This window comes from Amphiprion ocellaris, chromosome 15 (genome assembly GCF_022539595.1).
Source record: "Amphiprion ocellaris isolate individual 3 ecotype Okinawa chromosome 15, ASM2253959v1, whole genome shotgun sequence".
NCBI lineage: Eukaryota > Metazoa > Chordata > Actinopteri > Pomacentridae > Amphiprion > Amphiprion ocellaris.
The window spans coordinates 8,934,462-9,060,528 of record NC_072780.1 but is presented as its reverse complement, the minus strand read 5'-3'; the positions used below and the strand labels follow the sequence as shown (position 1 = coordinate 9,060,528).

Sequence of the window (126,067 nt, the reverse complement as noted above, 5' to 3'; positions counted from 1 at the left end):
ACCACCGAACCGGGTTTGGCTCCGTTGCTTTTGTTTGTTCTTTAGGTGTTGGCTTGCAGTTTCCAGCAGTAAAATAGACTTTAATGTGTTTCTTGGTGTGTTTCAGGGCTTTGTACTGGATAGTTGTCTTGGTAAATGTGGTTCTTTAGCCACAGTGAGCACATGGTGCTAATGTGTGCAGTGATTAGTGGATTTGGTGCAGCTGAGTTGTGTCTTTATCTTGGCTGTAGTGAGTCTTTAGAGGTTTTTGGTCAGACACATTCTGTATTCTTGTTTGTGAACCAGCGTTGGTTGTCCAGAAGGTAAGAGTTCCTGTCCTGATTCTCTGTTCTCAGAGGTTCTCTGGTAGGCTGCAGGAGACTTTAGTGTTTGGGTTGTGCTAGTTTGGTTTTTGTACAGTTTCATTTGGACGACTATATTGAGGCCCCTCCATGTGGTTTAGTGAGGTTTTCTGGAACAGTTCTACAAAGCAACCTGCAGCAGAAGAGACTTTGAGAGCTTTTAGGAAGCTCTGGAGAGCAGACTTTAGAGCAGCAGAAACATTTGTCAGCAGTTTGAGCAGGAGAAGGTGAGCTTCAGAGTAGAAATGAGACGGAAACCTTCTTGACCCGTGTGGTGAGGTCCTGTACCAAGAGTTTGAGCAGGTTGTGAAGAGTCTGTAGTTCTTTGGTCTGAAAGCACAAGAAGAGTCGACTCATTAAAGGAGAAAACAGGAGATATTGTTGGTTCTTCTGTTGCTCTGCAGTTTACTTAGACTGAATATCAAGTTTATATTTTAAATGATTTCCCATGTAAGCCCAAGCAGACTTCAATAAACTCCCTCCATCTCCTGGACAAAACATATTTTATTACCGTGTTAATTTTTATTTTTTTTTATGTTTTTGAGTTTTAATCACAGTTTTAGCATAGTTTTGTCTCTTTGCTTGTTTAGTTTTGTCATCTGTGTGAAAGGTGCTAAACAAATAAAGTTGAATTGATAAACTGAATAATTGACTAACTCATGATTGTGACAACAGAAGTATTTTCATTGTGATTTAAGGGTTTGTTTCATTTTTAAGGTTGAGGTTAAAATCTTGACAGAAACAAAAGATTAAAGAAATAAAGTAATTTTTAAAAAAAGCAATTAAATCAAAGGGAAGAAACATTTAATACAATAAAATTTTTAAAAAGAAAATTCAACATTTGATACAATTAAATTATATTAAACAGAAAAAATATTTAATTAAATAATTAAACAGATACAAAACATGTAATTATGAAATTAAACAAAATTTTTTAAACAAAAATATGAAACATTAAAGATGAAATATTTAAGATAATTAAACATTTAAAAAATAAAATTAAACAAGAAGAATATTAAACATTTTTTAAAAACATACAAAACATTAAATTAGATTATTAAACCTTTAAAAAGACAAAACATTGAATTAAAAAATTAAATGTTTAATTAGAAAATTAAATCTTAAAGACAATAAAACTTTAAATAGGAATTAAAGAGAAAACACAAAGAAATATTTAAAAAGAAAATTAAACATTAAAAGGTGGTAAAATATTTAAAAAGAAAAACCTTAAAGATTTAATCGAAAAATCAAACACTGGGAAAGAAAAGGAAATTTTTCAAACAAGCCGATAAAACATTTGAAAAAACAACAAACATTAAAAAGACAAAACATTTGGAAATCAAATCAGACATTAGAAAAAAATAAAAGGTGAGAAAAGCGCAAAATTAAACATTTAAGAAGAATCAAACTAAAGACAAAACATTTGAAAAGACACCAGTTAAACTTTAGACGATCAAAATAAACAGCAGAGACAATAAAATGATCAAAAGAGCAAAAACAGATAAACATCTTAAAGCGTTTTCTAGTCTGAAATGAAAACATCAAGTTGTTTCTACAAACGTTTCCTCTTTCTATGTTCTTGGTTTGATTGTGGACAGATTTACTAAGAAATTTCAGAAAACTGCTTTCCAGATAAAGTCTACTAGTAGTTGAAGGCATTGATCAAACTAATGATACCTTCTGATCTCCACAAACTTTACTGTTCAGTGAAGAGAATCAAAGTTTGTTCAGGATTTCTAAAGAACCCATAGGTTAAGGTCTGAGAAGAACTCAGATGGATGGTCTAAATGTGAAATCAAGGCTCATGGTCACAAGTTTTAAGGCTTCTGTTAACCAGAAAGTTCAAACTAACAGAGAAGTACTGAGAAAGTTTTAAAACTTCAGTCCTCAGACTGTCTGATGGTTCAAACTAACAGAGAACTACTCAAGAACTTTTCGGATTTCAGTCCTCAGACTGTCTGAAGGTTCAAACTAACAGAAAACTACTGAGGAACTTGGAAGATATCAGTCCTTGGACTGTGTGAGAGTTCAATCCAACAGAGAACTACTGTGGGACTTAGAAAATTTCAGCCCTCAGACTGTGTGAAAGCTCAGGTCCTGAGGACTCGGGAGGTGTGGAGGCTTGGAAAGTCTTAGAACTGAGGGTTCAACCCTCCAGCACAAAGGCTGAAGTCCAGCCTCCTGAGAAAAACGGTCGAGTCGAGACTCAAGTTAAAAAAAAAACTCGAAAACGACAAAAAATAGATGATAAATGCGCAAAAAAAAGAAGAATTAGTATCTGAGCAAGTAGCTCAGGGGATAAGAAGACAGACTCCCAAGCGGAGGGTCGCAGGTTCAAGACCCGCCACCGGCACTTTTCTTTGTTTGTCTTTGTCAGGATTTTGATAAAACTTAAGAAGGGTCTGGTCTTGAACCAGCGACCTGCAGCTCCATAGGCAAATCCTTAACTCACTGAGCTACAGATCAGATAAAAAGAAATAATTTCGTCGTCCCTTTGACATCGTAGTTCCTCAAGTGACCACATGGGCAGGGCCAAGGCGGAGTCTGGGTGGAGTCAGGGCGGAGAGTAGGCAGGGAGGTGGGTGGCGGCCTCCCCCCTCTACTCCCCCACCTCCTCCCACCACCCACCACACCTTCCCCTGCCTGACGAGTTCTTCGAGTCTCCACGAGTTCTTCGAGTCTCCACGAGTTTTCCCGAGTTTCTGGAGTTTCCACCAGGTCAGAGGCAACTTGTCATGAAGAGGTGTTGAAGTCGGCCAGGATGGAGTGACTTTTTACAGCGACTAGAAGGAAGACCACTAGAAGAGCAGGTCTTTCACCACCATCCATAAAATCCATGGAGTCACTCCAGAGAAATGAAGGAAGGTCAACTTTTATCAACCTCCATCCAGATGTTCAACTTGATATCTTTACTTATACCTTTAGTATCACACTTTATTATCGTTTATTAGGACTTTAATGGAATCCACCAGCAGATTTACTTTTTGTTGACAAACTTTATTCTTGCCATCGTGGGACTGCAGTATTTAAAACTGTTCCTTCTATTTGACCTCATGTTTATTAGCTTTAGTGGAGAAAGTTATTTTAGTTGTCGATTAGTCTCTTAAGGACCAAATAATAAATTGGATTAGTCAAGAGGTTTAAATTTCTTACTTTGTCATATTTTAAATATGACAAAAAAATATAAAAATAAAGCATCTTGAGACAATTTGACCTGTAATTGGCGTTATATAAATAAAATTGAATTAAAATTGCATGTATCTTGTAATGTTGGAGTAATTCAGCCATATATGTTGGAAAACACATTTTCTTTGACCATTAATCTGTTGATTGTTTTCTCCAGTAATTCATTTCTTGTTTAGGTTTATAAAATGTCGAACCCAAATATATTCAGTTTACTGTCATAAAAACCAAAAAGATTTACATTAATGATGCAGGAATCATGCAGTCTTTCACTTTTTATCTTAGTTTAGTCAGAAAGATAGTTGATAATGTGGGAATTATTGCAGCTTGTGAGCCGTAAAAGGTTTTAATCTTTGGGGCCGAGTGTCAAAAAATATTTAGAAACCAACATCAACTAAACACTCAACAAAGATTTGAACATCATTAAAGGGAAATCCAACTTTTGCATGACGATGTCTAATTAAAGGACATTTATTTCCAACGTAAATGTGTGATATTCATCCTCTGGAGCTTTCTCTTCACATCGTCTTCCACCTGGTTCCACCAGTTACCCAAAATGTTTGTTGCATGAGCTCCAACAAAACCTGTCCAGGTAGAAGGCCACTTTGACAAACAGGAAGTGGAAGATTCCAAGCAGATTGATAGAAGGGGGAACCAGACTGTACTAAGTTTGGTTGAGTATAGAGGGGTGTTTTGTAGGTTTTTAAGGCTGATAATGATTATTAATGAGACATTTGGAGTAGATATTCATTTGCAGTAAATGAAAGTATTTAAAATCTTGGAGTTAAACTTACAAGAACACAAACTCTAACAGGAAACGTTGTTGATACGTTTTTGTTTTGTTTACAGATGTGAAGTTAAAGGAGTTTTATTCGTGATGTATAACCAATCAAATCACTCCAGTAGACAGAGCGACCACAGGTAGATAAAGGTTCAGAGCCAAAGTAGCACCATTTTTAAATGTATTTATTACCTTAAATCAGTAAAAAATAAAATACTGATAATCAGTAAATCAGTCAGCCCACAATTACTACAATTCTACAATGTATGTCTCTTTCCTTTGACTTGTTATTTGTACAATATACAATGTATATGATGGCGTTTTTTCATCCCAAAGGCTATACTATGATGTTGTCTAAGAGACATAATGTGCTACTCTGTTTGTTCTGGTCCTGCACTCCTCCTCTGTTGTTTTCTGGATTGTACTCAGCTTCATGCCTTCGTCCACCCGGCCTCCGTTGACTCGTCCCGCCTGCCGTCTCTGGAGCTGAAGCTGGATTGGAACAGACCAAAGTACAGTCCAATCACGATGCCAGCTGCCTCTCAAAAGGCTCCTTCATCTGGCAGGTGGCGGCACTTCTTCTGAGGGGAAGCTGAGCTGGCCCGGCAGAACTTTGGAGATGTGTTCCAGTGGTTGGTGGATGTGTGGGGAGATAGAGAGAGACCTTTGAATTGTTCACAAAGGAAAACAGGGAACCCATTGGTAGTTTTAGTTTAGGGTGCTACTGCGGTGTGTTTTTGGGCTTAAAGAGGTGAACAGGAAGAGTTTTTTTTTCGTATTGATTATCTTTTACTTTGTTCCTGGTTGGAATGCCCATCAATGTCAACATGAAGTTCACTTTTAGTTCTGTTGATTTATTTTTATTTTACTAACACCCATTTGCTTTTAACCCCCTCACATGTTGTGTTGTTGTAAACTTACTCTTTCAAATAAATACTCGTATAACCCTCTGGAAACCAGCGTTTGGACTGTTTTTGTGTTGCTCCTCACCTACTGACAGCTGTGGACTAAAGGCTATACTGTGACGTTTTTAGAGCGACATGCTATACTGTGATGTTTGTTGGGCGACACACTATACTATAGGCTTTTTTAATTGACATATTACTGACCTGTTTTTTGTTTTAGGTTTTTTTGTTGTTTTTTTTAGCAACATATTCTAAGAATTTGAACAGTTTTAAAACTTACTATACTTTTACTTGTGCAATGAAATATTATTCTATGGTATTTTTTAGATGACATATTCTCTGATGTTTTCTTGAATAACATACAATTTTGACAATATACTGCACTATGACATTTTTTGAACCACATATCAATCTATGTTTTGTTTTTTTTCTTGCCAACATGCTGTACTATGAACTACAGGCCATACTATGTTATTCTTGAGTAAAGTATACTATACTTTGACATTTTCTGAACTACATCCTATACTATGGCGTTATACACAGAGTGCTTTAGTTACATGTTGATTTATTTATTGACGGGATTACCACAGACCTGACCGTGAACACCGTTGACACCCACCTGAGGGAGACGCTGTCTAAGATCTCAAGGCTGTTTGGTCGTGGTCTTTCTGGCACGTACTCTTCCAAGATGAGCCGGGAAGTTAAACGCTGATGGAATGACACCAGGTCTAAGCCGACAAACTTCCACTTCCTCCTCAACCCATAGTCTCTGGGAAACCTACATGGAGTAAGAAAAGTAGACAGAGAAGTAATTAAGTCTGTACACAACATATTAAAAAAGAAATCATGCTAATAAATTAAGTACAAATAACCGAATTCGCCAATATACTGGAGACCAGAGCTATTTAATTTGATAAGTATAACCTTGTTTAGTAACATTTCAATTATTTGAGAGCAGTCCTAAAGAACTGCCTGTAATCCCAATCATAAAATGGGTTTGGAGGAAGAACATAGATGCTAATCTGGATATATATCAGTTAGGCTTAATAACTACTATTGGTAGTATTGGTGGTAGTAATAGCATTGTGACTACTACTAGTAGTACACTCACTACTGCTGCTGATACTGGCACTGCTACTACAAATTGTAATATTATTACAAATGCTGATACTACTTCTATGACTCTAACAGCTATCTTATACTACTACTGTTTGTACAACTATACTACAGCTACTATTAATCGTCTGGTATTTGCTTGTCAAGCTGCTAGCTCGCCTTAGCGTTTTGCTAGTGGCTAACTAGTTAGCTCTCATAGACTGGAAGCTCTCAACAAGATTTAATAATGAAAAAAGAGCCAAAAACTATTCTTACCTATGAAAAGTCATTCCAAGTTTCCTTGTCTCAATCGTACGACGTAGTGTGTAACTGTATGCAGCACAGTGAGACGGCATACTTGTTTCCGTTTTCACGCCGTTTACATCTACGGAATGCACTGAAACTTTGCTCCCACTAGCTTAGCCTCGCTGTAGCCGCAACTCAAAGGGGCGTGTCCTACCTACTCATTCATATCTATGACAACAACAGTAGCTGCACATAAGGACGCCTGACGTTGGTTAGCTGCGTAAATACCATTATATACAGTCTATGGTAAATACGTATGTGAATCGCATCATTGGCTGCAGCAGCCAGTCACCGGTCACTCACTGACTCACATTGAAAAATAGCACAGAATGAATTGTTACGTGTTTATTTTATTTACAGTTTAGGTTGGATTTTGTGTGTGTGTGTGTGTGTGTGTGTGTGTGTGTGTGTGTGTGTGTGTGTGTGTGTGTGTGTGTGTGTGTGCGCGCGCGCGCGCGCGCGCAACGCAGATTTTCTGTGCGCGGAGACCGTGTCAGCAGTGCGCAATTGCGCACGCGCGCAGCTTAGAGGGAACAGTGGCCGGATGCTCACTGGTTATTTAACAACTATGTTCATGCAGTTAGGCTAATTGGAAATTGCAATTTGGTTTCAGTGATCACATATTTTCCAATTTGTGTGTCAGTAATCACATGTGCTTTCATTTTGTTGCATCTACTTTGGGGCCTGAATTTTCAACATAGTCTTTCTCAAGTATTATTTTTAATTGCCGATAGGAGGAAATACTCCACTTGTCATCTGAGAAATAATGCAGTTGCTGAAAGGTGACATTATTTTGAATCATTTGAGTGTACTCACGTCTGTCTTGTTCTGTTTATTTGGGTTTCTCAAACCATTTTATATCTAAAGTGTGCAAGATTACTTCTGGTATTTTGTTTTACCAGTTAGTGTAAAAAAAAAAAAATTCTCATTTTAACTGTCATTAAACATGCACAATTTAAATAAATGTTTATTCTGAACCACAATATAAAACTTAGAAAATGCCAGACAAAACATTAAAATGTGAAGAAAAAAACAATTTATAGTGTTACTTATATATATCCTGAGATCATTCTTAGAACCACATAACGGTGTCAGCATGCTGTGGTTGATAAAATATGTATTGGTTTAAAGTCAAAATGTACCTTTAGCAAAACAGTTTGTATTCAAGTTTCTACACAATGTAAAGATGTTTCCATTGCTGTGAAAAACAAAATAAAAATATTGTGGAGAAAAAAAAAACCTAAATGTGCCTTTAAACAACCCACATTGATTTTTTTTCTGTATTAGAGTGATTATTGTTTAAGCAAACAAAATATAAAATAGCAGAAGCAAAAATAATTGCCTTGAAAATCAGTTTTTGGAACAGTGCAAAGTCAAGATTAACAACTGCACACGTTTGCCTCTGAATGATGTGAGTGCATTCAAGTAAGAGACATCTTTATTCAGCAGCACAAACACAATAATCAATAAAGCGAGATTTTAAGTCAGCAAGAAGAAGTAAAAGTGGAAAATCACCATCTTTTCCCTGAACCTCAACCTGCAGCTTTTAAGAAGTGTTTCTTGTCAGATCTTGAGCTTCACCCTTATGGGAGTCTTGAGTAATGACCTATAAGCATGAAGCTGTCACTTAGTAACTGGTAGTCGTGTATAGGATTTCACTGTGTGACAAAGTCCACCAAAGCTGCATGTGCTCCTATGTCACCATATCTCACTTGCTGACAGCTCACTTTCTTGCAGCTATGTCATTCAATCTGCCCACATGTGACTGCAGTTCCTTGTCATATGCCGCTAAACAAACACGACAATAATTCATCTCGGTGCCCCTCGAGCTGCAGGGAGCGGCAGCAGATGATCCCCTGTGAGATTAAAAAATGACAACTGGATGATCACTGTCAGTAACAAGGAGGATTAAAGGTCTGTGGACAAAGAAAAATATACATAATTTGCCTGGTGACTTCAAAAAATGCACAAATAGTCATGTCCAGAGTAATTGTTACCTCTCATCTACGTACGAAAGCATATATCTCATTCTCATTTATTTGCATCAGTGTTTTCCAACCACTTTTGCATGTGATCTTTTAAAATGAAGTGATGTCTGTTTGCAATTCCTCAAAGATTCGGGCTTTACCATAGCAAAAGCTGTGCACAGATATCCCTCAAACTATTTCATTTGAAGGATTTTTGAGAACATCACTTTAGTCTTAAGGCATTTATGTGTTTGATTCAACTTTTTCCTGCAGCTGCCAGTAAAAGCAACTTGTAAAATGTGGGGTTACCACCAGAAACTATGTGCAGCTGAATCAACCAGGTGAGAAGGAGATTTTTGCAGTGATGTCATGGCTCCTGATTTATCCTTGGAGTACTTTATGAGGTCCACACCTCCAGGTTTGGAACTATGTATTATTGATTTTAACATTGGACATTATAGTAAAAGGAAATGCGATTAAAATGCCTGGATTATTAGCCTTCAGATTTTTTTGGGACCAATACACCACAAAAGTCCACATATGTATAAATAACATAGATTATGCAGATGACATAGTGCTGATAGCTAACAGTGAAGAAAAATTGCAAATTATAGTATCCATAATTAATACAGAGAGCCAAAAACTTGGTCTGTCTCTAAACAAAAAGAAAACCAAAGTAATGGTAATTTCAAAGAAAACTGTCATTCCAACCTGTAACATAGAATTAGACCAACAAATACTGAAGCAGGTTCATCATTTCAAATATCTTGGTTCATGGATGACATTAGATGGGAGGTGTGAAACAGACCTCAGATGTAGCACAGCAATGGCAAGAACAGCATTTACGAAAATGAAAAATATACTGGCAAATATGAAAATAGCAATTAGCATCCGCATGAGGGCTCTCAGCTCTTACATCCTACCAGTTCTGATGTACGGACGTGAATCTTGGAACATAAATAATAAAATGTCAAACAAAATCACTGCAGCACAGATGTGGTTTTACAGACACATGCTATGTATGTCTTATACAGCCAGGATAACCCATGAAGATGTTTTAAAAAGATTAAACACAAATTATATGCTACTGAACAAAATTAGGAGATGGCAAGCAAAATTTTTTGGACACATAATAAGGACGGAGACCCTGGAATATATCATCATAACTGGAACAATTAATGGGAAGAGAGGACAAGACAGATAGAGAATGAAAATGCTACACATGGAAAGGACAACGGTCACAATTCAGAAAGCAAAAGATCAGATTAGATGGAGAGAAATGATCGCCTATGCTGAATGGCATGGCACTTGATTGATTGACGCCACTGTAGAGCCCACAGTCTATGCACAAGATATGCAGGACTTAGCACACTGGATGCTGCTTGTCTATTTGATACACAAGTTTAGTGTCCCACAGGTGAGCAGTAGTAAAAGCAGTCATCTCCAGTTGTGCACATTCATGGACCGGCATGTAAAAACAAAGCACAACCCCTTGGAGAAAACTGAGCCCGGTTCTTACAGCTGTTTCCCCTGATCAAAAGGGCCCATCAGCACTGTTCTATATTTACCTACATCCTGGGTTACACACACGAGGGAGGAGGTGGACATGGAGGAGGGGGAGGACTTTAGCCGCACAGGAAGATGGACAAGGGTTAGCAGCTCAGGGACACTTTGATTCAACACCAGCCTGGGTGGGCGCGATGGCTGAGTCAGGACCCTGTGATGATTCTCCCTCCCGAAGCCATCATAAACACTCCCTCAACTGGACCCTGGCAAAGCTGTTAAGCCGGCAACTGGGTACCAAACAGCTCTGTGTCACATGAGAGGCCTGGCTGGAGTCACAGTGGCCCAGGATACTATTCTTAGATGCAGGAATGTACACAGTGGCCTCATGGCAATCTCCACAGCGCCTAACTGGAAAGCCTTGTCGTTTCTCTGTGTCATGCTCCTTCCCTGACTACGCTACCCACTTTCTGTCTGGATAATGTTTTAACTCTCTTTCATTTGCAACTGAGCATTTCCTTCTGATCAGACTGACAACATACTTTGGATATTATTGATCCTCTGAGGGCATGAGGTAAGGATTCACCTTATCACAGAAGTTGCTGACAGCAGGTTTGTCTCAAGCTCCTCAGTTTGACTCCAATCTTATGATTTAACTTTTAATGTAAGGTTTCTGTTGTGTAGCAGCACTATTCTTTGATTTGATTTGGTCAGAGGGAGCCTAGTGTTGGTTTATTACTGGTTATCAGTGCTCTTTTTTAGGTTTAAGGAGTCGGACGCTAATGATGGTAGTGAGTTTTCTACCACATCATTGTTCTATCATCAGAAATGCTTGTTTGAGTTTGAGTTGGACACAAATTGTGAAAAATGAAAGAAATAATCTGACACTAAAACATTTATAAACTTGAATTTTCCTACATAATGAATGTACAGACACATCAGTAGAAAGTAGTTAGACTCTTTCAAATTCTGACACAATTTTGAGTGACAACTCTCCACCAGCAGTTCTTATTTAAGGTGTGAGGTAAAACTACCAGTTGTGAAATGTCACTCACAGCCATTGGCGTTTAATAATATACAATAACGATTAGCCGTCTAAATATATCAGGCAGGCTGGGCCCCGTAAGTGGGAGTAAATCAGTAGCTGACACGGGGATGATTAGAAGACTTAATGTTGCTAATGGCCCAGTGAAATTCGTTCTCTGTAGACAGCAGCATCATCAGAAACACTTCAACTAGGGAAATACAAACTGAGGCCATATAAAGCAAGGAGTACAACAGAAGAAAAACAGCACAAATAGGAAAATGCAGCAGAGATCATGAAGGAAAGTAGGGTCCAAAGAGAGGATTCTGCAGCAGTGGAGAGACAAACACAGATGGTCTGTTGCCACAGCTCTGTAAATGTTAGCTGCGATGGGCAGCTTGATAACAGAGATGAGGCCTAATGGTACATGGACGCATCAAGATAATTTAGAAGGGGTTTAAAATAGAAATCTGTGAGTCAGTAATTCACATTAAGGACAGCTGCACTGCAGGAGTTTAAAGAGATTGACAGAGAGGAAGCAAATGTGTTTTTATAACAATTTCTAACCAAGGAATGAAACTTTTTTATGGAAATATTTTCCCAGACACATTTTATTCAAAGTAGTGTATCTGTGTATGTTTTGAAGCATAATGATGTCATCAGTATCCTTGGTTTAGTCATCCATTTCTTCCTGTTGCAAAATAGAACTATTCCTAGGAGCTTCAGTAGAAGAAAACTGGCCTTCTTATTTTGGTTTTTGAGGACGTTTCACCTTCTTCAGTTCAGTTCAGGTCAGACATTTAACTCTCTCTTGACTGAGAGGTGAAACATCTTCAAGAACCAAAAGGAGAAGTCCATGACTGAGAATCTACACAGACGTTGAAAAACAACAATCATTAAACGATTCCTCCTTTCCCCTTCCTTTCTCCAGAATGGCTGTAAGACCACGCGAGGTTTTCTATTTCAAAGATTCAGAACTTCCCTCCCACCTTCTTGCTCAGCTCAACACCCTCCGGCAGGAGCGCATCCTGACAGACGTCCTGCTCTGCACCGAGCACCAGGAGATCCCCTGCCACAGGAGCGTCCTGGTGTCCAGCAGCCCATACTTCCGCGCCATGTTCTGCAGCAACTTCCTGGAGAGCAGCCAGGCCCGCGTCAACCTGAGAGGAATCTCTTCAAATGTCCTCATCGGCATCGTGGACTACGTGTACACGGGCTGCGTCACTATCACCATGGAGAATGTGCTGCCGCTCATGCAGGCAGCATCCATGCTTCACTATGTAGGTCTGTTTGAAGCCTGCTCCATGTTCCTCCAGGACCAGCTGAGTCCAGAGAACTGTCTGAGCATGATCCGCCTCTCTGAGATCCTTCACTGTGAGAGCTTGAGGGAGAGGGCGAAGGAGATGGCTGTGAGGTGTTTCTCTGATGTCGCCGCCACAGAGGATTTCTGTGAGTTGTCTCTTCCTGAGCTCATGTGTTACCTGGAAGACGACCGACTCTGTGCAGAGGAGGAGCAGGTGTTTGAGACCCTCCTGGCGTGGATCCACCATGACCCGTTCTCACGACGCGGCGCCATCCACGATCTCTTCAAGAAAGTCCGTCTCCGCTACATCCATCCAACTTACCTCTTCCAGTTTATTGCCAATGACCCGCTGGTGCAGTCTTCCACCCTCTGCACTGAGATAATCGAGTCAGTTCGTCGCCTCATGCTCACAGTCAGCACCAAGTGTAGTCGTGAACTGAAGCCACTTTGGACCACACCCAGGCGTTACACCTGCAGAGAGACGCTGGTGGTAGTTGGTGGGCGTAAAAATAATGAACAGACTTCACGAGAGGCGTTACTATATGACGAGAGGACTCATCGCTGGCAGTGGTTGGCCAAGCTCCCTCTTCGCCTCTACAAAGCTGCATATGTTTGCATTCACAGTATCCTCTATGTGCTTGGCGGGCTCAGCCTCTGCATGACGTCAGGCGACAGCTCGGTCAGCGCCACAGTTTACACGCTTTCCCTTAAAACGAACCAGTGGAGGACTGCTGAGCCCATGTTGGAGCCACGATACGCCCATCAAAGCGTCTCCTACCTGCACTTTATTTTTGTGTTAGGAGGCATTGGGGTAGACAAGAGAATCTCTCAGTCAGTCGAGAGGTATAACAGCATGTTTAATCAGTGGGAAACCATGGCACCAATGCCCACAGCAACACTTCATCCAGCTGTTGCAGCCAGTGATCAGAGGATCTATGTTTTCGGAGGGGAGGACGCCATGCAGAACCCAGTCAGGCTGATTCAGGTAGAGAAGGCGTCTCATATTAGCATCACTGGATCAACACTCACTTATTATTTACATGCCGTCTTGAAAAGAATGTCAGTATGTGTAGATAAAAAGTTGAAAATCAGAAGTTATACAGGCGTTTGGTGAATTATAATTGCTGAAGCTTCATTAAACAGACTGACTCTTAATGTTTGTGTTGGGAAATAGGTGTATCACATCTCTCGAAACTTGTGGTCCAGGCTAGAAACAAGGACGGTGAAGAATGTTTGCGCTCCTGCTGCTGTCATAGAAGACAAGATCTACATCATAGGAGGTTAGCAAAAATTGTTATCTGGAAATCTTTCGCTTAATCCTCATTAGGGTCGTGGGGTGCTGGAGACTGTCCCAGCTGACTTAGGGCAAAGGCAGAGGACACCAAATTAAAACAAAATAATTGTTTTTGTTTGCTTGAACTATTTTTAGCTGCAGATTAATACACAGTTGGTGTTCAAGTGGTTATTTCCAGCAACAGAATCTAATACATTGTATATAAAAGATGTCATCCATTGGTTTGTGGACTACTGTTTTGAAGCCTTGACTTTAGTTTAGTATTTAGCTGTTGCCATCTTGGTTTCTTGTAACGGATGCACCAAGCAAGAGGTACATCTGTTTGAGAACTGAAGAACACTGTGCATGCTAATATGGTAGCAAACTGTCATTCACAAAGTAGCCCCGCCCTAAAGTGTAGCCTACTTGATTGTCTATTTTACTCCAAATGTGACCATAAATCACTCAGTGAATACTGTACTGTAATTAAACAGACTTGAAACTTGCAATGAAAGCATTAGATCAAGTGAGAAGTTGTGTTGGTTACTCATAGACTTCAAAGCAATTAGACTTATTTTTGCAACCAGAGGAGTCGCCCCCTGCTGGCTGATAGAAAGAGTTCAAATTTAAGGTGATTTCAAGTTGGCTTCATGTTTCAGAACCAGGGGCGACGTCCATCCTTTATATACAGTCTACTGATAAGTTACATTTAGAAGGATAAACAGTTCTTGGCTGGTTGGCTGGTTTTGGTTTTTCTAGTAAGAAAATATAGGTATATGTCACATGATTTGTCTTTCAAAGTTGGCTTAATGTAAATCTTATTTCCAGGATACACCAGACGAATGATTGCCTACGACACCAAAGCCAACAAGTTCGTAAAGTGCGAGAATCTGAAGGAGCGGAGAATGCATCACAGCGCTACAGTGATCAACAACAAGCTCTATGTTACTGGTGGACGCATCCTCAATGGCCACGATGTCATCGAGGACTCGGACTGCTTTGAGTGTTACGACCCGAAAACAGATGTTTGGACGTCTAAAGGTTCTCTCCCATACAAGCTGTTTGACCACGGCTCTCTGCCGCTGGTCTGTGTCACTAACAGGCCCAACCCACCATGACCGACCATCCAGTCACTGCGGGTTCTTCTCCTCCCCTTTGCCGTGATTTATTGGCCTCTAACTACACCAGTGGGAAACCATTTCACACTAGCTACATTCCTTCACGCAGCTCAGCCTCTGCCACCACTTAGTGGCATGTTAGGCCAGGCTGACTTTCATCTGAATGACAGAAGAGCTGAACCGACGTGCAGAGGTGTCATTTCTGAGGCACCTGGAGTGGAACTGAACTGAGAACCTCAGAGATGACGAGAGGCAGTCATACTGACACAACAAGCAGCTGCTCACACATTCGTAATCCAAAAAGCTGTTTCCGCAAATGGCTGCACTCGCTGGAGGCTAACTAAAAGTGTTAATGCTTTGATTTACACACAGCATCATCACTCTGAGTGGCAGCTGCAGCAAACTTTTCTGTAACAATCCTATGATCTCTTGTAAAACTGAAAATGACATAGCTAGCAATTTGCACTTTATAGATAATAAATAATACATTCCTCCTGTGAACAATTGTGACATGAACAAGCTCCTACGGCAAAGTTAAAGTAGCTGTAGCTTCTGTCATGTTCGATGAAATCTTGCAAAGAAGAACTGAAATGAAATTATCTGGGCCAACATTATTCCAGTTTGGGGGCTCAATTCTTGACTGTGAATTATTCCTGCAAAACCCAACAAAGCATGTTCTGCGTGTCATTTTATGGATGTTTCACTTGCAACACGCTGGCAGTAGAATAAAAAGATGTTCTAGATCAGTCAAAGCTCCGAAAAAACGAAAATGTGAGAGGTTCAAAGGCAGTTCAGTTTCATCATGCGTGCAACTATTGCTCGGTAAAGAAAATATCTTCACAGCCAGCAGCCGTATGTTTATGCGAGGACGTGTGACAATGCTGCCTTTGAACACAAGCGCCTCGAGGTGACGCAGTGACCGACTAAGTGCAAGCACGAGGGGATGTAGTGGAGGGTTTGTGCAGCCTTACAACAGGCTAAAGATGTAACCTGCAGTTGGTTAGTCACAAACCATTATCTGACATCAATCTTTCATTCATCTGAGAAAATGATCAGAGGCAGAAAAGGAGGAGTATTGCAAAAAAGCTTTAAAGCAGTCACCACTACAAATGTGGAGGCTTCTACTGGTGTTACATCCATCTTTGTCCTTCAACCCTCTCATTGCTCGCAGAGCGTGCATTGATGCTCCAGTCCCTGGCCCTGGTAACGACTGCCATGGCAACCCTGTTATAGCCCTATCTATTCAAGACAGCATCACTGATCGACTGCATGATCTGGTGCTGCTGCTTGCACATTTCAGATGCTTTGTTTTTCATTAAAATGCATCATTTCTTGTACAGCGTGTTTATATTTTGGAGACTGATTTCTCTGTGGGACTTAAAGGAACATTGCTAATTATGTATATGTACAGTACAACAAAGAAAATTCCTATTTTGTTACTTTGAATCTCTTGACACATGAATACTAGAGATAAATATGTGCAAGAGAATGTTAGAAATTTAGTTTTTGCTCTGTTTGCTCGTCTTTAGTTGACCTTGGTGCAGATTCATCAGGTTCTCTATTTGTCTGCCAAATAGCTGAGTCATATTCCTTTCATAGCAAGGAAACATTGTCATTACGGACAAGTCCACATGCTCTGGCTATCAGATGACACATTCACGCTCCATACATCATTAAATACCAGAGGAACATTAACTGAAGTCCTGCATTATATTTAACTTTAATGTAATTTTTATGGGGATTTAATGAATAAATTGCTGTATGTTGGAATGTGACTGACATGTGCCAGCCTCTTGACCCTTCAGGTCACATTCTCTTCATACAGAGTGTCTGGCATTAAGTAGCTCCACATGTAGGCCTAATATCCAGTTACCAGCGGCCCCCATTGAGAGGCTCACTCTTTATGCAGCCTACTTGTAAGGAGGCCCCCGGTGAAGCTGACGACATCTGGGATCAGATTGCACTCTTTAATCCTTTGTCCATTAGTGTGGAAACACTAAAAGTTGTCCTGGAGCGGCAACCAAAAGGGAGAATTTCATCACAGTGCACATTAGCAAGCTCAGGCTGTCACTGGGCTAAAAGGCTCCTTGTTAGCCGCTCGCGCCAAATGCTCCACACTAACCCTCTGTCTACGTATGTGTGAGCGCATTCAAAAACTGATGCCCGACCAAAATGTTATGAAGACACACGTTCTGCGCAGAATGATGCACAACAACCAGCAGAATGTCTGAACTGAACGCAGAGACCATTCTAAATAATTTGCCATCAGATTCTCGACTCTTTTTTTATTTCTATTTTTTATTGAGCTGCTGCTAAACACACCGTCTCTTCAGATTGTTTACCGACTGTGTTTGCTTGCTACCTTTCCATAGAAACCCTTGTGTGAGGGTCACCCTTCAGGGAGGCTGTGGCCTGGCAGGTTATTTTCAGTGTCTGTTACTAGCCCATCAAGGGATAGCATTTCATTGCCTATTTTGCGTGTACACAGACAGTGATTGTGGTTAGAAGAGCCACATAAACATGCAGGAGTAGCATGCATGCTGCGACCCATATAAACCTCATACAGACATTATGTTTTTTAACAAGCCACCAGAAGTTAAATTAAATTTGAACACAGGAAGACCAGTTCCCTGTACCCTGAGGGTGAAGAGGAGTAATAGAAACTGTGTCTAAAATCATTCATTCTAATTTTACACACCCTGTAGTTCATGATTAACGACCGTAATGACAACAGCAGAGAGAAACACATTAGAGTTTATTTCCTGGTTTGAAAGAAACACCGCGATGAGCAGGCGCACCTGTTTGAAGCAGTTTTAAATACTGAGGGGTTTCCCTGCTCTGTCATTTGAGAAGGACTTTTGACATTCTGCAACTTTATCCCCTGTGTTAATGTGAGGGACAGGGGGATTATCAAGGTTTACACCAATGGGTGGAACACAAACGCTAAGAGATCCTGTCATCTGTTTAGTTTTTTGTTTTTCTACGCAAGTAATAGCTAGCTCAAAGACATAACAGCAGATAATGGCTTAGACTGACATTAGAGCAATGATTAGTTACTTAAATATGCTGAAAAAAATAGGAAACCTGCAGAAGTACAGAAAAACATTTTCAAATGAATGACGTTGATATTGCATAAAATATCTATGCCCATGTAAACTTTATTTCAGCACACATTAACTGTTTCTCATTTGTAGTGCAAACAAGTTACATTACTCAGACAGCAAAATTAAATGGGTCAATATATAATTGCAGGACTTTTTGTAACATAGTTGACAGGTATCACAGTTGACATTTTTGCTGTTTTCAGGCCTAAAATCAACATGGCCGCCTAGAACCAAACACCACATGGCATTTTTACAGAAAGATTCTTCTAAATATTATATGTACAGTTGAGCAAAACTGAAATTGAAAGTTGGTTATAAAGATATTGTAGTAAACCTGTTGACTACTTTATATTAAATAACTCAGAAAGCCTTGGAGTCTGGCCAGTCTGTCCTTCAGGAGGAAATAACATCATGTGGAGCAGGTCATGTGATCTGGAATTAACACACTTCCTTGAGAGATGTTTTTGTAACTTTGTCGGGCACAGATACAATTAGTTATTTTCCATATAAAATTTGCTATATTGCCAAAAAAGAAAGTATCTGTCATGATTATCTCAACTTAATAAAAGAATACAAAAGAATTTTTGAATAAACTCATTATTGTTTAGCTAATTAGAAGGTGGTCATTATTAAATTCGTACGGTTATTTAGTTGACATTTTAGTGATATCCTGTCATTTTTTTATTGATTGTTTCCTTTATAAATAATCATGGAATTTGTGAAGACATGACCATAATGAACATAAAAACAGTTTTTTTTTTAACTTGTAACAATAATGTATGCAAGATATATCCCATGGACTTCAAAAGTGCCTCAGTTACATATTGACCCAAATGCATCTATCCTGAGTGTTACAAACTGCCTGCAGTACAAATCTTCAGCCACCTGATGTCCCCAAGCCTTCAGGCTGATATGAAGCCAACAGATAAGCTTCATTGTTATTGTGCCTCTGTTGCCCTCTGCTGTCTAACACCACTTTGCACATTTGTCAAACTACATCTAACACACAGCTCTAAATTCAGTTAAAGTGTGGCAAACGTAAGAATCATGTTGATTTTATTGTATTTACCTTCATAAAAACAAACAGATCACAGTACAGCATGCACACATTCCTAACAGAGGTCTAAAATAAAACTTGCTGGATGGATTTTTTGGAACATGGCATCAGTATTTACCAGGCTGGTTAGGCTTCGTGTTCATTTGGTAACAACTGCCACAAAACACACTATGTGAACACGTGTGTGTCTGCGTGTGACTGTGAATAACAGAGTTTTTTAAAAGGAATAAAATGTTCATAAAGCCTATTCAATGACAGTTTTACACTTAAAATGTCTACATTCATCTCATTGGAGTGCTTTGTTTTTAATCATTCTTCATTTCTTGGAAACAACCAGCAACCACTCACACACATTTTCATTCATGAGGAATCCTGGGAAATGGCACTGAAAAATAAACATTTTAATACTTATTAAGACAAAAGCCAACATAAACAATATATTTTTAAAATAAAAGGTGCTATTTTTAATTAATTTTTTAAAAATCTTAACACTGAGAAGTTTATAAACTATACAAATATAACATAAATAAAATCTTATGACAGAAATATACCGGTAACTAATAACAAATGAACATTTTCAAATAAAGAAATCTTGAAACATGGTAAAATTAAACTTTGACTTAGTTCAGTATTTTATATTAAATTTTCATTTTGCAACCGTGATGATATACAGTCTGTACACATTCAAAACCCCACGTCTGTGCTTCTATTGCCCTGTTTGGAGAATGGAGGGGCAAGAGACCAAACCTTGAATTAACCTAAAATGCCCCCCATTTAGTTTATGACAAATATGTACAGCAGGTCCATGACTACAAAGGCATTCAGAAAAAAATTACATTTTGGCACCAGGCACAGAATTGAATTTACATTTTTATCCTAAAAACTAAAATCGACCCAGAAAAATAATCAGACTTTTGTCACATCTCCACATTTCATCGCAGCAACATGAGATTAGAGTAAATATGCATTTAAAGTGGCTAAAATAAAAATGAAAGATGTAACATTTGGCATAATTGTTGCTGGAAGAATAGTAGAGGAGCAGGGGACCAGCAGAGATCTACCCCAGCAGACCTGACACGAGGATCTACAGTGCATTTCTGTCAAAAGACAATCGGTTGTTCTTCCTGAGTGCTAGAAGTAAACAGGAACTAGAAAACGTACGGATAGCTAAGATTAAGGTTGGGCCTCGGAACTATTTACATTTTGTCACTTGGCTTCCTGTATCATGCGAGTCCACTTTTATGGCAGCATTACACCCTTACCTGCTTCATAATGGCGTCATCAGCAGCAGCTCATTTTACAAAACACGCCCTGAATTGTCGCTGCCACTTACAGAAACATGGCTGTCCTTTGTTATCTGGCAGCTGGTACAGAGTCCTGACCAGCTATGACCAACGATAGCAACTTTTCCTGAGAGGGGATAAGGTATAAGAACCTTTACTAGCTTACTAGAGGGATGGACTGGCTTCAAGGTCGCTTCAGATTACTTTCTTTTAAATCCCCATTCATATACACAATGCAGTACATCAGTCTGCGTCAGGGGGATTTTTTTTTTTTTTTAATTATTATTGAATGGCTAAGGTCTGGGTAGAGGTGTTCACAAAAGCGCACAGGATGGTCCTACACCTCATTGATGGTGCGCTCTGAGGGCCTGAAGTTGACCAAGTTGGACGATGACATATAGAACGATTGGGTTTTGCGGTTGAGACGTGCTCTCTTGGTGGCCACACACAGGCTGCGTTTACTGGAGGAGATGATCTCTGTGATGAACTTCTTGCAGTCTACACAGACCTCCATGGCCACCCAGTCCTCAGTCAGCTCCTTGGGTAGCTCCGGCTCATCCAGTGACTGTTTATCTTTGCTGCTACTACCGCTGCTGTGCTTGGACAACCTGAAAACAAAGAAATGGTGAATAGACATCCTGACACAGCGTGACACTGGCGCTAAACCTGCTCATTCTGCTTTCACGTACTTATAAACACTTCTGCGTAGGCTGTGTCGGCTGTGCATGGGCTCAAACGGCTGCTTTTCTGGCTCGGCAGGGGCAGAAGCTGCGCCGCCCGCTTCTTTAGCCATGCCACCGTGGCCCAGAGAGTAGATGGGCAACGTGGAATAGGGCTTAGATGGCAGCCGCATCTGAGGTAAAAGGATGAAGAAAAATAATGAAAACTGCTCATGGAGTTCTTCAATGGTGTTCATTTAGAGGTGTACATGAGCATGGTAAATAGAAATCACAGCCTCCTACCTTTTTAGAACACTGGGAACACACAGGTCTGGAGAAGATAAAAAAAATAACTGGTAAGTTAGACATTATTGAACAGATGCTCTACTTAATGGAGGACTGCACTGATAGCATTCCACTCCTGTAAAATTTAAGACGGTTTAAAACAAAAACATACATTCTTCATCAAAACCTGTCTGCAGGTTTGAAATGCATGTTGTCTACACTACCAGTCAATAGACTGGACACACCTTCTCATTCAATGTTTTTTTTTTTTTTTTATTATTATTTTGTGCATTGTAGAGTAATACTAAAGACATCAAAACTATAAAAGAACACATATAGAATTATGCTGTAAACAAAAAAGTGTTAGTCTTCAGTATTAATCTACAATGTAGTAAATAATACAAATAAATAAAAAACATTGAATGAGAAGGTGTGTCCAAACTTTTGACTGGTAGTGTATATTAAAAATGCCAAAATTACACTATTTATAAAATGTAAAAACAGAAAGAATCATTTTCAACATTCTGATGGTCCTATAATTACTTATCCATATGTGCTGTTCCATTGAAAAACTATAACAAATCTAAGCTGATATATTGTACATTTTTAAACATTTGTCAAAAATAAACCATTTCCAATAATCATATTCTATTAAAAATAAAAAATTATGCACTTCTTGGTGCAACCACGAAGCCATTAGTAACTCGGCTGCAAACAACAGGTTAATGACAAAAATTCAGGGACTTTTGGACTTAATTGGTCTTAACTGCAAGCTGTGCTGACACAGCAGAAAGGCCAAGTATGAAAACAAATTAAAAATGCAATTTGTAAAATATCTGTAGCATGTAGACAGACTTTTTTTTACAGTACTGGTAACACTTCTGGGCACTTGGAAAAATATTTTTGCAAAATAAATAATCAAATTTAACTTTGGCATCAGAACTGTGGGACAGATTTCACACATCCCCCTCTTGAAACGTCATACAGTTTTCTCACATATGCAGCAGCACTACATAAGTTGTGATGACACAGTATTAAGCCGACTAGTTCTAGCAGCAAGGACTCAATTTACCTTTTGCAGAACTGGCAGGTGTAGGACCAGGTGAAGAGGGAGAACCTTTTGGTCCGACATGAAAAGCAAAGCTAGAGAGGAGAGAAAACAGGATGACAAAAGTACATGGTATACGATGCATGTAAACAAATTATCAGTTCCAAGGCACAATCTCCTCGTGGTTTCTACCTTTCCTTTCTTGAGAGCGTTGTAGATGTCTTTGTATTGCTGAAACTTCTCGAGCTCGGCCTTGACGAGGACCTGTCTGATGTGCATCACTTCCTCCACTGTCAGAGCCAGACACTCCACTGGGTAACAGAACGCCTCCTGGAGGAAAACACAAACATTATATCAACAAACTGTGCTTATTTACTTATAGATCAGTCCACACATAACCCAGGAATGTGTAACAGCAATAAGTGATGGTATCTGCTGCCAATGGGACTGACACCAGGTGAATGTAGAGAAATGCAGAATACAAGCACCCATTGCACAGCGCTTCACCAAAAGACCAAATGTAGAGTGAGATGGTGAGGGTGGAAGCACCAGCCTTTTGAAAAAGAGGTGTTTCCACTGAAAACAAACACACAACTTCCAGGTGATATAGCAGCCATGATGGTGGTCCACAACTTCTGGTTTTCCATCAGCATTATTCTTTGATCAATAATCATACCATAACTGTTTTCTAATCAAACTTATGTTATTTTCAGGCAACCAGTAACTAAGTGGATCCCCATCATGCTCCAAGCTGAGGTCACGCATGGACATTAGTGACACAGCTTGGGGCTCCCAAAACACTCAATTCTACAGAAGTGAAAATTTCTCAGGGAGATCGTTTCCTGATCTTTTACCAAGTTGCTGCTGCTAATGTTTACAGATGTTTTTTTTCCCCTCCTTTGTATATTTTTCAACGTTCCCTGAGTCATTTTCAGCACACCACAGATCTCACATTCACAGTCATGACAAATTCACACCAGACTACAAGTCTATCGCATTCTACAGCATTCTGGATGGTTTCCCTGCACACAGTAGTTGTGATGATATGCAGAAACAGTGACATACCGCGCCCTGAGCACTGCTGCCAGCTTCCACCTGACCAGCAGACAGAAGGAACAGGACATTCAAACACATATAGGACTTCATATTCCAAGAAGCTAACCATAGCAAATGTGCTTAGGTAACTTCAAGATGAGACTCCATAAATTCATTAGTGGATATTTTCTGTCTGTTAGTTATGCAGTTAGTTATATCCAACATTGCTAAAGAGATTATAGCAACAAATCTAATTAAAACATTCAAAAAAGATGAAAAACTCAGCACAAAGTTCATACAGTGTTACACTGACTGTCCTCCTTGCATGAACTCATACCACTGATTGTCATTTTCTTTCATATGCCAAATGACATTTAATTTGACAACAAGCAAAGCTTTATAGAAGAGTCCCATGATTGAAAAGTCATATGATATCTTAAAAGGAGTTCACAGAGATGACAGAAGTTATCACAGTCACATTCTTTCTGCTTTATTAGACACCAAGAACCACAAACTGCCGTCAAATGATCATGTAAACTTTCCACAAACCTTCGATACTGTATCCTTTACTATTTCACTATTATATATTTTTTAAAATGCTATAGACACAAAACTGTGTATGAAAAGGATGGTGATGGATTAACAGGACATTGACCAGGTTACCTTGGCACTGGGATCCGCCATCAGCTGCAGCATTATGTAAAATAGGAAACAACTGCAAGTAAGTCTTTGGGAGAAGACGGCTAGCCAGAGTAAACATGTTAGTGAGATATAATAGGTGCAGCAGAAAGGGAGGTGAACTGGAGCAAAGGTCTCAGTCTTTTACATCACTAAAGAAGCTCAACTCCTAATATCGAAGTGAAAAGCAAAACCTGTTTGTGTTCATGTCAAAATAGAAAGAGAAAATAAAGGAACAAAAACTGATTTTTTTTTTTTTTTTTTTAAAACTGAATCATCAACAAAATAAACTCCACATCGTTACCTGTTTGCACTGTCTACTGGATCATTTTCAAGATGGCAACAATGATCATGGAGGGCAAAATGTAAAATATGAAGCCCCATGAAAGTTGTCTATTCCAGGCGTTTACATGTATTTCTACTGATATTATATCATCCTCTGATTGAAACTGAGGTCTGCTATTAAAAAAGCGAGTGGTGAGAGTAAACCAATTCCATTTAAATCCGCTTCATACAGCAGCTGTCCTGTGGTTTCAATTACATCCATCAACCTCACTAGAATCATAGGACCATCACGGAGGTACTCAGACAACCAGTGACCTCACAGCAGTCACAGGATGGAGGATATCCGGTGCTACTGGTAGATGTAGCCACAGTAATAGGCTCTATTTATTCAAATTATACAAAACACTTATTTCTATTGGAATTATGCAAGTTCATAAAACATTTATAGTCATAAATGCTTTTGAATAACCACTTTCTACTCTTTTGGCATATTTCTATCATTTATATTCCATGAAGGCTTTGACTGATTAGAGACCCACATAAAAGTGACATTTAAGCCGATAATCTCAGTAATATCAATGAAGACGATAATTTACCATGACAGTTTTATCATCCAATTTAAGCATCTGTTGCAGTAAAATCTGCAATTCAATATTTTCAAACCCAGCTGGAATGTTACGATCTTTTCATCAACCTCAGGGGCCTCGTTTATTCAGTCATTCAGACGTTCTAAGCAAGTCAGAAGAAAGAAATTCTGACATTGACGTACCAGAGACTTGGAGGCCTGTCTGGATGGTGGTGCAAAAGGACGGACGCTGGTGGGGGCCTCCTTCTCGATGGAATGTCGCCTCTGTGGAGACTGACGCTTGTCCGGCTGTGGGGTGGCGGAGACAGGCAAGAACTTCGGAGGAGCTGCAGAGGTGAGAAACAGAAAGAGAAATGCACTGAAGACTTCCAGAGGAGGAACACTAAAGAACAGGATACTTTCTGGTTTGTGTTAACACCTTAGAAGGGCTCAAAGGGAGCACCGTAATATGCAACACACTACAATACTAAACTATGTATGCTAAGATAAAGTTATACCTTTCTTCCCATCAAATGTCACTGCAGACTCAGGAGATGCGTCCTCCACCAACGACGTGGACATACTGGAGCTGCTGCGTGTGGGCTCCTCCTGCCAACCAGACAAGTCACACATATTAAGAAACTCTGACTTAATTTGAATATTACATGAATGAAATCCATTTTCCCCAGAGATATATCTACATTTTGGTTAAGATAATTTCAGTAATACTTTTAAAAAGCTTATAGAAATAATCCAGTTTACACACCCTTATTTTAATGTCTAGAACATTCTGAATTATGAAGTAAATGATTCATGTCCTTAGAGATCACGCAAACACACAAAAGATGTAAGCTAGTCACTGTCATTTAATACTACCCTGGATTATGACTAACTGTAATATGGGCAATGACCAGGCTTTGAGAATAGATACATCAGATTTAATGGCACTGTCAGTTCGAGAAGCTGTCACATTAAGGGTATCATGATCATACATGGAAAATGGAGTCTGACATCTTACATCAGATTCAGAGCTGTCCAGTTCAGCTAGCGTAGGCGCTCTGAGCAGCCTTTTCCTCTGTATAAGGGGCTGCACTCCACTCTGATTGGGTCCTGTGGTGCCGCTGGCCAGAGACTGGGTGCTGCCAGCCAACTTCCTCTGTCCATCCGGAGTGTCTGTAGGGCAAAGACCAGTTATTTAAACGGTGAAGATGAAGTTTCTGACATACTGCACTGAGGTTTGATTATGAACAGTGTTGTATTATGAGCTGGCCACAAATTATCCTGAACCGTCTCTTTATCTTTACTCTCTGAACACTAAAACCCGGTAGCAGGTTTAAAAGGCATGTTAATTCTTTTTTTTCTTCAAATTGCACAATTTATTAGAGCACCAAACTGTAAAAAACTGAAATAACTGTTGGATGTTCAATTTTCTGACTGTCCTCAAACTAATCATTTGTGACTTTCGATGTGGTTCAGAGAAACAACCAAATCTAAGCAAAACAAAAATAAAAAATCTGTATATTTCATCAGGATCACATAATGATACATGTCTCATTTAAATATTTACCAAAAATGAAAAGTTTGCAGGCAAGCAGATTAATTTTTTGTCTGTGCAAACCTCACAGCAACCAAGAAGTCATTAGCGAGTCAGCTACAACCAAAAGTCACATGTCAAAAATTTGTTTCTGGCTAAACTGCAGGCAGGAAATAGGAGACAATGGAAAAATGCAGCTACAAAAAAATGTATAGTATGTAGAGCCACCATTTGTTTTCTAGTGTTGGTAACACCTGTGGGCACTTGGAAAAATGCTGTACTGGTTGTATACAGTTTCTTTAAATTTTTTGTAAAATGAATAATCAAAGGAATTCAATTGTTATTTGATACTGGATACATCTTTATGTTCTCTCTGCCTCTGGTCATGGTTGTGCCGTTTCCATAGAGGTGCAAGATTTTATATTGCAGTGAAAAATGAGACCACAGTGACTATTACCAGAGCAAAATACGCCTAGGAAGAGCTTGGTGTTTAGAGGAAAGCTAACTATCAAGCCTGCTGTAAACTATGGTTCAGACTATAGGACACCAAGAGGCAGTATTGAGGAAGACTGATACTTTACCTGAACTACGGAACAAGTCCTGAGGGGTGCTGATGCTTTTCCCTGCACCTGCAGATGAATTGAGGGAGTATAAACATCAGTGAGAGCACACATGTCAATATTTTCATTTCTAAAATCAGACTAGTACCACAGGGAGGACTTGGCAGCAACAAACATCTGTCAGACCAGGTGTGAATTACAGGATGCTATGTGACAGTGGTCTACAGTCAGACATAAATCAGTCGCTAGAAAGCAGAGAGGGAGAGGAGCATGAGGGGAAGTGGCAGGAAAGCAGAGAAAGACAATGAGTGCAGCCACAGTGCAAAAGGTTACTGTCGTACATCCATCTGGATCATGGTCATCCTGGGAACTGCAATGCTACATTCAAACCTTCATCTGCCAGTTGACTGTTTATCTGAGGTACGCTGCTGACCCAGTGTTATGTAATTCTTCACATCCCAGAGTGGAAGCGGATTAGGGTGACCAGCAGGTCAGATTGGCTCCAGAGGCAGAGTGATGACTCGTAATCTCACATTACTGGCTCTGGTTCAGTGACTATCCCCTATCAGCTCAACCACACATTTAAATTTAACTTTGTAGCCTTTATATGTGGGGCGATCACCATTCGTAATTTCCCTAAATATATGCTCTTATGATTTTGGATGTTTAATTTACCTCACTGCCTCTAAAATTGCCCCAATCATGTAAAATTAAGTGACGACCAACATTAAAATTTCACACATTCTGAGATGAAGTTGCACTGTGGTGACCCATCCGTTCCTCAGGTGGAAAAAGTGCCTTTATCATAACAGCCAGTAAGCGACAGTAGTCTGTCATTGATGCACTTGTAAACACAAACATGAAATAAGCAACAAAAAAAAAAAGGTGTGTTTAAATCAGGGAGGAGCAGGAGCTAATCCTAAAAATAGCCTGGAATGAAGCACAAGGTACAACAATAGGAAGGCAATAGGTGACGTAAACTTTACCTGACGAATCAAAACTGTAAGACATGCTAAGAGGTCGCATGACTGATAGATATGGAAAAAAACAAAACAAAATGTAAGCAAATCTGAGAAAAAGAAAAAAGTTCAAATGGATGATAAAGTCAGTAAATCATCCGTGATCAGGGTTGTTCCTGATGGACAATTTAAAAGAAATAAATTGTTGCAATTAACTTTCTTGAATGTGGTTTCATTTAATCAAGCATAACAGGTATTTTAATTTACCAAATCATCAGAAATAACAGTGAAATGTATAGATTTCAGTGAAAAAAGGCAGCACAGACAGATTGCCTTTACTGCCCCCTAATCATGCTTACTGTCATGTGTAGTCACCTCCTAAAAGCCCATTCTGAGCCAGGAAAAACCCTGATGGTTATAAAACATATCATTCATTAAAACAGACCCATCTATCCAGGCTCTATAATCTCAGATTTTCAGAAATACTTTCAGTGAACTGTACAATCTCCTATGTATGATTATGCAACAGCTGCTCCATGTTAGCCTCCTAAAGCCGCTAACAAAAGAAGTCTTGTGTGAACTGCATAGAATGCTGTACGGTATAGACCGACAAAATGTTTGCTGTTGTTGACCTGATTAAAGTTTTTAGCGGTTTGAATACATACCGAACAGATTATCTACCTCCTATGCACTGACTGCTTGCTTCAAACGTAGCTTGTCGCATTGCAGTTTTATAAAATTAATGTAAATTAAGTTCAAAGAAAAGAACAGGACATTTATCATTAACTACAGCAACAGCTACTTTAGCAGCATCAGTCTAACAAACACCTGAAGGCTCCCAGCTGGAGTAAGAGTGATCCTTGTTTAAACACTACGACATGTCTGACTAAGTGAACAGATGAATGCATGAAGAGGGCTGTTAGAGTCATCATGATGGATGCGGTTAAGAATGATTAATTCATGGTTAATGGTTTTTGTTGTTAGTGGATGAGTTAGAGCAGGAATGCAGTAAGCCGAGAGCCGCGCTGTTGCTGATAGTCAGAAGAAAAGACCAGTAAATTGTGTGTGAGCTATGTCTAGGACAGTGTGTCACAGGAGTTTGTTTAAACCCTCTGAACCTCAAAACCTGCTGGCAGGTTTGAAAGGTTATCATTAAAAAAAAATGTAAATCATCAAAACAAAATTACATCACGTTTAACAATTGGAAACTGAAATTTTTTATGTATTATTTTTAAATCAACGGTCTTTGAAACACTAATTTCCTTCAGGAAAATGATCAGAATCAAATCTTACTATTGGGATATTTCACCAAAGTTACTTTATGTTACATGTCTCTTTTAAAGATTCCCAAAAAATAGTAACCAGATTCTGTAAAATAAAAAAAAAATTTAAAAAAAAATCTGCTCTTCTCAGTGCAAACAAGATGCAATTCATGACTCAGCTGCAGCCACCAGTCATGTAGCAAAACTTCCCACATTTTTTGGCTGAACTGCAGGCTGTGTTTAGACAGAGCAGAGAGGAGACAAGTCTGTTGACAAATTTAAAATGTAATAGCTATAGTATGTAGAGTCACCATTTTTTCCAGTATTGGTAACACCTAGGGCCACTTGGTAAACTGTACATGTTGACTTTCTCAATTTTTGTCAAAATAAATGTCAGAAGAAATTCAACTATTGTTATATTCCAGTGAAAAATGAGCCCATAGTGAGTAAAAATGTGACTGGAGCAAAAATGGGGGAGAAAAAAAAAAGCTTGTGATTCAGAGGCTTTTGCGTCAGGCTGTAAATATCACCACTTCTGTGTGTATTAGTGTGTGTTGGTGTCTCACCCAGGCGGCTTCTGCGGATCATGTCGGGTGAAACTGGCCTGAGCTTCCTTTCAGCTTTGATGTCCTCCAGCAGTCGCTCGTGGAGGCTCCGGGGACGTGGAGGGTGAGGTTTCAGTTTACGAGCCGAGACCTGTCATGACAACGACAAGAGTGAGCACTCCATTGCCATGGAGACAGGCCTGAGATTTTACCTCACACCTCTCCTATGAAAAGCTGTATGACTTACAGCTACATTAAGTCATCTAAGTCAAAGTTCATCACTTGGGTAACAATACCATTGAGGTGACGGACATGCATGTGCCAGTTTATCCTTCATCATTCACACCTCATCATCCGGCATCCACAGGACTGTGTATGCCAATGTACTGATATAACAAGTGGAAATCAAATATTGATGTCTCTGACTAAGTGTTTTCACAGCTGTGCTAAATATGGATAGTAATTATCGTATCATCCTCTAAATGTTGCCAAACTGAAATTTGACTCTGGTGGGAACACATGAGATATCAGTACTGTAATCTGACTACAACTGGAAGCTTACTTCAGTGAAAGTGGGAGGCAACAATGAGAAAAGCATCATGCAGATTACTGGCACTATGTTTTGCATTACTCACAGGGTTGAGAGGGGGTCGTGACCTGATGAATTCAAGAATGATCTCATGTGCGCTCTTCTTTAACCTTGGAGGGATGTCTCCATTCACCTGGGACGAGACAGAAGATCAATAACAGCAACTTGACATCTCAGTTTCAGAGACAATGAAGTACTGTGAATGTTAACATACAGAAAGAAGTAGTGGTGCTTTTTAGTTTACTCCAAAAGAGTGAAAACAGATAAATGTTTATATTGAGCCTCACCATGACTTTTCGCAGCTTGTAACGTTTGGAGCGGATGTCATCCATCAGCATTTCATATGGCGTGAGCTGGTATTCAATCGGTAATGGGTTGTACTGACGTTCCTGAACCTTCTTCAACTTGACACCATGTCGTAGATCTCGCATGACTTGCACCCAGAACCGTGCCTAGTTGGAATAAAAGCGATTTAATAATTATAGCAGCTATGTTCCGACCAGATGCAGCACAAAGTTAAACCTAGTGGTTCTCCATGTAAAAGGCAGATGCTCTTCTTACCCAATCTGCATTTTGCAGCTCGTTCAGGTCTTTCACGGGTTCCTCCTGAGTCTCGCCCTCCATCTTCCGAAGGTTCTGGCCAACAAAGGAAGAAAAGAAAAACATGAAATGGAGAAGGAAAGAATTGAGACAGAAAATTTGCAACATCATGACATTCAACTCGTGCATCACTGCACTCACAAGACTGGCTAAAATCAAATTGAGGGCACGGGCAAAATGCCCATATTGTCATAGCAGGCTGGTTAATTAATCAATAGATGCTGTTTCGCATGAGCATGTCGATATCCATCTCGTTTTGTGTTGACAGTAAGCCAGGGGGGGAAAAAAATAGGTCAATAGTCAACTAATGACTGCGATTAATGTGTGTCTGCTGGATCTTTTCAGCAAAAGGAAATTACTCAACATTCTGGTTGATTAGTTTAATTGTCATACTTGGTTAAAAAAACAGCCTTTCAAGTTGACGGATTTAGTATGTGCATCCTTTATCTTTACAATCTAAGGTACTTCGATTTGGAAATCCCAGAAATTTTTTGCGTTCTGCTGGGCATATTTTAAACATGTCTGCACGCTATCTTGTTATCTGATTTGCTCTTTTCTCAAGTTCAGTTCAGGTTCATCAGAAGTTGAACGAAGCCTTATCTATATCACTCACGCCAGAGTTTCAGATCAAAGAAAAACTGAAGCCTTAAGGGTTGTCTGCTGGCGTCTGCTTCTCTTTCAGCATTTCTAATCTACACATCTATTCATCCACACCCATGTTTACTGCTAAAACTTATTCCTTCTTCCAAAGCATCCTTTTTTAATCATATTCTTCTCATTATTTAGCTTCTGCCTTTGGGACCCAAGAGTCACCCCAATTTCAGTTTGTAGTTTTCTAAGTCCAGTTTGGTCGTTTTTAGATTGCAGAACAGAGGGGAATCCAACAGCACGAGCCTTTACATACTGACAGAAAACAGAAAAACACTGAAACAGTGAGAGAAATGCTCACTAACCCGCTAATCAGTAAGCATGTGTGATGTATGGTACCATGTGTGATTACTTATTAGTAATTACCCAGTAACATTGAGTGCTACAGGGAGTTCCATGTAGCTGAGTGGTCCAATCCCTTCCTATAAGCTCCTTAAATTTCTGTAATAAGGTTAAACTTGATTCTATAGCTGTCTATTACATAAGATTGTTTGCATGAATCATGCTTACTGCAGAAGCCACAGTTTGTGTGAACATACTGTACAGTAAAGCTATGCTGTCTAACAAGTCATAGACTAAGCGCTGCGACATCTTCCTTAAACCTCAGTTAAATCACAGCAAACAACAGAGAGCTAGTAAGAGTACAAGAGTTTCAATTAATGTATTTTAATTGCTTAAGGCTTAGGCGAGTGTTGCATTTTTCTCAGACATTCTTCATAAATGTTCTTTACAATGGATACCTAGTATTATCATCGTCATCAGGTGCAAATTTTAAGCAAAGAAGGTGTTCAAAAATGATAACTGTAGCATTAACAATGGAGTCTAAGAACAACAAAGTACACTCCAAAACTTAACTACACTCCACTCTGTCATATTTTGTTTGGCTTAAGGTGCTCATGACATAATCCAGTGTATATTTCTTTAATCCCCTGAATCCCGAGCAATGTCTGGGTGTTTTTTGCTCACGTTTTTAACCACTGTGGGGTTATTAGTCACTACAATATAAGGTCGTGCCCCTCTATGGGAACAGCACAACCATGGTTAGAAGTAGAGAGGACTTCTAAATATCTTTTACACAATTTATAATCCCATAAATCCCTTTCAACAGAAGTGGAATTTCTTTGATTATTCATTTTACAAAAAATAAAAAATAGAATTAACATGTACAACACTTTTCAAAGAGCCCATGGGTCTTTGTAGCACAGGGGAAAAATGGCAACTACATGCTATAGATGCTTTCCTACTTTTTTCAACTTAACTGTTTCCATATTTGTCTCCTATGCTCTGTGTAAACCCAGATTATTGTCACATGAGTGCTAGTCGCAGTTAAATTAATAGCTAATAGCTTATGCAGGGAGTACATTTATTTTTTGTTTTTTAAAAATTGTCAAATGTTTTATTTTTGGCAAACCTTTAAATAAGAAATAGAATCAAGAGATTTGGATACTACTTTAGGTTGAGGTTTGGTGAAGTTGTCCCAACATAGTTCAAGGGTTGTCAGAAAGTTGAGAATCCAATCCATTCTTACTGTTTTAACAGTTCCTGGCACTGATGAATAGTTTTATATTTTGACAATTTTAAAGATACCACGCTGTTAAAACCTGTTGAGTTTTGCTATTCAGATTGTTTATGAATTATTTTAATTAAAAAGAGCAATTCCAAGCTCATGTTGGTTGCCAGTTGTCTTAAACAGTAGTTGAAAACATTCTGTCACTAAGAAGCACAACAACATGGTGGAATTTCTCATTAATCTTTCTTAGTTACCAATGTGCCAGATACAAACAGAAATCTTACAGTTAGTTTGTATACAGACACAAGAAACAGGATGCCAGATCATGTTCATGCAAAATTAAGTTATGCCAAGTAGTTGCGCTCTCAACTGCTGTGACAAATGGGTCAGAAAGGGACACTGACAGTTTCAATCATTCTGCACTATTGTCTCTTTGTAGACTGTTTTGTTGTTACTGTGCTGCTTCTGGGCATCTCTTTGGTATTTTCTCTCCCAAGCAAAAGAAAGTCTGCTGGCCTTACAGATCTTAATTCAGCCAATTCAGTTCCACACAGTAAACCCATATACCAAAGCAGAGGGAGAAGACGTCTGGCACTTTCTCACAAGCTCTCATCTGCTCTGCGCCTCGAAGCACACTTTTCCCCTCACACTTTCGCTTTACTTTTATATTCAGATTTTGACAGGTCTGTGATGTGCAAACAAGTCAAACAGCCCACGTATGACTTATTAACAAAATTACCAGACTTTGGCAGTGCAGAGATGAGGAAAAAATATTAAAAGTGTCATTACATCACATTTGTCAGACTTGTCCAAACTGGATTTATTAATAACTCTTAGACGTCAGGTGTCAAAATTTCATACCTCCTTGGCACTCTTGATCTTTTCCAGAAAGGTGCGTAGTTCCCTGCTCTCAGCATAGAGAGCCCGACATACAGCCTGGTAGTGGTTGAGGGCATCTGATGGGCTGGGCAGGTGGGAAGAACATATCTGTGGAGGTGAAAAAGCAAGGAATGGGTTATACTATCACACCAATGAAATACTCATTAATAAAACATGGCCAACATTTTGCACATGTATTAGTAGCTTGCATAGCTGCTGCATACATAGATCTCTTATCTAGTTAAAGCACAATTGGTCTGTTTCCTGAGTAATTCTTTATCACTTTTCAAAGGCATGCATACTTTGAAGTTAGACAATTTTCACACACAAAACTAGTTCTGATAGAACAGAAAGTTGTAGTCAGGACAGAAGGATATGTTTCAAATATAGATGTTCCTGCAAAGAACCTAAAAATTCTAAAGTGTGGATGTTTCATACACACATCTTCAACATGCCAAAACACCAGATCTATACAACCACCACATTGTTGTTATGTCTATTATTTAGTTAATATATGGAAATGTATCTAATTTGGTGGCCATGCTAAACGTAACAACAAAGCTGCTGCAGGATCTAGTTTCCATCTCTATTGAAATCACTGAATTTAAATTTTCTGTCACCCCTTAAACTAGTAACTGTGCTTGTAAGACTATGGCCCATTTCAGAAATGCAGCCTTTTCTGTTAATGTGACAACAACTGAGCTCAGCAACTCAGCATCATGTCTATTTGAACACGCTGGTCACTTTTCTCTAACAGCTGCAACAACAATCGTACTAGGTCAGACTTAGTTACATTTCTGTGTTACTTGCAACACAGCACAAGTCCATCACAAGAACCGATAGGCACATGGATGACTTTTTTGGCATTTCAGCACCAATATTGATATAAAAACATCACAGAAAGTGCAAAATAAAATGTTCATGCTGAAGTCACTAAACACCTTTGTTATTCTCTTTGTGCAGCAATTTCAAATCTACTACAAATTGAAAAGTCAATTAAAATAGAACTTTACAGTGATGATGGCAGAGATTAACAGGTCAGATTATTAAGACTCATAAGAAGTAATGTAATCTGGGTATTTTTTTATCATATGTATACAAGCATTGAAGCTCAACTGTCACTTTCAGCTGTTTGTAGGAGTCTTTCCTATGAGTTGATTAAATACCTGCAGCTTCAGTCAGCAGCAGCGTCTCCAAAGCACGACTCAAGTTGTGTTCCGAGTTTCATCACACTTGGCAGGACGTCTTATTTTACCGTTTGTGAAGTAGTAATTAGATTATCATCACACATGGACAGAATTTTCAGCGATTAGGAAATTAAACAAAAACTATGCTATTAGTTATTTGAACATTTTTAGAAGCTGTTATTAATTTAGATTACGTCTTAAGTTTATGAGTGAATTATTATGTAATATACATCACTTGATGAACTGTCCAGTCTCACGTATATGACAAATATCACTGTGAAGAACATTAATGGACATGTGAACTATGTCTGAATGGTGGAATGCCATCACTTGAACAGACTGACGTAGCAGCAATGTTACCCATCCCATGTCTGAAAAGGGCTTAAGAATTTACAGCGTCAACATCAACATGCCAACATGCTTAATACAACATTAATAACACCATGACATTACAATACCATACCAATACCATGCTCAGGATTTTAGCTTCACTAATTAGCACTAAACATAAAGTAGCTCGTGCTGATGAGAATGTTCATAGGTTCGGAGAAATTTCACCATAAGTCAAACTGATGATCAAATTAATTTGTTGAGCTATTCATTGCACTAGAGGGAAAGTTACGTTATTACAAATGTGATATTTATCGAGTACTTCAATCTGGATCAGAGCAATGGTCTGACAGATGGACACTGCCCATGCTCACTGCGTGACTAAATAAAAGAAACCATGTGAAGCAGAACTATCAGCGATGTGAACCTGATTGTCCAGTTGGAGAAACAACACCTGACAAGCCCAGCACCACTTAAAGAACTGACCTGTGCGGTATTCAACTGTAGTGATAACAGAGAGCTATTTGACAGAGTAATGTATGTGTTGCTGTCAAACTATTTCGAGAGAAACAATGAAGGAAACCAGACGAATGACATATTTTTGTGTTCTACTAAAGGTGTGGCAAGTCACAAGAATTTGACTTGGCAAACAGAGTCTCTTCATCCTCACTGACTGAGGGGAAATTTACAGGAAAAATGACACCAGGCTAATGAAACTATGCACTTGCATGCCTAAAATACCGTTGCGTCTGCAGTTTCCATTGTTTATACCAAAGTAATTATGTGTAGCAAACCTGGAACCAATTTTTTTTTTACAAAAAAAAAGGATAATTGCATAATTTTTAAAAATTACAATTGTAGTCAATGTCAGTTTGGGGATTTGGATTGATCATACGCATATTTGATGAGCCATGATTAATATGAAGAAGGGTGGCTAAATTAAAAACATCAGATTGACAGTTTTGGTAAAAGGAGGAGAGCTCATGTATCCACTCCATTTCACTAAACCATTGAGAAAACCCATTCAGCACTTTCAACTTCTTGCTATTCCTGTCTCAGTGGGAACTACCAAGTCCTGTCATCTTTTGTCAGCCTCACGTCTCACTGCACCTTCACCAGTCTGAGTTGTCTCTGTCTGACAGAACAGAATGGCGTAAAGCAGGAAAGAGGTCAGCCGGGAATGTGCAGTTATCTAATCCAGCCATGTCATACCAGCATATTGCAGTTTACCCTCAAGAGCATGATTGTTTAGGGGAATTAGAGGCCAGGCTGGACACGTAGTGGCAACAAACACACCTAACATTTGCGTTCCATGAAGAGTTTATTACATGGAGGGAAGAAGCTGTGACAATTTCTGAGCCTATTCTCCAAACACCAGCGTGTTTAGACAGCTATATTTACCAGTGTCATATTCAGAAGCTACTTGGGGAGTTTACAGTGTGACAGCCTCCATCAGGGGAATTCATCTGGTGCTGTGGTGATGATGCCTGTGTGTGGCTGCACTGCTCTGTTGGCAAACCAGATGACTAATAATGCAATAATGTGGTAAAAAGGAATAATGTATGTACAATATGTATGTATTTAATATGTGCAGGACACTGAAGAAATTGTTCAGAGCAAAAGAGGCATCTGCACATCATACGCCTTTAATAATTTTGCTTTATAAATATTTGCCGCATCATTTTAATCCGTCACAGACCTCATGATCAGATTGAGGAAGAAGCATGACGGAAAACTGTATTAAAGTTATTATGAGACCATTAGAGAGTGTGAGTATGTTTGTTTTTAGGCTAATGTAGCCATGGAAACTGGAAGACAACCTAAGCTCTCATTTTCACAAGTACCTGATACTTTCAGAGAAAATACATCAGTGTGCATGCAAAGAATTCAGATTGCACTATGTTTACATGTCTATATACGCATCCTATATTGTGGTGCAGACTGTACCAGTTTGTTCATGGTAATTTTTGTCACTCATCCCTTGACATCAAACACTGTTGTGTAAAATCACCAACTGCTGTACCTTTAAACCCTCTGAACCCCAAAGCAGGTTTCAAAGTCGTGTTGTCTTGTAAAAAAAATATAATCACCAAAATGACAGCATTTATCAGTGCAAGAAACCGTGAAAACATAGAATCTGGCAGTCCTTGAACTACTCATCTGTGGTGTGCCCTTCAATTAGTGAACTAGCAAATCAATCTAAATCAAAAAGGGAGCAAATCTACACAAAAAATTGTTTTTTTAATCATAATCACTTTATTTAAACTCTCTTAGATAACTCTAACCATATTCTGCAAAAAATAAAAAAATTCTGTGTTCTTCAGCCCAACTGCGAAGCCATTCGTCCATCAGCAGTGATTAATAGCTACATTACAAAAATCAGGGACTGAACTGGTTTTAACAGCAGGCTGCATTTACGCGGAGCAAATAGAAGACAACTATGGAAGCAAAATGAAAACATAAGTAGTTAAACATCTAAAGGATGCAGACTAACTATTTCTTTCTAGTATTGGAAACAGCTATAGTCAGAATGAAAATGTTATACATGTTAATTTTAGTTTTTCCAGTTTTTTTTCCAGTGAATTAGCCAAAAATTCAACTTTGTTTTCTCCTTATTTATGATTTACTGCATGTTCGCTGCATCAAACTGAAAAGAAGAAATTTTTTAATTTCCCTCTGTTTCTAGCCATGTGCTGTTTCCATAGAGGTGCAGGACTTTTTATTACAGTGAATAAAAATGTGACAGGAACTAGTAAAACAGCTTGGCGTACAGAGGGTTCCAACCTACCATGATGATGTCCCGATAGCTCTGGATGCTGCTGACTGTGCCGGTGGATGTAGTAGAGACGAGCTCCTCTTCCTCCTCTCCTTCATCGCATTCATCCTCTTCCTCTGTGGCCTCGTAGCCCTCGTCAGGACAAGGGTCGCTCTCCGTTTCCTCGGTGTTGGTCATCATGTCGATGAGGCGCTCCAGCGGCGGGCTGAGTTCACGTTCTTCATTTTGTTTGAGGCCATAATCCAGAGCTTTGTAGATCATGACGCCCAGTGAGTCAATAACCTGAAGGAGACGTTGAAGGTTATTATGGTATGAAGGATATTAAAACAAGTTTACATGTTTTGCTCTTTGGCTAAAATAGTTCCTTCCATCTGATTTTATATTTGGATTGAGTTTAGTTGTTGTAGCTGTACTGAGAGCCTCAACATGGATAACATATACATACACACATATATACATATATATACACACACACACACAAAATGTTAAGACCAAAATTCAATGCCTCGAATTAAACAGAGAGACAAATATGAACGTCATTAGAGCAATTATTCTCTCTGTCATATCTGCTCAGTGCTAGTTTTACAAATGCAAACACACAACCTTCAATGTCTCTAAACTCCACAGTTCAGTAAACCTGTAGGACTTCACAAATTTAGCCCAGGTATTGAAAAAATGCCTCTCTTGTCTAATGAAATTAGCTTACTCGTTGTTAAGCTGGGTAACATCATGTTCTTTCCAGCTGACAGTGTACATTCAATTTTTTGTTTTCTCTGTCCTTACTACTCTATAATTAAGAGCACACCAGCACACTCTCATGGAATGACCCAATTTCCTTGAATTCTATGTCCTAAACAGACAAACAACCCAGTCTACACCTCAGTTCACCTCAAAAGACAAGAAGACATTTCATGTCCTCAAACTAAATCTGAAAGGAGGTCACAGTGTTCCTCCAGATATAGTGATTATCAGCAGAATATAGGGCCGATTTCATTCCATCACTGATTAGTCTTTTCTGTAATAACTATTGTTTTCGCCTTTAGCAGTGTATAATGGTTTTGTTTGCAAATGTACATGGCATAAAAGAATGGACAATTTGCAATGGCACAAGTCTGCACTCTGCAAGTGCACATATATTTAGTAATTAAGTGAATAAAAAATCTTTTTTAGTTTATGCAACTGGCACCAATTTATTTCAGCTCAGCACAACAACACTTTAACCTCTTCTAGAGCTTCAATCAATACTTTAAATTCTTTAAGCACTCCAACCATTTGAAAAGCTGTCAACAGTGAACAGTCATTTTTTATGTCTTAATATGTTTGTGTTCTTTCATGGTAATGTTTTTGTTTTGGGTTTTTTTTATTAGAATTAAGCCATTTACTAAAATAGCTCTGACTCATTATTGTACTGCATGTTCTACTCCAAAGCTACATTGTTGAGAAAGGGAGGTGCTCAAACAAAACATGTAGTTGATGTGGGTGAAACTAATGTTGATGGGCACGGCTGGTTATGCTTGGCTTAGGTGTTGGGACAGCACAGCACCTGTCTGTGGAGCCTGGGAGTGTCCCAAACAGAAGGGAAGGGTGTTTACTGAGCATGTTTGAGTTCATTAAATTCACCAGCTGAGCCAAGGGAGAAAAAAAATTACATAATTCACATGCCATAAAGAGAGGAAGCGAGGCCCTCACATTTGTAATGGCTTCACTAGGATGTTTTCTATATGTTGTTTTTGATCTGTCAGTGAGGAATGACTCTCTCTTTCTGACAATCCTGACCAAAATGTCAGCTATTCAAAAGCCAATGTACGAAGCTCAACTGCCGTACTTCTGCAAAAATGGCATTCAATGGATTGTAGCATTGCAAGTAAGTTTTTTCTCTGCTTTATGGCGCAGACCTGCTCTTGCACCGAGCAGTCCAACTCAAAGAACGTAGACCGTGAGTATAAGTCTGGCATTTCCGCCATGCATTCTCCTCCCTCTTCTGATATCTGTTACTGTTTTCAAAATCCCCTTTACGAGAAGAGGCAACAACAGCAACCTCTGAGCTAACAACCTACACACTGAAAAGAAAATGCCGGCCAACCAAAAGATCAACCTGCTTGGTTCCTTCAGTGAATAAGCCATTTTATTGACAGTGCTTGTCTTCCAGCATGCAAATGTTGCGTGAAAATAATTCTCCCCCAAAACTAATTTGCAGGTGCATCAACGCTGCACAAGACGATAGAGATTGGTTTAAACGAATACACACAGGCAACACCATTTTTCTACCTACACAAGAATGATAAGAGGTGCAGTTAGACCATTCTCCAGGGCTGACAGCACTGTCCAGACAGATCTGGCTGTACAAGACTATGCATTAACTGACTTACACTGGTCATTGACTGTGTCTAGCGTTTTCTGTACTAAAACAGTGAGAAACAATAACAATAATCATGTCTGCTCACATGTTCAGATCTTTAGAGTTTTGAAAAAATAGAAAGAAATAATAAAATATAAAACATTTATATCTAATCATTCACTTTGCCTTGTAAAAGAAGCAAATTACTCAATTTTTCAAGCTTCTTATTTCTATACAACTACTGTAATGGTCAATTTTATTTCGCTCACTATTGTACCTCTGTCTAAAAATAAAAATATTTAAAACTACCCAAAATAACAGTACCATGAAAGTATCAGCAGTCTCTTGGAATTTCCCAACACTAACCTATTTATCCTGCTCTTCCAGGGCAAAGATCAGCTTGATGGTGTTATACTGTTATCATTTATCAAACATCACTGTGTGCGGCTCATAATCCTGTTCCGGGGCTAAAAGAAATATCCTATTCCTTAGTGTCTTATTATGTAACCTTATAATCCATCTGTAGGACAACACGCGCTGTAGTGGGCCGAGAGAGTGGAGGACGGGGGAGTGACAGTCGGCACAGGGGGTCCCATTCATTGGCCGCAGTGATGCAGATGTTTATGCTGTAGTAAAACCGTACAGATGTGCACAAATCCTCTTGCATTCATGTGCAATCTAAGCAGACACATTAGACTAGATTTCCACTTGAGGAACATTTACTATGTTGACTAGTCATGAGTAGATTTAGTCAACAGTTATTGTATAAATTCACTTTCCCATCCAACATTGAAATATGAAGTAATAATTAACTCCCTGGTGGGTCTAGAACAGAAAAGCCCAGGGTTTAATATATCAATAATTAAAGCACTCAGTAAAACAATCTGCTGGCTGAAGCACTGCAAAGCATAACTGACAACAGCCTGGACTTATTCTGCCAAATATACTGTACAAATCCAGACGTAAATGGCTAAAAATATACAAGTGGAGGCTAGGTATTGCCACCAACATGGTAGTGTTGTAACAGCTTCAATTAACTTCCTTCTACTGAAGAATGACATACAGGAAGTCCCCCTGGGAGTTAATGACAGAAGGAATGGGGAAGACATCTTCAGCTGCCTGAAGGGCAAAAGAGAAAGGAGGGGAATACAGCTCAGTTTTTCAATTACACATCCAAATCTCATTTAAAAACTTGTGACTCAGAGGAATGAGGAAGGGAGGCAAAGCAGAGGAGCGGCATGAGGAAGGAGGGGGAACAAGTATGCGGATAAACGCCACGAAAAGACAGCCAGGAAATCCACTGCGGGGATTTAAGGCACGAGCTGAAACGTTTGGTAGCAAACCACTAATTGAAACCAGGCTTCATCCAGGGGAGGTGGCTGCAGGGGTGGAAAACACACATATTTTCCCCACCAGTCAGCCACAGGTAACACAGGGCATCGCCTACATTAAAAAATAGTTCTTAGGAAATGTAGCAGGATGAGTCATTGTGGGTGTCATGGAAAAAAATAGTATCACAGAGAAGGATATCGGCATCAGTGCTAAGAAAGGCTTACCAGTTAACTAAAAAAAGCACACAGGGTTCGGAAACAGAGAGTACAGTTTGAATGTGGATCACCAGTCCATTCAGAAAGTAGTGCAGTTTCCCTCAACTTTTCTCACGGGTCACAAACAAATTAAAAAACTGAGCTTTTTGCATGACATCATCGCCTCGGGAAACAAGTGCTTCGTGCTTGTTTTTCAACAATGAGTTTTTCATATTAGAGAATCGTTCTTTCCCACGTCAGAGACATCGTCTTGTGAATAAATGACAAATACGAAGAGAATTTTTTACTCATGAATGACCTTTGTCTCCTGAAAGAACGGATGTAGCCCTTAGAGCTACACTCTCAGTTTCATGTAAACTAGAGCTAGTTCACAATAGGTGGAACAAATGTACTTCATTGAGAAAGCAATGCAAATACCCTTGGAAAAGTGATTACATTACAATAATATTACCCGTGATTAGGTGAAGGTTGATTACATAAAGTAAAAACAGTGATATATACATCTTTCTGTGCAATGCAACTACTGTAATTTTCTCTCACAGAGTCCTTGATAAAGAACTAAAAGCTAAACTCTGTGGAAAAAAGAATCCTAAAAAACAAGGTTAAAAAACATACATTTTCTCAATTGTAAAGACTGACGAGCAATACAAGAGGAGTGACCATGACAGGGGAAGCATCAGTGAGTCAACTAGAACGCAGATGGGCAAAGAATGAGTTGTTTGTGTTATAGAACAGCCTAAAGACTCACACGAGCACGAGAGAGGAAAGTCAGACTTATGGGCTGCTGAGTCCTGTACCTTATGTCTACAAAATTACACAACTACTCATAAGTTTGACTGCTGTGACAGACGTGGTATCTTTGGTATATGGTGTCATTTCAAATCTAAGCTCATAATCACTGAATTGCATCAAAATCACTTTATTCTAAACATCTTACTCAAAAAATCTCCAAAAATAAACAGATTCTGCAAAAACAAAAAATTTAAAAGTGGAACCAAGAAGCCACTAGTGACTCAGCTACAGCTAACAGTCAGCTGACAAAATTGTGGGACTTTTTGGCTGAACTTACACAGGGGAGAGAGGGCACAAGTTCAGAAACAAATGAAAAATGTGAAGTAAAATAGTTATGGTGCGTAGAGTCACTATGTTTTTCCAGTATCTGTAACATATGTGGGCAAAAAAATATTGTGTGCGTTAATTCAACATTTTTTACATTTTTGTAAAATAATGATCAAAATAATTTAACTTTATTTTTTTTCTTTTTATGACATATAACATCATAATTCTATCATACTGCAAAAAATACATTTTGCCTTCTCTCTACTTCTAGACATGGTTACACTGCTATATTGCTATGATACTCAAGTGTCTCTTAACAAATAATTCAAATAAATTACAAGAGTAAAAATACTTATACTGCAAAATGCTGTCCTTGCAGGCTAAGGCAACTGGCCGGACATAATTTCTGGATCAGAGCTAACATTGCCTTTGCACTTGCAGCCCAAGGCACCACTGTTGCCAACTGGAGTTCACAAAGCAGTCAGACAAGCAGCCTTTAGCATTTGGTGCAGTAGTAGAGCAAAGCCATCAAAACATAGACGGTTACATAACCGGAGCTAAATCTAGAGGTCTTCCACTGCAGGAGTGGATGCTCTGCAGCATCACTATCACAGAGGGACAGGATATGGTGCTGTGCTTTCAAACCTCCTGGTCAGAAACTGTTGAGTTTGCATTCAACTGTGAAATTAAGTGGAAATTGCTGAGGGTCAACAACATGTCCGTCTGCATCAAACCATCACCTCTGACATCACGTCATCATTTTTACCCATCAGCGGGAAAACTGGCATAAAAGTCAATACTGCAGAAGCAGGTAAGACAGAAAAAATCTTTAGTAAGAAAAAACTCAAAACGCATGATATGAAGACTCAGTTTTTCAAGCTTAAAAAGCCTTCTGATCCCTACAGTCATTGTATGAACTAAAAACGTCCTCCCTAAAGGACAAACCCACAGAATCTAGTTTATTTCACTACAGCATTAGTCAGTTCCTTCTACTGAGTATGACCTAAATGTTGTTGGATTTTTAAAGTGTCTCTAAACACCACACAAATCAGTTTCTATGAAAGGGAAGGAAAAATTGACTCTGCACGCAAACCGTCTTAGCTTGTCTTATTTCAAAAGCCACGCAGGACTTTCTTGCAGCAAAACATCTGTGGCTGAACATCTGATAACTATATCGACTTGACAGACCAAGGAAGAAACTCAATTCATCACTGAGGCCTGACTGGATGGGAAAAAGGAGAATTAAATGTCTTCCTAGATATTAATAGAATATCCTGTCTTAAATAGGTCTAACTGTTCAATAAATTGCATTCCTGTGGCTTTGTGTTTGCTGTGAATATCCCAGCATAGGCAGAAATATAACCTTGGGGACTGGAATATGAGCTGTCAGACTCACAAAAATCAATTGATCCATCTGGATAAAAGCAGGATGTAAAATAATGAGGTCACTGGTACATGTCAGGCATACAGGGATCAAACTGAGTGTCAATCAGTCACTCCAGGGGACTCTTGCCTACAAACAAGCACGCAGCCAACTGACCCAAAAAACATAAAGCCATGAAAATATCCTGTTGCTCCTTCTCAAAATGTGCAGTCTGACGTCAGAGCTGACAAGCGTGACAGACAGTCTTTGTAGAGACGGAGCTCATAGGCTCTGGTGGCTGGTAGGAGGCTGACGAGGGAAACATGCATCCCCCTGTGCACACACACTAAACACAGAAGCCTCATTAGCAGACACATGGAGCCCCTGTTCAACCAGCTGCAGCCACTACTGTACACTGTTAACATGCAGAGATATGCAGTCCCTGCCCAATCCATGCTGAATATATATATATATATAAACATGGGTTTGAAAGAGGGTCCCATTTGAATATGGAATTTTACTTTAAGCAAGAAAAGCAGGTCTTTCAGTTAACAAACCTTCAAGCAACTAACGCAGAAATTCGGTCTAGTAGGATCTATTTCCAAAGTCAAGGCTTTACTTCAAGTATGATGCTGGAAAACTAGTCGTCTTGGCGCCAAACTGAATTGAGCAGATCTGGCAAACTAGAGAAGTAATAGGATACTACAACTAATCTCACCTTAATCTTCAGCTGAGAACAAACTAGGTTAATCGTCTTCTGTCGGCTACAACAGAAGGTGCACACTTTACATCTCAGACAATTTTTTCCTGCTAGAATTATTTACTACAAACGAAGATGACAACAGTGCGTCCGCAAGACAAAGTCTAACCCACAACTAGTTCTAATGTCAGTCAAAACTGATATCTTGTTCGACATTACTGATAATTACTATCACAAGTTCTGTACATGAGGGAGAGTGGGTCAAGTCCACAAAAGCCAGTGATTAGCTCTGAAGACTAGAGTCAGAGGTATGAGAGAGTGGTAGTGGCTGAGTGGCTTGTTAGATGGCTGACTCACTTTCACAAGGGATCGAGACAAACAAATAAGGTCAAACATGAGGGATTGTGGCCAAAAATGTGAGAGCATCACTGTGCATTATCAATTACAAAGTTATGTGGGGTAGTGTGTACCAAATAAACGTTCCCAAATGATCTGAATGCACTTGGATCGAGGTAAAGCACGAGGGTGAATCTATAGTTCCACCTAATGTGAACAGCCTTTTAGAACATTGAATTACATTAACCTCAAAACTACAAATCAAACAAGGCAACTGAAATAAGACTGTCTGCAGCTATGCTAAGCATCTCTGTGAGGCCGTACCTCGGTGATTTGACCTAGATACTAATTTGAGCGTGCCAACATGATCAACGCTAAAATGCTTACATTTAGCAGCTATAATGTTAACCAGTTGTGGCTTTGCATGCTAACATTTTCTAAAGAATGTTCACCTGAGATTAATGGAAAGGTCAATAAACTAATACTTGTTCATGAGCTACCAGTAAAAATTCAGTTCTGATGGTGGCACCAAATGCATTGTGATCCATCCAATATTGGTCATGGAAAACAAAAATGTACGGTCAAGAAAGTGTGTGACATAAAATGGAAATCAGTAGATCCAGTACATGTTGGAATTTGTATTGCTGAAAAAAATTATTCCTGTATAAAATCCAGAAAAATATGAACATATGTCTGCATAATATGGACAACGACAGCCATTTACATCTGACTGTTCCCTTTTGTAAATCACATTTTATCACAATTTAATAATAAAAGCCTGACTGACACTGGGGCCGATGCAAATTCTGATATTTATACAGTAAAATGGGGAAATGATGGGGTCATTATTATTACTTTTCCAGCTAAGTATTTCACAAACTACTTTGCAAATTACTGTGAAGACACCACCTAGCTCCACACCACTGTAACCTCAGCTGTGATACGTACTCTGCTACATGTGCTGCAGTGTCAAGCATATAGTAAACAATGAAGCTGGAGCCGCCCTACTGGACAAACTATGTGATGACAACATGTCTAAATTACACCAAGCACATCTTTCGGTTTTATGTTCTGTGAAAAAATAAATAAAACATTTTCATGACAATGCATACTGGACAACATATATGTCAATACCAATATGTCTATGACACACCAAAATTAGCTGATAATGTTGACCAACAATATACTGCTTTGGACATTGCTAACAATAATATTTGATAATGCTCCTATCAGTAACTCTCACTCTTATTCTAATTTTAGGCTGTTAGTGCTTTGTCCCTTCCTTTAATTAGAATAAAATATAGATTTTTTATTTGTACTACATCATTGTGGTGCTAAAAAAAAAGCCAGAGGATCATCAAAAAGCCATCCAGTAGTTCGGATATATAATTCTACAGCAACTTACAGCTAGATAGATCAGAATTGCCATTGTTTTTCTAGCACACATAGCAAAACAAGATTTGGAAAAACAAGTAGCTGGCTCTAACATAGAGCCCACACAAGCGACAGGCAATCACATCTGATTAAGCCATCGCTCACATGGTTGACTCTGTGGTACTGTCCTGCTATCTGATGCACTCAAATTACCACTGTGCAAGATGTTAGTTGCAAAAGACAACTAAGAATGCAAACACACCCTGTTCAGAGCTTATCTGTACTAACAGTATAAGCAAAGCTAGAAGATACTGTTACAGAGTTTAAACCAAACCAAGCAAAACAATGGTAAAGTTACTGTATGAGGATGAAAAACACCCATGCTTAGCAGTTTGTTTTCAGTGATTCAGTGGTGAGCACCATCAGACTGAGTAGCCACAGTTCAGCCATGAGATTTCATCATGTTGGCTGTCAGCTGAGGTAAAGGAATTCTATCTTCAACTTAGCCGTGCAAAAACACAAACATACTGTGCATGCCTGGGATCACATGAACTACAAGACAAACTCAAAGGACATGAAGGACAATCTGACTGCTTGGAGTGGATAGACGCCTTGATGTGTAATTAGTTTATGTACACAGACTTCTCCCAACATTATATAGCATATCTTGCCTGACCAAACAGCCACTGGCCATATGTTCTTATCACGTGGGTTTGGTGATGATTAGTGAGGGTATTACAGTTAAAAATAAAAGTAATGCATTCATGAACAAAGGGAAAGAAGAACAAAGACGCTCTCTTTAAAGTGCTCCTCTGTATTAGAGTGCAGCACACGCAACAACTGCATAACAAGTAAAGAGTGCCATTTGTACTGTGCTCACTCCCACTCCCACTGTCAATCTCTGGCATCAACACTTGAAATGATGCCGTGTGCTTTGTTCTATTTGCATGAGCAAAAATTATTTTTATGGATACAACTTTTCTGAGATTGCTGTAATCATGTAGGTTTATTTTATGTATGCAAGTTCCACACACATAGAAGGAAAAATCCAGGAAAGCAGATGCAATCTGAGCCTGCTGGGAAGTACCATATTTACATGTTGACAGGGCAGATGTGACAGACCAAACACATTTCTACCAGTTCTTAAAGACAGAACAGGCACTAAAGACCAGGGAAAATACCACTCTTCACCAACACTGATCATCAGTTAGTGTTTAATGCCTCTTTGCAATGGTTTGATAAAGAGGAAATGTTTTCCGCAGGGTCAAAGTCAACAACATTGTGACACAGGGGCCACACCAGCATATCTGTGGTGTAGATGCTCACAAAGCTCACAGCGTCAGTGGTGGGCAAGCTATGAAAACAGGTTCTATAATAACTTTGTGTTAAGATGATGATAGGTAGCACAAATTAACAGTTGCCAAGTGAAAAGATGCATTGAAAGTAAAACTCTCTGTCTGGAGGGTAATAAACCTGCTGAACTGTGGCTAATAGAAAACCTACCAACCGCTTCACTGGCGCTCACTGGAAAGGAAAACTCATCTGACAACTGAACTTGGAATGACTAAGGAGAATGTGATTTGAACTCACCTCTAATGACGTAGGGGCTGATTGGTATTTATCTGTAATGACAGAACAGAAAGAAGAGTTATTCACGCTCATAGACAATGAAGATTGATTGTGCAACAAGTTCCTTGTAACAATCAGTGAGACAACACACCCTCTGAATTATTTATGCGAATGTACTCTATGGCTATGCAAGAACAGACAGAGAAATCGCACACTTAACTCAGTGTTACAGAACATAAAATATTAAAATTAATGTGTTAAAAACAAGAACAGGGACTAAATGTTGCCACACAGGAACAGCTGAAAAGCACGATCACTTAACAGCGCTGCAGACGGCTGGAAAACCAGCAGGTTAATAAATTATTATGTTTTCTCTGCAGTCACTGCACATCGCCTGAGGCAAATTGAAGTGTCAAAATGTCCCACTGGGGGTTGCTTATAGCAATATAATTGTTCATTCACACTCTGAGGAAAGACATCTAACCATTGCCCTCTTGTTGTTTCCATGGAAACCTCTCCAAATGGAAAGTCGTAAAAAAAGAAAGCAATACCTCACCCTTGGCTGTGACCTTTCCCTAAAACATTGCATCTGAGGTTGAACATTAATTTTTATGGTAATCTTTTCAAAACAATACTCTAAAATCACAGCACCTGAACAGAAGAAAGAAACTACACTTTCTCTTTCTCTTATTGGAAAAAAAGATTAAACTAATTTGAGCTCTGACAACCTTATCTGCTCTGGCAATGACTTTCTTAATGCAGGTGTACTTCAAGACTTTTACAAATGAGCGCAAAAGTACACAGAAGTAATCTCTTTCCCACACTGATCAATCAAATATTACTTCATTCATTGTGAGTTTATTTCGGCCTGTGCTGCCACTAACAATTACTTCCAGTAGTGCTCAGTTTGAAGACTATTTTTGACTAATCATTGGGTGTACTATGGCTCCACCTGACAACTTCAAACTAATCAAATTCTCAAATTGGAGAGATTTAACTATAAGCTGATTAATAAAACAACTCATTTTCTGTCAGTCCAGTTAACTGATTAACAGGTGAATCACTGCAGATCTAACTTCAACATTTAACAGCAGTTCCTGGACACACTGATTTGAACACAGGATACAGAGTGAGGTCAAAGACTACAGTACATATAGAGTGATATAGCAGGAGACTTTAACATCAGTCCAGAGAGCAAAATTAGGTAATTGCACATATATGAGACACTTCAGCCAGATGTGCATTATTTCTGAATATGTGTGATAACTGCATTTAAAGGTTATCAACAGAAGATGAAATTATGTAATTTACAAAGAAAACTAGATTACTTAAGAGCACATTTATGGAAAATGCTCATTTCATAGCATCGCACAACTCACGTCACTCTACAGAAAGTTACAGCGAACAGATGGGAGAAAAACATTGGGCCATGAACACTCATCAGGGAAACACTGGGTCCTCTGTTTGTCCCAGGCAAGGAGAGGTGGCTTGGCAAGGCCTCCTCATCTTTCCTAGGGCAAGCAAAGCTCAGTTGACATATTTGGAGCAGCGTTTAGTGTCACCCTGACTATCCTATTCAAAGAAATATCAACCGCTGTGTTGCTAAAAGGGTTTCACAGAGAGAGATACAGATGGGCGGACTGCAAGACATTTTCTCTGCTTGATTATGGAAAGTTTTACCTTCCAATCTAATCAATAGATATAAAAAAAGATCCTTAAAAAATGGCTGTACTTTAGATATCAAACAATAAAAATAAGGGTGAACAGATCTAAATCTGTAGAGAAAGTGAATATATTCTCCCCCCTGCTAGATCTAAATTCATCTGACTGCAGCACGAGTCGTGTGCATCTCGTATCAGTTTACCCAAAAATAAGATTTGACTCAGACTTTGTGTTGCTTATTAATGTGATTCTGTTTGCTATGTGTCATTTCCTTGTTTACTGCTTGGTAGTTGGCCACAGCAGCAGTCACACATCTTTAAACAAGGTGGGTTCGCCAAAGGAAGCCGCAAAGCTCAGTGTTGGTGGTCTGGTAACTGGCCAATTTATGCCACCTTGTCACTGACTCATGAGTGGGCCATATGCAAGTTGCATAAGCATTGATTTTCTGCTGGGTTGTAACCCCTTATACCGGCTGCTGAGCCACTGGAAGCTTAACAGGCCTCACGTCTCTCTCATCATCAGGCCTAATAAGAATCAGGACAGGGCCAAGCTGTCCCAAAAATACCCCAGCTACTAGCCAGAGGAGCAGCAAAGGAAACTCCCTATAATCTCCAAACTCATCTGCACTCAGACTTCCAAAGTCTGTGCATCTAATCATCACATAGGTCTATTTTTGGTAGTGCAAAGATGCTCAGCAGCACTGTGTGAATCTGTTTATTCTGTGAGTGTCAGCTCCACAAAAAGCAAACATTAATGGTTGACTAGAGAAGCAGAAATGAAGCAGAGCTGCACTGAGGGGTTAAACTGAGAAAAGAAAAGAAAGAAACAGTGGAGGGTAAAATATGAAGAAAGGTGGCTAATAGGTTCCTAAAAGAGGCAGGACATAATGCAAGTGTCTGAGGTCGTGCTGATAGACACACCTCCTCCTCCAACACCCAACTTTATCTCTCACGTATTAATGGAATGCAGTTAAAAGGCCACAAGGCTCTCAGGCATTATGTACTGTACATCTGTCTACATACAAGTGGTTGCAAAGAAATGTGCATTAAAATACAATACATAGTCTCAAGTCTTAGTTCTCAGTGCAAAGAGCGCTGATCAGTATTGCTTTTACACCCAGGTGGCTTTAAAGGCACAGAATAATAATAGTTTTTTCAGTAGCTGACTGTTTTTGGCTTCCATCCCAAGTGTAAATCAATTCTTAGCTATATTAAAAGGCAACATGTTCCAACTCATTAGGATTGGAACTCTTTGATACAGTCCATTACCCACCTATTTCTGTCCATGTGGCAAGACGGGTTCAAATGTGAGACAGATTAGGGTTGCAAATGATCATTATTTTCATGAACAATTAATAGTTTAGCTCATATGGAGTCAGAAAAATAATGTAAAAACATGGTGGCATCTGTCAGTGCTTTACAATACAGTCCCAAACGATAGGATTTCAATTTACTATTACAGAAAATTTGTAAAACAGATATTCACAATTAAAAACTGAAAGTTTGGGTATTTTTGGTTCGCAGTATTTGTTTTAATAAATTAAAACTGTTGTGAAGTAACTCTGTCAATAGTCAAGGTTGGTGGTGTAATATAGTCAGTGTGTCTACACATATTGGATGTGATAGTCATAAAAAGACAGAAGGCAGCACTTTTCTTGTGTAACTTAAATGACTGTAATTGTGATTTTACTTTTTAAATGTTAGTTTTGCATAATAGTATCTCTGATTTATCATCTGCTATTGATCAGCAGTGTTACGATGCTGTGGAGTACCCCTAAAGGTATCATCAAATTAGGTGACTGGCTTCCTTTCAGAGGGCATGTTATTAAAATGTGAAAGTTCTCCTATATCATGTCACACTGCTCATGTTTGTAGATTTCACAGAGCAGTTTTGTATGATGAGTTCTACAGAAATCAAACAGATTTAGTGTCTGCAGCAGCCAATTTGTGCAAACATGACTACACTATGTTTATTTGACTACATTTCCACTCTCTAAGGTGAATGCAGCTGACAGCAAACACCTGTTCCACACTAACCTCCCCTCCAAAAGTCACAACACTGATAATGAGGCTGTTAGCACCTATGAGTCACCTAACCTTGGCCTTTGCAGTTTTTTGTTTTTTTTTACAGGATGCTAGTTATGTTGCCTTGATATGCCCTAGACCCCAAGGCATAAATGCATCACATGGTTCATTGTTTACTGACGCTAACTGACCGCTGCAGGGACACAATTTAAATCCAAGCACAGCAGCCATTCTTCAAGCCAACACAGCAGCAACAATATGAGTCGTGTTTTTAATATAAATACAGGATTCTGCTGAGAGACCAGAACCCTTGACGGTGTGAATAATTGATACAACAGCTTCCTTGGTCTTTGTGATCCCCAGCAGCTATGCGGTGATCTATGATGTATTATTAATAACCGCATCGGGCGTCTGTAAACAAATTCGCCACATGGCTGGAAGCAGGCAGCCACAACAATATGGCCTCTGTAGGGATGCTCCGTTCGTTTGGCCTGTGAGTGATGTGAAGGGTGGGGGAAAAAAGCTTCATTGTTGAGATGTTTACGGTTCGGCTACGCAGTTTTTCCACACCAGACGACTAATAAAATGCCCGTCCACCTGTCTAATGTGGTTACCTGTGCTGTCTTCAAAGTCCAGCATCACGGTGCCGTCTCTCCCGATCCTCACATCCCCGGGTCCCTCAATCCTCTTCGGGTAGCCGGCCGCGGGGACACCGGCGCTCCTGGAGCCTTTCCTCCTGTGTTTCTGTGCTAAAGTCCGACAACACTGGTAGCACACAGCCCAAGCCTGCTCCTCGTTTATCGGCTGGCTATACAGAGTCAGAATCTCCTCCAGGGAGACCTCCTCGGCTCCGTCGCCGCAGTCCATGCTCACGTCTCCGGCGTTCAAGTCGGCGGCGAAGTCCTGGAGAATGGTGGGCGAAGTCAACATCCCGTCGTCGGTCCCCGGTCGTTTAGCCATCCTCACATCATTGTAACCGCATGACATTGAGAAAAAAAGAGGCGAAATATGCTCGTCAGCGTGTGTTTTGGAGGCGCTCAGCTACATAGTCTGCTGTCTGTCTCTGAAGCTGCTGTTCGGTCTGAGCGGCTCCAACGGCTCAGCGGCGGCTCTGGTGACCGCGTGGTCCTTCCGCCCGCCCGGTTAAAGTCCAACAACCGCAGCTGCAGGAGGCGGAGACTTAATTTAAACACCTGAGCTGTCTGTAGGTGAAGGGTTAACCCACGGCACACATAAATGATCTCAAAAATTCAAAAAATATACACTGACAGAGGCTGTAGGTATAATGAGGCACTTCAACTCCGTCAATCAAGGTTTGAAATGCGGTACAGCCTTTGTGTATAGCTATTGAGAAATAACAACACATATCACTTTTTTTTCTGGGTTTCACAACTTAGAAAGCCAGCAACAACTTTAATGCAAAGAAGAAAAAAATATGGTAGATCCTTTGTGTTAAAATTTTCAAGTTTGTTTTCAATCACAAACGTGGTTGGGCCTGTATACATTTCACCATCCCAGTGAAAGATTCCAAACTCTCAACAAGCAACAGCTACCACAAGTATACAACGTTAAATGAGACATGACCAGTAGATTGTCCATCATTTATCGTCAAACAACTTTCGGTCCATGTTTTTCCTTCAGTGGTTGTTTCAGCTTCATTTAGTGAGACCTCAGATGGTCAACACCACCATCTGCTGGTCAGAAATATCAGAAACATCATCTCCCTAATGCCCCATCCTCAAGTTACCTCCTGAGTATTTCCATGTGTGCTGGAGAGGCAAATACTTTATTTCAAATGGCTTGCTTTTGTTCATATTTGGGCAGAGACTTTTGTTACCAAAACCAAATAATTATGAGTCTGAATTATACATGCAGATCAGTGTAAGCCACAAAAATCACAAGTTACAATACTTTGTGGTAAATAATATAAAGTGTATCATTATACAACATAACGGAAAATAAAAAGAGAACTGTAGAACACATAATACTGAACGAAGTTTCGAAAAACAAACTCTCAAAGTTAACACAAGTACAGTTCAAATCAAGATGAATCGTAGGCACATGCGGGTGTGTTTGTTTCTTTATCTTGCAAAGGCTGGAAAAGACAGTCTTTAGCCTTCAAGCTTCACACATCCAAGTCTCTGCTTCCAATACAGCACTTCAGGTTCTTTTTAAATGAACATCACTTACAGCATCGACTGAGGTTAAACAGCATCGTTATTGGTTCTCATACTATCATTCACAACAAAAGGAGTATACTTGCACAAAGAACTGAAGCAAAAATCTTTAGGAGGGCCCCACACAGGACACATTGGATGTGCAGATTGTGATTATCGTGTGCATATGGGGGCAATCTGTTCTTTTCGCTCTTTTTTTTCTGTTTTGTTTTCTTAAAATTGGCTTAACACAGTGACACATTCCCTGACTGGCACCATAAGCATGGGAGGAAAAGCATGGTGGAGAGTGTGGACATTGTTTGGAACCCACTCTCTTCTTCACACATGCAATGGCACGACAAAGATGCAGCATCCAGAGGTCTTTGGATGGAGATGTATGCGGGTGCTTATGTTGTAAATCACCGCGATCGACGGCCAGGATCTCGCCAAGTCACTCGCAAACATCGCCCACGCGCTTCTGCAAATCACCGTCACGTTTTTTGGTGAACTGCTCGCAGCTCCGGCCGTCCTCCTCTTCACGGGCTCGTGGCTTTTCTTCATCTTTCGTCACCCGCGTTTCCAGGTTCAGGATCTCCACCAGCATTGATATCGACGGGCTGCCCATCAGTAGACAGCGCAGCGGCCTCCTTTGATGCCCCCCTTTTGGAGTCACGAGTAGCTTGCTGCGAGAGAGAAAAGTAAGACTTTGAATGTCACGTCATTTAAATATCACCACACCAGACAGAAAGTGAGTGGGCAAAGATGGCCAAGCGAGACCCGAGTCACCGAAGCTGTGCCAAAAGAGGCAGGTGGATAAGAAACAACAGTCGGTGTTTCTGAGATGAGGAAAAATGTAATTCAACTGGTCGGATGGATGGATTTTGAGGCTTTTTAAATAGTTAAAGGAGTTTTGTAAATATAATTGCAACTCAGTCCCCAATGAGAAATCCTACTTTCAATCTAAAACATGTGCAGAACATGTATTTTTATCCTTATGTCTCTTTTCTATCTGCTCATTATCAGTGCTGACATGCACTTGCATTGACTGTAGACACTTTTCTTCTTTGCCAATGTTTGTGTAGTTTGCTTTCTAATCAAATATTTGGCTGACAGACTGGTTGACATAATCATAGATGGTGCTCCCAATTCCAAAAAATGTTAAACAATATATTATTCTCAATGTGTGTCCTTACTGCTACAGTTGTACAGCCAAAATTTACTAATGATTTTAAAAGTTAGACTACATACTGTATATTGTAGACTCTATCCACCAATAGTATTTGCTGACAAAACCTATAATGTTAACATTTTATCTTTAAATCAAGTGAAAATGCCTATTATATTCCCCAGTGCCCAAATAAAAGTAAAAGAAAATAAAAGTGACATCTTGACATTTCTTGTATTATCAGTCCAAGATTTTCAGTTTTCTATTATATACTATACACAAAAGCAGCAAATACTAACAAATAAATACTGTATCTCTTGATCAATTATCAGAATGGTTGCAAATTATTAAGTGGACTACTCAATAATTAGCTGATCATGAAGCTCTGTGGCACATATTTATTCCAACCTTGTCCAATGTAACCTATTGTAAAGGACTTAAATAAGAAACCAATTGGTCTAAAAGTGGTCTGCAGTTAACCAGACAGATTCTGTCTTGGCCTATTTAGCCCAGAATCTTTGCAGCTAACTTTACCCCACTTTAAACAAATCAACCAATTATTTAATGTTTTCATATTGTGCATCTCTGAACATTTACAGTTGTTGTGATGATGCAATAACATTTGGGCTAAAACTCAGCTATATGTAGCAGTGACGCAGCCGTACCAATGACAAATTGCAATTAAATAGTTTTAATACAATATATGGATGTATTTGTGAATGCATTTGTAGTTGTTTGTATGATTTCTAAATTACATAATAAAGATGTGAGTTTGAGGAAGAAGGATAGGCCAGAAATGATCTATATGTAGGCAGAGTTACTGAGAGCTATGACATAGCTGTCGTTCTACATGTTAAAATCGGGAGAAGTATTCAGTGCCACTTCATGTCTGCCGTGTTCGTACTGTTTGCAGTTATAATTGTATGAGGACGACCTCACGGCAGAGATTTCTAACCTGTTTCGGGCTTCCAATAAAAACAGATGAATAAAAAATGATTTAATTCTGTGCAAATATGCAGAACAAAGATGTACACGGAGCATGCAAGGGGTCTTTTTTTTTAATTTAGAGAAATAATTAATCTAATTTCTATCGTTGTGGTTAGAAAAGGGTTGACTTTAGCCAACTGGTGAGAAATTCTCAACCGCTGAATCAATAAAGGAGGATGTTCAGACATTATGAACAGAACACAGACACTGTTTGACTATTAAATGCACCTTAAAATGCAGCTTTATCCAAATGACACGATGCCACAGATGACAACAGAAAGAGCGGGCATGATGGAAGCTGTCATGTCAGTTAGGGCCACAACTACACTATTTCTCATCTAAGAAATCATAGCTACGACGGTGCTACAGACAATATGCTTCATGATTCATAGGATGAAAATGTCTGACAATTTTATCCTGTCACTAACAATGTCTGCCAACTGCACCAAGCCCCTCAGGAACAGTGGGACAACTTTCCACAAGCAGCATCGACAACCTCATTAAGTCTATACAGCGCTGATTTGTGACTCTTTACTGACTTATGATGTCTTGATGTCATGTGTTGTGACTACAAATTTCCCTATGTTATTAACCCTTATGTCGTCCTGCGGGTCAAAATTGACCCATTTTAAAGTTTGAAAATGTGGGGGGGGGGGGAAATTTCACAGTGAAACTTTTGATGTCCACATTTTCAACATTTTTGGGAAATCTTTGAACATTTTTTGGTGGGGAAAAAAGAAATGTTAAAAATGTTTCTTAAGAACATTCACAAAAAAATCAACCAAAATCCAGCGAATTTCGCTGGATTTTGGTTGATTTTATGTGAATGTTCTTAAAGAAAATATTAGAAGTTTTACTGATATATATGTAATCACTTTAGATATTTTTAGGATTTTTTTTGGAAGATTTTTACTAATTTTTTGAAAATATTTACAAGAATTTTCTTGCCAAATTTGGGGAATTTTTTAAATAAAACTTTTCAGGGAAATTTTTAAGGAATTATTGGAATTTTCTTCCTGAAGGTTTTGCAAATTGTCAGAAATTTGGGGAATTTTTTTTTGCAGATTTTTTGGATTTTTTTCAGACAACGAAACAATATTTTTTTTGGTGCCCGTAAATGAAGACAACAGGAGGGTTAAGAAAGAATTTTAAAAATGCTAACATGCTGCATTCATATTTTTGTTCATAACATATTATTAAAAGTCCTGCGTTCAAATTCCTCATGAAATTGATCCTAATTCTGCAGAGTATTGTGACTTTAATCGCTGCAAATGGGGAGTGATGTAAGAGGACAGGTACAGTATGTGATGCTGCACCACGTGAGCACAGACAGGCTGTTGGTGTTTGTATATTTAGGAGTTGGACATGCCAGTACCTGCTACCAGTGACACCTACATCACTCAAGGAGCGTCTGGGTCTCTTCTGGTGGTTGGAGCTGGTGGTGGTGAGGGCCTGCTTCCCACACTGGGTGCCGGTGTTCACCATCCTCTTCTCCCTCAGGGTGCTCTCCAGAGCTTTACCTTAGGATGACAGCTGATTATTGACCGAAAACACAAGATCCAGTGGATCAAAACATTGCAAATAAGATGGTATGAAGAGATGGCAGCTGATATGATCTGAATGGTTCACTAGCTTCTTGCTGGAGCCTGTTGGATCATATTTCAGACTACAGGATGTTGAATTTGGAATGCAATGTGGCCTGCAATGACTGATCTTTCATTTTTCAGCTGAAACAGGCAACAAGAAGGGTGGAGGTTCTTACTGGGTGCCACTGGTAGAGGGGTTTCTACGTCCGTGTTGGTCAGCCACGTCGATTCTGTTTCTCTCGTCCAGCTTTCATGGTATCTCGGCTCGATGATCGCGTCCGCCCGACTCCCTCCACAACCCATCGAGAAAAGCATCCACGGCAGGTGTCGCTGAAGCTGACTCGGGCTTAGAAACGGCGCAGCAGCTGCAGCATCTTCACCGGATCTCTACTGCCGCTGCAGCTCCATCCCCGTTTGCGTCTCCATCGTGAGCTGCTGGTTGATGCTCCTCTCCACAGACGGCAGCTGAGCAGCAGCGGCGTGAACACACGGGATCTGTCTGCGTCATCCAGGGAGGAGGGAGTTAAACCTGCACGCAGGCTGAGCGCTGATTGGCTGAGAGGGACAATCAGCTCCTATCAGCATCATCACTACGACCACCATCATCATCGTCACCATCATCCTGCAAATATGCACTATCAATCATTGTGGTCTTTGTGTTTTGCAAGAATAATGTAAAATATTTGCATACCTGATACCACAGTTTGCATTCATAAGTGGCAAAAAATGACTTTATTGATGATGTTATGTCAACTTTGCAGCAGACTCTGGATCTCTGAGTAGATTTACAGCTGCATATTTCAGATGACTAACAGAGTATTTCAGTTTTTATTTCATTTTACAATACAGTACAGGCATTAAAAAGCGAAAAATAGCATCCACTTGTTGTATATTTATAGAATTGTTTTTGATATGGATATTTTGTCCTTAAGGGTCTTTTTAAATTTACACTTCAAGGTTAAGAGTGATTTACTGATTCCTACTGAGATTATATGAAGTCACAAACTACTTTATGGACAGTTGATAAATAATTCATGTTATATAGATCAGTTAGAAGCCACTAATTGGAAGGGGAGTTGGGTTGCCTTGCAGGCTTTGCATCTTAGTCCGGATCTTACGATGTTTTCATAAGAGTGACAGTTCATGTTGAAATATAACAGATTCTGCAGCAAGAGAGAAAAAAAACCAAGAATCTTTCACATTTATTTCAAATATGTGGTTGAATTCTAATTTTTCTGATAATGCAGTATTTGCAACAAAAGAGAAAATTAGTATTTTTATGCCATTGTTTTTTGTCCCTAAAGACCTGCAGTGGTGGAAAAAGGTTTTTGGACACCCTTAAAATTTGTTTCTCTTGCCTAGCTCCACTGACCCAGCTGCCCGGTCCCACCTGCTCTGCCCCTCCATCTCCCGCACTCTGGATCCAGCCCTGACCAGACCTCCCTCCTCCCTCCCTCACCTTGGACCTGCTGCCTGCTCCTGGATCCCCTGCTCGTCGTGGAGGGTCTCTGCCTGCCGTGCGGCCCCCTCGGCTCTGGAAAACACCCCCCCCCCCCCCCCCCCCCCCCCCCACACACACACACACACACACACACACACACACACACACACACACACACACACACACACACACACACACACACACACACACACACACACACACACTCGGGTTCACCCCCACGCAGTGACAACTCTATAAACAGACTTGTAGCGTAATACACATTATGGCAATTAAAAAAGGGTGAAAGGCCAAGTATCTTCACATAGAGTATTTATTTTCACATTTATCTTAAATATGTGGTTCGATTTTCAATTATACTGACAATACAGTATTTGCACATATACCTATAATTAATTTGTCTCAAACTTGCTTCATATACAGAAATCTTAGGAGCATACAATCAACAAACATATTGCTTGTTTTACTGTAAAATGACCAGTTCCAGTGTTTCACAGGATTATAGCTTCAGGAGGGGAAACGATGGTCAACATCTACTTGTAAACAGGCATTCCTTACATAAAGCTAAAAACACATCACGTTCAAAAACTGAACAAACAGAAACATTCACAGAGTTTAGAGGCTTAAAATAAATACTATATATTTAACATACATTTATTTTTCTCCCCACTTCCCCCACATGTGTACCGTTTATGTTACTTTAAATAAAGTACGATGAGGGGGGGGGAATGCGACAATAAAAACACAGTATTTTACATGTCCCTTGATGACGTGGGAATGTAAACCATTTTGGTGGGCGTAACCTGGGAAGTTGTCCATTTACAGTGCGGTACAAACAGAAAAATTACAAAAAGAAGGGCCCATACTCAGGTATATTACAACAGACCATTTTAGACCATTTTAACTCTAAAATCTATCTGATCTTGCTGACAGTCGCCAATCAGCACTCCGATTCCAGCCAAGTGATTTAACATCGACCCAGGAATGTAGCAGGAACACGGCGGGGATATGAGAGGATGAAAACACAAAAGGTGAAAAAGAGGAAAGACAGGAAATGGAAATAAATTAAAGCTTGTGTCTGTGAACGTGTCACATCTGAACACTGCTGCACACGATGACGATGATAATGGCAACATATCTAGACTTTGAAGTCCAGCAGGTTGCAGTCGATCTTGTAGTAAACGTAGGGGTAGTACTCCTGCTGGCTCAGGTTCAGCCCTGGGATGTCCATAGAGGCCTGCAGGCAGACAAGACAATTACACACAAAGTGCTTGTTTTTACTTTTTGTTAACTTTCTTCATGCAAGTTACTGAGGAAGAATAGTGATGCAAGAATGTTCTTAACGAAATCAGTCAGTAAAGACATTCTAGGGTCTGTGTGAAGTAAATTTTGTCATCTGCAGCCCAAATTTTGTGAATTGTAAGTGCAACGATTGCACATGTGAAAAGGAACACAAAACAAATGCTTTTTTTTTTTTTTTTTTAGGAGAATTAGAATTACAATTCAACATTAAAATAGTAGTAATTCAAATAGTTGCTGCTGGACTTTGGAGGTGCTTTAACTTGCAGACGCTCTCCACTGATGGCACTTCAAACGCAGTGGGAAGTTCCTAAATTCTCCAGAAATCCTGTGCTATGTCCGCCCACTGTACTGGGGATAGGAAGGCAACAAACTCCAGGAGGAGGCTATACCATAGGGCTCAGCACACCTCATGAATAATCATTGATGCTGTGCTACAGTACAATCAGTAACCAACTACTACATCCTGTAAAAAGCACAAAGTCACAGCTTGTAGAAATGTCCACGTGTGTTTCTTTGTGTTGTGACACACCCACATAGCAGACCAACACGATCCCTCGTAGTAAAACACATCCGCTCAATGCTCAAAGTCCTCATCAGTCAGTACTCGTGGATGCAAAATCCATGAATGAACATTTACTCAGACTCACATCAATGATTGCAGCACTGCTGTCCAGGTGTTTGTACAGGTCATACAGCACCTCCCTCAGTTTCTTCATGTTCTTCTTGTTGGGCTGAAGCAGCATGGCCTGGAAGTTGACTGGCAGCCCATACCTATGAAACACATGAACGGAGGTCATCTTGGATCAGCAAGAACGTGAAACTAATCTGGCATTTAAAAAGGCTGCTTCAGGAAAGCTGCAAGGTCTTCAGTGGCTCTCACCTCAATACTGATTCCACAAACACACGCAGAGCTTTTATGTGAATCCATGCGATGAAGGCCTCGCTGAAATTCACCTTCAGCCATCGTACCAAAGGCCCCTAGATTGACAGAAACGGCAATTTATCAATGCAAGAGAAATACATACAAAATGGGTAAAAATCACGGATTTAGTTTTTCATTTTTTACTATCTTAAACATTTTTAGCAGTAAGCAGAACTGTAGATTGGCTTAAGATAAAGTATAGCATGTAATACACACAAAACAAAAATACTATGGAGTTCAAAACTATATTTGTTCTGTACATAGTGGGCTCTATTATTATTATTACTATGCATCTGTAAATGGTCAGTAATAGTGTTTAGGTTGAACATAGCAGTCGTACAAACTGTTTCTTCTTGTCAGTGGACAAACGTGTCATCTCCTCTTTGTCCGCTTTCATCTCCTCCTCATTGTACTGGAAATCACGCACTGTAAACCTGAGTCGGGGGGAAAAAACAGCAGAGAGCTGGCAATCAGCTGTCAGCAAACAAGCAGATGTGTACGAGTGAATTCAAGCACCTACTACTCACACGAAAACACAGTTCTTGAAAATATGTTAAATACAGCACACACAATAGGATCCCTCTGTCATGCTAATTGGAGAAGCTGTCAAGGGCTGACAAAATTGGGTCTATTATAGAACTGAAGCCCACTTCATCACTACTTAATATCTATGGTGGATTAATTCCCAAAATATACAAAATACAATTCACAGAAAACACAGAAAAAGAACTATAATATAGTTCTTTTTCTGTGCAATTCAAATTTAAATAATAAAAAATAAATTCTCACTCTAATAAGCTTTGCACGTTCCATTTTGTAATTCAACTGAAATGGAGTAATTTACTTGTTTTCTCTGGCCTTGTGCTTGAAGTCGTCTACAGCCTTCCTGAAGAGAGTGACACTGAACAGACCGCTATCGTTGTCCTCAAACAGCAGCCTGGAGAAGACGACAGGAGATGACAACATGAAAACTGGAGACATACAACATGCCTGACACATTTCAGCTGGTTTCAAGTCCAGCATTAGCTTCAGACTCAGCTTTGCCCACCGGCTGCAGCCTTCATCTCTGTTTGGTGTCAAATATGACTGGTTATATTCCCACATGTGCAAGTGGTGATTTCCACTTTACAGTTAATCACACAAAAACAGAGACCTGAAGGCTCTGGTTGCTTTACGTTTGTAGCCGAATTGTCACTTACTTTATTGCAATGAGATATGATCGCTAGAATTAGGAGGCTTTTACAGTAATTAAACATTGTGAAATCAGCAGCATTTAGATTGTTTTGTCCTCTTTTTTCAATTTTCCAATGTATTGTAATTCCTGTCACTACTTCTCTGTCGGTCACACAACAATGTGGCAGAGAGATATTCACATCCAATTTATTTCAACTGACTAAAAACCAAATCTCTGTTGTGGAGCAGGTTGCAGTCACAGCTAGAATGGCGGCCTAATCTATTTTAGGCTGTATGTGCATCAGATCATTGACACAAATTTGCATATCAGCAATCATTGAAGCAAAACTTTGAAGGACTCACATCCACTAGTGGTTGCACAGTTTCCATCTAAGTGAACTGATTTCCTCTGTGCCACCACATTGTTGTTATTTTTAAGTTTGAGTTATTACTAAAACAACAACACAAGTAAATCATCCCTCACTGGCTTTCCACTTACAAACACTTCCCTTTGACTCAACCTGCATTCTCTCTAACAGCCAGTAGAGGGCAATTTGCTAGTTGGAAAATAAAACTTTATGAGAAAATGTCCCTTTCTGGTTTGATCTTTTAGCTCTGTCAAAATTTACCTAAAGAGTTTGTGGAGTCAAACACAAGTTTCAAGTCTACTTCAATACAACTTGGGGTTATTTTTGCAAATCATAATCTGATTTAGAGTAAAATAGATGATCAACTTGTTTTTGGGTGTTGTCCATGTTTTCATCTTTTTGACATTGTTACTCCACCAAGGAACACAGCGGAGTTATGCGACAATTAGTGTACGTTTGTCCTTCTGTCTTTCTGTGCGCAACATTACTCAAAAATGGACTAACAGATTTGGATGATTTTTTTCAGGGAAGGTCAGAAAGGATAAAAGGACCAAGTGATTAGATTTTAGCAGTGATGCTGCTTGTTGTCTGGATTCACAGATTTGTTAAAGATTATAGTATCGTTGCAAGATAGCAGCACGGCGTCACTGTAACTATGACAACAAGTGAACGCTATGTCAGCTATCTGCTGACGATCACATGATTATGATCCTACTACAAATCAACCACTGTGAACTTTTTGGGACTTATCGTCGGAAATCGTACGACGACTGAGCAGCTTTGGCAGAGTACTGAGCGCTCTGAGTGTTTTTCTTGTGTTTTCAATTGCAACAGCTAGATAGCTGCTGTAAGTGTTAACTGATAACGTTCGTGTGTCATCGGGTTCTAAGTCAGGTACACTCTCACTCAAATGTGGTCACTTCTGGCTCCAAAAAACTAAGCTGGCAAAAACAAAAATAGCAAACTAAAGGCTTTGTAACAGTAGTTTACAAACTAATAGATGACAGCAAGGATATACTGGCCTTGTCTGTCCAAAAGCATGAACACAACTTCTCATAAGATCTGACCACATCGACAAAACATCATAAAGTCACCATTCCTTCGCTTATATCCTGGGAACCCAATGTATGGAAAAAAGAAAGGAAACTGTTGTGGTACTTGAGCGTTTTGCAGATTTGCACTTGGGCAAAACCTACATCATAAAAAATCTCTATACGTGACACACATATGGCTATTACATTAAAAAAAATAAAGTCATCTTCTTCATATGGATGATCACTTCTGAAGTTTTTCATCTAGTTGGAGCTTACTTAGTGGAGCGTGGCACGACCATTTCTGCCAGCGTTTCATACGTCTTCTGCCATTCAGCGTAGCTTGTCCTGTGGAGGGTGAAAAGGAAAAGATGGCAGATTATTTTACATCTGAGCATAAAAAAAATATGAAGATTGATACCTAAAGCAAAGTTGTCAGACTAGAATAAATTGTTAGATGTCTCAATTTGACCATTTCCATGACCACAATGAATTCAATTCTAATTTTAAATTATTTAAAAGTCTTCATATCTCCAATGCATACATGCACACAAATTAAGAATTTCCGCTTCAGCAAAATTTGGGCACATAAGTTGATGGTGTACTTACTTTGGGACAACCACCAACATGGTAACCAGGTACTCTGAGTCCAGAACAAAGTCCTCTTTCTTCACTATTTCAGCCAGACTCCTTGTTAACAAGCTCCCCCTATAAGAAAGACACATATTATAGAGTTCAGATGGTCAGGCAACATTAGAGCAGACAACAGACGCTGCAAAAAGCTACAAAGAAGCACTCTGGTAAGAAGAACTAGTGTTAAAATTGTTGAAGCTACTAAAAGCAGAACAGGTTCCGACAGATTGGCATCGCCAGTTTTGTATTATATTTCTGAAACACCCTAAAAGGTTGTTTTTACTCTCTCACTATGTCAGAAAAGAAGAAAACAGAAGAGCCAGAAAAAGACTTGAAAAAATACAGTTTTGTGTGAGATGCAGCATATGAGGATTGTGTGTATTATTTGTAAAAAATTAAAAACAATTTAAAAAATTTACATTTTTACATAGCTTAACCCCGTAAAACCCAATGTTGCAGAAATACATCAGTTATATTTTTTAAAAAATATTATTTTCTATCATATATATTAATTTTTTTTGCTCATTTTTTTCTATATTTGTTTTATTTTTTTTTCTTTTTGGATTTTTTTGCTCATTTTCTTCTATATTTGGGTTTATATATTATTATTATTATTATTATTATTACCATTTATATCTTGCAGTTGTATTTTTTGCAATTTTTTTCTATATTTGGATTTATATATATAATTTTTTTCGATTCATTTTATTTATTTTTTTGATCATTTTTTTAAATATATTTGGGTCTTACAGGGTTAAACCAACAAACTGTTGTACACTATCACTTTGGAAATGTATAGAAACACAATCAATGATGAAGTGTTAGACAATACTTCTGTTATCAAATTAAAGACTACATTTTGGACGTCTGTTCTTGTTTAAATGAGTGAGTGGAAGAAGAAAAGAGAGATTTTTTTTTCATAATTACTCACGCATTCTTCCTCTCCAGATTCTGCAGGTTTCCCTTCAGGTTGTTGTAAGCTGAAGCTCGGGCTTTCAAATCGTTGTCTATCTGAGTCGCTTGCTAGAAACCAAGCAAGTGGGGGTGAATAATATATAATACTTTACTTCAGTAAGCGCATCTTTATTTTTATTTCAGACATATAACATATAGTGACCACTGAATAAACACTGAATTTAGATTAATGTTGCACAATAAATAACAAACATAAGTGAGCTGATTTTCTGAGTTACCTTGGAGATGATCTCAGAGATGTTTTTCAGTGACTGTTTGATTGGATATTTGGCCATATCCCACTGAAATCTGGTGATGTAGGTGACCAGGTCAACTGTAGCAGGTAGAAACAATATAAAGCATTATTCATCGCCTTTTCCATAAGCTTTATATGCTGTATTAATCGTATAGCAATCAACCAAATTATACTAAGAGCAATTACCTCCATTGGCCAGTAAGTTCTCTTGGACTTTGTCTCGGCTGTCCTCAAGAACATCAGCCATGTACTGAGCAACCTTCTTCACCACACTGAAGCCCAACACGGGATGAGAAGTGATGCAAAGACATGAAACAGAGAGAAACGCAGCAGTTGATAACAGCAGTCCGGGTGATTCCATCTAAGTTTCATCCTTCATAAATTTCAACTGACAAGTTTCCTTCTGCCCAACAAATACAGAAAGCTCTTCAACACCAAAACTTACCTTTCCACAAAAGTGTCTAGTTTGGCCAGCTCATCTGACAGACCCACTAAGACGTCTAGTGTTCCAACCTGTTCCAGACAGAACACAAAATATCAACAAAAAGCTAAACAATGTCGTCCACCCTGCATTCTTTATAGTAGCTACGCTGTTTTTCACCTTGAGGTCGGGGATGTTGAACTTGTTGTTAGTGGAGAGGTTGTTGGTGCGTGTTGTTGCCACCATCAGCTTATCCCAGGTCTGCTGGCAGGTTTTCTCCCCCGGAGCAGAGATCAACCAGAATTCTGTCATTGTTGCTGGCAGGAAGTTAGTCCACTGGGCCAGTGATGTCAGGAAGTCACTGAAGGGAACAGAAGAGGGAGATTATTAATAAAGGTCTCTTCATGATAAGTAAGAGACTATATTATCGTGTTTGAGGCGACACATAACTGTGTCAGTGCTTCATTGCAGCTGCTCTTTTAGTATCTCTGGTTTTGCTGGCATATTATGACCAATGTTGCAAATTATTGGAAGTGTTTTATTGTCATTTTAGATTTCTATGTCTTGTTATTTTATCAATAAACCGTTTCCCCAATGATTTAAAAAAAATGATGACTGCATTACAACAATATGAAATGACTACATGATATAGACTGATGAAGGGTTGTACATACTCCTTCCTTTCAGTACCTAAACAACTTAAAATAGTGGGAAACTTTCTTCGGCAGAAAAACAAAGCAGAGGGATTTGGTTTCCACAGTCCATGGGCTGCACACCATCAGTCATTTACATTTAAGCAGTGATGGAGGAAGTACTTAGACCCTTTACTTAATTAAAAGTACTATTGCCACACCATAGAACATGAACAAACAAAAGGGATTTTTTTTTATTATCAGAAATCAGTTAAAAGTGATACTACTAATTAAAAATGGATAAATATAGGATCCAATATTGAACAATTATTACTTAGTATCATGTTTAACTGATTTCCGATTTTAAAAAAAATGTCTATTTTCATTGCATATATGTAGAACATAAACAAACAATAGAGCTGTTTTTATATTTTTTTAATCAGAAATCAGTTAAAAAATATGTTAATAACTAAAAATTGGTGAAAATCTGATCCAATATTAATAAATTATTATGTTTTAGTGTAATTTTTAACTGATTCGCAATTAAAAAAACAAAATGACTTCTCTTTCAAGCGCATATATGTAGAACACAAATAATAAAAATATATATATTTTCTAGTAAAAGAAATCTTTTACAAGAAACAGTCCTGCAGAAAAATTTAACCTAAGGAAAAGCATCATATTGACAATGTACTTAAATTATTAAAAGTAAAAAGGTCAATATGTAATTAAGGGAATTTTGAAGTCCATGGGATACATCTTGCATACATTTTTATTAAAAGTAAAAAAGATATGTTTTTATGTTCATTATGGTCAGAAGAAAGAAGAAGAAAAGATTGGCAAGACTCCAAGGCTTTCTTAGTTATTTAATATAAAGTAATAATATAAAGTGTGGATTTATGGCATGTCAACGGGTTTCCTACAATATCTTTAGAAATAACTTTCAATTTAAATTTTACTCAACTGTAAATATAATATTTAGAAGAATCTTTCTGTAAAAATGCCATGTAGTGTTTAGTTATAGGTGGCCATGTTGATTTTAGGCCTGAAAACAGCAAAAATGTCAACTATGATACCTGTCAACTATGTTACAAAAACTCCCGCAATTATATATTGAGCCAAAAGTAACCAGTGCAAAAAATGCCCCGTGTAATTGTAATAAATTTACATAATACATCAGTAAGTTACTATTAGAGCTATATTTTACTGCTGTAGTTGAGTGAGGTGAAACTTGTTTTGACCCATTTTGTATCTGCAACTAATGACTATTTTTAATATGAAAAAACTATTTTAATTATTTTCTTCATTAATCAATTGTTTGGTTTGTAAAAATTTTGAAAATAGTGTAAAATCAATCACAAGTGCTCTAGCTGATTATCAAAACAGTTATGACAAAGTGATTAATCGACTAAGCAATTCAGCTGTACTGCTTGGTTTCATACATTTAAAAAAATACACATATATTCAGCATGTTTTGAGTGCAAAAATTCTAATTTGCTTAACTAATGCCATCAGATAAACGTTGTTAAGTTTCCCTATGAGATGTAGTGAAGTAGTGGCAGAAAGAAAAGAGTCAAATTTGTACTTAAGTGCAGTATTTTATAAAGTGTGGCATTTAAGTACTGCACTTGAGTATTTCTGTTTTACATTACTGTACACTTTCATTTCACAGGATTTTGAGAAAAATATTACACTTTGTATCTTTATTCCACTATGTTTATCTATAATAATTGGTAACTATAGTTGCCAGCTACTTTGGAAATTAAGGTTTTTAAGCAACATCACACGATCAACTCATAATAATTATGGCATATTATAAATCTAACAAAATAACAGTAGTAGAAGAAAGAAAGAGGTCATTCAACATAATTATTACTAATAGTCTTGTTCTAATTTTGCACCTTCGCTTGGCTAAAATTATTGATGTAATACTTTGACTTGTGAGTGTTGTGTGTTTTTACTAGTTTTGATTAGTAAAAATCCCTGAGGCCTGCATGTAAGACAGACACACTACTGAGATGAATCAGAGTCACATTATTAAGCTCCTTCTTCCTCTTTCAACTTTAGTTTTCCCTCAGATTCGTAAACTTCCTCACATTTCCCAGTGCTTGTAATGTGGCAGCAGAGCTACACAGAAGTAGTTGATTGCATCAGAGTCATCACGGTAGAGACAGATAGTTCCCATGTCTGCTGATTGACTATCATATGATCAGTGTGTGGCTGTGGACGGCTGCTAAAGACCGAACCTCCTCCTAATTAAACACCAAGAACATCACATTACGAAGAAATGCTGCACTTTGGTTTGTCTATCAGCCTCGGAAAAACAGAATCAGGTTCAGACAGCAGAATGTATGTGATTATATTCAGTGTTAGCTTGCTGCTGCTGACACGAGCTTGTTTGTCACTGCAGCCTCGCGCCGTCACGACGCCAATATTCGGTGCTTTTCGGTACTTACCGGTGTGCTTAACGGCGTCGGGGTTCGGTCCGCACGGTGTAGTTTCAATTAGAGTCGCAGGTTCCCATACATAGCGCGGATAACAGCAGGTTTTCGACACAGAGGTCCTTCAACAGAGCATCTCACTCACAGTCAGCTGATCAGAGGAGCTGTTCTGCCCATGCGCAAAGACTGCTGCGCACTGCCGCCGTCACGTGATCCAGCAGTCCTCGCGAGGTTCAGGGTCCGAATGTGAATGAAACAATGGTTTATTTCGGTTACAAAATTACAGTACAATAATTTCATTTTGTGCGTTCAGTTAACAAAAAAATAGTTATACATTCTTATAGGAAACTTTTTTCTCTTTTCTCCACCCCTCCTCCTCTCACAAAAAGAAAAAAGATTTTAAAAAAGAAAAGAGAAAAACAAGACAAAAAACCCAAAACAAAACAAACAAGCAATATGTATAAATCTAAAATGTTAAATACTTCGCTAAAAGTAGTGGACAAACGGCAGATAGCTACAAGTAACGTGTAAGTGGTTAACGCTGATAAACGTAACTGGATTAGTGGTTGAAATGAGCTAACATTAGTACCTAAATATAGCTAACTAATTAATAAAAACTGTCGAAACGTCCAACGTCTGCCACGTTAGCAGTACAAAGCACTATAAATTTGAGCTTGTGTATAAAAATAGCTATTTTTCCTCAAACTGAAACATGGAGAAATACGCTTCTGAAACCTAATGTATAAAATTAATATTGATTAGCTACTTACTTACCGGCGCCTAAATTTAATATTTCCGAGGGCACATAAATGCAACATTCCTGTTTTCTTTTTAAAAGCTCAGCCCGTGCCTTTGTGTCAATGTCGACCTCTCCTGGTAAGATGCATGTACTACATCCCTTAACAGCGCCTTTAGATGGCAGTAAACGTCTTTCAACCACAGACTGTATATAAAGTCTATGCTTTCAACAGGTAACTGCACTACATTCGTCTGGTCAGGGTTGATCATCATTCTGCACAGACTATGTAGTCTTCTCTGCCAAATCTTCCTGGTTTTCCATGACCAAACACGACTGTTATGCAAGAGTAAACGAAGAAGCTGTTTATGGCTGTGGTTTTACGTGATTTTATTGACCCTTCTCTGCCACATCATGTTCTTGAGTTGACATTAGACTTTGGGTTAAAGCTATATACAGTATAATAAATTAAACTTTACTCAAACTTCTTCAATACTAAATTTTTAGACTGGATATTGACATCACGCTGATGTTCCTTGTCTCATATACTGAAAAAAATACGCAAACATTTTTAAGAAGAGGCCTTTATTGCAGAAGGACGAGTGCCAGTGTACAAAATGAAATAATGACAGTGATCATATGGTACTTGTAGAATGTTGGCTGTGGGAAAAAAAAGCTTATAAATCCACAACAACAATATATCTACTGTGAACTAACACTAAATATACAATTTGTCCCCATCAGTGCACCCCTAAGTCATCTTACTGAACATAGTTCTGATTTTCATTTTAAGGTTATTGGTTTGCTTGGAGTATAACTGTTGCTTATTCTGTTCTTGTCTCTGTTTTCTGTGACCTCTGCCTGAAAATTGAATTTCCTTCCTGCGGACAGGGAAGGCATTTTAGTGAGTTCAGCGGAACCAAAGCACACAATTTAATTTGCTCCCATCTTCATGGACCCTAGTGTGAACTTTGAAGCAAATACTTTATGAAATACTTTGCATACCTACATAGATACACAAGCAAGCTATAGGGAATATCTAACTTTATCAATTTTTTCAGAAACTAAGAAGAAGAAGAATGTCTTTATTGTCATTGTATTAAAACAACAAAATTGAAAGTGCAGTCCTTTAAGGGCATAATAAATAAAAATAAATAACATAAAAAAAATAGAAGCATATGGCCCAATGTGATTAGCTCTTTCTACAGTATGTGCCTCGAGGCTATTCACATGACTGTACAATATAAATGCAAACATTAGTTAGTCTCGTAATTTCATCTCTAATGTAAATATAGTAATAAAAATTTTTTTAATTAATTTAAAATTAAAAAAGCAAAACAGATAAGAAACTTTAAATATTTGCATTGCAGTGCTTCCAAACAGAACTTTCCTTGTTGTTTAGAAACTGACATTTCTAGGCCATGCTGTTTTGTGAACACAGAGTTCGTTACAGTGTCATAAAACTAAGATAAGAACCATAGGACTGCCAGACAGCAACAAACACACAGATGAACCCTTGCAGCATGGCTCCAGTGCTACAGAAATAAAAGTCACAGGACTCAGGTGGCTGCAGGCTGACGTTTTGTGTTCATCTTGTCGGCAATTTGATGTTTTACTGAACTCAGTGCTTGATTAAATAAATTGCAAAATTAATTTCTTCCCATCAAGATGGATCGCATACAGCATGAAATTATCACAACTAAAATACGGCTAGATGTGAGTCAGACAAAGGCTTAAGGATTTATCAACAAAAAAATTCAATAAGCCACTGAATCTTAATCCCCCACATTCCATGAGACACAAGCAGGAACACTTTCAATATCAAAACATCCACTGCCTAGACAGAGGCACATTCTTCTGTTCTGTCTTTTCTGTGTCATGAAAGTGTGTCAGTTGCACATCAGTATTTTAAAATTAAGGTGGAGAAAGGTGCACAGCTGATTTGCACAAGGTTTTGAAAACTGTGACAACCTGTAATTGACTTTTGCAATAAAAATGTTTTTTTGCCAACTGACTTTCTCATAACTTTCCTGTTTATGCACTTCTGTATGTCTTCAAGGGTCATGAATGCTGTCTGAAAAATAGAGGTGAACACCTCATTAAAAAATAGCTCATAAATTGAACTTTGTTACCGGCGTGGTAGGGCAATATTATCACAGAGGAAACTTTTGTTGCCATCATGTGACCTAAAACAAGGCCGTGTTTTTGCAGTCTCAGACAGATTTAGGTGAATGTCTTAACATGTTCCAAGTCAGGTTGAATAAATAATGCTTAATGACTTAATTACTCAAGATTACTATTATCCAGTGTTAGTGTCATGTCCCAAATTCTATTTTCTGAATACCCATGCATATGGATACATTGCCTTTAATAGAAATTCAGAAATATATCATTTAAATTTTATCTGCATTGTGCATTGCTTTACATTGCTAAATAGTTCAAACAACAACTTTCCAAAGACCAACAAATAACCCTAAGGAGCTATCAAACAGGGGTGCAAAGTTTCAGCCACGCCTTCATATCTGGAGCACATTACTGTTTTATGATCCAGTGGAAATTCAGTAATATGTCTGTAGCTGACGTATGTGGTTATGGCTCATTTTTTAAAAAATACATCATGCAATTTTTTTGCTTAAATCTATGGTGGAATATTTTGACAAATTCCTTATTAGTTGAATGTGTTGTCAAAGAAAAACAGCATCTCACAAACTTTCAAAGTATTGATGTTAAACCAATTCCTTTTTATGATTCTGGCTTACATATATGAGTTGAGGAATTAATAGAATGTTTTTGTTTCTGTTCTGTACATAAATTAGAGCCGCTGCAATTCTACAACAGCAACTGTGTCTGAATTGTCCCACAAAAACAGAGCAGCAGAGGTCTTGTACTGATTGACTGCCATCTATGGAAAGTTTATGGTTATGTAACCTGAATAAACATCACAGATCCACTGCGGCCGGTAAGATATTCGGAAATACATATTTGGTATGTCATCAAAAATGCAGAGCGCTGATTGGCGGAACTGAACGCAGTTCCCGCCTACGGGCCGTTGATTACCTTTTCCACTTCCCCTGCTCGGCTCCAGTAGTTCTCCACCCACCAGCCCATAGAGAAGACACTGGTCAGAGCCGCGCGTTCCTCGTCTAAACATATGGCAAAAACAGCCGCCTTTCTTTCTTATATCGTTGTGCCCACTACTCTTTAAAAATTCCGCCGAAAAAGAGAAGACGATTTTCCAAAACCTTCTGGCCGTTATCTCACGTAAGTAAAGTAGCTTGAGTTCCTTGGATTCGGCAGGCGGACGTAACATGGCGGGCTGCTCTTTCTGCCTTCTTGCTGCACATGACAGACCCGATTCATTGAATGCTGTGTTTTTGGGATGAAATGGCGTTATATTTATAGGTATTAATAAGTTATGACGGGATCGTATCGCCGCAGTCTAGTGTTTAATCGTGTAATGTGTCAGTGTTGTGGTTTGTTTTCGGGTTAGTAGCAGAACACAGTGCTAATATGAGCGTCTTCCATCGACGGACGGCTCAACGGTAGCGGCTCTCTCGTTCAGTCTCTCAGCAGCGCGTTTTCTCGCAGTGTCCTTTCATATGATCAATCCTGTTTCAATTTTACATGTAAAATGTAACAGTTGTGACATTTGTGTGGTACAGTTTGTGTGGTTTAATGCGCTGGTTACGTATTGCTGTAATTTCTCATTTGTCAAGTTGACACTGTTTTTACTCACAGCGCATGCGCGTTTCATTTAGACAGTTTTTATGTGTATCAATGACGAGAACAGAAGTAGTATTATTGTCACATCGAATACACTGTGTTTATTAAAGTATAAAAAAAAAAACAAGCCATGTAAAGGGACGCAAGAGTTGCTTAACATATTGATTGTGTCTGTGAGGTTTTGACTCGAGACAAAATGAGATGAGAGGTACACTTCGGCCATACATAAAAAAAATGACTGAAAAGCCTTTTCAAGAGCACTGCATTTCATGTGATTTCCCTTGTGATAAACATATGGTACGTGTTTGACTTTTACAGTGTCTTTCTCATGTGTGTACATTTAATGTGTCTTGTTTGTCCCTCAGGGCTCCCCTGTCTCTGTACAGGTGTATGAGCGCTACCCAGAGGGCCTAGGGGCGGCTCTTTACCGGGAGCACTTCGACTTCAATGCTGAGCCGCCTTGGGATCCTAGCTGATAGCGGGACAGGTCCATCTCCTGACTTGTCCATGTTAGTGCCCCTGGTTGTTATACAAGCAATTATGCAGCTTTGTTACACAGTTTGTTTGCTGCTGCTGTTCAAGTTCCTGTAAAGTCAACAGCTATAACTAGACACTTTTGAGGTGTCAGGAGTGTACACATTTAGTAAATAGCTCATAGGGTTTTTTGTAAAAGAGTTAATAAATACATCAATGAAGACAAAAAGAACATTTTTAGGGACTAGATGTTGAGTTGACCTGGGGTTTACATTTATATGCCTAAATAACTTAAAAAAATAGAATGTTGTGATGTTGTTGGTCCTGATTTCTCTCTCTCTCTCTCTCTCTCTTTTTCCCCAGTTTGTTGCATACCGGCAGGACCCATTGGCTCAGTCGTGACCCCTTGACTTGTTTATCTGTTCTTTATGATTGTCGGCTTAGCGGAATACGGTTGAGATGAAAGGACTCACTGACAAACCCAGCTACATCATTGAACTTCTGGAGGGAGGAGTGACCCTGGAAGATGTCATTGACGGACACATCTGTGAACAGGCTCTGGTCAGTTCAGCTTGTAGGCCTTATATTTGCTTTGCCAGATATGTTTCAGATAGCCTCCATGGCACTCTGTCATTAGTATTTGTAATTGATTGACATCTTGTTGATATTTGATGCATAAGTTCTTGTTGAATTCTGAAATTCACTTCCTTTTGCATTTCCAGGTGGAGAAGAGTGCGTTTGTGGTGGGTGACCTCGGTGCCCTGATGCGACAACATGTGCGCTGGCAGAGTGTAGTGCCACGGCTGCAGCCCTACTACCCAGTCAAGAGCAACAGCAGCCCTGCTGTCATCGAGGTGCTGGCCTCCTTGGGCCTGGGCTTCGTTTGTGCCAACAAGGTACGCTTTCAGTTTAGCAGATCCCAATTCAGGTAGCTTTGGTTGGTTAATTCATTTTTACACTGCACACTGTTTCATCCTCTTATGAAAGCACTTGATATTTTAGGGCAATTACATTACAAACACTCAAGTGATTACTAGTCAGCTGATGACGATTATCCTTTCAACTTATGCAACACACTTGGTACCTTTTTGATTGTTTTGAAGAGGATTTGCGTTAATATCTGTACTTGTGTCTTAACATGTGTGTTCTCTTGCCTCCAGGCTGAAGTGAGCTTGGTGCTGGAGCACGGCGTGCCACCAGAAAACATCATCCTGTCAAGTGTTTGCAAGCAACTGGCACACATTAAGCATGCTGCCAAGAACAACATCCAGCATCTTGTGTGTGAAAATGAGGCAGAGTTGTCCAAGATTTCCCGTCTGCACCCTAATGCAAAGTAAATGAGCTAATATTTTTCGTCAGCTGCTTAAAATCCTCATACACTCAAGACTGCGTTAATGCAATTACTGTGTTAATTAGGAAGTACATCGTTGGTTTTTTGTTTTCAGCTTTGTCAAAGTACAAACAACTTCCAAGAAACTTGTTGCCTGGCTGATATTGTTTCCTTTATTCTAGGTTGCTGCTGCAGTTGACCACTGAGGCCCATGCAGCTGAGACCAGCATGGTCTTCGGCTCTTCTCTGAAGAGCTGTCGGCACCTGCTGGAGGCAGCCAAGGAGCTGGGAGTCCAGGTGGTTGGAGTAACCTTCCACATCCCCAGCTCCTGCCAGGACCTGCAACAGGCCTACACCCATGCACTGTCAGACGCTCGCTGTGTGTTTGACATGGGGGTGAGTCTTGTGTATAATATAATATCTTAACTCAAATATTTTCTCTCCATGTTCTGTGTATTTTTTATCTCTCCGACGTTCTTTTTAATTAATGATAACAACCGACTGTTTGCTGTCACTGTCTAGATGGATCTGGGCTTCAACATGAACATCCTGGACATTGGTGGTGGATTTACTGGCTCAGAGTTTCAGCTCAAACAGGTAAGTGGTGAACGATGTAATGAGAGCTACTTCAGTCAGATTTCAGCGATGACGTTTGCCACTACTTGTCCTACAGCTGAACTTCCCATGACTAAGCCACAAATAATGTACAATTTCTGCAAAAAAACTTCCCTAAACACTTGCCCGACCACGCAAATGGAAATTCAGCTGTTTTTTAACAGTTGAAATCTTGTCAAAAAGACATGAATGTATTTTAGTTTAAAATTACTTTCATCAACAGATTATTGAAGTCATGATCTGTTTACTCAGGGATATTTTCAGTTATCTAAATAGACCGCTGTTTACACACAAGAACACTTAATGCTGGTATCTCTTTCGTAGCTCAGACATAAATTTATTCAACTTTCATTAGCAACATGCTGAAAGTTACCGTTCTCAGCTCTATACCCAGAACAAACATCCAAGTTTTAGTTAGTTTTTTCTGAATGCGTATTTGCTGTATGCAGGTTGAGTCTGCTGTCAGGCCGCTGCTAGATGCCTACTTCCCCCAACTGTCTGGTGTGCAAGTGTTGGCCCAGCCGGGCAGCTTCTACGTGGCCTCAACTTTCAGCCTTGCTGTCAGTGTCATCGGCAAGAAGGTGGTCCCTCGCCACTGGGACAGCCTAGCTCAAGGTGAGTTCCTTAATTCTCTGAAATTCTGCGTTTATTTTTGTTGTTTCAAGATTTCTGAATGCATCATCACATCTTAAAATTTTAACAAAATCACTGGCGGTCAAATCCCACTCTGGGTCTTCAGTCTGTAGATATTGCACTGTGTTCTATATTTCTGACACGGTGACCTAATGTATTGACACAGGTGAGAACAACGAGGACACTGAGTTCCTGTACTACATGAATGAGGGTGTTTACGGCCCATTCAGCCGCAAGCTGCTGGGAAACTCCATCGCTGCCCCGTCAGTGCACAAGGTTAGTAGGCCTCCACCCAAGAGAGACAACCCCATTCAGGACTGAATGAAGCATGTGACAGCAGCTCCAGTTGAAAAAAGGAAAAGGGGGTCACGCATTATGAGCATTTAAGGATGCAGGATCAGTTTCTTTAGATAGTTAATTATATTGACCCAAGTCCCTACATTGGTTCTGGGATATTTATACAAAGCCTAAGGTATGTAACCTGTTCTTGCAGTACCTGTGTGGTTTTTTTTTTTTTTTTTTTAAATAAATAACTCATACAAGGTATGGGGGATAGACTTTTTTTTTTTTAAACTCTCTTGACATTTCTGTTGTTACAGTGAAGCTATCAAAATAATTATTTAAAAATCTTTAAATTGTATATTTTTTTAGGTTTTACAGAGCACAAAGAGTGCACATTAGTGTCCTTTTTCAATCAGCATGATCCTAAACCTCCCCAAAAAAGGTACAGTCTGCATTTCTGTATTTCAAGAAGAAATATTTTTAAGTACATGATCTCTCAGAAACACTGACACATTATTCAGACCTCTCCAGACAACAATATGAAGCAGTAATGTCCATTTGTAGCACATGACTTTGTTTAGGTGACTTCACAGCTATTAATAATGACTTACATCACCTACATGGCGTGGCTGAAATTCAGTTCTCCATCTACTGGCCCTCTGTAAGTTATGCTACTCTATGAAGCATAAAGGCACATTGAAAGACTTGCACTTGAAGATACTTGAGTTTTTTGTTTGTTTTTTTTTAATGAATTTTGCTAGTATCCTTTGCACACATGGCAAAGGATACTAACAACTGGTCTACGTCTACAACAGACATTCACTAAACAGTGACAGCAAGGAAACACGAGTGCAAATACTACACATCGTAGTTACTTCTAAACTAAAAACCCACCACAGAGAGGTTATAAAAGGGACAAGGTTTTGGAGACATGATCACTAATCCCACCTTACCAGATTAGGAAGTCCCAGCTGCCTTGTTGGTGAACAAAAACCTGCTCGAAAATACTAGTGATTGAACTCTCACTGTACTTGCACTTGCTGTGTTTTGGTTAGGCGTAGCATAACAATAATGACACATTGACACTTCTATGCTCCATTTACCTCACAGTCTTGAAAGAAATAAAAAACACTGTGACCTACGGACCACTAAGTACAACTGAAGGTATAGATTACTAATAATGTAATTACAGAAGGCAGGGTAAAATGGACAAAGATGGCTAATGATGCAGTGTGTCTTTGCACTTCACTGTTGTTGTAATTACTCTATAGATGAGCTAATGAGCTCACAGCCAGTGAAAGCAATAGAAGTCAGAATGTCAGCCAGTGCAGCTTTTAGCTATCTTTGGTGGTCGACTGTAATCGAATTGATTCCTCATGTCCAGTACAATATTATATGTACACTAGAGATGTCATTAACTGTGACGGATTAGATTAATTAAGGAAGAGCAATCAATCACTCTCCTAAGTTTGCCATGTTTTGCTGACACTTTGTTCCTCTGTGCAGCATGTGTTGTGTGCTGAGGAGGCCGTGTATCCCAGCAGCCTGTGGGGCCCGACTCTGGACCAGTTGGACCAGGTGGTGGAGCGCTGCCTGCTGCCTGAGCTCAGTGTGGGAGACTGGCTTCTCTTCTCCAACATGGGGGTGAGCGGCCTGGAGGAGTTCAGCTGTCTCTCCAGCTCCCCCCAGCTGCCCGTCTACTACACTGTCTCCACCTCTGACTGGTGAGTGTGGAGCTAATAAGCATGTGAAGGTCTACCACAAATACATCTAAAAATATGAGTCGTATAGAGAGCTGATCATCATACTTGATGTCGCCCTCAGGTACGAAATGCAGGACGCCGGCGTGGCGCTGGACAGTGCCATGAAGAATTTCTCCATGCTCCAGTACAGTGCGTAACTACCCTCAGCCCCTGCCCCGTAATGTATTGCACAGATCCTCCTAGCCTCTGCTTTCACCATGTGAGAAGAGAGGTCAGCGTGGTATTTGGGACAAGGGGCAAAATGTGGTCAACATTCCAGCCACCTTGGAAAAAGCAGTGTCCTGTTATTTCTTCCAGAATTTGACTTTTTTTTTTTTTTTTTTTAACCTCCAGAAATTGGAAACAGTTGTTCGTTTGACACCTCAATTGTTTAAACTTTTCCTGGAAGGTAGTCCTGGGTTCGCTCCTCTCTCTTTGAAGGACTCAAAATCTGTCAGCTAAAAGAACTCTAGCCCAAGCTCAAATGACATTATGCAACAAAATGGATGACTTTTTGGAGATGGGACCACCCCAACATGTTTGGGGTGGTTTGTTTCCTAAATCAAATTCAGTTTACAAAATGTACAATTAAATTAAATGTTCTCTTTTGATTACCTGTTGGCAGTCGTGTAAATCATGTGTCTGTTCAACACCAATACATTTTGTCTGTAGATGATTTTTGAAGTGTTTAAAAGAATCAATGCCTCGTGTGGATTCTGTACTTCAGACCCCTCACTTTGCATAGTTTAAATGAAATTATGACAATGATGTAACCTATTTCTTTACTGCAGATCACCTCAATGCATTTTTATTTATTGGATTCAGATATTACTGGGGCATATTTAAAGCTCCATCTTTAAGTGTGTTTTGCCCAGGTATTATGCTGTGGCCCATCAGACAGTATTTTCCTGATAAGATATTGATGTGTTCTCTTTTTGTTTGTTTGTTTGTTTGTTTTTTAACGCTACATGGATTACGTGTGCTGTGATTGCCATTTGTGACCTCAGTGATTTCCCGTTACCTGAAATGCATGATGGAAAAGCTGTGGGAGATTCTCTGTGTCGAGCTACAGCTTGAATACAGAGAAGTCGCATATTGTGACACTCCTTGCCTCTAACGAAGAGAGGTTAATCTGGTTTCAAAATGCACAAAATCTTTTGTAGGTTAAAAAGAATACTGTGACATTTAACATCGCAGCCCTGATTTTTCAGATCTTCATATTAGTGTCTTGTCGATGGATTTGTCTCCCAGGATCTGAAAAGCCAGCTAAGGAACTTTTTTCTTTAGAGTGCTCCAACATAAATTATCTGTATGTGGCAGATATCGATGTACATGTCTATATCTTTAAAATTAAAGACATGCAAGTTGTACACAGACCTCTCTCGAGGCAGTGCAAATGATAAATATGCCAGACCTTTCCTCATGCCTGTCTAAAGCTATGAGGGACATAATGAACAGTTTCTTGTACAGCTACGTGTTTAATAATGTTAAAGATGACCTGACTTATCTGCAGTTTATAAAGAATCCTGCCCTTGTGTGTTACAAGTGACTAATGTATTAATTACTTGCTTGTCTACGGCACTAATGGACCATAGCCTGTTTTTGACTGTAAATTGTGCTTGTTAAAGTAATGAAAGTGATTAATTTAATACATTTCTGACTGAAATCATTTATCTTGTGCATGTGTGGTCTTTGATAAGGGGGGAGGGAGGGGTGTAGATTCCAACAGATTTTATGGTTTATATCATTACTGTAGACCAGCGGAATCCAATAGTGGATAGAGAATTAAGGAATTAGTCCTTAAAGTACACTGGTAGTGTTGGATATCCATTGATAATAATGTTTCTCTAGTGTCCTGAGAACACAAGCTGAAGGCTGTGAATTTCCACATATGTAACAGGATAGCACAGCTTTACAGCCTAAACTCACAATATATATATTTATACTGTACAACCATCAATTGTGTGCTAAACTGACATCCAAAGAAACATATTTGAGATTTATTTTGAGGTTTCCACTAAATATGTCCTAAAAGACAAAGGGTTCAGGCTGTCGTTTACATTTTAAGCCAGAGAAGGGGCTGTTAATTAGTGAAATCAGCTGCTTTGTTGTAATGAAAACTGCCATGCTCAAGGGCTTTGCTGACAAATATAATATGTGCTTAACACTTCACTGACAGTTTAATTATTAAAGAGCCTAGTCGTTATAGTACGGTCTTTCCCCAGCCTGCCAATGCCCATTACAGCATCCGTTTAAGTACGTTGTCCTGTAGCATTTTTCTAACCGTCTTTAAATTCACCCATTAAAGGAATTTAGAAATTCAGAGCAGGAGACGAGGGTTTCCAGCTGTCCAGGGAGTAAAAGGGAAAATTTGGTAATTCCCAATACAATGTGGAAATCACCTTACATGTCCTGTCAGTGTGTCCCTGAACAAGATACTCAGCTCCCATCTGTGTCTGTTCTAAGTGACTCTCATTAAGATCCTTGGTTGAATGTCTAGAACATAATGCAGTATTGATAATCATGTATTTCTAGTACTGAACACTGTAGCTGACAGTTCTTTCCATTGCAGAGCCCCCACCGTCGTGTGTTTAAAGCGTTGCCATTGATTTCCTTCCAAGAGATTTGCTTCGAAATGAATTACAGCTGCAGAAACATTTTCTAGATGTTGAATGTAAGAAACGGCAACATCTGTAGGGTGTATTTATCTAAGAGGGGCCATTACCGCTCCTTTCAAGTGTCTCATGCGTCTGAGGGGTTCATTAGAAGTGATGACTGCATGTTAATTAGATTAAAAGATGAATAGATCGGCGGTGCATTCTTGTATAGTGCTTTCCTTTGGGTTTAGAGTGCATGTTGATGAAATGGACATGATACCGACGATTCTGATAATAATTTTTTAAAAGCTGATTAGTCTGCAAGGGGAAGCATGCACCCTCCTGCACACACAACACAGCAGACAAACAAAAAAAAAGGCTTTTTGATTACAAGGTTACCACACAGGCAATAGATGTGAAATGCTTGAGGAAACACTTTGACTAAACAAGTATGAATGAACTCTGGGTGGTGGATTCTGATGGGTGGATCTCTGGTTAGTCTACCTGAATCACCTTGTATTGATCTGACAAAAGTGAAAGAGTCCTTGTATTTGTCTTCACTAATTTGGTTTCAGAGATGACGTCATCTAACTCGGTTGTCCCTCAGCCGTTTGAGATTTGGCTGCTCTGCCTCAGTAAGAAATACTGCAGTATAATCCACTGCAGTACAGCCATCATCTGACACTTATGTGGCACTCTGTGTTGCCCCTGTGTTTGCCAGGAAAGTGAAATCATCCTAGTTAGGCATTGCCAGACTAAAGATCACCAGGGCAAATGTGACCTCATTTGTTAAAATTTTAATTAGGTCGTTACATCATCCAAACACGCATCTTGCCACAATGGTCCAGTTGAGATTTGACATGACTGTTTACAGCAACAATTGATTTTGATGAAGGAATATACAGACATTTGGCTTGTGGTCCTGTGTTAAGCTAATTAAATGATTCATTCATTAAAAATGGTAACATAGACTGCTAACACAGGAAGTTGTAGGTCACAAGTCCACAATGAAGGAGCTGTGGACTTGAGTAAATTGTCGATTTGTCTGCAGACAACCTGACCTTTGTAAAGGTTAACTGGTAGGCCCAAATTAGACAAGTGGCTAGCCATGTGCTCAACTTGTGCGCTAATTAACATGCTTGCAAACTGTTAGCTGGGAAGGCCAAACTTAAAATGTAAAAAAAAAAAAAAAAAAAAAAGTAATCGACTTTCACAAGTAGGTGTCACTACACATAAAAATTTAAAATAAAGTTTCGCAATCGGTATAGAATGCTATGCGATGGTAGCTAGTCATTTTGGTTTTTTGGAAATGCTAAGTATATTAAAATCTCCTACTATTTTATGCTATGCTAACCAAAACTCATGCAACCTATCAATTTCTCCTCTTCTGCTAACAAAAATGGTGGTTCAATATAATTGGCTAAAAAAAGTTGCATGATGTGACGTCACAGCTCAAGGACCACCCATTTAGCTCATTTTCTCGACAGCCTATTGGTTAGGCTTAGTCATGTACCACGTGACAGCCAGTTGGGGTCCTACTAGCCACGCCCCCTACCTAGCTATTTGTTGCAGAATGAAAAAAATCCACTTAATAACTCAGGTATTACATGAAATTCAGAAAGTGGATCACAAACTGCACCACCTGGACACTCCGGAACCACGCTGGTTGTCTTAATGAGCGAATAAAAAGTTATTAAGTTTTTAGGATGACAAGCCTCCCATTGGTCAGTTTGTGCTGTATGCAAATCAGGCGGCTACGTCAGATCCTGAACTTGAGCGCCATTTTTTCCTCAATAGGGGAAGAAAGGGACAAAAGCGGGACCAAAAATAACTTATCTCGGGGGTGCGTTCGCAAAATATCACCTTTCATATCTGACTACGGTCTTCGTGCGCCGGTGTGTGCGGACGGAGGATGCGGCTCGGGTGAGTGTGTGCGCCGCGCCGGCAGCAGACGCAGCTCACCGACACACACAGTTGCGGGCCGGTGGAAGTGGAGACGTTAGCTCTGCCGGAGGAGGCACAGCGACGACTAACGTTAATCTACGCTGAAAATTGGACGAGGTAAATATGTGCGAGGAGGCTGTGGGCATCCTCAAGTAGGGAGATGCGCGGTCGCCGGCTCAGTGACCCGGCTTGTTGCTGTCAGCGTGCTACCAGAGGCGGTTTAACGTCTAGAATGAGGCAGACACGCACACTGTGCTGTTAGCATGGTGACAGTTGTATGAGGGAGCAGCTTTTAGTTTGCAGGTGATCTAAATCCCACACTTTTATCTGACTGAAAATAACCGTGCTACCCGTCAGTGACTGGCTGGTATTTATATGCAGTGAAATCAGCTGTTGCACAGTAGCTGTTGTGTTTTTGTTTTAGCACAACGCGTGTTCACACATAATATCCATGTTCAAGCATGCATGCAAGACTTTCACCCTGTGACATTTTTAGCGAGGTATTAGTAAATACATAATGATGATGTGCATGATATGTTTATGCTGCAGCTGAATAGTTATCTACATCGTTATAACAAGTTGCATTAAGCAGTTTTCATGTGCGTTTTTTGTGCTTTTTGCATTCTACCATTATATTATAAAGTGATGTTGATGTTCCTGCTGCATGGTTGACGGAGACGCTGATCTAACTTTATTGATTGTGTTGATCTTTGTTATTCTGTCTGTGTTATTTTATGCTTGCTTCACCAGTGTATGTAATCAATAAAAATAATATTTTTTTAAAAATTAATTAATGGTTACTCTCTAGAATTTGACAGTAAATGTTGTGACATAATTAAGGCTTACAATTTAGGGGGAAATGTGTAATTTCTACTTTTTAAAGACTACAATTATATTTTCCTAATTTTTTTATGTATTCACTATGCAGTGGATTTAAAGAATGTGATGGCATTTTACTACATGAGACACCATCAAAAGCATGACTGTCAAACAAGGAGGCAGACAGGAATTTGTTAAATTATTCACCCAACTGTGTCAACCCTGCAGAGGACTTGCTGTATAATGTTTCTTTAATTGGAGCATTTGCAATTTGCATTGTTAAAAATGATTTGATTTGCAATCGATGCATTATTTAGGCCTAGACACCACATTGATGCACAATTTAACGTAATCTAGATAAGTAGGCTACAGATAGTTGTATACTTTGTGCTACATAACAAATCCAAACTTGTTTTCCTACATCAGGCTGGTGAGGAATCATGTATCAAGCCCCAGTTTTAAATATTGAGAAGATCAGAAAGGCACGGAAAGCGGTGAAGAGCATCCTAGGCGAGATCGGCCTGGAAGACTGTCAGAACCTGCTGAAGGTATGTTATCGTGTAGCATGATCGTGCATGTGTCTAACTGCAAGGATTGGTGCTAAATTCGGATTTTAATTGCTTAGATCCATTTTTTAAATTGAATTTAAGTAATCTTTTGTTTGACTGTTCACATTACTCTTTAAATGTAGCCAGTATCAGATTCCAGTGTCAAGCACAATAAGCACATGGCAAAAGACTGCAATGAAATGCAATGAACAAGGAAAAAACAACTTAGTTACATGCATGCACGCTCAGTGAATATTAGGCCAATCAGGTGGAATCCTGAATGTGTCCATTCACCCACTTTGGCAATCAGATGAAGCCACAGCTAGTTGTCAGCTGCCATCAGCTTGATTGATATCAATTCGGCAGCGACTTCAAGGTTAGCATGCTTGACAGCTGCTGTCTGCGCAGCCTTTTTTCACTTTTATGTTCTCTGAGTGACTCCCTCTAGTGCAGAATTATGACGAATGTTGATCAAGGGTGACATAGAAGCTATGTGAATTCCAACATGACTGCTCAGATTGAGGATGCATTGCAAAAAACAGCAACAAAAAACAGGAGCGCATATGGAAGTGGCACAAGTCAGAAGAGTCCATGTGATTTGGGCTGTTCACACTGTGATGGCAAATGCAGATCTATAGCACAAATAAGCCAAAAGAAATATCTGGTTTGTGCCAAATTTGAGTGCAGTCTGAGGGTCAGATAGACTTACAGTGTGAATTAGGTATTTTCTCTGTTATTTGTGTGTGATAGGATTTTTCAAAAAAGCTCAAGTTGGGACTCTGCTGTTCATGGTGATTTATGTTAATTGTGTTTCTGTTTAAGAGTTCCTGCTCTATGCTTAAGGATGCAATGATAATGAGAAGAATCTGACACCTTACACAGTAATTGGAAAGTTCCTTAGAAGGTTTCACAGACCTACTGTCACCCAATCTGTTAACACCAGAGAATTAATTTTAGTTTTCATATGTCACTTAAACACAAAGCAAGTCAGCTAATCCAAAGCTACTTTCTTGTATGAGGTGTGGCTGCTAAACAATGCGACTGGGCTTATGTAAGTTGAACCATGCATGTGCAAACCACATCACATTGTTACGTTTCACCCCCTCTTGTCTCAGACAAACTAAATGAACCAAGGTTGTTTGCGGGGGAAATTAACAAAAACTGCACAAACAATAAACGGAAAACGGGGTTCTGTGGTCTAAAAGAGGATAGTGTATGGTTAAATACCACTATCCCCCAGTAAATCTACCAAAGGTGGTAAAACAAACAAAAACTAAGACCCCTTAAAAGGAAAGCATTCCCCAAAACAAAAGCAAAGAAGTGCTGGGTTCTGTACACTGACACAACACAAAGACACTTAGGTTTCCAGAAGCAGGCCGACTGATGGTGTCAAACCTTCCAGATCACCTACCCACAACCAACAGAGCAGTTGGGTGATCCCTCCTTATATCCCCATCCAGCTGATTGGCAACAGCACACAGCCGAGCTCCATCTCACAGGTGCTGCGGATTGAGCCTGATCTGAGAGTCAGGCTGTGAGCTTTCCAAGTCCATAACAATATACAATGATTAATGGACAAGCGTATACAACCACTAAAACTTTCAACCATTTAAGTAAATTAAATTACAGCATCAGTGTGATTATTTTCAAGCCACGCTTCATACATTCATTGACTGAGATGCTGCATATCAGCTGCTTCAGTGAACTATAAAAAAGACCACCGAGTGTCAAGCAAGTGTAAGTGCAGTTAAAAATTCAAACATCAAACATGGCCGACATGATGTCAACTACAGTCATGGAAAAAATTATTAGACCACCCTTGTTTTCTTCAATTTCTTGTTCATTTTAATGCCTGGTTCCACTAAAGGTATATTACCTGCAGAATACAATGAACACGACAAAAAATGCATAATACTTTATGTCCTATTTGACATGATTAAGCCTAATTGTATTATCAGGGTGTATAAGAGGATATTTCATGTCATAAGCAGCACTGCACATGCAAAAGCCTAGAGTGGTTTCCTGCTGACATTCAAGCCTTAGCACAACTCAGAAGTTGTCTGCTCTCACATAATGCCTAAAACAAAAGAATTATGTGAAGCCACAAAGGCAGCCATCTTAGCACTGCTGGAAATTAGCATGAGTGAGAGACAGGTAGTGAAAAAACTGAAGATCTCCAAGACAGCCGTTCATTAGACCAAGAAAAAACAAGCCCAACATGGTACTACCAAATGGCTAGCTGTTGCGGCAGGAAGCGTCTGTCCACCCTATGAGATGACCGTCACTCATCTGTTCCTGTGTCAGGAATTGTCGTCAGACCTCCAGGGACCTTAAAAATGAGTGAACACTGTAGAGAAATGTGACTTGTTTGGCAAGGACAGTTGGAAACTGACTTCTTGAAGCTGGTCTGAAGTCACACAGAACAGGAAGAAGCTCTTCATCAATGAAAGGCAGAGGAAAGCCTGGTTACTCTTTGCTAGGGATCACAAGGATTGGACTGTTGATGATTGGGCTAAGGTTCTCTTTAGTGATGAATCCAGTTTTCAGTTGATGTCCACTCCAGCCAATGTACTGGTTAGGAGGAAGCCTGGAGAAGCTACAAACCAGACTGTCTGCCCCTACAGTAAAACATGGGGGTGGATCAGTGACCATCTGGGGTAGTTTCAGTCTGGGTGGAACAGGGCCAATGAACCAGGTCATGCACAGGGCTACTCTTGAAAACAGTCTTCTTCCATCAGCTGGAAAACTCCTGCCTCCAATGACTGGATTTTCCAACAAAACAATGCCCCTTGGCACATGGCAAAGTCAGTTAAAGCCTGGATGGAGAACCAGAACATTGGAACCACGCCTTGGCTGCTCAATCACCAGATCTAAATCCAATTGAAAACCTGTGGAAAATCACCAAACGCAAAATGGAAAACCACAAGCCCAAAAACAAAGTAAATTAGTTAGAATTTGTGCAACAGGAATGGGCTGCTGTGACAGCAGAACAATGTCAGAAGCTGGTGGAGATCATGAAGAGACGCATGGCTGCAGTCATCAGAAACAATGGTTATGCAATCAAGTACTAACTCCTGTGTGGATCATGTGACAGAAAATACAACACAATTTGTTTGTCCAAATGTACGTTTAGTTGTACTAGGCGTTAAATTGAGCAAGAAATTGAAGAAAACAAGGGTGGTCTAATAATTTTTTTCTATGATAGTATACTAGCATTTTGACCATCATATTTTATAGTCAGCTCTGGACCCGGAAACCTCTGACCTCAACTGCTGTGTTTTCTCTGTGTGCTTTGCCAATTTTTACAGTAGACAGAACTGAGTTAATGAACTAATGAATTTCATTTCAAAAAAGGTTTCAGAAAGTCATGTACCATATTAATAAAACAGTAAATTCAGTCAACACCGTATCAGATCGAATGGCAGCCTCACAGAGTATAAATGAATAAATGATAAGAGAATTTAGTTTTTACTGTTTGAAATAAAAAGAAAAACTGATTGTTTTAAAAACATGCTTGAATTTGATATCATGATGGTTACACTGAGAGAAAGCTCTTCTGGGTTATGTGGTTTTTTTTTGTTTGTTTTTTTTTGAGGGAGGTTGTTATAGCAACAGGTAGGGTTGGGCACTATAGCGTCACCTGTTAACTGTTACAGATCAGGACTGCTTTATGGCCGTGTTGAATTACAGGATTTTTCCATCAATATGACATATTGATAATATAATATAACAACATGTAACAGAGTATTTTACCCAGATCACATACCCAGAGCAACAAGGTGGTAAACAGATGCTCTACTGACAGCAGCAGTGCTTAGTTTGTTTGGACAAATTACATGCTTTACTACCAAACTTAATTTGTTTTATTTAGACTGCAAAAAAATCCCTAAACATACATACTGCTTAAACAAAAACGAAACATTATAACCTTCATCGAGGAAGGATGTATTGCAGGACTGTATTATATTAGCTAGATGTAGCTAACAAACTGGCAAATGCAAACACAATTATGCTAATCCTTATTTACTTTAAAAAACACCTTGAATGTAGGTCTTTGAATGAAAGTGTTTGCTGTTACTTATGACAAATATTTGTTTGTGTATTCTTCACTGTGCAGACTCTCAATGAAAGCTCTGAGAAAAGCTCTGAAGAAGAAGAGGCCTTTCAGGAAACTGAGTGGGTTGACTTCACAGATGGATACAATGGCAGACTGCATAAGAAGGTGAATTAACACACATTAGTGTTTTTGTTAAATAATTAAAAATGTCACCATCTGTTGCTGTTAGTTACAAATCTGTGCACACTTTAATTTTAGCTTGTTTGTCTAAAATAATTTTTGTCTCTCTCCACAGTGGCCTTATCGGTCTCGATCTCTGTGCTGTAACCTGTGCAAGTATTCTTCACAAAACATCTACAACTTCCGGAGCCATGTGTCTCGCTGCCACGCTTACGTCCAGACGTTCTGTGCGCTGGCGCCCTGCACTCAGTGCCTCTTCATCGGCCACCCAAAGGTTGTCAAGAAGCACATGCTGTTCTTCCACGCCAAACTCCCCGTGCCAAACACTCACATACAGCTGTCAAGGGAAGGGTCTTTAACGACCCACCGTGGAAACGAGAGGTATCAGTGCCGAAGATGTGGATTTCCGACGTCTTCTGTCTTTACAATGAAGAAGCACATCATCCTCAAGCACCTGGACAGTTTGGCAGAGCAGTACATCGGTTACAGATTACACCTGCAGGGGAGTTCATCTGTAAAGGTCTACTGCTGCAAGGTGTGTAAGGTGAACACTGGAAACCTAGACCAAATGTTGCATCACATGCTGGTTGAGCCGACGCACTATTCGGTCAGCACACAAGTGCAGAGTTTGATTTATGAGAACAAGAACTACACCATTAAACCGACACCTAATGGGAATGGCTTGTTTGTGACATTTCCAAGTATCGCTCCAAAACCACAGCAACCTCAAACGTTCAACAGTAAGCCGTTGGTCTTACCGAGTAACGGCCAACCCGCTGGGACTGTACTGACGTTACAGCAGCTACAAGGAACTACAAACAGTACTACTCTGATCTGTGCCCCTGGAAGTAACCAGGCTTTTCTGCCTCCTCAAGCATCAGCGCTAGTGCAGCTAGCTAGCGCTGAGGCTAAAGGTTTGCTCCAGCCTGGTGCCACGATAGCCCTCCGAAGTGCTTTGCCCCAAGGGCCGTCTATGGTCCAGCTTCCCACAGTGTCCAACGTGTCACTGAAACAGGCACCAGTGACTTTAGCTCCTGCTGCTCCTCCACCACAACTGACTCCAAAACCGCAGCAAATCCTTCTTCCATCAGGACTGCAGGCCAACGTGGCAGCTCAAACTGGGACTGTACCTAAGCCTGCTGTGGCTGCAAAAAATGCATCAACAAACCAAACGGCCCTGCAAGGTACAATGCTGACTTCACAGTCTCTGCTGAGTCACCTGATCCCGACTGGCAACAAAGTGAACGGCATGCCCACGTACACTTTTGCTCCGCTGCAAGTAGCGATGCCTGGTTCTCAGAGCACAAGTACCCCTCATAAGACTGCTGAGCAACAAAGCAACACCTTGCCACAAACTAAGAAATGGATTACATGTCCCCTCTGTAATGAACTTTTCCCTTCCAGTGTCTTTGACATGCATACAGAGGTCGCACACCAGACTAAATCCGCTACATCAAAGTCAGAAAGTGTGGCGGCACGAGCAGCATTCCTGAAGAAAATGCCTGACAAAACTGTCAAATGTTTAACATGCAAAATTTTACTCTCAGAAAAGAGCGTCTTCCAACACCTGCTGCACGGCCTGAATTGCTTATACTGCTCAGCTTTGTTCTTTTCAATCAAACAGCTTGCAGAGCATGTAAAGCAGCACAATCCCACAAGCAAAGCCTACTGTGATTTCCTGAGGCAGAAATACAGGGTTTATTCTAAAGGTGTTGGAGGGATCCTGTTCCCTTACTTTGATGTCCACACCACTGCACCCAAAGAGGTCCTAGGAGACACGGAGGTCAATCTCGCCTTGGTCACAAATTCCCTCGATCTGATCTTCTTTAAGTTGCAGCCCAGCAGCCAGCCAGAAATCTGTCCAGCTCCTGTAAAGATCAACAGTGCGTACTGTCCCTTCTGTGACGAAAAGTTTCAGCACGAATCTGAACACCTGCAGCACCTGAAGCAGAAGCACTACGTAGCACCCACCATTCATGCCATCCTCAAGACGGAGGCTTTCAAGTGCATATACTGCAACGGTGTTTACACAGGAAAGGTCACCCAGCAGGCTGTGATGCTCCACATTCAGCGATGCCGGTGTTCACCGAAACCACCACCGCCCCCCAAACCACCTACAGTTGTACCACAACATCCACCACGAGTAGCTCAGCAGCTCAGTCAGGCATCCGGACTCTATTTTCTGCAAGTGCCACAGGGGCTGACTATGAAACAGACTTTAACTCCAGCTCGTGTGATTTCTGCTGCACGCCCTCCGCAGCCTCTAGAAACAGAAGCAGAGATGCAGTCTAAGAAGAGGCTGGAGGCTGCATGGAGGGAGGTCATGGAGGCCAACAAACGGGAGCGAGAACAAAGGGCCGCCATGCGCAGGAAGCGGGAGCAGGAAAAGTTGCTGCCTCCACCGGAGGCCGAGATTCAGAGCGACCCCTCGGTGAAGCTGATGCTGGAGCCGACGGCGGTGGAGCGGCGCTGCGGCGAAGAGCGCAGAGACTTCATATCGAAATACTTCAACGTGAATCCCTACGCGACCAAAGCCGAGACCGACGAGCTGTGCAGGAGGCTGTCGCTCACCAAAGCAGAGCTGGCAGCGCTGTTCAGCAAGAAGCGCAGCAAGTGCATGAGGAGTCTCAAGAGGAACACGACTGCAGTTCTGCTCGGCTTCAACATGACTGAACTGAACAAAGTTAAGCACAACCTAATCATCCCTGAGCCGCAGCCCCCAGATACTGCCGAGCTGCCGGACGACGATGAAACGGAGCAGATGGAAAACAGTGAGGATGGACCTGAGCCGATGGATGAAAGTGGAAATGATAAAGCTGCAGAGGAGGAACAGGTGGAGCCGATGGAGTGAGTTAAAAAAATGTGTGAAACTGGAACCTGAAAACAGCAAATAATACAAATGTATGATTAAAAAACAGACTAAAAAAAACAGTGATGGCCTTTTCTGTTGACAGACATTAGAGAAGTTCATGACACATCTTAAACAATGATGTATTTCCTTAAAGTTCACCTGTAACTGAGGCAGTTTGTTAATGTAGCCTTCATTATTAGTGCTTCATCTGACTTCAGTAGGTTGCAGTGGTCTACATCCTAATTTCCACATTAATGCTAAGCCTTGTTGTTGATGCTCCTTTGGAACATGATGATGAATACACAGATGTATTGTCTGAATTAGTATGATGCAAGTATTTCGCTCTATACAGTCTCTCATCCAACAATGGCTACAGACTTCAACTTTAATACTGATGCGCCCCTAGTAGCTGCTTTTTACACCCTTTATTTAAGCCTGTTTGTACAAAGTTGTATTTTATTTTGTAGTGAAAACAATGTTATTAAGTTCATTTTATTATGTCAAAGCTTTCCTTCACAGATTTGAACAGCTCCTTGCTTTAATTTGTCATGTTTTGTTTCACCTTTGGGATCATTCGCACCACTTTCCCCTCCACATTTTTACATTTTTAAGGAGATTATTTTTTGTCTTTGTTTCTCTTTCACCAACTCCCGCAGCCCTTTGAGATATTGAGAGGAATGTTCATCGTGCAGTTTTCAAGCCAAATCCTAAAGAATGTAAAAATGTTTGAGTTGTCCGATCGATAAATTCCCACAGTTAAAGAACTCCTTGTTGACCACGTTGCTTGCATGAGCTTTTGTTTCGTTGTCAGATGAAATTATAATTTGTGCCATTGTGGAGTCGACATATTTGCATAGACGTGGAAATTTACGTAGAGACTCAACGAAAACATAAAACATGATACTGGGTGTTCCCCACTTAGCTTCTGTTCTCCTGACAGCTGTTTTTTGTACTATACTTGTATTTTCTATAATTCCTAGAGTATGAGAAATGTTGGGAGAGGTCACAAATAAATATCATTCTGTCCAAGGCCACTGTGTTGTATAAAATAAAGTGGTATCCTTTTACATAAATGGTTAATTTTTATTTTCATTTTATAATAAAAATTTCATTTTCAATTAAGCTATGTTTAAGCATCCCAAGGTATTTTTCTTTCATTTGCAACTGGAAACTCGTTCTCCACTCTTCTCCTCAATCCGCCAAACAGAACATATTGAATAAAGGCAATGGATTATGTGCAATAAAAGGCTGGCAAGTGTATAATCTTGAGTGTGTCATCGGCGTTTAATATTCCCCTGAGAAATACTGCAGCTAAACATTTTTTCTGCCTGGCACATCTGTAAATTAAATACATTTGTCAACAGAGTTTCATTACTTGGTAATAATTAAGACAAGGTGTTGGGCCCAGCCAAACGTCTCATTATTAAATGCATGTATTATCAAGTTCTGGCCACACAGTGGTGCCAGCTCTGCTTCAGAACTGACTGTCGGTCTACAAGAACAAAGTTAGTTTGCAAAAGATCTCACCACAAAGTCCACTTAATAGGTTTTCTGTTAACCTCACCTCACTGTCTTCATCATCACTATTACATATTGTCATCATTTAACTATCATTGAAATTACATATAAAGCGACGTGAAAGTCAAAATGTCTCTGTGAACAGCGATGTGAGTAGAAAATTGAACTGATCTCCAACTGCCACAAATAGGAAGCACAGTTTAAACATGTTTAGTGCTATATTTTATCTTGCACAATTCTAAAGTGGAAAAAAATAAGAACCACGCACATTTTAATGCATCCAAAGAGGTTCAGGCTCTTGGATAACTTCTACAAAGGTGTCACCCCTAATTAGCTGGTTTGTTCACGATCAGCATTTCAAAGCAACAGTATCCCAAGAGCACTCTAAAAATTAAAATAATTGATGCCCAAAAAGCAGGAGAACGCTACAAGAAGAAGCTTTTCGTGTAGCTGCTTCCTCGGTTCATAATGTAATCAAGAAATGGCAGCTGATCAGATGAGTGAAGGTCCAGATGAAGTCAGGAGGCTAAGAAAACTTTCAGAGAGAATTGCTTGTATGATTACTAGAAAGGCAAATCAAAACACAGGAAGATTTATCAGACAGCTGTGCAGCAACACCTGCTTCACTAAGGAAAACCTGTCTTGTTTTGCAAATGAGCATCTAAAGAAGCCTGATGTATTTTGTAAAAAGTCCTGGTGCTGAAATAGAACTTTTGGCTGCAATGAGCAAAGCTTTATATGGAGAAAAACGAGTGAAGTATCCGAAGACTTCGTAGAGTTGATAAAGAATTTAGTTAAAACAGCAGCAAACTCTGGAAGCAAACAACGCGATCAGGGTAATAATCCAAACACAACTCAGAATCTGCAATAACCACCTTAAGACTTGGCAATAGTTTTCACAGTCCCCAGAAATCAACACAAATGTCTTGAAAAATCTGTGGCTTTAACTCAAAACACGCAAGACAGCCCAGAATCTCACAGAACCAGGAGGAGGAGTGCTTGTTTGGCGCATTTTTGCTCATTCTTGCAAGAGAAATGAGAATAAATCTGCCAAACAAGCTGTAAATGACTAGACAAAAAGAGTTTATACAAGCTGCGATACTTCCACCGGAGCTACTGCTGAGTACTGACCATGTAGGATGAATGTGTGCTTTGGGCCCTTTTCGTTGTTATCATTTTGAAACTATAAAATGGGTAAATAAAAGCTCCTTAAAATATTTCAGAAACATGGCATTTGTAAGTTTGTGCCATCTGGAAATGAGGGCATCTTTTACATGCTTAGTTATTCTCAGTAACAGAAACATCTGCATGGCACTGTAGCATGATTAAGGTAATAGAGAAGGCAGAGATGCAGTTGAAGCCCTAAATTCTACTAAGCTGAGGACGTTGAGATTTTTTTTTTTGATCAAACTTCTTTGTCACCACATGTCCAGCTCATTAGCGATTCTCTACTTTGTCCTGTTCTTCATGTTATCAGAACAACTAATATGTTTTCGTCAATTTCAAGTTCAAGACCCAGAAATTAAAATGTAACGTCTACTTCATGACTGATTTGATCTGATCGAGGATTGAGGGGCCGCTGTAGGTGTTGGTTTCAATGGCCTCCAGCCTCTTCAGGTACTCGTCTGGGAGGCCATTCTGCTCTGCACCCAGGCACACCACCTGACAGGAAAAACAATAAAACACAACAATTAATGTCCTGATTAGACACAACAACATTGGTTTAGTTAACAAGTGACTTTTAATGTGTCAGTCACTGCAGACAGTTTCATGGCTTAAAGGTCCCAAATGGTGAAAGTCCTAATGAATTGTGTTTTGTGGTGATTGTAACCATAGAGGTGTACAATAAAAGCTTTTGAGATATCAAGACATTCTACTTGTACATACTACTGGACATAAGTGCTGCCTTCGACACCATAGACCACTCTGTACTTCTAGACTAGATAGATTAGTAAAGTATCTATCTATCTATCTATCTATCTATCTATCTATCTATCTATCTATCTATCTATCTAGACTGACTGGTTGCTCTGGTTCTCTATGTCACTAGTAGAACATTTTTAGCAAGCATGGAGGTTGCTCGTTCAAAAGCTATAAACTGAATTGTGGTATTCATCAGGGTTCTATTTTAGTTCCTCCATTTTCTAAATCTCTCCATGTTCCTGCTTGGAAATATCATCAGGAGGCACAGCTTCAGCTTCCATAGTTATGCTGACGACACACAGCTGATGACCCCAGGCCAGTCAAGGCCCCTTTTTAACTATATTTTAGATATTAGCTCATGGATGGCAGAGACCTTTCTATATGCAACTGGAACAAAACTGAGGTTGTGGTCATTGGTACTAAAATGCAGTTCAGTTTAGGTAGACAGAAATGGATCATGAATGTAGGTAAACTGGAAAAAATAATGATCCAAGGCACAACAATCAGCAATATTCTTCAGAGAGGAGATTAACACATTTGAACAACTGGATTTCAACTCAGACTTTGTATTTTGTCTGGTTTTGTAGCTTACTCCATAACTACAAGCACAAACATCGAAACCATCTCAGCAATTAAAAAATCTAGACGTTATCTTGGATTCAGGACTCAGTTTTGAGCCCCACATTAAAAAATAACCAAGATGGCATTTTACATTTTAAAAAATACCACCAGACTGCAACCATTCACTAATATATGCTTGAATTACATGTCAGATTGATTGTTATAATGCTCTCCTATCTGGTTTTCCTAAGAAAACTGTGGTTCTACTTCAATTGTCATTCCTGTGTAACACCTAACTAACCAATAGTCATCCAGCCCAAACTGTCAATCACAGTCACAGACAGCATGTTCTTACTGAAGGAGGCGGGAACAACAGCAGCTCATTGGTTTCAGAGCAAAACAGCACATTTAAAACAGCCTAAAACCAGGAGTTATACAAAAATGGTTAAATCAAGAAACTTGAAAAACTGAAAGACTCACTGTGGGGACATATGAGATTTGGATTAATTTACTGAAAAGAGGCACAATGTTGGACTTTTAAGTGGAATGTATTCTCTCAGGACTGGTGTATGTTTACAAGCCTCACACCTGTTTGTACTGAGGAGAGGGAGGACAGGCGTGGAAGTTGTTCATCTGATACGTCCTGCAGAGCATCAGTCCTTCATTCGTTTCCACTAAGACCTCCAGGGGAGAGTACTTTCCCTGACTCACTCCTTCCTGGCTAAAGACACAGAAAAAAGTCCACTGCGTGTGTTAAAACTAGACACATTAACTTCTAGGGTCAATATAGAATTGAGGGACTTTTGAAGTCTATGGGATATATCGCATACATTTTTTTTAAAAGTAAAAAAAAAAAAGTTTTTTATGTTCATTATGATCATGTCTTTACAAATTCCATAATTAGTTATTAATAAAAAATGACTGGATATCACTAAAATGTCAACTAAATAACTGTACGAATTTAATAACAACCACCTTCTAATTAGCTAAACAATAATAAAATGAGATTATTCAAAAATAGTTTTGATTGTGGTCTTTTTATTAAGTTGAGATAATCATGACAGATATTTCTTTTTTGGCAATATATCACATTTTATATGGAAAATGAATTTTATCTGAGTCTGAGAAATCACTTTCAACTAAGTTGGCCATGTAGGCGGCCATGTTGATTTTAGGCCTGAAAACGGCAAAAATGTCAACTACGATACCTGTCAATTATGTTACAAAAAGTCCCGCAATTACATATTAACCGTCTAAACTAGAATGTGTGTTTTTGTGCGTGCGTCTCACTTGTCCAGGCTCGTGAGGTTTTCGTTGCTCAGTGTCCAGATCACGCCCCACACTTCTGCGCCTGGACAGAACTCGATGGTGGCCACTCCGCCGTGCCACGCATTGTCCACATGTCTCTCCCACAGGCCAAAGTTCAGCACATAGTCCTGTACATGCATACACAAACACATACAGACACACACACAGACAGGAGGTGGTGATGGCTGGCAGGACAAAACACCCAGCAGTGATGAGGCATTGTGTCTGTCTAACAAAATGTCTTTTATGTTCCTGTGATGTAATGAGCGGTGCTGTTTGTGGGTTCAGCAGAGTCCCCAGTGAGCCTGTTGGTCATAACAGCACGGCTGCACTCGCTAAACTCTGGCTCTGTTGTTGCAGCTGCTTCATCTGAGGAGGTGGTACAGGAACACTTGTTTTCTATATGATCTCTATGTCCTAAAGTAGTACTAACTCTGCTCTAAATCCACTCAGGACTGAGAAGAGGGATGCGTTAATCACAAAAAATAATAATGCTTCACGTGACACAGCATATTACAGCATATTAGCTTAACAGCAGGTACATATGTATGTGGTTTGTTCTTCTAGGCTGCTCATCAAACTCCATGAAGGTCACTACAGAGCACAATAGTGACTTTGTGTAAAAATTTCGTCCTACTGCCGCACAAAAGCTTTCCTTTACAGCTTTCCATTACAGCCATTCACATATTTCATCATTGTTACTGTAAAAATGAATAAACTGGAAATACTCGTGTTAATACAAGCCACATGTTGTCACTAGAACAGCTGTGGAGATGCTTGGATACTACTATTAGTACAGAAAACCAACAGTGCAATAAATCATCACTGCTTGAATGTGCCAGTAAAAAAAAAATCACTGAACAAACAATTAGTAGTTTTAGTTTCCAAACACTGTTTTCGTACTACCTGTCAAAATCACTTTAAACCATTTAAATCATTTTAAATCACGGTGCCTTGAAAGGTGTAAATACTGTTTATTGAGTTTTAATACAATTAATATTTCTATAGATTTTAAAATTAGAAGTGTTTTGTTTATAATCTATCTATCTATCTATCTATCTATCTATCTATCTATCTATCTATCTATCTATCTATCTATCTATCTATCTATCTATCTATCTATCTATCTATCTATCTATCTATCTATCTATCTATCTATCTATCTATCTATCTATCTATCTATCTATCTATACAGCTCAGCAATGCCAGGCACTTTTCATCGAAACATTGCTTTGGTTTGGCTTTGCTCTTCACTGATTGGTCACACAGCTTCTGAACTTATTGGCTATGTAGAACAAAAAGAAAGGCTCATTGATGAACACAAAAACACTGTGAAAGCCTTTGTTTTTGACTGTATATAAAACTGCATTTTAGATGTTTTTGGCTGCGTAAAAAGCAGTGTTTTAATGACAACACTGTGAAGAGCACCTTTTGACAGACTAAAAAACTGAATTTGATTACATCTTACTGTGCTCTAGCACACTAAAAAGTAGTATATCTGACTGTATAAAGACCTGCATTTAGGGTGTTTTTTTATTTTGTAAAAAGCAGCCTTGTAGGAAATTTTGAATGCATATAAAACTGGTGATTCTGACAACACAGAGAGTGGCATTTTAATTAGAGCACAGTTAAAAACTGTATTTTCTGACAGGATAAAAAGGTCTTTTTGAGAGAAAAATGGATTTTAAAAACAGATGGATTGCAGCACTCTTGTTTGCTGATTTCTTCACCTAAAATAAGAGCTGTTGCACACCTGTTTAGAACAGCAGCTGGCTAAATTATTTGCACTATTCAAGGTAAGTTAATCAAGACTATGTCAAGTCAGTTAGAAATGAGTACGATTCATGGCCATGTAAAGACAGTTGGTGATTGATCTCCTGGGGTTTTCTCTGGTACCATCATATGGTTGACATTTTTTGCTTTTGTGCATCGTTTGAAAGGATTGTTGTGAAATTTACTACAGATATTATACAAGGTCTATGAAACAAATAGTAATGGTTTGGTAGCCTTTCCTAAGATAACTAGGTAGTAATCTTTGCAGCTTTAACAACACACTAAATGCCACAGATGAAGATTTCAGGGGTGATGTTCCCCTCAGTATTTAGGACATGTATTCATCCAATGTATTATGAAAAACTGTTACAATAAAACCAGGAAGTAAAGTTAAAATGAGCTTCTCTCTATTCAGGGACTCTGACATTACTCATTGACACAACAAAGCCTTCAAAAGGGCGGGTCTTTTTTTTCAGCATATCAAACACAGGTGTCACATTTTATCATGAGTTATTAAAGTCCAAGGTTTACCAAACTAATTAAAATCAATTCATTTATCACTAAAGTTGCCACATGCACCATTTAAAAAAAGTTACACCCTCCAAAAACACAGAAGAGTATACGTGTGTTATGACATGCCAATCGTTGATCTACAGATGATGAATTAATTGTCAGGATTGCATGCTGCTCTTACAACTGATGATATATTTAGAATTTTCACGATACCTTCCTCTACATTGTGTTTCCTTCACATTTCCACCATGCATTGATGCAGAGAGGCACAAACTAGTGCATGAAACATAATCAGAAATGCAGGAAGCAGGAAATTAAGTGTTTAACATTGCTGCCCCTCAATATTCAGGTAAAATCTACGCCCATGCTGAATGTTTTCCTCACTGTCCGTTTAAACGCACATCAAGCCTGGGGCGATGCTGCGTTCATGTCCTGTCGTGAACACTCTCAAACTGAAAGCGTTCACGGGACAAATTAGCAAAAAATCAACACAGGAAATTAATTATTAGTAATCACACATGCGTCACACATATTTTACAAACATCCGAAGCTGAATATTAGGGTTGCTATCGGATACAGCACCAAAATGTAGCTAAACCACTGGTGTTTTTGGTAATTTCCACACGACATGAACGCGCTTTATCTGTCACAGGTTGGGTTTCTATACGGACCTTCAGCCGTCCCGTGGTGCAGAAAGTCGCTGAGGGGTTCGCCAGCTGCAGTCGCTCCCTCAACAAGTTGCTTCCAAATGCGAAATACATGAAGCGACCGGTGGCAGCAGCAGCGGACATCTTTCCTCTTGGTATTATTACCGGCACGACCTGAACTAGCTATTTACCGGGAACGGAGGCTGACTTCGTCCCGTCGCCGAGCAGAGACGGACCGAATAGTAGGAGCACCAACGGTCAGGAGGGTGACGGCTATGCTAGCAACACCTCTATTAAAATGATAAAAAAAAACACACCTTTCGCAATTAAAATGTAAAAATATTCATTTAACACCCTGTTTAGAGTAATTATCATATAAAGAAATCGTGGACATACATAGAGGCTGCGGCTATGTTTTATTTTTATCATTTATCAGACGGTTAAACGTCGCTTTCAAGTATTTCCGGTTCAAATGCTAAGCTAACAGTAACAGTCTGAGTGAACACAAATATCTAATAAAGGATAGAAATCTAACACCTTGCCTCTTTTTTTGAAAAATAAAATAATTTTTAATATACTGTCATAAAAAAGTGAACTAAAGCTTCTTTTTAAAGTTATCCAAGTCCCCCCCAAATAATTAAAAATATCAGTATGAACTAAATAATTACGATTAATAAATTAAAAAATAAAGTTTTCACAATCTTAGATGCTTCTCCAATTTCCAGTAACTAGGTCAACCTCAAATGTAGTTATTTTAAAACTACGCTAAGGACTGTTCTTTCATCCACTTTCAATTAATGTACCACTTTTACATATTCTATAAATTCGGATTTAAACGTCTTTGCACTTTTACTAAAGGTATTAATACTTTTAGTCACTTATTTATTCATTTAAAAAAAGTTAATGCATTTTGTAAAACACTTGTATGTTCAAGGCAAAGCAAGGCAAGCTTCTAACATTTTGCACATACAAGTGTTTTACAGGACCCCACACCACACAGTCAGAAGAGCAACCTGGTGTATGCAGTTAAATGCAGCGAGGAATGCTCAGATCTCTACATAGGGGAAACCAAACAGCCACTTAACAAGCGAATGCCTCAACACAGAAGAGCCAATTCCTCAGGACAGGATTCAGCGGTCTTCCTTAACCTCAAGAAAGAGGGACAGTCATTTCAGGACACCAATGTTCAGATTTTGGACAGGGAGGACAGATGGTTTGAGAGAGGTGTGAAAGAAGCCATCCATGTCAAAGTGGAGAAGCCATCTCTGAAAAAAAAAAGGGGGGGGGGGGTGTCCTGCGCCATCATCTTTCACCGATTTACAATCAGTTCCTTTCAAAACTCCCCAAAAGAACTACTCAGCAGAATGACTCATGCTAATGACCACCATTAGCATACAAGGGCTCGGTGAAACAAGCATTTCAATGACCCCCTTTGTCACTCCCTGGCTCCCAACGACCATCGTTGAGGAGCCAGGTGGGCCTTGGCAATGGTCGTCGGAATGTGAATAACACTGACTACACCTCACAGAGGTTATAAGCTGAGGCAACATCAACCACCACCAGAACTGAAGAAGCCTCTTGGATGAGAGGTGAAACGTCTTCAAGGAACCTTCTTAAAGTCCAGTTGGATTGATTTAAACAACTTTGGATGATTGAGAACATAGCATTTGTTGAGAAAATCTTCTGGAAGAAAACATACTTTATGAACCGAACTCAGAGATTATTTGGAACTAATAATTGGCTCTCGCTGGTCAGAGGACATTTCCATGCAAGGACATTTTCTTTGCATAGAAATATCCTCTGACCACTATTTAACCTCGTTTTAAAACGATGTATGAAAATAAAATGAAACTGAAACAGAGTCATCAAAGCTGCAGTAATGCACCAAGGCAAGTTTATCCCCTTAAAAAGGAGCATTTTAATGTACAAAATAAGGAAAAAAACAATAACACATAAGGACACAGAAATTCACAAATCGTTTCCTCTGAGCAAAAGAAAAAAAAATCCTGTACAAACAGTGAGGTGATGAGAAACAGCTGTACAGCTGTGTGATCATCTCCTTGGACCACCTCGTCCTCGTCCCCTTCCTCTGCCACGCCCTCGTCCTCTGCCTCGGCCCCGTCCAGCCACTGAGAGGAGACACATGAACAGTCAAACACTCAGCAGCAGGTTGAGCAGCAAAGAATGGAGGTGAGGATGATTAAACATTTAGTCCAGTGCAATATTCAATACATGTACACTATTCAACCTCATGTGTGATACCTTTACAGTGCAATACCTTAATAACAATGTGCAGTACTGCAATTCATTTAACTTGTATTCTAATTTATAACCATGGTCTAAGGAAATGTCTTTTTTTTTTTACACAGTACTTTGTGTACACTTACTTTACATAGTACTTCTTATACTTCTAGCAGTTTTTATTTAGAATTTCTCAGATTTAGATTTGTATATGTATTCGTTGACTGTCTGTTGTTGCTAGGTACTGCAACTCTACACTCCAAGTCAAATTCCTTGTGTGTACTTGCTTGGCAATAAAGGCTTTTCTGATTCTGAACTGAATTAAACTTCCCCAGATTTGACATACATATATAACAATGTTATTTTAATGTAACATTTGTCTTCCTCATAGAGAGACAGGATGTTTTCAGCTTGCTGCTTTCAATGACAATCCCAATAAAACTTAATAAAAGAAGAGCAACGCACATCCCCATCACCTCAATGCTGGAAACTGAAACAATGTAAGGTATTATGGCAGGAAGATGTAACACTCTGTGCTGCTCAATAAATGCAATTTATATTACTACCAAGGTGAGAGGAATAAATGAATTACAGGACAACATTAAGAAGAAATGAATGAATGGCAGAGTCATTACACAGCTATTATAGATCAACTAGTTTGGCATCATGCCCTTATAAATCACTCTCCACTTGTTTCTAGCCTGTTGTCCATGTTGGCCTCTCAGTATAGTACAGTCACACTCACACTAATGACACACACAAATAATATGTTGAGTGTTGTGTCAGAAAAAAATGTTCGTTCATTAATTTTTGTATCATCTTGCATGTAGGTTGCTGTGACCTCTTGCATTGTTCTAACAACAAAACATAGTCGCATGTTTGTGGATACAGAATCAGGAATAAAGTCAACTGTCATCAAAATCCTGCATTATCGCCGAAAATGCTGCTCTCAACCATGTGCTGCCCATCAGATTACTGCCATACTGTAAAAAACAAAAGCATGCTTCTTCATTGTTGTCCCTATAACAGTGACATAGCAGTACAACAATAGCACAACACCCTCCACAACTTTCCATTCAGCAGCATGTGATAAAAATAAATATAATACAACGACCTACATTGCCCTATTTAGATAAAAACATTGGAAAACCTAGAAGGACACTCAGAGATCACATCCTCCACCAAGGACAATGCTCTATCACACAATGTTTACCTAAATTTAAACCGGTTGTTCCCATATCCAAGCTCAAGCTGTCTACTAAATTCTTGTGTAATCTTGCTGACCAAATGACAGAATAACTGCACTTATCACATTACTGTCTTGGCTCAAAAATGTTGATAATTTCTGACTCCAGACCAGTTCTGCAAACCAAATAGCTTGAGGAATATCAGGGAGCAGAGAGATTAAATGGATGAAATAAAGTTTTCAGACGTGATAAAACACCCAAAGACCTAAGGTGACAATTTTTGGGTTAAAGATTTTTTTCACAAACTTAAAATACATTTAGCAATGAACTGTATTTACAGTGAAGGCTTTTAAATTAGTTTCCATCTCAATGAAACAAATGCTTCATTGGACACATTAATACCAAGAAGAATACCCTAATGCAATATGGTAATCACAAGCTGCTAGCAGTCAAAGTCTGTACAACCTGCACTAACATGTAACAATATCCATAATCTGAAATGCTTTACGATCAACCACAAAAAAGGTTCCTGAATCCTTTCACCGATAATTCCGCACAGCCCGACAGAAAGCAACATACGAGTAAAGCATACATTGGATAATACTCATATTTTAAAAATATCACTCGCCTGCTTCTCTCTTCTTGGACTTGATCTTTGGCTCGATGTCCACCAGTAAGGTGTCCAACGGGAGGCTGTCCGGCAAGATAAAGTAGCGGATGTTGTTGCCACGGATGCTGAGAGACTCCAGCTGAGTGGGCTCCCTGTTCTTCAGGGTCATTTTCACCGCCTTCAAGTGGGTGTTCATGCTCACATCAACACCTACAAAAACAGAAAAAAAAGGATGAAAAACCTTAAAATGAACACAGTCGTCACCTATTATCCACCATGAAATTGACTCAAGACAGAAGTAACTGCATCAGACCAGAGAATAACAATAAGACAGCTAAGCGAGCACAACTATGTGACGACAGCGACAACAATGACTTGCAGTAGTAAAACAGTAAAGTGATTACTGTTTTATTCTTATTCAGCTAACAGAAACTGTACATTAAAAAATACGTTGTAAGCTCAGCTGTATGACAACATATAAGTACAATTCCAATGATAAACTGATTAGTTGTCAAATATCAAACTAATCAAAAACTATTGTGATAGATCAAAAAGATAAGACAAAATCTACTTTAATCATTCCAGAAGAAATTATTTTGCCAGAATACAATAAACAAAGGTTAGTGGAATATACACAATTACATAGAGGTTAGCAGTAAAACAGAAATAACAAATAATATAAAGTACAAAAGGTAAGTTTCTAAAAAGTGTTTGTGTGAAGTGTCACAGTGTGTCAGGTAAGTAAACTTTATTTCTATAGCACTTTTCACAGAAAAGATTCACAAAGTGCTTCACAATAGAATGCAAAATGACAATATAAAACAACACAAATACACATGACATGATACTAAAATACAGTCACTGACCATTCAGTCAACCAAAAGTTTGTCTAAATAGTAGTGTTTTCAGCTGACTTTTAAAAGAGTCGACCGAATAAGCCAGACGCAAGGACCGCGGTAAAGCATTCTACAAAGAGATCACAAATGTATTGTGGAGCTTTTCCATGTAATGCTCTAAAATTAATGACTAAAGTGTCTGTGTGTAAAGTGACTGTATACTAATACAAAAAACTAGAAAGATTAACAGAAATTGAACTGAAGTAGAGTAAATAGATGTATTAGGGGACTAGTCTTTGCTTAAGGAATGTTTTAGGATGAACTCAAGATCTTTCTTTGCTCCCCTATGACACTGAACTGAGTATCTTTCTGTACAAAACACAACATCGTCTTCATCTAGAGCTTTGAGAAACACTGATCTACATTTTTGTCCATTTTCTGACACTTCATGTAGATACAGAAATTGATCAATTATTTGAGAAAATGACAGATTAAACAAACAGATTATTTGACCAAACAATTGAAAGCAATTGTGAGTTGCAGCTATAATTATTGGGACAGCTCCACTCTTCCAAAAATATAAGACTTGGCAGACTTTTATTCCCTAAAAATGTACAGAGAAGTAGTTCAGGCTTCAGGTGCTCTGGTTAGAGTGGAAGCTCAGAATAAGTTCAGGCATGAATGGAGCATCACATGATAGAGAGCAGGACAAAACACAACAATCTGCAACCTTCAAAAGTGACTATTATCTTGAATGAACACTGGGCATTATAAGCCCCATCAAGGTCAGATTTAGTTCACAGCTTTGATATTAAAGTACATTAACTGCCAAATAAACTCATCATACAGCATTTCTGTAACTGAATGAACTCTCGGTCCTTACCTGTGATGGTGCCGTGGACCTGGGTGCCATTTTTCAGTTCGATGGTAACCGTCTCATGGCTGAGCTTCATCAAAAACCTGCAAGCACCAATGAACAAGATTTCAGCATGAGCACATGAACATCTGGATGCAACTTTTCACATTTCTCCCGCACAACTTACCAAAGAGATTAGTCTGAAGTTTGCTAGTTGACAGAAAAAGTAATGTTTATCGGTTAATGGCACACTCAGACAAAGCATTTAGGGTGATTACAGGGAATACTATAGTATTGCTGCCAATGTTAAGGCTATGATCGACAAGATTATATGGGCTACAGTTGTTAAAATGTAACCCTCCTGAATTAAATCAAGCCACTTTAATGCATTACTAACATTTAAGTCACAACGTAGGGCCTCCTAGCACTTTATAGCAAATGGAAAACTACATTACATAAAATAAATAGGGCGTCTAAAAGCAATTTCAGCAGGCAAAACAACTGGGCCGGTTATAATGTAGACAACAGTTCACAGACATGAGAATAACTGGTAACAGTTTAAGGTACAGCACTGCTGTTAGCTACTAGCTATGTAGCATCCAGCACCACAACAAAGGGACTCTGAGGAAGCGAACTAAACAAGCCAAACCCTCTCAATTTAAGAGCTAGAAGAACCATAAATGCACACGTAGCTTTCTCGTTGCAGGTGTTGCTCAATTTTAAGAAGAAAGTTAACAAGTTAGCAGAGAGGAGCTGAACAGAAACTGGGCCTGAAGCTAAACTAGCATCCATGTAGTGTTAATACGGTAATAAAAGCTTGTTTTTAAATGCTACAATAACTGTAACTAACCCCGGCCAGCATTAATTACATTAACATATAGATATGAGTATATATTTTGGGTTGTATCAGAGTTGGGAGCCCGGAGGGTTATTGTATCACCGGATAGCCTCCATTCATCCCGGCAGCGCTTCCCGCCTCATCCCGCCACTCCGCTTTAAATCTACATCCATCCAGCCGCACTGCCTCCATTTTATCATCTAATATTCACGCAGTCGGTAAACGGTGACTTCTCGCTGCCGCTCACCTGACTAGTTTCATGATGGTGATGGACTGTAGAGAGAAATCCTCCACCGAAGAGAAAAATTGCAGCGATCCTCTGAAAACAGGCCGCCGATGTACTAGGTACGTTTGAGTCGCGCAGATACGACGTCATTAATAGGGCGACAACAGCGAAGAAGCGGACAGGAGAAAAACAGCGCCACGTGGCGGTGGAAGAAGGAATAGGGTTTAGTTATTTTCTTATCAAGTCAACGTCCTTTAACCAGGTTTTAACCCTTGTGTCGTCCTGCGGGTGGTTTCAAAGTTTGAAAATGTGGAGAAAAAAAAGTATATTTTTATGTCCACATTTTCAACATTTTTGGGAATTTTTTGAACATTTTTTGGTGGGAAAAAATGTTAGAAATGTTTCTTTAAAGAAAATATTAGAAGTTTTACTGATATATATGTAATCATTTTAGATATTTATAGGATTTTTCTGGGAAGATTTTTACTCATTTTTAAAAAAATATTTACAAGGATTTTCTTGCCAAATTTGGGGAATTTTGTTTTAAAAATGAAACGTTTAAGAAATTATTGGAATTTTTTCCTGAAGGTTTTCCAAATTTTCAGAAATTTGGGGGATTTTCTTGCTGAATTTTTTGTTTTTTTTCAGACAAGGAAACAATATTTTTTGGTGCCGGTAAATGAAAACAACAGGAGGGTTAGTTAGCTATCCATTCTGTACATTTTTTTGTCATTCTGCCTGTCTTAAAGGTGCTATACAAATAAAGTTATCTATTTATTCACTTATTTATATATTTTAGTATATTTAACGTACAGCTTATTACTTAATTTTGATCTCTCGTTTTTCTGTTTTTATAATTTTCAACTTCTATTTCTATCTCTATCTCGCTTTTAAAAATGGATGTTTTACTTTATTTCATTTTATTTATCTAGATTTTTTGTTGGTTTTTATCTCATATGGTGTTTCCTCATTGCAAGTGTTGTATAAAACAATGTTTCCTCAATTCCTCACTCCCTGTGTTTTAGAGTTCTTTATTTATAACATGATTTACTGGGTGTTTGGTGGGCTGGGAATGGGGGTATTGTTATTTCTGGTGTCTGTAAAGCACTTTGTGTTGTATTTTATTTGTATGAAAAGTGCTATATAAATAAAATTTGAACTGGGCCTTCTGCTATGCCATCTCTCATTTGTTAGAATTTTTTTTTTTAAATCATAAAATAGGGATTTTAAAAATAGCATTTCTGACTTTTTTAAAATTGATATCACATTTTTCAAGTTAGAATTAATAAAAACTGCCACTTGACCTACTTTTTAGCATGTTTTTGCACATTAAAATTTGAGGCTACGTTTGAACCCCAATATCTAGGAATTATCAAAGATAAAAGCATGAAATTTTCACTTATTTCTTATCATGCCATTGATTCAGAATCTGTAATATTGTACAGATTAAAAGTTACCCTATTCACTTGTAGTGTTGCCTCTTAGTGACATCATTTAAACAACAACAATAATAACCACGTGTTTCTGAATGTCCACCAGAACAACAGAGGAGTAGCAGCTCTGTTAAGGAGGTTTTAAGGTCAAAATGTCTATTGTAATGATTACTTTTTACGCATTTGTGAGTATTATACTTCCACAACCAAGACAAAAATCACATTAAAGGTGTTATTTTCATCCAGAAGGTTAGAGGAGAGTTGTAAAGATACCTTAAAAATATTTGTTTTAGAAGAACCTCTGGGGTTTTCAAACAACTTTTACAGAATGATTGGAATGCTGATCAACCATCCACGTACAGTAAAATAAGATTTAACCAGGCTGTTGTTTTTCTGAAGGACGTTTAAAAATCAGAACAATCTATAAAGAATTCTCACAGCAACGCACTTTCAGCTCTTTTTATTGAGAGTAAACTTTGCACTGAAACTTTCATTTATAATTTTGGCCACACATCAAACCTTTCTTTTACCCAGCTGGGAATGTATCAAGTATAATCTATGAGAGTGCAATTTCATTTCTTCTGTTGTTGGCTGAGGGAGCAATAAATTATAAATCATTATGTGTGGAGTTTAAAATGACACACGACCATTTTGTGTGACAGCATCAGTCTGATTCCAAATGAAAAAACTGAATAATAAAACCATCGTTCTTCCACATGTTGCCTGTTAACAGCATGCTTGTGCAAAATAAAGACTCCAGATTGAATTTTTTACAGTCGCACCGTGTAACCTTAAAGTGTGTAAATCAACCCCATTCCTTAAATATGATCTCCAGCACCGACTATCTGTTCAGCACCTTCACAGTTTAATACACAGAAGAAAAGCTGTCATTTTAGGCTTTGTCACCTCAGATCTCACACTTTAAAAAAGCTCAAACTATTAATTATAAGTGATACCAGATGGAGTATTATGAATTGAATCAGTCTTTGTTCTTACACAGCATTTCTTTACATTTGTTTGCCATAAAAGTATAATCAAAACACTCCATTATTATCATTTCAGTCCCCAAAGCACCAAATCATATCTCATCACAGCAGGCAGTGTTTAATTCCCTTGTAAACATTATATTTGGGCTATAAAGTTTTTAAGATTGAGGCTGAACGACAACCCAGGTGTCACATTTTAAAGGGCCTTGTGAAATCAAATTTGCTTAAAGTTCATAGGAGGTGGAAACGGATTCCTTCAGACAGCCCTCGAAGCTGTTTTTGATTCAGTAAAATGAACAAAAAAAAAAATCAGACACTGCCACTGAAGATAAACCAGGGGTGCAACAACAAATTCTATATATCAGTGTATAAGAGTGGTGTGTTCTTCCATTATCTTTCATCAGCAACTTTGCTCAGCATGTTTACAAAAGCAATGACACTAATAATAAATACCAACAGAATGAACAAATAAGATCAAAACAAAAAAGGCACACAGACCCAACAACTCTGGTCTCAACTGGAAGAAATGTCACGTCTCTAGAATGAGAAATAAAGGAATAAAAAGGTTAAATTACAGTAAAAACCCAACCCATGTCGTCGATAGTAGCGATCAGTAGTGGGATAGATATGATAAAAACAATAAACGCTGCAATTAGAAAGCCTTAGAATTTGTTTTTATCTACAGTATTTCTTTTTAGGTTTGCTTTGGCTCAGATTTAATGTGCAAAACTCTTAGTGCGTACACTGAATTTCATGTTCACTTTAACAAGCAAATATTACAACATATTCAGTGTGCGTTACAGTAGTGTAAAATGTGCTAAAATAAAATGTTTGTAGTGTTTTAGAAGAAAAAAAATAGCCATTATTTTGACTTGTATGAAGACTGTACTGGAATGTAAAGTCAGATTTTTATCTACAGTTAAAGTGCTGCTGCATATTTTATTTTATTTATCTATTTAATTAAATCCAGTGAATGGAAATTGGTGCCTCTTGCGAAGCACTCTAAACTTGGGGTGTGGGAAGTACGCTATAAATGCAGATTCACATTATATTTACTGCAACTTTTGCTCTGAGGCCATGCCAAATAAAAGATGCAGCTTATATACTGTATATGGCAACACACTGTGGTCATCATTAACACCCTAATACAAAGATTATTAACATTCGGTCATTATTTTTATATGATATTAAAGGTGGAGTCTGGAGCATTTTGACAACAAATATATTGAATTAGTATTGCTGACTCCATCTTTAATTCATAATTTTTTAAGTACACTCTTCAGCATAAATGGCTTTTTTTCCCCCCTGCTGCACGCTCCGTTTTGATGAATTTAATTAACGACTGACAGCATTATTAAAATTCAGAGACAAACTTATTCTATACTGTTTGATGTATTACCTCATTTCATTTCATTTTGTGGTTTATGTGAGATTCGGTGCCAAAATTTGGTTTGCAGTCAAGAGTTTTGCAAACAAATACTGAGCCAAAGTGACTGTAAAATACTGCACACGGGATGATGGATGGAAGCTCATATCTGATACCGTCTGTATGTAGCAGCATGGTGCAGTGAGCAGCAAAAATAGATGGTTCAATCCCTCCTGAAAACAAGCACCCATTACTCTGCAGTGCCTTTGAGCAAGACACCGAGTCTCCACTAATTTTAAGGGCTCTGTGGCTGACTGACCTTCCTACGCAGGGGGATGAGACAATTTCTGACTTTTAAAGAATTATTACAGCACGCTGCAGTAGTGTGACATTTGTGCAGCAGACAGGTCACCAAAGGGAAAGAATCAGTAGTGTGTTGGCACTAACAAAACAGGCACAGTGTGCTTGAAGGTCCAAAAACCAGAATCAGGCCCTCTGATTGTACAGCACGCTAAACAGGCTCCAGAGGTTACAGCTATCGTCATATTTGGCTCCCGGAGCTCTGAACAGGCTCGTGGTTGGGTCAGTGTGTTAATCAAGTGTTGTTAGATGAGGCAAGTTTGGATTTCAGCATGATCAGCACCAAAACTTCACCCTGAACAAAACAGAGACGACGAGCACAAGAGGCAGGGGAATAAATAAAAGAAGAAAACAAAAAAACATGTCGCATTGTTTGTGTTATGATATCAGTAGCTTTTCCATTGATGTACTCGGTTTTAACCACTCATTTGCTTCAAGGTATAATGCCTGTGTTTAGAGCAGACGAAAAGCACTTAAAAATAATCAAACTGCGTATGACATCATCTTTACTGGACAAAGTCCGCAGGACTTCATGTCCTCTCTAGATACAGTATAATACAGACAGTAAACACTCAACCCCCAAAGACCTGCATCTTTTACAGAGGCATCACTATTAAATCTTTTATTTTCTATCAGTGCTTCACTCTCATTTCTCCTCTTTTACTTCCGTCGCTTGTGATCTGATCTCTTCCTGCACTTGGCTCAACCTTTCCTCTACATTGTTCCGTCACACCAGGTGTTCCTGCTCCTCCCACTCAGGTGACCGGTCCTCCTCTAACTGAAGGACGAGGTCCGAGTCTCTCTCCGTGGCCGGGGCAGTGTGTGCGGGACTGTTTCCACGTTGGGAGTGTGAGCACGGGTGTGTGTGTGCTTCGTCCAGCGACAGGTCAGCCACACACCCTGCGTCCACGCCCTCGTCTCCAGCGTCTCTGTTTTCCAGCTCCAGAGTGCTGGGCCTCAACGTCTTCGGGCCTTCAACGCCCGCAGCACCCGCTGGGGGACCTGCCAGCCCTCTGTCCACTTCTGGCTCGCCCTCCAGGGGCTGCCAGATCAGGGCGGGGGTCACCTCCTTGGAGGTCTGGCTCTCGGTCTCAGTCTCAGTGTGTGTGTCGGGGGAGGAGTCGGTTTCTGTGGTGGGCGGGGAGGGGATGAGAGCCAGGCTCTGGGGGTTGTTCTGGGGGTTTATGTTGTTGTTAAACCAGGCCATGATGTTGTCCAGCAGCTGAGCGCTGGCTGTGGGGTCCAAAGCCTCCAGACTCTGGGGGTCGCTGGGGGTGAAAGGGCCCCCGGGGGGAATCACCGGCGAAAGCAGCAGCTCCGGTTCGAGCTCTGGAGATGGGAGGCACAACTGGGCGGGGGGCTGGGGGTCAGACTTAGTGGGGCGGTTGAGAGCGTAGGCGGCGGGACGCTCTGCAGTGTAAGAGCTACTGTGTTCTGGGCAGGGGTTGTAAGAGCTGTCTGGTTTTGGGGCGCTGTCATACGTGGCTGCTTGTTCCCTGTTATACGAACTAGGATGGGCGGGGTTTTGAGTACGTTCAAGCTCGCATGAGGCACTGTGTTCAGCCTCAGCTAAATAAGCAGTGGAGTGGCAGTAACTCTGCTCTTTGCCGTCATAACGAGGGTCTGTGATGGTGATATGATCGAGCACATATGGGGTATTCAGTGCAGTCTGGTCTTGTCTGTGGCTGCAGTCGCTGTAAGCAGGTTCAGCGGTGTACGGAGCGGTGAGTGTACTGTGGCTGTATGTGTGGTGTGAGCACAGCTGCTCCTGTGTGTGTGTGTCCAGGTCATAAGGAGTGGTTATGTTCCCCAGTTTCATAAGGCTGTCTCCCAGCTCCAGCAGCTCTGCACTGAGGGAGGGAGGTGGGGGAGGGAGAGGGAGGGAGTTAGATATGGAAGGCTGGGAGGTGGAGTCTGTCCTGTTAGGGGGGCGAGGAGGATCCAGGAGAGAAGTGGGGAAGGACGAGCCTCTGGCTCCAGGAGGCCCCTCTGTGGCGAGAGAGTGCAAAGCAACATCACCCAGGTCTCCTGTGGGACCCGTCCTCCTGTCCTGTCCTCTTTCCAGTCCTCTGTCCAGCTCCACTCTCCCCTCCAGCTCCCCCTCCAGGCCTCGCTCTCTGCGGGACTCCTGCAGCGACAGCTGGATGGCTAGAAGGATGTTGGGGTCATCTTCATCGAGTGAGCCCAGCGCTCTTCTGCGACCCTCACTCCTCTCTGTGCCTTCTGAAACACAACACGTAACATTACAACAAGGACCGCTTTGTGTGGCTTGATTACAAATTGATCCAGGTGATCGATGCCTCCATGTGCTTTGACCGAACCAGATTGATGAAGCAATAAAGTAAAATCCCATTTACTGGTTGTCTGGTAAAGTGACAAGTCAAAATTTATAAATGGAATCAAGAAATGGAGCTGGATTAGGATTCCAGAAATGGTGTGAATATGTCACCATAAATCTATTCTCTGTTCTGTACAGTATTATATGCAAGTGAAGAGTAGTACAGTACAACACAGTAAAACAATTTCCCAAATGCCCCACACTGTATAAACACCCTTTTTTGTTATGTAAGGTTTTATATGAGGCTCTTATACAGAATGTTAAGATGTTTGCCAGACCTGAGTTGTCACTCCTCCTGCTGGTCTCTGGTGTGTTGCTGCTGCTCCTAAGGTTGTGCAGACTCAGCATGTCACCTCTGCGCCGTTGCCTGTGTCTGCGACGGTACTGGATGTCGGCATAATCCTGCAAAGAGCCATTCAAGTTGGGTTATTGTAAAGCTAAATCTATGCAGCTGTCTTGAGAGGCTATTTTGTATTGAGCAGCATCATAATAATAAGCAAAGAAAACAGAATTTAGCTCATGCATTGGCTCAATATGGCAAGAAACCATGGTCCATTACCTGTGACTGTCTCTCTCTTTGATCTCCTGCTCCCAGTACAGAGTGACGACTTCCCATCTTAACACAAATAAGCAAACTATGTCAGCTGCTGCCATGAGTCATGCGCTAATACAACCTCAGCAAAGGTTTAGGAAGTAGCATGAGCTAAGCATGAACCAAAAGGTTAGCAGAACAAAAAAAAAAAGTTAGTGTTTTTCTGTGTGGTGTGACTAAAGGAGTTTTTCTGTTTACCTCAGGGGAGGCAAAGCCAAGGTACTCCCAATCCCATGATCCTCCTGGGTAACTGAAATAATCGCACACACAAGAATGTTTGCTGACAGTGACAAACCAAGAAACCAAGTGTTGATGCTTAAACATTATCTCCCTGTCAGCGTCTCTAAGCAGTGAACTACATTTTCTATATATATGCATGTGTGAGGGCTTATTCGTACTTCCTGCGGGGCGGCTCAGGAGAGTCATTGGGAGCGACGCCACGGGCCACTGAAGCCAGGAACTCCTGCCTCTTCTGCTGCACCAAACGGGCTGCACTGATTATCTTGTGGCACGGCGTCCTCAGGTACGGTCGGTTGACCTTCTGGGCCAGATCCTCCACGACCATCTCCAGGTCGGTCTGAGAAGACAGAAAGTCAAGAACTCAGATGCTGACAAATGACATTCAAATTTAAAAAAGGGGATTCACAATTCACGTTCAATTTGAACTGCAGATAAAAAATAAGCTGAGCAAATTTGGAATATTCTTTATCTCCCAGGAGACTCGAGTGTCTGTGTTTAAGTGTTTGACAAAAGATGAAATGAACTCAAATGTTCAAATGTTTTAGCAAAGCTCTGTAGGAGTGCTGACATTAATTAACTACACTCAATATTTTGTATGCCTAAAAAATCATTACATCGCTCTCCCTTTGACACTAAAATGAACAAAGAACGTGGCTTAATAATGCTAAAACCAAAGCAACAATACTTCTTGTTTTTTAACACTGTTGAAAGTTGGTAATTGTATTGGTTGAGGAAACATCAGCTAAACAAAAGCTCTTTAATTTTAATTGTAAAATTAAATTACAAGCTGTACCAACACTTCACAAATCAGTTTAAATATTAACATTAGAAATGTTTTATGTTGAACACTGCATGTTTTTTTCAATGCAACACACAGCAAACAGTCAAAGGACCGTGGAGTGATTTCTACTGAATTTGATAACAAGTGCATTGGCTTAGACTTCACCTTTAATCAAATAGACTCCATGAATAAAAAAGTCCGACTGTGCAAATCATTTATTACTCCGCAAAGGAACAAGGTGGAGTAATGTGACGATTGGCGTTGGTTTTACCCTCTGTCTGTTAGCAACATTACTCAAAAACAGAATAAAGGATTTGGATGAAATTTTCAGGAAAAGTCAGAAATGACACAAGGACCAAGTGATTAGATTTTGGCAGTGATGCAGCTTACAGTCTTGACCCATGGATTTGTTAAAGATTTCTGCATCATTGCAAAATAGCGGCACTGCATCACTGTGACTATGACAAGTGAACGCTATGTCAGCTGCCTGCTGACGATCACATGATTGCAATCCTACCACAAATCCGCTGCCGTGGATCACAAATTTTTTATAGATTTCATCCGTCGGAAATCATAAAACGACTGAGCAGCCTTGACGGAGTACTGCGCTCTCTGAGTGCTTTTCTTATTATTATATTTGCCTGTTATGAAACCAGTTTTCCACATTAAAGACATTAAACCTCTTACTTCAAGATGTTTTATTGGACCTATAATGAATATAGGATGGTTTTATGTGTTTGTTTGCCTCGGTCTTTTAGAGCCTCGCCAGGAGATGATGATTATGACAATACCAAGACCAGCCCAGCCCAGACAAAAAAACAAAATACAAAAACTAATAGCCAAAGACTTGACAAGCACTACTTCTGTGTTTTAAGCAGTTTCGTTCTGAATGATCTAATCTTACAAGTACAAAATCATTTTGTAAATGTTCATCCTGTTTTTAGCTTTGCTCTTTTGAACATGCTGTTATTGTTGCATGTACTATATCACATACAGAATACATATATATATATATATATATATATATATATATATATATATATATATATATATATATAAAGAAACTGGATTAAATTTAATGAATACAGCAGGTTCAACAAATCCCTGGAGGGGCTTTCAAGTTAGACTTGTTCTTACAGAGGATGTGTACTTGACAGTTTTGTATTAGATTACCTGCATGAGCTCAAATATCTCTTTCTGGGTGCTGCCTTGCTGCAGGAAGAAGCCGTATGGATAAGAGCACTTCAATACGCGCCGCGTCTTCAGCAGCTCAGACACACCGTCCTCAATGAAACGTGTGTCTGGAGGAGTGCCTTCACCTGCAGCAGATGCACAGACACACATTTAGCTAGGCGGCATTATAAAGGTAAATAGGATTACTGTATTATGACCAAAGCAGGCCAAAGCTTGGGCTTGAGGTTTGAAAGACATGATCTATTTGTGTGTGAGCAATTTCAACAAGTACACTGTTCTTAGGCAAATGACTTGCAGCTGACTAGCAGCTTACTGAAACTCCATTTAGATGCAGCTCCTTTAAACAGGCTGAGATCAGAGCAAGACACTTACGGCTAATGAAGGCTCTGCTCAGCTGCTCCATCTTCTCTTTAGCCGTTTTAAGCAGCTTCTGCTCCAACTGACACACAGAAGGGAGAATACACACATTCAACACGTATGTAATGACCATCTGATTGCAATTTAAAATGTGATTATGCAGAGTTTATTACCTTGTAGCTGTGTTCATGGTTCTTGAAGCGAGTGTAATAGTGCATGAAACGGTCCAACTCCTGAAAACTTTTGTGCTTCTTTTCTGCCTGTGACAAAATGAAACTATTTCATTCAGGTGTACGTTTCAGTACGTGTGAGTGCATTGAGTGCTGCAGGGCATCTGAACATGTGCTTGAATAGTGTATTATGTGACTGGTGATGGAGTAGTTTCTGCAGGTGTAAATGTGAGCAGGTAAATGTATATTTGTGTGAATGTATTTTATATCAGTGAGCACCTGTATGTGATCAGCTGAGTGTGTATCTCTGCTCTGTGAGAATGTTTGTACCTCTACAGTCATCTCTTTGGATTGCTCTTCTAGCTGTTGGATGACCTCGTAGCGAGTGCAGCGATAGTAGCCTCCTGTTGATGAGCTGTGTTTCTTCCACTCCTCCAGACAGATCCAACAAAAGTCATACTTACACTACAGAGAGAGAAATCAAACACAGAATTAGTAACATTTAAAGGTCAAAATTCTTCTTTTTTAATGTATATAATCTTTACAGATGATGACATTGCTGACAGAGACATCGGTGTGTTTACCTTGGCACACTGCATGTGGTTGCAGCCCTCATTCTTCTGAATGGGAGACTTGCAATTGGCACACGGTTTGGAGTTGGTCAACAGCCATAAGCAGTTAGCAGCATCCTCATAGGCCTCACTCACGCCTGCCACTGTGGAGGGAACATGCACATTAAAAACATCTCTACTGCAGACACCCTTTACATTTGGCAAATATCAATGACCTCAACACCTGCCAGTATGCTATAAAAAATATACTGGACGCATCCTGGTAGGGAGCTCTGACAGCTGCTGTTAACTGCCTTATCATGGTGCCAGCTCACTGAGGTGCAGTTAAAACGATCCCTGGTAAAACTGAAAATTCCCGCAGAAAACAGGGCTGTCTTACACTCCTCAGGCTTCATCTCTGTGACTTTCTGCAGCCAGTTCCTCCACATCTGACAATCACAGGGCTCATGGGCCTCGCCAAGGCACTCCCTGCAGACAGGGAGGACGACAAACAGAGAGAAGTAGGTACAGTAAAATACAATGCAATGAATATACAGTACAATACACTAAGACTAAAGCAACATAACGATCGGCATTTTCTCCTTGAAAGATGAAAGTTCAGACAAGTGCACACAATGAAAACATATACTAATAATGAAGTATTGACAGTATAGTTTTCAAAATTCAAGATTTGTTAACCTCTTGACGCCTATTTTCACAAATTCACATCATACCACTTTCATTCAGACTGCAGCCGAGACAGCGTATCCATTCCCCCAATGCCGGTTTGTGCAGATTCAATGCGTACCTCGGAACCTTTTGCAAGCACTGGTTTCTCGTGGGACTGGTCGGAGTGGGACCTAATTATTATGTATCTGTTATTTTTATTATATATCCATTCTATGTGTACTAGACAAATTAACAATCTCCACTTATTTTAGCATAAACTGGAAAGCAAAAACACGCAAAAGCTTTCTTTAAATTTAATTGTAAATAAATTCAGGCATCAAGGGGTTAATGCTGTCAAAACCTGGGTGCACAATCGTAGCAACACAGCAGCCTCAGTCCAGCTGTATGTGACTATAAAATGAATGAAGGACAACATGTGTGGCTTAAATATTAAATATTAAACTGGTCTATACTTGAACAAGAGGCATGTGTCGGAATGTGCTCATTTACATGTCAATAAAATCGTGTTTGTACATATGTAGAGATGGCTGTCAATAGCCGTCTTTAATAAGGAATCACGGAGCTTACCAGCAGAAGAGGTGACCCTTGCCACAATCGACAGCTGGGGACGGCAGCAGGGGGAAGTTATGAGGGTCACTGTCCCCCGGGCCTGGTCGGGTTAGTCTCACTGCCCGCTCACAACGAGCTGCAGGACACCAACGGATGGCTGGATTGTTCTCCACAAATGCCTGCAACAGAGAGAAGGAGGGGACAAAAGTAAATGTCAGAGAACATACAGGGAATGTGAAGAGCAGAAGCAATTCAGCAAGGGGCAAGGGAAGGAAATTTTTCAGTAGGACACACCACTACTTGCATCTAAATGTACGTTGTGTTTCTACCTTGATGTCAAACTGTAGATATCGCTGGTCCATCTCTCTGGAAACCACACTCTCTATGACATGCACCGGCACCAGCTGGTAGCACTCGTACGCCGGACAGAAGATGTTGTGAGCGTCACCTTCCTGAATCTTTACATTGAGGAACCTGAGAAACACACACGCAAACAGATGAAAAGTGAAACACATCTGCATCATTGCGTACCGCAACATTTTACTCAGCACAAGTTCTGACCCTTACCCCTCCCAGCAGGCTCGGCAGAACTCGTGGCCACAGGACATGTCCACTGGGTCCTCAAAGACTGAGATAGAGCAGAGACAGATCCCACACTGCAAGGAGAAACAAGAGGTAAATTACATGATTTTACTGCCTAACAATGCCTATAAAGTTGCTATATTCCATTTGCTAGATTGTTTGTTACTACTTGCCAAGCCATTTTCATTATTATACATAGTGGAGGGACAAAAAACGCAGCTAAATCTACAGTATAATTGTTATAATATGGCTTGGTAAATTCTATTGTGCTTTGCGAGGACACACATTGTTGTAACATTGTAATTTACACCGGCATATATTTTGTCCACATATTTTGTTATATTAAATCTTAACAATTTGGCATCTGAACATTTTGAAAACGTAGAATTTTAACCTCAGCCTAGATTTGCAGGCAGACAAGTTGCACCTTCCTGAGGACCAATAGTGGACCAGAGGCTAAAGCTAGTGCACAAGTACAAAGTGCAGAATGCCAAATCATTGCTAGGAAGCTGGCCTATGACCCCCTTTGTTCTACGACGATTAGATATTAACCTTTTACCATCAAACAAACAAGACACTTGACACAAATTCAGTTTATTCAGTCTACTAAAGTAAAGGGGACACTGACAGCTGCACCGTTCACTACATTTAGCTTCCTATGTACGAGTACATTTTACTGATAATGCATGTCTTTAGACAGAATTTCAATATAAATATATATAAAGAACTGAATATTTCTTCCACTGCTCACCGTGGCCAGGCCCTCTTCTCCAGGTGTGAGGCAGCTGTCAGTGGGGGAAGTCAGGGTGAGTGTGAGGGGTGAGCGCGGGGTCCTCGGAGTGCGGGGGGAGGGCAGGGTGTCCCAGGCATTGTAGCCGCTGGGCGGAGGGGTGGGCATGGTGACGCCGGAGCGCTGGCAGCAGCCCTCCGAGTCAGACATCCAGGCTTCCAGAAGCTTTTCTCTGTCCCAGTCTGAGAGAAGCAGGAAGTTACAGACAATTTTAACACATATGTAGTTTTTCTTTTGAACACCGGCTTCTTAATGACAGTGCTGTTAAGGTTAGGAAAGATCATGAATGACTATCAGCTGTCTCTAAAAGACAAACTCGCACCGTGCGCTCGAAGCAGGGCCTCAGCAGTGAAGAGGGGGGCTTGCAGCATGTCTGCAGTTTCTACGATCAGCATGTCCTTCAGCCTGCGCAGATCCTGAATCTTCAGCCCCTCGTAAGGCTGAAAGCACAGACAAGGACAAATGTGAGGAGGAAACAGCTCAGGGGAAAAACTGGGTCAGAGGGAGGGTGAGGACATGAAATTGTAAGACAGAAAGAAAAAGAAGAAATCTGTATTTAAACAAAAAAACATGTAAAGTATGAGATTGAGATTGTTCAAGGAAGTGACAGTGATAATGTGAGAAGCGGGATGTGGGGCAGTGATGGTGGGGGGTTGGTTGTGGGAAAGGGAGATTAAGTATTAGCATGGATTTGGCTGCAGGAAGGAAGATCAAACCGCTATCAGTTGGCAGCAGCTACTGCTATACAGCTGTGCCGGTGCCCTCTGTTTAACTAGGACCCCGAGAAACAGGAAGTGAGGTGTGTGTTTGTGTATACATGTATTACTATACTTGTAAGAACTACTGTGAGTTGTTCTCTGTGAGGGGAGAATATGTAATAGTGACATTTTGATGATAAAATGGTGACATTTGAAAGTGAGCAGTAGGAATTTCTAAATGTAGCAGTGATCGGTCTTGTGCAGTATAGGGCTTATTATTCACATTATGTCACTTTTCAGTTCAGTGTTATTTAAATAGCGCCAAAACACACAGAAGTCATCTAAGGACACTTCACATATTAAGGTCAACAACCGACAAGATAAACGGCAACTTGACAAATTTAATGACTTCCTGGAAGCAAGTATTTTGCAACTTGGGACTTTCCTCTAAAGAAAAAAACCCTTTAAACATTAACAAACCAGCAGCAGAACATGTGTAGGAGAGAGTCAAAGAGAAGAGGAATTTAATCTGCTCATTTTGTGCACAAATACAAACACCAAGAGGCACACAAAATACAAAAGTATTGAACTAGCTGCTATTTAAGGTCATGCATTGGTCCAAACTGTTTATCTGTTTTCAATCTCATATTGGGTTAACGTGAATGAGTAAGACATTATACAACTGGTCTCCTCTTTGCTTTAAATGCACATAGATCTGCTGGATTGTCATTACTGTGTTTCAGGATCTCGAATCCTTGAAGAATCTTAGACTACCTTCATGCTGGAAGCTTTCATTTTAATCTTCCGAACCCCAGAACCCTCCAGCGAGTTTAAAAGGTGTGTTATCATTAAAAGAACTGCCGAGTTACACCATTTATCGGAGCCAGAAACTGTAAAAACAAGATTTTAAATTTCAAACAGTCGTTGGACTAATCATGTGTAACTTCTAGTTCAATCCAAATAAATTAACCAAATCTTAGTTAAAATAATTTTATTTCATCAAGGTAACTTCATCCTGTGTCTCATTTAAAAATTGGCAAAATATAAACCATTTGCTCTAATGAGATTATGTAAAAAAAATTCTTCTCAGCGCAACCATGAAGCCACTAATGAGTCAGCTGTGACCAGCAATCATGTCACAAAATTCAGGGCCTTTTCAGCTGAACTGCAGGCTTGTGTTTACACAGAGCAGATGGTAGACGAGCATGGGAACATATAAAGAGATCTAAGCGGTAAAACACTGATGGCATGCAGAGCCACCATTTCTTACCAGTATTTAATAACAAACACCTGGGGGAATTTGATAAAATGTTGTACCTAATCATTTCAAATGTTTTCCATTTGTGGTAAATAAATTATCAAAGAAATCCAGCTTTTTGTTTTTTTCTTTTTTGATAATTTATACCTTTGGTATAGGGCTGCACAGTGGCGTGGTGGTTAGCGCTTTGGCCTTGCAGCTAGAAGATGCCTGGTTCGCGTCCCCGCCTTCCCGGGTTTTGTCTTCATGGAGTTTGTATGTGTGGGTTTTTTCCAGGTACTTCCTCCCACATTCCATAAACATAATCAGGTTAATTGGTAACTCTAAATTGTGGTGTGAATGTGATTGTTTGTCTCAGTGTGTTACTCCACAGTGAAGTGGTGACCTGTCCGGGGTGTCGGCTGGGATGGACTCCAGCCCCCCCATGACTCGAGTGAGGATTGAGCGGTGTACAGATAATGGATGGATGGACCTTTGGTATACTGCACAAGACAGTTTTAAATTCTCTCTTTCTAGCCATGGTTGTGCTGGTTCCATACAAATTCAGAACTTTGTGTTGGAGAGAAAAATAAGCCCACAGCGAACAAATATGTCCTTAAAGTGCTTGGTTAAAACACATAACTGCTGCTGTATTAAGCTTTGTGTAAACTGCTCTAAAGTTTTAGGAATCCTTACCCAGATACTTTGGGAAACACTACAGACCTGTTTTAGTTTAAAAACTCTGCAGTTGTGCTGCAGTTTGGACAGCCAGAAAAAAAGCCTTCTGGAAATTATGACACAGACCTCCATGTTCACTTTCTGATTACTTCTGTTACTATGTTTCGTAAGGCTCCTACCACATGACTCTTATCTGGAGGAAAGCAAAGACGTCAGTCTCGACTACCAGTGATTAACACAGTATAGATAATGATTTAGGCTGCAGGTGTTGCTGACCTTGCTTATTCTAGCAGCTGTTGTGTGGTAACCAACCCTCCACTATCACCTATATTTTCAGTGTTGGTGCGGGTCATGGGTTTGCATTTTCAGATTATTAGAATGCACAGAGATTACTTCTGAAAGGATACCAAAACGTTTGCATGGACTAAGATGTAGCCTTAAAAACATTGCAAGTGGAAGTGCTACCATCTACCTTTTAACTTTCCCGTGATTTTTACTTATGCACAAGAAAAAGCAGCTGTTAAATGTGCCATTGGTGTGCCTTCATCATCATCATCCCCTCTGCAAATGCAAGCTGCTGTGCCGCACATGTCTTGTCCTTGACAATATAAGAGGATTACCTTCTATGTTTATAAAAGTTTAAACTTTAAATTCAACTAATTTGAAAAAATCCTGGCTTGCTTCTGCGTGAATTTGACCTTGGTGTTTAGTGTAGTCATTATGACAGGAGAACGCAACGAAGAAAAAGTCAAGGATGGAACAATTAAGTCACCTCTTGTGAAGAGTAAAGATGTGGGAGTCTGTATGACAAGATATTACCAACAAATCCCAACATTTAATACCTAAACTGTCATTATCGAAATCACTCCAAAATAAGCTGCAAAAGCTACATCTTAAAACTAAATTAATAAACACATGACTCAGTGTTTACCAAGCAAGATGACACCACCTTAAGGACATTCTATGCGAAGTGAATGTTTCAAAGACGCAACAGTGACTAAAAACCTTAAAAATAACTCAGGCCAGCAGGAAACCCCCCCCCCAGATCTCGTAACCATGGTCTCACCTCTTTGTATTGCAGCAGGTTGGTTTCACCATGTGCATCTGTGTTTGACTGCTGAGCTGAAGAGGAGGAGAAAACCATCTGCGATTCCAGGCTGAGGGCCAGCTCGGTGTGGTGGTGCCGCTCGGCGTGATCACATGGCGTCAACTTGTCCTCATCCTCCACAAAAAGGTCCGCCTCACTTTGGATTAGCAGCTAGAGGGACAAGGAGGGAGAAGAGAGGAATTGATAATGGAGATGAGCAAGAAAGTGAAGGGATTTAAATCGGCACACAACAGAAACCAACAAGGTGATGGTAGAAGAAGAGAAAAGCAATGTGTGAAAGCCAAGTAGAAGTAAAGTAAAAGGGATCAGCTTCAGTAAGAGTCAAAAGGCAGTAAAGCAGAGAAAGAGTACATCAAAAAGAGGCAGAAATGAACAGAAATGTGTTCAAACTTTCTTTTTTTAAAAAATCTTATTTCGGTTATTTTTCTGTGGCTGCCCATATCAGAATCCTGTTTATTTATCTTTCAATTAAGGAAACAAACTTTCGCTCTATTTCCATGAAAGCTATGAGTCTTTGCTAACAAGGAAGGAAGCGCTACTTGGATCTGACGAAACACAAAGCAGATACTCGTGATGCAAGAATTGCCATAATGTTGTTTATTTATTTTACTAGCTGTAAAATCTTTGGCAAATCCAATTACCTCAGCTCACACAGATCAGCCACACAGAAATGTTGCTCATCCTCATGTGAGTCAGAGTTTCAAAAGGGTCCACACAGACTCAGTCTCACCTCCACGCAGCTCTTCATGCCTGCAGCGGCAGCGTAGTGCAGACAGGTGCTGTGGTGGTTGTCGGTGGCGTTAACATTGGCCTTCTCGTACTGGCCTCCCTCCAGCCTGGCGCCGGTCCAGCTCAGGATCATCTGGCAACGGAGGGAACACACAAACAAACACACAATATTTGTGTGTCAACTTTGCTTAAAGCAATGACTTCATATGACACACTTTTAATGCACTGCCGTGTAAGTGTGTACACAACACTCTTTGTGTTCTTGCTCATTGTGTTTGTACCTGCAGGCAGTCCGCACGGCGCTGCTCATCCCTCTGTGGTCGGGCCAGTCGTGGTGACAGCGCTCCCTCTGGCAGCAGCAGTATCTGCGGGCCTTGGCACAGCACATGGAGGCATGTCTCATTGTGCACATTACGCTTGTTGGGGTTTCCCTCTTTGCTAAACAGGAAGGACCTATACAATGCAGACGAGAAAGAAGGGACTGAATAAAACAGACGGTAAAAGCACAAAATCCGTTTAAAGGAATTAAAAAATGACATTAAAAGAAACAGAAACCAGGTTTAAAACAGAGGGTGAAAGGGACGGTGGGGAAAAATTGAAGTATACTTAAGAAAGAGGCAGATGAAAGGAAGAAGTAGAAGAAGGGATGAGTGGAGATGACAGGAGGGTGAAGTATGGAAGCAAAATGCACAGTGAAATGAGTGTCGGTAGGCAAGAGGAACAGTAGAGAGAAGGAAGAGAAGCAAGATGGCAGAGTATCGACTACTTCTGTTTAACATCTCTGAGATAATGGACATGCTGGCTGACGGTTGTGTGTGCGCACACATACACACAGCAGGTGATGGATGAGCCAGTCGCACTGGGAACAAGGCTGTGATTGCAGTTCTGTTTAGTAAATAGTTTCTCTCTGCTGTTTGTCTGTCAAAACCTCCATTTACTGATTACCTTTCCGCTCTTTAATTTGGCTCCGCATATTCTGTTTTTCCGCTTTTAAAGTTTCATTCTCCATTTCTGTCATTTTAAAAAGCACCACCACTTTTTTACACCTTCATATCGCAGCTGTAAAGCTGCAGAGGAAAAAAAAAAGATTCTTTTTGATTAGCGGCACAACATTAACAGGAGTGTATATGGAATGACATTCTCTCTAATACAAATTCAATAAAAGAAGAAAATAATAGGGTGTCACAGGATTTACAATGGTTGGAACACTGATTGAAAAACTGCTGTAAAACCTCTCCCAATCTAATTCTTTCTGGACTGAACGAATTAGAGCTTGAATGTTGTCTTAGTGCGCGGCGCTTCAGTCTTTTCTTCTACCGCTGCCCTGGTTTTCCACTTTTGACCCTCTTATCCACTCTGCCACAAGCCCCTGCAGCTTCCCTCTAATGACAGCACACTGCCAATTCACCAACAAAGCAATAATCACTAATTATTC

General features: G+C 39.6%; 9 protein-coding genes across 18 annotated transcripts in view; 3 read left to right on the top strand and 6 right to left on the bottom strand.

The window, feature by feature from the left end:
- The first annotated feature begins 10,183 nt into the window (after positions 1 to 10,183).
- Positions 10,184 to 18,484, top strand: klhl38a (kelch-like family member 38a). Its single transcript, XM_023263014.3, has 4 exons — positions 10,184 to 10,655; positions 12,037 to 13,393; positions 13,583 to 13,688; positions 14,510 to 18,484. Exons 1-4 carry the CDS (start codon positions 10,651 to 10,653, stop codon positions 14,797 to 14,799), a joined length of 1,758 nt encoding a protein of 585 aa, XP_023118782.1. The 5' UTR covers positions 10,184 to 10,650; the 3' UTR covers positions 14,800 to 18,484.
- A 458-nt stretch (positions 18,485 to 18,942) lies between these two features.
- Positions 18,943 to 53,296, bottom strand: spire1a (spire-type actin nucleation factor 1a). 5 transcript variants are annotated; one of them, XM_035944825.2, is made up of 20 exons: positions 52,764 to 53,296; positions 48,485 to 48,516; positions 38,190 to 38,459; positions 33,867 to 33,992; positions 30,809 to 30,883; positions 30,535 to 30,699; positions 30,294 to 30,380; positions 29,680 to 29,809; positions 27,879 to 27,920; positions 26,914 to 26,961; positions 25,817 to 25,971; positions 25,317 to 25,407; positions 25,003 to 25,145; positions 23,934 to 23,957; positions 23,301 to 23,330; positions 22,428 to 22,565; positions 22,260 to 22,330; positions 21,206 to 21,233; positions 20,933 to 21,096; positions 18,943 to 20,851 (listed from the first exon to the last, which is right to left on the bottom strand). In XM_035944825.2, exons 1-20 carry the CDS (start codon positions 53,134 to 53,136, stop codon positions 20,581 to 20,583), a joined length of 2,463 nt encoding a protein of 820 aa, XP_035800718.2. In that variant the 5' UTR covers positions 53,137 to 53,296; the 3' UTR covers positions 18,943 to 20,580. The 5 variants fall into 5 exon arrangements, with proteins under 5 accessions (XP_035800718.2, XP_035800719.2, XP_035800720.2 ...); XM_035944826.2 differs by lacking the exon at positions 23,934 to 23,957 and having other exon boundaries at positions 52,764 to 53,295; XM_035944827.2 differs by lacking the exon at positions 27,879 to 27,920 and having other exon boundaries at positions 52,764 to 53,295.
- Positions 53,297 to 53,516: 220 nt separating this feature from the next.
- si:ch211-215i13.3 (brain and acute leukemia cytoplasmic protein) lies at positions 53,517 to 58,639 on the bottom strand. 2 transcript variants are annotated; one of them, XM_023263024.3, is made up of 3 exons: positions 58,220 to 58,639; positions 57,833 to 57,977; positions 53,517 to 54,988 (listed from the first exon to the last, which is right to left on the bottom strand). In XM_023263024.3, the coding sequence occupies exons 1-3, from the start codon at positions 58,356 to 58,358 to the stop codon at positions 54,757 to 54,759; spliced, it is 516 nt and encodes a 171-aa protein (XP_023118792.2). In that variant the 5' UTR covers positions 58,359 to 58,639; the 3' UTR covers positions 53,517 to 54,756. The 2 variants fall into 2 exon arrangements, with proteins under 2 accessions (XP_023118792.2, XP_023118793.2); XM_023263025.3 differs by having other exon boundaries at positions 57,853 to 57,977; positions 58,220 to 58,629.
- A 1,158-nt stretch (positions 58,640 to 59,797) lies between these two features.
- Positions 59,798 to 69,810, bottom strand: atp6v1c1b (ATPase H+ transporting V1 subunit C1b). Its single transcript, XM_023263000.3, has 13 exons — positions 69,651 to 69,810; positions 66,743 to 66,923; positions 66,587 to 66,654; positions 66,328 to 66,413; positions 66,125 to 66,219; positions 65,863 to 65,954; positions 64,908 to 65,006; positions 64,578 to 64,646; positions 62,571 to 62,663; positions 62,067 to 62,160; positions 61,685 to 61,782; positions 61,452 to 61,575; positions 59,798 to 60,739 (listed from the first exon to the last, which is right to left on the bottom strand). The coding sequence occupies exons 2-13, from the start codon at positions 66,872 to 66,874 to the stop codon at positions 60,641 to 60,643; spliced, it is 1,149 nt and encodes a 382-aa protein (XP_023118768.1). The 5' UTR covers positions 66,875 to 66,923; positions 69,651 to 69,810; the 3' UTR covers positions 59,798 to 60,640.
- Positions 69,811 to 73,464: 3,654 nt separating this feature from the next.
- On the top strand, positions 73,465 to 80,839 carry azin1b (antizyme inhibitor 1b). Its single transcript, XM_023262995.3, has 11 exons — positions 73,465 to 73,632; positions 74,460 to 74,603; positions 74,932 to 75,129; positions 75,291 to 75,464; positions 75,729 to 75,901; positions 76,081 to 76,294; positions 76,421 to 76,495; positions 76,963 to 77,128; positions 77,313 to 77,422; positions 78,935 to 79,152; positions 79,253 to 80,839. The coding sequence occupies exons 3-11, from the start codon at positions 75,028 to 75,030 to the stop codon at positions 79,326 to 79,328; spliced, it is 1,308 nt and encodes a 435-aa protein (XP_023118763.2). The 5' UTR covers positions 73,465 to 73,632; positions 74,460 to 74,603; positions 74,932 to 75,027; the 3' UTR covers positions 79,329 to 80,839.
- A 144-nt stretch (positions 80,840 to 80,983) lies between these two features.
- On the top strand, positions 80,984 to 93,294 carry adnp2b (ADNP homeobox 2b). The gene is made up of 4 exons (XM_023263028.3): positions 80,984 to 83,828; positions 84,957 to 85,078; positions 89,196 to 89,300; positions 89,431 to 93,294. Exons 2-4 carry the CDS (start codon positions 84,971 to 84,973, stop codon positions 92,164 to 92,166), a joined length of 2,949 nt encoding a protein of 982 aa, XP_023118796.2. The 5' UTR covers positions 80,984 to 83,828; positions 84,957 to 84,970; the 3' UTR covers positions 92,167 to 93,294.
- Positions 82,550 to 100,680, bottom strand: ggcta (gamma-glutamylcyclotransferase a). The gene is made up of 4 exons (XM_023263030.3): positions 100,434 to 100,680; positions 97,459 to 97,604; positions 96,757 to 96,889; positions 82,550 to 95,346 (listed from the first exon to the last, which is right to left on the bottom strand). Exons 1-4 carry the CDS (start codon positions 100,551 to 100,553, stop codon positions 95,221 to 95,223), a joined length of 525 nt encoding a protein of 174 aa, XP_023118798.1. The 5' UTR covers positions 100,554 to 100,680; the 3' UTR covers positions 82,550 to 95,220.
- A 1,618-nt stretch (positions 100,681 to 102,298) lies between these two features.
- snrpd1 (small nuclear ribonucleoprotein D1 polypeptide) lies at positions 102,299 to 107,359 on the bottom strand. The gene is made up of 4 exons (XM_023263031.3): positions 107,225 to 107,359; positions 106,167 to 106,243; positions 104,466 to 104,657; positions 102,299 to 102,538 (listed from the first exon to the last, which is right to left on the bottom strand). The coding sequence occupies exons 1-4, from the start codon at positions 107,236 to 107,238 to the stop codon at positions 102,462 to 102,464; spliced, it is 360 nt and encodes a 119-aa protein (XP_023118799.1). The 5' UTR covers positions 107,239 to 107,359; the 3' UTR covers positions 102,299 to 102,461.
- A 1,722-nt stretch (positions 107,360 to 109,081) lies between these two features.
- LOC111563777 (ankyrin repeat and IBR domain-containing protein 1-like) overlaps positions 109,082 to 126,067 on the bottom strand; it is a 23,767-nt gene continuing 6,781 nt past the window's right edge. For 2 of the 5 annotated variants that reach the window (XM_023263026.3, XM_055018048.1), the window contains 19 exons: positions 124,914 to 125,085; positions 124,634 to 124,765; positions 123,862 to 124,053; positions 120,505 to 120,622; positions 120,144 to 120,364; positions 119,378 to 119,466; positions 119,140 to 119,284; positions 118,829 to 118,989; positions 117,972 to 118,060; positions 117,605 to 117,735; positions 117,351 to 117,485; positions 117,024 to 117,110; positions 116,866 to 116,932; positions 116,473 to 116,618; positions 114,677 to 114,855; positions 114,477 to 114,528; positions 114,246 to 114,302; positions 113,965 to 114,088; positions 109,082 to 113,571 (listed from right to left, as the gene is read on the bottom strand). In XM_023263026.3, coding sequence (XP_023118794.2) covers positions 112,076 to 113,571; positions 113,965 to 114,088; positions 114,246 to 114,302; positions 114,477 to 114,528; positions 114,677 to 114,855; positions 116,473 to 116,618; positions 116,866 to 116,932; positions 117,024 to 117,110; positions 117,351 to 117,485; positions 117,605 to 117,735; positions 117,972 to 118,060; positions 118,829 to 118,989; positions 119,140 to 119,284; positions 119,378 to 119,466; positions 120,144 to 120,364; positions 120,505 to 120,622; positions 123,862 to 124,053; positions 124,634 to 124,765; positions 124,914 to 125,085 — 3,793 coding nt within the window. In that variant the 3' untranslated portion in view covers positions 109,082 to 112,075. The remainder of the gene's footprint in view (positions 113,572 to 113,964; positions 114,089 to 114,245; positions 114,303 to 114,476; positions 114,529 to 114,676; positions 114,856 to 116,472; positions 116,619 to 116,865; positions 116,933 to 117,023; positions 117,111 to 117,350; positions 117,486 to 117,604; positions 117,736 to 117,971; positions 118,061 to 118,828; positions 118,990 to 119,139; positions 119,285 to 119,377; positions 119,467 to 120,143; positions 120,365 to 120,504; positions 120,623 to 123,861; positions 124,054 to 124,633; positions 124,766 to 124,913; positions 125,086 to 126,067) is intronic. The other 3 variants (XM_023263027.3, XM_035944816.2, XM_035944817.2) reach the window with 3 other exon arrangements.

Bases quoted from the DNA above. Each gene is read 5' to 3' on its own strand.
- klhl38a (XM_023263014.3), top strand. The intron at 13,394-13,582 runs GTAGAGAAGGCG...GTTGGGAAATAG, and splicing joins ACCCAGTCAGGCTGATTCAG to GTGTATCACATCTCTCGAAA. The intron at 13,689-14,509 runs GTTAGCAAAAAT...TCTTATTTCCAG, and splicing joins CAAGATCTACATCATAGGAG to GATACACCAGACGAATGATT.
- spire1a (XM_035944825.2), bottom strand. From the start codon at position 53,136: ATGTCATGCGGTTACAATGATGTGAGGATGGCTAAACGACCGGGGACC. The intron at 22,331-22,427 runs GTAGAAACCACG...TCTCCTCTCTAG, and splicing joins ACGCTCTCAAGAAAGGAAAG to CTTTGCTTTTCATGTCGGAC. The intron at 20,852-20,932 runs GTACGTGAAAGC...CTTTGTTTTCAG, and splicing joins CTACGCAGAAGTGTTTATAA to GTTGTCCAAGCACAGCAGCG.
- si:ch211-215i13.3 (XM_023263024.3), bottom strand. From the start codon at position 58,358: ATGCTTTTCTCGATGGGTTGTGGAGGGAGTCGGGCGGACGCGATCATC. The intron at 57,978-58,219 runs GTAAGAACCTCC...TGTCATCCTAAG, and splicing joins CCCTCTACCAGTGGCACCCA to GTAAAGCTCTGGAGAGCACC. The intron at 54,989-57,832 runs GTACTGGCATGT...TCTCTCTCGCAG, and splicing joins GTAGGTGTCACTGGTAGCAG to CAAGCTACTCGTGACTCCAA.
- atp6v1c1b (XM_023263000.3), bottom strand. From the start codon at position 66,874: ATGACAGAATTCTGGTTGATCTCTGCTCCGGGGGAGAAAACCTGCCAG. The intron at 62,161-62,570 runs GTAAATTACTCC...CCCCCGACTCAG, and splicing joins CACAAGGCCAGAGAAAACAA to GTTTACAGTGCGTGATTTCC. The intron at 60,740-61,451 runs GTGAGTCTGAGT...GTCTGCCTGCAG, and splicing joins GCAGTGCTGCAATCATTGAT to GCCTCTATGGACATCCCAGG.
- azin1b (XM_023262995.3), top strand. From the start codon at position 75,028: ATGAAAGGACTCACTGACAAACCCAGCTACATCATTGAACTTCTGGAG. The intron at 76,295-76,420 runs GTGAGTCTTGTG...GTCACTGTCTAG, and splicing joins GCTGTGTGTTTGACATGGGG to ATGGATCTGGGCTTCAACAT. The intron at 77,423-78,934 runs GTTAGTAGGCCT...TCCTCTGTGCAG, and splicing joins CTGCCCCGTCAGTGCACAAG to CATGTGTTGTGTGCTGAGGA.
- adnp2b (XM_023263028.3), top strand. From the start codon at position 84,971: ATGTATCAAGCCCCAGTTTTAAATATTGAGAAGATCAGAAAGGCACGG. The intron at 85,079-89,195 runs GTATGTTATCGT...TTCACTGTGCAG, and splicing joins ACTGTCAGAACCTGCTGAAG to ACTCTCAATGAAAGCTCTGA. The intron at 89,301-89,430 runs GTGAATTAACAC...CTCTCTCCACAG, and splicing joins ATGGCAGACTGCATAAGAAG to TGGCCTTATCGGTCTCGATC.
- ggcta (XM_023263030.3), bottom strand. From the start codon at position 100,553: ATGTCCGCTGCTGCTGCCACCGGTCGCTTCATGTATTTCGCATTTGGA. The intron at 96,890-97,458 runs GTGAGACGCACG...CTGTGTCTTTAG, and splicing joins AACCTCACGAGCCTGGACAA to CCAGGAAGGAGTGAGTCAGG. The intron at 95,347-96,756 runs GTGTGAGGCTTG...TTTTCCTGTCAG, and splicing joins CCTCTCCTCAGTACAAACAG to GTGGTGTGCCTGGGTGCAGA.
- snrpd1 (XM_023263031.3), bottom strand. The intron at 104,658-106,166 runs GTAAGGACCGAG...CTGTTTTTGTAG, and splicing joins GGTCCACGGCACCATCACAG to GTGTTGATGTGAGCATGAAC. The intron at 102,539-104,465 runs GCGAGTGATATT...GTCTCCTCTCAG, and splicing joins GTCCAAGAAGAGAGAAGCAG to TGGCTGGACGGGGCCGAGGC.